General features: G+C 40.6%; 1 protein-coding gene and 6 long non-coding RNA genes across 9 annotated transcripts; 3 read left to right on the top strand and 4 right to left on the bottom strand.

The window, feature by feature from the left end:
- Positions 1–11703: 11703 nt before the first annotated feature.
- defb114 (defensin beta 114) lies at positions 11704–15368 on the bottom strand. The gene is made up of 2 exons (XM_062968766.1): positions 15159–15368; positions 11704–12662 (listed from the first exon to the last, which is right to left on the bottom strand). The coding sequence occupies exons 1-2, from the start codon at positions 15214–15216 to the stop codon at positions 12538–12540; spliced, it is 183 nt and encodes a 60-aa protein (XP_062824836.1). The 5' UTR covers positions 15217–15368; the 3' UTR covers positions 11704–12537.
- On the top strand, positions 12661–81751 carry LOC103280079 (uncharacterized). 3 transcript variants are annotated; one of them, XR_010002517.1, is made up of 4 exons: positions 12661–13029; positions 42530–42851; positions 79997–80110; positions 81433–81738. It is a non-coding gene; the product is annotated as an uncharacterized LOC103280079 (long non-coding RNA). The 3 variants fall into 3 exon arrangements; XR_010002511.1 differs by lacking the exons at positions 12661–13029; positions 42530–42851 and adding an exon at positions 77597–77997 and having other exon boundaries at positions 81433–81736; XR_010002518.1 differs by lacking the exons at positions 12661–13029; positions 42530–42851; positions 79997–80110 and adding an exon at positions 77597–77997 and having other exon boundaries at positions 81433–81751.
- Positions 22280–25387, bottom strand: LOC134295973 (uncharacterized). Its single transcript, XR_010002507.1, has 3 exons — positions 25283–25387; positions 25066–25141; positions 22280–23031 (listed from the first exon to the last, which is right to left on the bottom strand). It is a non-coding gene; the product is annotated as an uncharacterized LOC134295973 (long non-coding RNA).
- Positions 29231–33626, bottom strand: LOC134295521 (uncharacterized). The gene is made up of 2 exons (XR_010002126.1): positions 32736–33626; positions 29231–29826 (listed from the first exon to the last, which is right to left on the bottom strand). It is a non-coding gene; the product is annotated as an uncharacterized LOC134295521 (long non-coding RNA).
- Positions 48451–58459, bottom strand: LOC134295984 (uncharacterized). The gene is made up of 2 exons (XR_010002519.1): positions 58234–58459; positions 48451–48788 (listed from the first exon to the last, which is right to left on the bottom strand). It is a non-coding gene; the product is annotated as an uncharacterized LOC134295984 (long non-coding RNA).
- A 10932-nt stretch (positions 81752–92683) lies between the features above and the next one.
- LOC134295986 (uncharacterized) lies at positions 92684–97007 on the top strand. The gene is made up of 2 exons (XR_010002521.1): positions 92684–92803; positions 96727–97007. It is a non-coding gene; the product is annotated as an uncharacterized LOC134295986 (long non-coding RNA).
- Positions 97008–113364: 16357 nt separating this feature from the next.
- Positions 113365–117342, top strand: LOC134295987 (uncharacterized). The gene is made up of 2 exons (XR_010002522.1): positions 113365–113643; positions 117115–117342. It is a non-coding gene; the product is annotated as an uncharacterized LOC134295987 (long non-coding RNA).
- The last annotated feature ends 26837 nt before the right edge of the window (positions 117343–144179 follow it).

The following is a 144179-nucleotide window of genomic DNA, read 5'->3' on the forward strand; positions in this document are numbered from 1 at the left end:
TTTGGAAGATTTCTGGATTTTACAGCCACGTTTATTTATTTATTTATTTATTTACAGTATTTATATTCTGCCCTTCTCACCCCGAAGGGGACTCAGGGCGGATCACATTATACACACATAGGGCAAACATTCAATGCCCATAAACACATCAAACAGAGACCGAGACAGACAGACGCAGAGGCAATTTAACCTTCTCCTGAGGGGATGTTCGATTCTGGCCACAGGGAGGAGCAGCTGCTTCATCATCCACTCTGACGGCACTTCCTCATTCCAGGTCATAAATTAGTTAAACTTGCCTCCCCAATTTTTTTTATAAGTGGTACCTTATTTCCTATTTGATAGATGCAACTATCATTCGGGTTGCTAGGTCAGCAACGAGCAGGGGCTATTTTTAATTTTTAATTGAAGGGTGCTCACACCACCACGGGCTGGCCTCGAACTCATGACCTCATGGTCAGAGTGATTTATTGCAGCTGTTCAACAGCCTGCGCCACAGCCCGGCCCATAGCAGCATGATGCCATTAGCAATCTTTAGGTTCTCCAACGTAACTGGAGAAAGTTGGCCAAGAAATCCCTACCATAGGATAGCCGCAAGTTTGAATCAAGCTGCAGGCATATTATAACAACATTCCCTTACCATTGACCATTCTGGTTATGCCTGATGGGAGGTGTAGTCCAACAGTAAAAGGTAAAGGTTTCCCCTGACGTTAAGTCCAGTCATGTCTGACTCTGGGGGTTAGTGCTCATCTCCATTTCTAAGCCGAAGAGCCGGCGTTGTCCGTAGACACCTTCAAGGTCATGTGGCTGGCATGACTGCATGGAGCGCTGTTACCTTCCAGCCGGAGCGGTACCTATTGATCTACTCACATTGGCATGATTTCGAACTGCTAGGTTGGCAGAAGCTGGAGCTAACAGCGGGCACTCACTCCACTCACGAGACTTGAACCTGCGACCGTTCGGTCTGCAAGTTCAGCAGCTCAGCGCTTTAACACACTTCACCACCGGGGCTCCTAGTCCAACAGTATCTCATATTAAATTGCATATAAAATACTTGAGAATCCCTATACAACATGACCTCTTATCCACAGACTCAATATCCACTGTTTCACTTCCCAATGTTCCCAAAAATATCCTCATACATCCCTGCTCTCAAGAAGCATTTGTGGGCCTCTTATTTTTATTTACAGTATTTATATTCCGCCCTTCTCACCCCGAAGGGGACTCAGGGCAGATCACAATGTACACATACATGGCAAATATTCAATGCCATATGAACATAGAGACAGAGACAGAGACACAGAGACAATTTAATCTTCTCCAGCTTCCTGCTTCCTGAGGATTTGCTTGGTTCCGGCCACTGGGGGAGCAGCTGCTTCATCATCCACTGTGACACCAAGTCCTTGGATACTTTTTACTTCCTCATTCCAAACGCTGCTCTACGATTTTTTTTATGGTGTCATAAATTAGTTAAATTAGCCTCCCCACATAAGTGGTACCTAAATTTCCTGCTTGATAGATGCAATTATCTTTCGGGTTGCTTGGGTCAACAATGAGCAGGGCTATTTTTATTTTTTTAATGGTCAGGTGCTCACTCCGACATGGGCTGGCCTCGAACTCATGACCTCTTGGTTATTGATTTCCCGGAACTCTCTCCCCCGGGCTGTGGTGGAGGCTCCTTCTTTGGAGGCTTTTAAGCAGAGGCTGGATGGCCATCTGTCGGGGGTGCTTTGAATGCGATTTCCTGCTTCTTAGCGGGGGGTTGGACTGGATGGCCCATGAGGTCTCTTCCAACTCTACTATTCTATGATTCTATGATTTATTGCAGCTGGCTACTAACCAACTGTGCCACAGCCCAGTCCCCCAGAGCCTGGCCCCTTCAAGTCCCTTAATGTTATGGTGAATGTCTGCTTCAGTTATAGTCACAATACAGTAGAGTCTCACTTATCCAAATGGGCCAGCAGAACCTTGGATAAGCGAATATGTTGGATAATAAGGAGAGATTAAGAAAAAGCCTATTAAATGTCAAATTAGGTTATGATTTTACAAATTAAGCACCAAAACATCATGTTATACAACAAATTTGACAGAAAAAGTAGCTCAATATGCAGGAATGTTATGTTGTAATTACTGTATTTATGAATTTAGCACCAAAATATCATAATATATTGAAACCATTGACTACAAAATGCCTTTGATAATCCAGAACCTTGGATAAGCGAGTCTTGGATAAGTGAGACTCTACTGTATAGGTTTTGCTATAATCTGCAGTTTCAGGTATCCATAAGGACGTCTTGGAACAGATCTCCATCTGTATAAGCCAAAATTCAGTAAAATATGTTAAATTAAATCCAAATCAGAATGCAAATTAATTAAAAATACAGGAGTGTTTGGGGTCCATGTTTGAAGTCCACATTACTAATGTCCAAACGTTTTAAAAACCTTGCTTTCAAATGTTGAATATGGCTCAGAGATGTTGGAAAATGATGAGTTCCACCCACAATCTATCTTGGAGGGGTTCTCCGTCAAAGCCCAAGAAGACCGTGGGAGTTTGGCTACTATTTTCCCCTCCTTATCTCCCCTCGAGTGCAACTTTTCACCCATCCTGCTTAGCCCAGGGACTGAGGGGAGACCTTTAGGTCAACCCTGTCTCCAGAGAACCTGTCCTATCTCTGTGAACTCTGGGAAGCTGGCAGGAATCCCAGTTCTCTGATGACGGAATAAGCCTCCCCCCTCCTTGTCCCGTCTCCATGAACCACCCGACCGGTCTTCCACCTCTTCCCCTGGATCTGGCCTGGCTTTGGGGAAGGCTCCGTTTTTACAGACTGAAATAGCAGTGCTGATAACCAAGTGCCCTAGACAGAAACATACTGATAATTTTCCATTCAGAAAAAAAACTCCAAAAAAACCATTCCACATCCCAACGCCTATAGAGCTATCCATCATGTTCGCAGCATGGGTGATCTGAGTCAAACTAGACATCTTTAATCAGAAGGGTTACAGGTATTCTTTCCTCAAAATGCTGGGACCACAAGTGTTTTGGATTTTGAAAAATCTGTATTTGCATACATGGGCACAATGAAATCTTTTGGGTGGTTGAATCAGAGATGCATCTACATTGTGCAAACAATTTTGTTTGAAACCATTTTTAATGGCTAAGGCTCCATCTTATGGAATTCAGGGATTATCAGTTCAGTGAAGCCAGAGTTGAGTACAGCAGAGTCTCACTTATCCAACACTCGCTTATCCAACGTTCTGGATTATCCAACACATTTTTGTAGTCAATGTTTTTAATACATCGTGATATTTTGGTGCTAAATTTGTAAATACAGTAATTACAACATAACATTACTGTGTATTGAACTACTTTTTCTGTCAAATTTGTTGTATAACATGATGTTTTGGTGCTTAATTTGTAAAATCATAACCTATGATGTTTAATAGGCTGTTCCTTAATCTCTCCTTATTATCCAACATATTCACTTATCCAACGTTCTGCTGGCCCGTTTACGTTGGATAAGTGAGACTCTACTGTATCCCTTCTCCAAAATGCTTTGGACCACAAATGTACCTGTATCTGGATACACATACCTCCATACGATACCTTGGAGATGGGAAGCAAAGTTGAAACATGAAATTTATTTGTGTTTCATAAACAGCTTATACATATGATGATGATGATGATGATGATGATGATGATGATGATGATGTATGAATTGTCGATGTTACAATCCCAGGCGACAGCAGGATTGAAGAGGAACAACTGGAAAAACTGACATGATATGAGGATTTAAAGATCGAATTGCAAAGACGCTGGCACAAGCCAGTCAAGGTGGTCCCAGTGGTGATGGGCACACAGGGTGCAGTGCCTAAAGACCTTGGCCAGCACTTAAACACAATTGGCACTGGCAAAATTACCACCTGCCAGCTGCAGAAGATCCCTTACCGGGATCTGCTCGCATTATTCGCTGATACATCACACAGTCCTAGACACTTGGGAAGTGTCTGATGTGTGATCCAATATAACAGCCAGCAGAATGTCTGCTGTGGACTAAACTTGTTGTATTTCAAATAATAATAATATAATTTCAGGTTACAACATTGCTAAAACACATATACTGAAGAGTTGGTGATTGCTGGACAGACCACAGATTAATTTGATCCATGATGGCCATCAAGATTGCCCCCAAATGCAGACTCTAAGGAACAAGGTTAAGGTGAAAAATGAACACCCAAGACCTTCAAGAGCTCTCCAAATGAGCCCTTCTCCAAATAACACTGAAGGATCATCATCTACCCATGGAACACCCTGAAAATGTTGAGGAACATTGGAATAAACTGAAAACCTCTATCATTACAACCTGTGAAGACAACATTGGATATGAAACTGAGAAAAATCAAGATGGTTTGAGGAAATTGATAACGAGATCCAAGAGTTAATCAATAAGAAAAAGAAAGCCAGTGGAGCTATTTTATGGCTATGTTCTAACAGCATTTTCTCCTGATGTTTCATTTGTATCTGTCACACCAAAGTAATAGATACCCACAAATACAGCAATATGCTTTAGTAATGTTCAGTCAACAGGTATACAATATAAAGAATGAAATACGATATGTTCAGAATTCACAATTGTAATAAACATAATCCATACATCAAAAATGAATATCTAGCTCAACAATGTTTGTTCTATATATAATTTTTCACTTATTCAATCAGTTAGTTGAGCTGAAGAGCAAGTGGATCACAGTAGATCACCTCATATAGAATGAAATACAATATGTTCTGAATTCACAATTGTAATAAACATAATCCATACATCAAAAATGAATATCTAGCTCAACAATGTTTGTTCTATATATAATTTTTCACTTATTCAATCAGTTAGTTGAGCTGAACATATTGTATTTCATTCTATATGAGTTTATATTGTATACCTGTTGACTGAACATTACTAAAGCATATTGCTGTATTTGTGGGTATCTATTACTTTGGTGTGTAACCAGGAACCCATTTACTTAATATCATCTGTATCTGTGGCTGGCATCTTCAGAAGATCAGATGGTGATAAAGGAAGTAGAGTATATATACGTGTGGAATGCCAGGGTGGGAAACATTGGTTCTTTCTCCCACCCTGGAAGTTCCATATACTCCACTTGCTTTACTATCATCAGATCCTCTGAAGATGCTAGCCACAGATGCAGATGAAACATCAGGAGAAAATGCTGCTAGAACATGGTCATACAGCCTGGAAACCACACAACACTCCATGGCTATCATGTCTCCTCTCAGCTTTCTCTTCTACAGGTTAAGCATAACCAGCTCTTAAAGTACTTCTCGTAGGACATGGTCTCCAGATCTTTGATCATGTTAGTCACCGTTCTCCTCTTTTAAATTGTGGTGCCCTGAATCAGACAGGCAGTTTCTAGAATCTCTATTGCCATACCATTGTGAGGATGGGACTTGCTGACTTAGTTCTACAAAAACCAATTCTCTTTGATAATACAAATGAACTGTGCATGAGGCTTTTCAGATAAAGGCTTTCTCAGAAGACTCTAACTCCACCCAGGCCTTTGACCCTTAGTCTAGAAGGATTCAGCCAATATATCATGCGTTAATCAACCTCCATGCATTAATCTTTTGGCTGCCAAGGAGTGTCATCCTACAGACTTCAGACTGTAGGAACCCTGTGCCAGCTGCCAACAATAATTGCACAGCTTGGGAAAAGGACATTTTAAAACTTCTCTATGCTCAATGAGAACAGAGATCTATAGTTGTGCCAATAACAAAAGTAATGTTTGAAAGATTTCCTAGTAACTCAGTAATATATATACACACACACAAACACAGAAGAGTCCTCTTTATGGGAAGTTGACTGTAAAAGTGAAGTAGACGACCGAGATATTCCTAGAGGGACTATTTTTTATATCAAATTATCAAATAATACGAGGGTTGCATGAAAAGTAATGCTTCCACTTTCATTACTTGAGTTTGGATGGGAATATTTTAATAAATCAAATGCAGAAATAATCCTTAGAAGGTGCTCTTTAACTACCGCTATTCACTTTTCCACATCACCAGCAGGCAATTGGATACATTTCTGCCAACGATGAACACGTTTTCTGAAGTCGTCATGGAAGAAGTCAACACTCTGTTTCCGCAACCAGCGTCTCACAGTTCTCTCAACGTCTTCATCAGAAGCATAATGATGTCCCGCAGATCTTCTTTCATTATTGGGAACAGATGGAAATCAGATGGTGCTAAATCTGGACTGTATGGAGGTTGCTGTACGGTGGTGAGATCCAGTCTCTGAAGTTCTGCTGTGGTGGCATATGAAGTGTGTGGTCTGGCATTGTCATGCTGCAGGAAAACATTTCCCTTTTCCTTTCGGACCTCAACATCTTTAAACTTACTCACCCGTACTCACATCAATACAATCACCATAAACAGCTTGTATTCTCTGATGAATCTCCTTTGGGGTGACGCCTTCTGCTGTCAAGAATTCAGTGACTGCACGTTGCTTAAGTCACATTGACCGACCGTCTGCGCAGGGTTCCATACTTGGCACAACCATTCAATGCTAAGGCTTCCCGCCAAATGGAACTGTAGAAGAGAGTCTACTGAATAATCCAGTACCTGCCACAGACCAGGACTGCCATCTGTTGAGGAGTTACGAAGGTGGAGGCATTACTTTTCATTCAACCCTCATACAATCAGCAAAAAACCATAACTGCAAATATGAAGGGAAGACTGTACTGTTGTGCACATGTTTTCTTTTACATCTGGGGGTATTAATATTTCAACAACAACAATAGTGCTATGGGAGACACTACTTGCTATCCTATTCCAGTATCCATTGTTTTCACAGTTTGAAAAAAAAAATACATTTTGGAAGCAGCACTGGTTATGCTGTCAGGGTGGATTTTGGGAATTTTAGCTTTAAAAGAAGCTCATCCAAGCTTTTGAATTTGAGCATGTTCTCAGAATTCTTATTTTCTTTTTTCTGCAGACCACACCAACTCCATCGTATCTTCAGGGTTTGGTGAGAAAGATGCCTGGAGCTCTTACATTGTCCAGATCCCCTTTCCTTATCTGAGACTCCCATATGAAGGAAATGAGATCATACCTGACAGATTTCCCACCTCGCAAAGAGTTCACTGTAGATGACAAAGGTACTCAATGGCTTAGATGTGGCCCACCCTAAAAAGTGTCCTATCCTTCTATAATAAAGACCCTGCGCCCAAACTTTGTTAATGAAGCAACCTTGCACTCCAAACTTGAAGCAAGATAATAAGGACTGAACATTTATTCTCTGGATTTCCAAAATCCAAAATATTTCAAAGTCATCCAAACAACTGACTGAAGCTGGATCTACACTGCTCTGTATCCTAGAGTCTGATCCCAGATTATCTAGCAGTGTAGACTCATATAATCCAGTTCAAAGCAGATAATCTAGGATCTGATCCTGGCATATAGGGCAGTGTAGATCCAGCCAAAGACAGTGACTTCTTTGCCTTCCGATTTTTCATTTATTTATTTAAAGTATTTATATTCCGCCCTTCTTTCTCATCCCGAAGGGGACTCAGGAAGGATCACAATGTACACATACAAGGCAAACATTCAATGCCAAATGAACATAGAGTCAGAGACAGAGACAGACACAGAGGCAATTTAACCTTCTCCAGCTTCCAACTTCCTGAGGGTCTGCTTGATTCCGGCCACAGGGGGAGCAGCTGCTTCATCATCCACTGTGACATCTTGATGGATACTTCCTCATTCCAAACGCTGCGGGATGATTTTTTTAATGGTGTCGTAAATGGGTTAAATTAGCCTCCCCACATAGTGGTACCTAAATTTCCTACTTGATAGATGCAACTATCTTTCGGGTTGCTTAGGTCAACAACGAGCAGGGCTATTTTTTATTTTAATGGTTGGGTGTTCACTGCGACATGGGCTGGCCTCGAACTCATGACCTCTTGATCATAGTGATTTATTGCAGCTGGCTACTAACCAGCCTACCCCACAGTCTGGCCCATGTGCTGTGTATTCAAAGATTAAGAGGGACATAGCAGACATGTTTAAAAATCAAGAGGGTGTCATATTGAGGCGAAACCGAGAGGTCATGAGTTTGAAACCTGGGTCGGGTTAAGCCTCCGACCATTAAAAAAAAAAAATAGCCCCGGCTTGCTGTTGACCTAGCAGCCCCGAAAGACAGTTGCATCTGTCAAGTAGGGAAAATTTAGGGACGCTTTATGCGGGAGGCTAATTTAACTAATCTACAACACCATAAAACTGCTCACGAGAAAAAGAAGAGGAAGAACAGCCATCAATGGACGGTGAAGCAACAGCTCCCCCTGTGGCCGGAATCATGAAGCTGGAAAGATGTTAAAAAAAATGCCTCTGTGTCTGTCTAAAACTGAATGTTGTTTGTCTGTTGGCATTGAATGTTTGCCATATATGTGTTCATTGTAATCCGCCCTGAGTCCCCTTCGGGGTGAGAAGGGCGGAATATAAATACTGTAAATAAATAAATAAATTGTTTTCTTCTGCTTGAGAAGCTAGGACACAATGAAGCAATGGGTTCAAGATGCAGGAAAAGGGATTCCACCTAAACATTAGAATAAACATCCTGATGGTTTGGGCTGTTTGACTGTGGAATAGTCCGTCTTGGAGGGTGATAGAGTCTTTTTCCCTGATGGATTTTAAACAGAAGCTATATGGCTAACTGCTGGGAGTGCTTTGGTTGCATTTTCCTACATGGCAGGGCTTTGGACTGGATTACATGTGCTATGATTTTATGAGTCCAGTGCCACATTTCTGCCACACTAGTCTGGAAATCAAATCCATGTTCTATCTGGCCTGTGCTGAATTGAAAGCTCACTCTAGAGACCTTGAATTTTCCCCACTAAACAGCTCTGCTGTGCCAACCTTCTCTTTTCATGAGCCAATGATTTTCTGTGGAGTTTGGCAAGGAAATGGAGGGAAGAAAAGAGTGAGTCTTTGAGCCAGCCACCATGTCAAAACCCTGGGATCTCAAAAGATAAACCCACCCATTTGAAAACACAAGATTTGCTGGAAAAACCATGTTGAGGTGAACGGCTTTTTTTTAAAGTCTGGACCATTGACATTGTGCAGAAGTGGAAGCTCTTGCCAAAGCAATCAAACCCGCAGCTTGTTTCTTCCTGCTCTGCTAACTTAATTTCCCCCATAAAGTTCACACCTTTATTATAAGTGAGACCAATTTTTGAGGGGAGGGAGAGGCAAACAGGGATGAGATCATGACATGGTTGCAAAGTTGCTCCATGAGATCAGAGTGGGTGGAAGGGAGACGCCAGGAAGAAAGGGGAGGTTTGCTCTCACGCAGACCCTCCAAGGCTTATCGCAAGGTCCTGGCATCTCAGATCTGCTGTCAGACAATGGAGAGAGAGAGAGAGAGAGAGAGAGAGAGAGAGAGAGAGAGAGAGAGAGAGAGAGAGAAAGAGGGAAAGAAATAAGAGAAAGACCAGGGTTAAAACAAAGCTGAGAATGTGCAACTTTATATGAGAGAGATCTGTCTAGTTTGAGATGGCCTCTCTAAAGCAAGCAGGTTTGATGCTTGTTCCTGGCACTCAAGAAGCAAAGCATACATTTGCCAGGAATCATAGTGTTGAAAGAGAGCATAAAGACAATCTACTCCAACACCCTGCCATATAGAAAAACACATTCAAAGCATTCCTGACAGATGGCCATCTTGCCTTTGCTTAAAAAATTCCACCATATAGAAAAACACATTCAAAGCATTCCTGACAGATGGCCATCTTGCCTTTGCTTAAAAAATTCCACTATACTCCAAGGCAGCAGCATGTACCGCTGTCAAATAGCTGTAATAATCACGAAGCTCTTCCTAATGTTTAGCTGGATAATCTATTCTTGCAATTGGAATCAATTCTTCCCTTGTATCCTAGTCTCAGATCAACAGAAAACAAGTTTCTCCCTCCTCAATGAGAAAAGATTAAATTTGTTCTGAGGGGGTTTGCTGTTGCCTTCTTCTGAGAGGTTGTGTGGGGATTTGAACCCAAGTTTACCAAGACCCAAACTACAGTAGAGTCTCACTTATCCAACATAAATGGGTCGGCAGAATGTTGGATAAGCGAATATGTTTGATAATACAGAAGGATTAAGGAAACACCTATTAAACCTCAAATTAGGTTATGATTTTACAAATTAAGCACCAAAACATCATGTTATACAACAAATTTGACAGAAAAAGTAGTTCAATACATAGTAATGTTATGTAGTAATTACTGTATTTACGAATTTAGCACCAAAATATCACGATGTATTGAAAACATTGACTACAAAAATGTGTTGGATAATCCAGAACGTTGGATAAGCGAGTCTTGGATAAGTGAGACTCTACTGTATTGCATACCCTCCGAGTATCCCAGTTTGATTGGGATTGTTCCATTTACTCTTCTATAATTCCACTTTTTCAATGGCTTTGAAAATGTTCCAGTTTCTCTCTCTTTTGCCCAGTTTCTTCCTTTGTCCTTAGCTTACTTCCATTACTATGAACTGAATTTGAAGAGAACCAGATTATCCTTGTTTATGTAATTTTAACATAACTGAGGCTCTGTTTGAATAGATATTTAACATATTTTAGTGATTTGTTAATAGTAATAAAAGTATGTATGTAATGTATAAGATTTGCACTCAATTCACTCAATAGTCATATGAATGGAGAAGGGAAGGTGGAGTATAATTTCACGTTTCCCAGCAGTTTCAGGCAAAAGCTAACTTCTGTATCTTCTCCAAAGTTATGTCCTCTTCCTCATTGATAGATTTTGTCAAATTTGGATTTTGGCAGATGTCCGATTTTGGAATCATTAATAAGGAATATTCAACCTAAATAGTATGTTTCAAAAAGGATGTCTGTTTTAATAAGTGTGTTGGTATCCTTGAAATGATCCAACTAGAAAGGGGAGGAGGCGATTCTGTGTGATGCAGGTGAGTAAATTCTCTGTCTTCTTTAAAGACAGAACCCTGTGAAATGACACATACAAAGAAGACGATTCTATCCGCTTTTCCCTCCTTGTGGGATGAAATCCTTAGGCTTGCTTTAAGACACTGTAGAGGCTGACTTATCCAACATAAATGGGCCAGCAGAATGTTGGATAAGAGAAACTGTTGGATAATAAGGAGGGACTAAGGAAAAGCCTATTAAACATCAAATTACATTATGATTTTACAAATTAAGCACCAAACATCATGTTTTGCAACAAATTGACGGGAAAACGCAGTTCAATACATTGCAATGTTATATAGTAATTACTGTATTTATGAATTTAGCACCAAAACATCCCAATGTATTGAAAACACTGACTACTAAAAGGCAGATTGCGTTGGATAATACAGAACGTTGGATAAGCAAAGATTGGATAAATGAGACTCTACTGTAAGTGTAAACAGGTTGAAGGTTCCCAAAAGGCTTAAATGCACACATTCCGTATTTGTGGGGTAGAATCAGAGTGAAATGGGATGCAGAAAAGAACACTGGCTACAACCATCAAAGAGTTGTCGAAGGCTTTCATGGCTGGGATCACAGGGTTGTTGTATGTTTTCCGGGCTGTATGGCCATGTTCCAGAAGTATTCTCTCCTGACGTTTTGCCCACATCTATGGCAGGCATCCTCAGAGGTTGTGAGGTTTCTCCATACCTCAGTAAGTAAGTAGGTAACCCATAAGAGAAGACTTTCCCAAGCTTTATTTCAGTTAGAATAATGTAAACTGGATGAATGTTGCCACCTGCTGGGTGAAAACATTAGTGCATTTGCTTTACATAAATTACAGTAGAGTCTCACTTATCCAAGCTAAATGGCCTGGCAGAACCTTGGATAAGCGAATATCTTGGACAATAAGGAGGGATTAAGGAAAAGCCTATTAAACATCAAATTAGGTTGAGATTTTACAAATTAAGCACCAAAACATCATGTTATACAACAAATTTGACGGAAAAAACACACAGTAATGCTATGTAGTAATTACTGTATTTACGAATTTAGCACCAAAATATCACGATGTATTGAAAACATTGACTACAAAAATGCATTGGATAATCCAGAACCTTGGATAAGCGAGTCTTGGATAAGTGAGACTCTACTGTAACAAGATTTCTGGTTTGGTCTAAAGCAGCCTGAGTTTGGATCATAGATATCCTGAGTGATGGCCAAGCATGCATTGTTGAGGCTTCTGGGAACTAAAGTCCAAAACACCTGGAGAACCAAAGTTTGAGAACCACTGCCTTAGAGGATGTTTGGAGACATTTGGGGATACATTTTTTAAAAATCCCTGTAGTCTACAGTTGCCAATACATAGAAGTTGCTAAAGAACACATTGGTAGAAGAAGAAAGAAGAATCTATGGGTATATTTGATGGGGGTGGTGCTAAGACAATGTTCCACTTTGAGTTACATTCTCCATATTCTTTCCTTTGCCTCTTGTTTTGTGGACTCTCCTTTAAAACCTCTGACCACCCTGGCCCTTCCACATCTCCAGCTGCTGTCCTTCACTTGCAGCACAGTTGCCGCCCACCGGTGCAGGTGCCGATATGTTCTTCATTGTAGAAACAATGCCTCCGGCACCGTCCTTGGTGGTTGCGGCACTCCAGAGTATCATAGAGGTCCCCTGTTGCTGTTGAGAAAAAAGAGGTACAGGTGAGAGCGGAAGTGAAACAGAGGAAGGTAGTGGAGGCATGACCTCAGACCACATATCCTCCAACATTTTGCAGGTGCTTTCAGGTGCAGTTGAGCACCATTAGCTAATAATAAGGAAGAACTCACAAGCTAGAAGAAGCTGCAGCTGTTTGCTTTTGCCTGAGCCTACTGGGAAGGGTGAGATTTCTATTCCTTCTTCCCTATCATCCCCTGCTGAGTTAATCAAATGCAAAATACATTTGTACTTTAATTGCTGTTTACAGCACCTGAAGTCAGACAGAGACAGAAAGTTGGAGAAGAGAGAACAGGAATGTCATGGAAGTATGGAAGAAGCATAGCAGAAGGTTAGTTGGGACTTTCCTTATCAAAGTGAGACAATTGGAGGTTATGGGACAACAGTGTGCTTTCAGCCCTCCACATTTGCTGGGGTTAGTGACAGAGGACCCCCATAAAAGTGGAAAAAATAATTTATTTATTTATTTACAATATTTATATTCCGCCCTTCTCACCCCGAAGGGGACTCAGGGTGGATCACATTACACATATAAGGCAAACATTCAATTCCTTAACATTGAACAAAGACAGAGACAAACGCAGGCTCCGAGCTGGTCTCGAACTCATGACCTCTTGGTCAGAGTGATTTGTTGCAGCTAGCTGCAGCTGGCTGCTCACCAGCCTGCGCCACAGCCCATGTAAAAGTGTAAATAACACTTTATTAACACTTTAAAAACTGTAAATAAAAAAATCTATTTTTATATCAAAGAGAACACTTCTCCAGGAATCTCTGGGCCCTTCAGAGTCACTCTACGGACAACTTCAATGGATATTGACCATAGAATTGCTGTGGTTTTATGTTTTTGTGGATTTAATCTGAATTGATTTTAATACTAATGCTGAGCCACAGTGGCACAATGGGTTAAACCCTTGTGCTGGCTGAAGTGTTGACCTGAAGGTTGGGTTGCTAACCTGAAGGTGGCCAATTCGAATCCTCGAGATGGGGTGAGCTCCCATCTGACAGCTCTAGCTTGCAGAGAAGCCTCCCAGCAGGATGGTAACACATCTAGGTGTCCCCTGGGCAATGTCTTTGTAGACGGCCAATTCTCTCACACCAGAAGTGACTTGCAGTACATTCTCAAGTCACTTCTGACATGACCCGATAAAATACTAATGATGTTTAATACTGTTTTAATATTTGTATAATTGTATATTTTAAATTGTATTGTAATGCTTTTAATGTTAGCCACTTTGAGTCTTCTTATGGAGAGAAAAGGCAGGATATAAATAAACATAATAATAATAATAATAATAATAATAATAATAATAATAATAATAATAATAATATTGTTTTGGAACACAATACATCAGACCTCACGGTTGTGGAAAAAAGTTTGGATTATTGATGTCGCCATACCAGGTGACAGTCGGATTGATGATAAACAACAGGAAAAACTCAGCCATTATCAAAATTGAACTGCAAAGGCTCTGGCATAAACCAGTACAGGTGGTCCTAGTGGTAACTGGCACATTGGGTGCCATGCCAAAAGATCTCAACCGGCATTTGGAAACAATAGACATTGACAAAATTACGATCTGCCAACTGCAAAAGGCCACCCTGCTGGGATCTGCACGCATCATCCGAAAATACATCACACAGTCCTAAATGCTTGGGAAGTGTTTGACTTGTGATTTTGTGAAACGATATCCAGCATATCTATCTTGTTTGCTGTGTCATACAATGTAACAATAATAACAACAACAACAACAACAACAACAATAATAGACACTTGGGAAGTGTTCAACTTGTGATTTTGTGATACGAAATCCAGCATATCTATTTTGTTTGCTGTGTCATAATAAAATAGTAATAATGCTGTAGGATCTCCAGATTCCCAAAAAGTCTGCTCTGTAGGAATTTTTGGAAGCTTCAGTGCAATTCTGTGCCCAACCTCCAGCAAAAGTTGATCATCGTGACACATTGAAAGAACCAAGATTTCTAGAGAGATGTTCTTTCAGGTTCACAAAAGTATTTGAAGTCATATTTTCCCAGTATCAGGTAGCCCCTGCACCCCTAACCCTAGCATATGTTTAGGACTGATCGTAACAACCTGAGACATCACGCTGTGAGGCTCTTTTGGCGATGGAGCTCAGAAGTGGGGAGGATCAGGGCAAGGAGCCTTTGTTCCTTTCTTCCCTATGGAAGACTACAATTCCCACAGCTCCTTATCATTGTACATGCTGGTTGGGGCAAGAGTAAAACTAATAGACTAATAGAAATGCTGCTATGCAACACCTAACCCAAGTATGGGCAAATGTTGGCCCTCCATGTGTTTTGGACTCCAACTCCTACAATTCCTAACAGCCGGTAGGCTGTTAGGAATTATGGGAGTTGAAGTCCAAAACACATGGAGGGCCAACATTTGCCCATGCCTGACCTAACCTCTTGCCCTCAGTCTGTTTGGTCTTTATTTCTCACCTGGTGCAGATTGGTAGAGGAAGAAAAGAAGAGCCCAAAGCAGGTGAAGGAATCTCATGATGTCTTCAGATGAGAAAGTGGAGGTTTCATTAGAACAGAGTCTTGCAGAGTGATACCTATAAGGGCCATGACTCTGGATAACCTCTGCCTTTATAGGAGGTTGGGAAACATTCCCGCTGTTAAACTGGGAAATCAGCCATGGCGGTGGACTTTCCTTTCTGTGTCATGTGTAAATACAAGCTTTTTGTGGTGCCAGGGAAAAGTCACGCAAGGCTGATTGTATACAGAAGGAGGTGTGTCATGGGGAGGAGTTCGATATTTGGAAAGCTTTGCTATAGACCTGTCCATTTCATGCAACCCCCTGCCTTGAACTTCAAAACTCTACCAAGATAAATCTGCAGCAGAGTGAAGGAATAAAGTGATTTATTTAAAGCATAGATATGGAATCATTTCTTTTTAAAAACCCTATCCTAAATCTCTCTTGGCAAAATTTATTCAGAGGCATCTTGTCATTTCCTTCATTTGAAGTTGAGGAAGTATAATGTGCCCAAGGTCTCAGGAAAGAGTTGAGCTGTGATCTTCCATAATCCTAATCCAATGCTCAAACCTACCTGCTGCCTATCATGCAGACCAGTGGTTCCCAAACTTATTTGGCCTACTGCCCCCTTTCCAGAAAAAATATTACTCGGCACCTCCTGGAAATTATTTTTTTAAAATTTTTAATAGCAATTAAACGGAAAGATATATGCACGAGGGCTATCCACAAAGTAGGTTACATTTTGGAATTAAAAATTCCAAAGTTTAGGAGAAAACATTTACCATATGCAGTTGAAAGCCACACCCAAATACCACATCTCACTAAGTCACCATTCAAATCTAGGCACTTATCATAGTGATGAATGAGCTTGGCAACTCCTTCCCCACTAAATTCTGCCACTTGCGCCCTCAACCACTTATTTTTAACAATGGGGGCGGGGCTGTGCAGCTGCGGGAAGAGGTGACCGGCTAATTGAGGGTGCAAGCGCCCGAATTTAGTGGGGAAGGATTTGCAAAGCTCATTCATCGCTATGGTAAGTGCCGAGATTTGAATGGCGATTACGTGAGATGTGATATTTGGGGGTGGCTTTCAACTGCATATGGTAAATGTTTTCTCCTATACTTTGTTCATTTTTAATTCCAAAATGTAACCTACTTTGTGGATAACCCTCATATTAATGTTTCTACCTTTTTCATAAAATATAGTAAAGAAAGGTGTAAATTAGAAACATTGAAGTTTGAAATTATGAAACTATTTTTTGAACTCAGAATAGAAAGGTAATACAGTTATTCAACCCCCCCCCAAAATGCAGCTGTGGCCATCACCGCCCCCCTGGATCACTGCAGCACCCACCAGGGGGCGGTAGCACCCATTTTGGGAATCACTGATGCAGACGTATCATGATTTTGCTGTCCGCCACTGATCATATACTTATGCTCATCTTACCCTGGTCCCAGGCTTGAGTAATTCAATCCGTACTGTCCCTTGAAAGAGAGGTACAGGATTTTTCTCTGTTAACCTGAATCACACCTCAATGTGTTGGTAATCTCCAAATGTTTTGGACGATTGTTTCCACCATTTTAATAGCCACACTGGTAATGCAACCTTTTTGGAGAGTTCTGGATTGGAGAAGACCAATCTTGTGGGGTTGCAGTGCTTAGTCCATAGCTACATGTAAGACAAGGATGCCAAAACTGATTAAGACCAAGATATCAAAACCAATCTTAATTTCATTTTTAAAGAGACCTCTTTACCAAGGGATTATTGCCATTGTGCTTTGCCTCTTTGGATATAGGACAGGGCTTCTAAAAAGTTCTCAGGCTAATGTCAAGAGGTCACTGTTAGCAGAGTACATAGACATCTTTGATGGCAGGTACATGCCGTTCCCATTCTTGTGTGATTGACCCGAGACTAGATAAAAACATAAGAAAGATCCAAAACTGGGCCAAAGGTTCCTCTACTACACTATCTTCTGACTACTCTGGGAAGTTCATGTGGAGACCAAACACAACAGCAAGCTTTGTGATGCATTCCTTGGTGAAGGATAGGACTTTTTAGGGTCACCCACTAGCAGTCTTTTTTTTGGTAGGAGTTTACAGGGCCATCCCTACTGTCTGGCAGAGCAGGTGTTATCAAAACTTCAACCCAAAGTTTTAAATTATTATCTGTGATTCCACTGAGTTATACAGCCAGCACACATTTTTCCTTGTAACCTTTCATGAATTTCCCTTGGAATGTTTTAGGATGTTTCCCACCACACTTTAGGACCTTGGTTAATGGCTTTGTAATTATCATAATCCTCTCACAGTACCTTGGAAAAATCCCAAGAAACATAATGGGTTTTATCTGAAACTTTACCTTGTGAATGTAGCCTCTTCTATATCACCTATCCAGACCCCCTCTGTGAATCCTCCATTGTATGTAACTGCACCCGAAACACCTTTGGTATAGCTGGCATTGGACCATCAGGACCCATCAACCATCCATCAAACCGCATTCCAACCAGATGCACCCAATTTCTGGGAAGGACTCACAAACAAGCACAAGACTTCAAATCCATGAATTCCTACCTCACCTCTGATTTGGTTCAATGGCAGAAATGGACTTACAGCTCCTAGCTAGCCAGCACCCTTCAAGACCAATGAAGAAGTGGTGTGGCAATTTCTAATTGTTCTTTAGTGCCTTTCTGTCAAATGTATTATAAATAAACCCATGCATTCACAGTTGTGGGTATGTTCATTCTTTAGAGTGTTGTTTCTGCTGACATCCTCTCTGGCTATTGAGAATAAAGCCTCTGATTTTGCCTTCAACTCCTCTGTGCCTCATCTGGTTATCTGACACTCTGGGGCATGAACCCATGATTTTAGTGGAGCTGAAATCTCATAATTTGATGGTGTCATCTCAGGCAACATATGAGGATAGAAAGTACAGATGTAATATCAACCTCTTGAACTCAGCAGTTGTTTCCCTCCAAAATGTAGCTGGTTGTGAACATCTAATCTATTATTCTTACATCCAGTTTAAGCATCATCTATTCATAATTCAAAAATCCAAAAAACAGACTGCCCTCCACATTCACTAGGGCAAGGGGCAAAGAACCTCGGGAAAAGTGAAAGACTATGAATAAAGACATTGTTATTTTTTTACCCAAAAGAACACTTCTCTAGGAATTTCATCACAGTTTTGTGGTCAGTTTCCTGGAGATGTCTTCTTTAAAGATATCTTCAAGTCCTTCAACATGACTGGAGGAAATTCACCTCAGATTGTACTGGAGGATGTAGAGATTGAGAGAACATTTTAATCAAATCCATGAATATTTACGTACATAAAAAAAACCAAACACCCAAATCTAGAGGGTTGACTGTACTCCAAAATCCACATTCATTCACACAGGTGACTGATAGTTACACCTTTCTTGACCAACCATTCGGCTTGATCAGCCAACACAACCTCCATCATTCTCCATCTGACAGCCCTTTAGATATTTGGAGATATCTTTATGATACCACCTTGTGAACTTTTCTTCTGCAGGCTACGGGTTTGTGCTGTCATACCCAGGCACCCTTTGGTTGAAATTAAGATGTGCTCCTTTCTTTGCTGGGTGGACTGAGGGGGCCTTACCTTGAAGCTGAGGAGTCCCAGCAACTAAGGCCACTCCAAATTGAACATCAGACAAGATTTTTATTTTCTCAAAGTTCTTGACAGGCTTGGCACAAGTTGTTGAGGTTACAAATACAAACAGTCAACTTATAAAATCATGCAGATGTTTCCTTTTTGCCTTTCCCTTTGGCTGCTGGGTTAACTTCTTCCAAAGGTGGATAGATCCTGGGATGCTCTTTACCCTAACCCTGAGTTGCTATATCAGAAAGAGTAGGTCTTTCCCTATCTAAACTCAAAGCTAGCTTGGAGACAAAGTGGTTAGAGCTTCTTCCAATGGCAGAGAAATCCTGGGATATTCTTTACCCTAGTGCTGAGTTGCTATTTTAGAAAGAGCAGGTCTTTCCCTATCTAAACTCAGAACTAGTTTTAAAGGCAAGAGGTTAATATTTACAATGGCTTGTCTGAGCTGGCCTGGCTTGACCACACAAGCACATCTTAGTTCTTTTCTCTATTTTGCAGAAAGCAAAAAGGCTTTTCAAAATGGAGATTTTGTCCCCAGGAAAAAGGGGGCCCTCAAGATCAAAAAGTTACTTTTGCAAGCCGACAACAGCAAAGGCTTTGCAGGCTGGCTACAAACCTCTACTGATGGTTAACTATCAGGGTGTTGCTGTGTCTGTAGCAACCCTGGAAGAAATGCAAAAAGGGTGCTATTTCCTACAACTATGGGACAATGCAAGTCAAACTCCTGGGAGACGGAACAGGTTAATAAAGTTTTTTGCTTGACTGGGTTTCACTTTTTTTGTTTCTTTGGCTGCTTTTGTCTTTCAGCTTGCATCCGTGTTCCCAGCTGACAGGTGGCAGAAAGGAAATGCATAGCATATTTACCACTCAGTATGTTTCATTGTACAGGCTGCTATTTGATAATGGTTGGTCTTTAGCTACCGAAGTATTTGTTTGCTTAGCAGTAGGCATATCTTTTGCAATGTGGGCGAAAGAACAAAAGAGAACCAGACAGTGGGCAGGATTTCTGAAATACCGTTCCAATAGTTTGTAATTTTTCCCTGAACAGAGCTATTCAACTGACCCAATAGGTTAAACCAATAGCTTCAGAGCATATCTCATCCTTAGCCTGTGCTGCATTTTTGTTGAAGTGTAACTCATTTATCAAGGTACAACTGGAGTACTCCTTGGACTATCTGATATGGGAGTGATAGAGGAGAGACTTAGGGCAGTTTTAGGCGGACACTTTATCCCAGGGTTGATCCAGAGTGTTGAAATGCAGATTGGCTCCAGGATTATTTTGACTGCAAAGGCAGGAAGGAGTCCTGGCTGTCCTGTACTGCTGAACCCATTTTCTCACTGTCAGATAGCCTTCCTTACCATTGTACATCTGTTTTCAATGTAACTGCAGTGACATGGCTAGTATCCACTGCTCTTCATCTGTAGTAACATTAGCCAGGTTTCCATAGGAGGAGAAATGGGGTCCTTTCCTCCTTTCTTCTTTGATCATTCTTGAGTCCCAACTGATGTCAGTCCAGACAATGAGTGACAGACCCTAACCATGCCTTGCCAAGTGGCCACTGCTATGATGAAAACAAGAGGGGACAGTGAGTGCCATCCAGTGTCTCTAGGCAACCCAAGCCCAAGAAATGTGGAATGGACATATAAATACTTGCACATGGTTCCATCATGACTGTTTACATGGGCACAAAGTTGCAGTTTGCTCTAGATTCTTGGGGAAAATTTGGAACAACCCACAACTTTTAAAAATGAGGTTCAAGGTTGCATGAATCCAAATCATGCAGTCACCACAGAAATGGCTTGCTTCCCCCTTCAGGATAAAGAGACAGTGTAGATGTGCCCAAAGTTTTAGGCTGTTGAAGTAAATGGGATAGTATACTATTAGTATACTATTCTGGCCCCTACTACTCAAACCACATTCAGCCCTCCACATTTGTTGAGGATCGGGACAAATGAGGAATGTTAATGAAATGATTACTTACTTTTAACCTTCTCTAAAAATCTCTGACTCTTCTAGCATCCTGGATAAATGTTCTCTTTAGGAATTCCTGGGTCCTCTGGTGACTTATTTATTTATTTATTTATTTATTTACAGCATTTATATTCTGCCCTTCTCACCCCGAAGGGGACTCAGGGTGGATCACATTACACATATAGGCAAACATTCAATGCCTTTTAACATAGAACAAAGACAAGACAAACATAGGCTCCGAGCGGGCCTCTAACTCATGACCTCTTGGTCAGAGTGATTCATTGCAGTGATTCATTGCAGCTGCTCTCCAGCCTACACCACAGCCCGAGCAGGAAATTGACCATACAATTGCTCTGGAGAACCTAGGAGCAAACATACTGATCAAATCTGTGAAGAATCAAATTTGCAAAAGTCAAACACAGAAATATGAAGACCTGACTTTTTGAATTGCCAGGAATAAGCTTTTTTTCTGAAATCCCTGCATGTGCTTTTAAAGTTGTCTTGTAAGTAATGTTTGTTTTAATTTATTTTTTAAAAATGAGATGTTTTATATGTATTTTGATGTAAGATATATGAACACATCCAGTCAGAAGTCCATATTCATGGTTTCTGCATCCATAGGTAAAGGTAAAGATTTTCCCCGACATTTAAGTCTAGTCGTGTCAGACTCTGGGGTTTGGTGCTCATCTCCATTTCTAAGCCAAAGAGCCGGCATTGTCCGTAGACATCTTCAAGGTCAGGTGGCCAACATGACTGCATGGAGCGCTGTTAAGCTTCCTGCCGGAGCGATACCTATTGATTTACTCACATGTACATGTTTTTGAACTGATAGGTTGGAAGAAGCTGGGTCTAACAGCGAGAGCTCACCCCACTCCCCGGATTTGAACCACCAACCTTTCAGTCAGCAAGTTGAGCAGCTCATGGGGGCTCCCATGCATCCATGGATTCAAATGTATTGAAAATGTTATTTAAAACCCCCCAAGTTTTGCCATTTTATATAAAGGGCACCATGTCACTATACCGCTATATAGAATCAAATGTGAGCATCTATAGATTTTGGTATCCACAGAGGATCCTGGAACCAAACCGCTATGAAGGGCTTACTGTAAATGATATAGCGAATTGTAACTTATCTATTGTGTATGTGAGAGAAGAATGACCTGGAGGAGCTAGCAAATTCCTAGAGGACCTTTTCTCCATGGGTGCAGGTGAATAAAACCACAGACATAGATTCTATAGTTATGAAGGTTTTACTGTACATTTTCAAACAAACAAACAAATATCTCTCATTCCCATTAATACGCAAAACCAAACTCAAGTCAAAATTGTCAGCGACTTGAAGGCATCTTATGCTCACTTCAAAGGATTTTTGACCTCATCTTGAGAAACCCCAAGTCCATTGAAAGGCCTTTCTCTTCAGAACGACTTCTCCTTCTCTTTCTCCTCCTTCCTCCTGTTCTTTATTTCCTTCTCCTCCTTTCTTTTTCTTCATTGAAAAGTATCCAAAAGCTGTGGGTATTGCAGTGAGTAGTCATTTAGACAGAGGACCGATGTATAGTTGCAGAGGCACGATTTCTCCAGTATAGAAGGTTTTTAATAGACACATCCATGCCCTCCTAGAGTCTCAGATCTAGAAGAATCTGCAGCAAAGTGGTACAACACTTTAATTGCCATGATTTATCCTAAGAAAGTCCTTGGATTTCTAGTTTGGTGAGGAACTTGGAAGGTGGCGAGAGACTCCCAAGAAAAAGAGGGTTTCACTGTTTTAATTTTGGCACACTAGGCTACCACTTTGGAATGGAAACTGTAGCTCAGATAACTGACGGATGCTCTTCATCAGAGGATATTGAGGACTTCACCAAAACACAAAGCTCTGGATTCTATTAGATGAAATTGTGACTGTTAAAGTGATATCAAATGGATGTAGCTATGGGATTCCTATGTAACAACCTGTTGGCTTCCAGGAACGTAAAGATAGTGATGTGGTCAGAATGTCTTCTCTTGGGAGAAGTATATAGATGGACAAGTCCTCACTGGGCTTTCCATATATGGTGGCGCTAATGCTTACATCCCTTGAGTTGTAAGTTCAGTGAGGTTCATCACACGTTTTGGTTTTGGTTTCTTACAACAGAGCTTTTTAATCTTGGAGCAAGTTCCAATTTTTACTTCATTCTCCCTGCAGATACGGGTTTCACAGGTGCCACCTCGGAAAACACAGCTCAGGGTGACAAAATCCCCATTGCCTGCATGGAAAGAGAGAGAGAATCATTGAACTGTCCTAATGATTGCATAGAATCATAGAGTTGGAAGAGACGTTGTGGGCCACCCAGCCTTCTCCCCTGCAGGCTAAACATGCCGAGCTCTTTAAGCTGCTCCTCATAGGGCTTGTTCTCCAGACCCTTAATCATTTTAGTCGGCCTCCTCTGGACACATTCCAGGTTGTCAACATCTCCTTTAAATTGCGGTGCCCAGAATTGGACACAGTGTGATTTCAGGTGTGGTCTGATCAAGGCCGAATAGAGGGGTAGCATGACTTTCCTGGATCTAGATTTGACTCCTTTTCATTGACAGATTATTGTAGAGAATGGAAAATTCATTTCCTTTCCACATCATCTGTTCCAACTGTCCTGATTCACCAAGAAATGTCCCATTTAATCCATCACCATCTCACTTTTCAGCTGCTTTTAAATATCATATTTTCTCTTTCCACCCACTGCTTTGCCCTCAGCTTATTTCAGTTTTTGCAAAGTGAGTTCAAAGTAGCTTGCTCTCAATTATCTGGGGAAAGAGGCAGAAAAAAAAACTGAGTTGAATTCTTGTCCTTCTCTGTAGATTCAGGCAGAAGCCAACTGCAACAATTTTGCTTGCTAGTTTGTCTGTTTTCCATCATCAATATCTTTTGCCATTGTGCTTAGCCAGCCACATATGTCCAGGTTTCGATCTCTGAAATGTTGACTGGTATGCCACCAAAGCTACCTCTGTCCATACAATGCTTTAACAGTTCAGTGGCTCTTTATATTTGGTTATCCAGGTGTTTTGGACTTCAGCTCCCACAATTCCAAAAATCTGACTGGGCTTTCTGGGAGTAGAAGTCCAAAACACTTGGAGGACCAAAAGTTGAGAACCACTGTTGTAACTGTTATATTACATTGATGGTAACCAGTGAGCATAACTTGGTGTAGTGATTAGAGTCTGGGCCTTAGGAGAACATGGTTCGAATTCTCATACAACCATGGAAAACCGCTATGGTCGTCTTGAACAAGCCATGTTCTCTTAGCCTTAGAAGATGACATACATCCTTTTGCCAAGAAAACCACAGTCAACTTGGGCACATAATAACAATGATAACATATAGGTTTTCACAAGTTCATTAGGTTATTGACCTTGTCCTCTGAAGTCATGTTTCTTAAATTATCTGATGTTATTATATCAGTAATCCCCAAACATTGCTTCTCCAGGTATTTTTTAGACTTCCTGATTACTGACTAAACTGGCTGAACCTTCTGGGAGATAAAAATCCAAAATGCCTAGTAGGTTTCGTATGCTTCTTGCCGATTTTAACGATTGTTTTATTGCTATTGATGTTTTACTGGTATAATTGTTTTATAGTCGTGTTACTGATATTGATTGTTTTATCGGGCTAGGCACCATGTAAGCCGCCCTGAGTCCCTTCGGGGAGATGGGGCGGGGTATAAAAATAAAGTTATTATTATTATTATTATTATTATTATTATTATTATTATTATTATTATTATTATTGGTCTAGTGCCTTTGAACCAACAAATGGTTGCTACCCAAGGTTGTTCCATATCTCCTACAGTGTGAGAAGAAGCATGAAACAAACATGGTTGCTATTTTTTGTGTATTTGAGGACCATGCTGATAGACATCTCTTCTGGGGCTTCCAGTAGAAGAGAGAAGATGCCGGCAAAAAAAAAAAAAAAATCACCCATGAGGTGGTGATGGAGAGGATGGGTCATCAACTGGTTTTTTCACATCCAAGGAATAAATCTTGGATGGTGTTGCATTCCCCCTCATTGAGCAGATAGGAAACTTGGGAATAACTTTTTGATACTAAAAGCTGTTCAGCAATAGAATTTGCTGCTGCCTGGAAGTGTGGTAAAGTCTCCTTCTCTTGAAGTTTCTAACCAGAGTCTGGATAATAGCCATCTATGGGGAATGCTTAAGTTGGATTTCCTGCATAAAAAGTCATATTGGATGGCATTTGAAGTCTTTTCCAGTTCTGTGACCCTATGATTAGCTGGCGGGTATTTTTACCTGTACTGGGCAGGGAGGCCAAGAAGAGACTGGCAAAGAGAAGGCAAAATATCTTCATGGCTCTTTGTGTGACAATCTAAAAGGTAAAAGATAAAAGTAAGTTTCACAACGTGAAATTATTGAGCTGTTCTGGAGCTCTTAAGGTTCTCTGTCCTTTTATGATTCTACTGATATGGTTTCTGTTTATTTGAGTAAACAATTCTTTTCCAAAACTCACTGGCGTCAGAAACAGAAGGAAGGATTTGATGTTTCTTCATGGTCTTTAGGTCTCTTCTCAGTTCTGTGTTCTACAACTACATCATAATAGGAAGACTTCCAATGTTCTAGATAGAGCAAGTGGAAGGGAACCTTAGTGCCAGCTGTTTTAATCTATGGGTCAAATGTTAAATCTGCTCTGGTTTTTAGTCTGAACTTTAAAGAGTGACCTGAGATTTGAAACCTTTTCTGAACATAGGATTTAAAGTTTAAACTAAAACCCAGAGAGAATGTGCTGCCCAACTAACATGGAAATCACCTAACTGTCCTAAAGGCATGAGATCTTTTCTGATCATGAAGCTAAGAAGGATCAGCCCTGGTTTGTACTTTGATAGGAGGCTGACAACAAATACCAGGTGCTGTGGGCTATATTTCAGAGGAAGGAACTGATAAAAATGCCTTTGAGGATTCCTTACCCAAGAAACCCCTATGAAATTCATGGTATTCCCATAAGTTGACCAGTGACGTGAAAGCACTTACACACTATATATGTTTGCTTACTATGGCCCAATTACACCAAGGGCACCAGGTCCCATCTGATCTTAGAAGTTAAGCAGGGTCAATTGTGTATAGAACTGTGATGGGAACCATTTATATCAGGGGCTGTAGACTGTATTTCAGAGGAAGGAGCTGATAAAATCACAGAGTAGTCCTTGCTTTAAGGAAATAATATCATAAGTCAATAGGCAACTTAAAGGCACATGTGATAGTTCACCCTTTTCTTAGTTCTGCTTTTCATAGCTTTCGGTTTTCGTGGTCAACTGTGATCTGAATACCAAAATCCATGGAGGCTTATCTCATGATATACAATGGAATAGTAAAACAGTTCCCTCTATACAATGTCAAAAACAAGATTCCATCATGGATGGTGGAATCTGTGGATGCAGAATCTGTTAGTATGGAAGGCTAACAGTATTGGGCAGAAGGGGGGATAAGGAAGTAGTTTTCAAAATATTTTTCTTCATAGGAGATAAAATACACAAGTGATTTTAAATACATAAAACTAAAAACTACTCCAGATGCACTGCTGTAAGACTACAACTAAGAGGGCTATCCAGAAAGTAGATTACGTTTTGGAATTAAAAATGAACAAAGTATAGGAGAAAACATTTACCATATGCAGTTGAAAACCTCACCCAAATACCACATCTCACATAGTCGCCATTCAAATCTAGGCACTTACCATAGCGATGAATGAGCTTTGCAACTCCTTCCCCACTAAATTCTGCCACTTGTGTCCTCAACCACTTGTTTCCAACAATGGGGGCTTGGCTGGCAACACAGCGTTTTGGCAACGCTGTGCAGCTGCGGGAAGGGGTGACCGGCTGGTTGAGGGCGCAAGCGGCAGAATTTAGTGGGGAAGGAGTTGCAAAGCTCATTCATTGCTACGGTAAGTGCCTAGATTTGAATGGCAACTACGTGAGATGTGATATTTGGGTGTGGCTTTCAACTGCATATGGTAAATGTTTTCTCCTATACTTTGTTCATTTTTAATTCCAAAACGTAATCTCCTTTCTGGATAGCCCTCGTAAATAGCCATTAAAAATAACAAAACAAAAAGACAAAATGAAACACACCTGAACCCACCCATACACATACACAACAAAATACAAACCAACAAGAAACAGATGTACACATTTCACACTCTCTATTTTATGCTTATAAACCCTTATTAGTCTACTCCCGTTTAATAATATTATATAGTCATCTTTCTACTTTTGGTAATACCTGACTAACTCATGAATCCTAGAGTTGATAGATGCCTCCAAGGTAACAAGCAAGTCCCAATCTTTGGTCAAAGATTTAAAGTAATATAGATAAAGACATTCACTGGTAGTTTTGGAATGCACCCCATGGATAATGGTGGATGGTATTGTATATACATTCCCTCACACTATATCATAGTATCATTCACCTCAACTAGAAATGCAACATATGACCTAAAGGATCCTCAATATCTTTCTCAGTATTGTGCTCACATTGGAGAATCTTGAGATGTATCAAGATGCCCTTTCTCTTCAGTCGGTGGTGGCAGTGGGTATTCTCTGGGTTTTAGTCTGAGCAATATTGTTCCTTGAAGACATTCTTACTCAAGTTGTATGATGTGGTGAACTGTCCATATTTTACTATAACGTTACAGGGATTAGTACTTAATAGTTATCCTATTTGCATAGTTTTCCAGGAAACTCAGCATGGATCTCCAGCCAATGGTTCCAGCAATGGTACTAGTCTGTGGATCATCACTTTTGAGTAGCACGACTTTAAAGTTGAGACCAGGATATGGGATACCTGGTTTACCAGTTGTACATGTGAAAATGATCTTGGGATTACTGTTGATCCTAAATGGAATGTGTGATATTGCAGCAAAGAAGCCAAATGATATTTTAACCAATTTTAACTTGAAATGTTTCCTAATCAAAGGAAATAATAGTCACACTATATTCTGCACTATTCAGTCTTCAGCTGGTGATGGGAATTTAGTTCTGGGTACCTCATTTTAAGAAGGGTTAAGACAGTTTGGAGCACATTCGGAGAACCACAAGGATGATCAGAAGGATGGAGAACAAAACATATGAAGGAAGGCTGAAGGAACTAGATTTGTCTGGCTTGAGGAAGAGAAGACTGAAGGGTTATATGACTGAACCCTTTAGATATCTAAAGGATATAGCAGAGAAGGAGGGGCAGGGTCTAATGGTTTTAAGTTACAGGAGGGCAGATGTCAATACAACATTAGAAGGAGCACCTTGATAGAAAGAGTGGTTCAGCAATCAAACCAATTGCTTAGGGATGTGGTAGGTCTCAATCTTTAGATGTCTTCCAAAATACGCCGGACAGCTCCTTGCTGGGGATGCTTTACCTCAGGGGTCCCCAAACTAAGGCCCGGGGGCCGGATGCGGCCCTCCAAGGTCATTCACCTGGCCCCCGCCCTCAGTTTTATAATATAATATTTTTATATCAGTTTTAATAATATAATATATTGTATATACATATAATATTGATAATAATCTTATGTTATACAGTATAGTACTAATAGTAATACATATAATAATATTAATTATATGTTATATATTATATATTATATAATAGTATAGTGGTATTGTTCAATATAGTAATATATCATGCTAATATTGTGTTATGCTAATAATATAATATATTGTATATACATATAATATTGATAATAATATGTTATACAATATAATACTAATAATAATACCATATAATAATTATATGTTATATATTACATATTATATAATAGTATAGTGGTATAGTTCAATATAGTAATATATAATGCTAATATTGTGTTATGCTAATAATATAATATATTGTATGTACATACAGCTGCTCTGAGTCCCCTTCGTGGTGAGAAGGGTGGGATATAAATGTAGTAAATAATTGCAGTAAATATTAATTTTAGACTTAGGCTCGGCCAAAGTCTGACATGACTTGAAGGCACACAACAACAACAACAATCCAAATTAACTTGACTGTCTCATTGGCCAGTAGCAGGCCCACACTTTCCATTGAAATCCTAATAGGTTTATGTTGGTTATAATTGTTTTCATTTTTAAATATTGTATTGTTCCTTCGTTGTTGTTGTTGTTGTTGTTGCACTACAAATAAGACATATGCAGTATGCATAGGAATTTGTTTGTATTTTTTTTTCAAATGATAATTCGGCCCCTCAACAGTCTGAAAGTTTGTGAACCGGCCCTCTGCTTAAAAAGTTTGGGGACCCCTGCTTTACCTGGATATCCTGTACTGATATGAATATGAATCCATATTTTACTATAATGTTACAGATATCCTCTTCTGAGCATAGGAGGTGGACTAGATGGCCCACGAGGCCCTCTCCAACGCTGATTCTATATCTGAATCCTCATACCCAATCATCACTCTACTGACATTGGAATCACCAAGTATCACCAAGTTTAATAAGCAAAGTTCCAGCAACTGCAAGTCTGTTCTGTTTACATTGGTTTTGCTGCCTAGAAAACATCCAAACACCTAGAATTGCCTATTTCAGAAAGCAGCAGCACTCTGCATGAATTGCATGTACAGCACATAGAAATTTTGGCAACAGGCTTTTGTGGTGGTCAATCAATATGGGGAAAACTTTTCAGAAAGCTTCCAAGCTTGCTATATACATTATCCTGGCTGAGCATTTATCGAGCATAACAGGCACCTTGAGACATTAAACAAATGTTCTTGAAGAGTCTTTCCATCTGGCAACTGCAGTGGTGTGAACCCCAAAAGGAAGTCACTGTGTTTTCTCATGTCATTTTGCAACATTTGTTTCACATCAGAGGAGGTTACGTAGAACTTCTCCAAATGGAGCAATGGCCTGTTTTTCCTTCATTCTCTTGTATTGCTTGGGCCAATATTTGCAGCATAGGATGACAGGCTCAAAACAAAACATGCCGCTGGGGATTTCTTCTTCGGAACAGTAGCCCACTCTGCAGTGATGGTGTGGAAGGTCACAGCTTGGTTTCTCATCCACGATTGTTCCTGCCAAAGGGAAGAGGAAGAGAGAGAACTTCTATCATCCAGGAAACAGCTTGGGACATCCCTTTGAAGGACTCCTGAACAAGATTGGATATCTCCTCTGTCCAGTCTGTTCCAGTGAAAAAGGAGCAAATGCATTTCAGAAAACAGCCCATGGCATTAGATGTAGATAAGATGCAGTCATAGAATCATAGAGTTGGAAGAAACCCCAAGGATCACCCAGTCCATCCATCCCCATTCTGCTACACAGGAAGATATAACACTATGTAATAAGATTTTTGTTACTGGGTTATAAATGTCATTTCCTAATTGGTTCTATCATTTTTTTTCCATGTCAGGAGCGACTTGAGAAACTGCAAGTTGCTTCTGGAGTGAGAAAATTGGCCGTCTGCAAGGACGTTGCCCAGGGGATGACCGGATGTTTTTATGTTTTTACCATCCTTGTGGGAGGCTTCTCTCATGTCCCCGCATGGAGCTGGAGCTGACAGAGGGAGCTCATCTACGCTCTCCCCGGGTTGGATTTGAACCTGGCAGCCTTCAGGTCAGTAACCCAACCTTCAAGTCACAAGGCTTTAACCCTCTATGCCACCGGGAGCTCCGACACAGAATAGTGATGAACGTTCACACAAAAATACATAGATATGAACACCGCGTGATGGGGGAAGGGGAGAGGGGACCATAAATACATCAGAAAACAGAGAAAATAAAGAGAAAATCCCTAATACACCATAGGAACAAAGAAAAGGATTTTAAAAAATATATAAAAAATATATATACGTACAGTCATACAATACATCCCTATGCACCCATAGAATATTAAAAATGAGAAGAAGAAAAGAAAAAGAAAAAAAGAAGCAAAAAAAGTAATATAATACTGCAAGTCACTTCTGATGTATGACAATTGGCCGTCTGCAAGGACGTTGCCCTGGGTGCCTGGATGTTTTGACCATCCTTGTGGGAGGCTTCTCTCATGTCCGGGCTGTGGCGCAGGCTGGTTAGCAGCCAGCTGCAACAAATCACTCTGACCAAGAGGTCATGAGTTCGAGGCCCACCCGTGCCTGTGTTTGTCTCTGTCTCTGTTCTATGTTATGGCATTGAATATTTGCCTTTATGTGTGCAATAATAATAATAATAATAATAATAATAATAATAATAATAATAATAATAATAAAACTTTATTTATACCCCACCACCATCTCCCCACGGGGACTCAGGGCGGCTTACATGGGGCAGAGGCCCAAACAACATAGAACAAAACGTAGGCAACATAATAGATATCACCCTATAAAAAGATAAACCAGTAATACAATATATCAATTAAAACAAAAATACAGGATAAAAAATTGCATTTAAAACACATAAATGGTAAAATCATAATAAAAACGGGATAGATTATTAAAAACCCTCTGGGACTGATTAATTAATGACGGTATCTCCAAAGGCCAATATGATCTGCCCTGAGTCCCCTTCGGGGTGAGAAGGGCAGAATATAAATGCTGTAAATAAATAAATAAATAAATAAATAAATAAATGTCCCCACATAAAGCTGGAGCTGATAGAGGGAGCTCATCCGTGCTCTCCCCAGGTTGGTTTCTAACTGGCAACCTTCAGGTCAGCAACCCAACCTTCAAGTCATCAGTCCTGCTCGCACAAGGGTTTAACCCAACGTGCCACTGGGGTTTTATCATAGGAAAAGTTTATTAAACTCCAAAAACTTTGTCTTTACGGGAAGGACATCCTGTTGTAGCACATTTTGTTATAGCTTTTCAATGAATATGTCATAGTCTCAACCAATTCAACCAAGTTTGGGGCAAGCACAGAAATGAAGTTTCTGGATTATAACAACTACCGGCAAGTAAGAACCACACAATTAAACAGCAAATAACACGTTCAAATCAGGAACAGATTTTTTCAAATTTGTTGCATAGTGTAATCGAACATTCCAACAGATAACCATCCAGTTTCTGTTTAAAAGCCTCCAAAGAAAGATACCCCACCATACTCCTAGGAAGTTTTTTTTGACAAGATGTATTCAAAAGGGGGGTTTCTTATGCCTTCTACTAAGGTTAAGAAAGTGTGATTTGTTCAAGATGATCCAGTAGGTTTCGGTGACCATGGCTGAGTGCAGATTTGAATCTTGGACTTCAGAATCATAGTTCAATACTCATGGCACTATGCCATGCTGACTGTCTCATGTATATGTACACTGATTTCTTTGCAAGGATTTTTTTGTGACACAAAAATTGTTGCTTTTGCAAGCAAAATTTTCCACAAAAATATCCCCCAATGCAGAAAAAAAATCTCAGCATTCCCCCCTCCCCCATACACTGTATTTTGACATGTGGATAATTCCTTTCTCAAGGGAAATAAAAATGCTATTGTTTTCATGCTTGTGCATAATTTATTTTTGCAAGAGGTGGGGAACTTCCAGAAGCTTATTTAGCAAACGACTCATTGAAATGCGTACAAGTTGCTTAAAAGTCATTTTCTCCATCTCTCTAGGTGCATCTGCACTATGGAACGAATGCAGTTTGGCACCGGTTTAGCTGCTATGGCTCAATGCTATGGGGTCCTGGGATCTTTAGTGACATGAGGCATGCAAACTCTTTGGCAGAAAAGTCTAAAGACCTTGTAAAACTACAGCTTCCATGATTCTACAGCATTTAACCATGGCAGTTAGAGTGATGGCAAACTGCATTCATACTACAGTATAGATCTGGCATGGGAAAAATTCAGCCCTCCAGGTGTTTTGGACCTAAACTCCCACAATTCCTAACAGCTTACTGACTGTAAGAAATTGTGGGAGTTGAAGTCCAAAACACCTAGAGGTCCGAAGTTTGCCCATGCCTGGTATAGAAGCACCCCCTGTTGAAAATGCATCCAGTTTTTAGCACCATTTTGGAAGATCTTACCTGGAGCAGCCAGAACTATGCCACTTAGAATCAGACCCAGCAATGGCAGCATTGGTCGTGGGAAAGACATCCTCATTGCTGTAAACCAAGAAACACAAGCACCGAATACAAGACTGCAGTGAGAGAATCCAAAATGGCAAGCTTCTTTGTTTATAGAGAGTTGTTTCGGTGGAGCTTGGAGAAGTCCAAGGAGGAGTGTGTCAATGGGTGAGGTTTTCCTTTCCCGGTTTCTCATGGCTTCTGTGTCACTGTGACCTAGAGCAGGCTCTTGAACAATGTAAGAGGGCTGGCATCAAATTCCCCAGCAACAGGTTGCATTATTTATGTCCAGAAAGAGTGGTTTTCAGTGAATAGGGATCACTCTGTCCCAGTGCCTGGTGTAGAAAATCCTTGAGCCTTTAGCTCAGGGTGGGTTGTATCAATCATATGTGATGACAGTTGTAGTAGATTTCTGCCTCCTAAGGGCAAAAAAGAATAGCCCTCTGCAGTATGCCCTTTATTTTCTAAAAGAAAGGATTATTATTTTATAGTGAAAAACACATTTTTGCTATCATCTATCTATGTATCGATTAGGCTTGTGCAATCCAGGTAAACTGCGATTCGTTTCTGTGTCCTGGATTTCAGTGGGGTTTACAATCCATTTTTTGGGAGCTTCCCAGATTCAGGAGGACAGAAATCCTCACTTCCCAGGGCAGGTAAGTAAGAGTAATCTATCCTACACTGGACTTCCTTAAATAAGCCCCTTTTCTCTTGATTTTCAGGCCCTGGAATGGTGCGTTGCCTTTTCCCTCCTTGTGCTTTTCCTTCTAGAGGCTACCTCCCTCTTTCACTCCATTTGTAACTGAAGGCAGATAGTTTTCAACAGCCACAGTTCTGTTGTGCCAAAAAAAAAAAAAAGGAGGCTGAGCCCTTGCTGTTACGGCCATCTGAACAAGCCAGTCTGGCCAGATTAGCCGAAGGTATGTCTGAATTGGTGCACAAACCTACTATCTATTATCTATCTATCTCCTGTAGTTTGCTGCACCAGAGATAGTATTTTCTCTCAAAGAAATTCATCTTCTTTGCAGAAAACACATTTCTTCACCAGAAAACATTGTTCTCCATGGAGAAAACTGGATTTTTAATGCAAAACTTTTATATTTTTCCTCATTGTAGGAAAACAATTTTTTTCTACAAAAACAGAATAATTCTCCACTGCATTTTGATTTTTTTTTTTTTTTACTGTTGTCCATCCTGTCATGGTTAGAACAGGAATAAAATCTGTTCGTAGGCTGGACCTAAACCAAGTTCAATAATTAATTTTTGAAGCTCGGTCCTTTATACAGAAGATCTCTCAATTAGATAAATTGATAGGAATATTGAGATATTTCTGTGCAGTCTTTCGGAATAGATTCATTCTCTCCATGCAATTAAAGCAGATCTTTTTCTACATTTCATGTTGATAACACACCTTTTAGACATAGATCATTTCACAACACAGTAATTCAGTTTTATCAGCAAACCGGTGGTTAAACCAACCTTTTATAGGAGATATGGACACATGCATACATTATAGTAACAAAATGTATGGGGACACAACATAACTCATGAAAACTTTCCATTTATAGTAGAGTCTCACTTATCCAACACTCGCTTATCCAATATTCTGGATTATCCAATGCATTTTTGTAGTCAATGTTTTCAATACATCGTGATATTCTGATGCTAAATTCATAAATACAGTAATTATTACATAGCATTACTGCATATTGAACTACTTTTTCTGTCAAATTTGTTGTATAGCATGATGGTTTGGTGCTAAATTTGTAAAATCATAACCTAATTTGATGTTTGATAGGCTTTTCCTTAATCTCTCCTTATTATCCAACATATTTGCTTATCCAATGTTCTGCCGACCTGTTTACATTGGATAAGCGAGACTCTACTGTATATATTTTAAAATATATGCATTATTGGTTATTTTACATAGACTCAGAGGTTTCTATTTATATTCATGTGACACACCTACACACTACAGCCAACACACGAACATGCTGTGACACACAGTTTGAAGAGCTCTGTTCTAAAACATTCGGAAGAATGCATGCTACCAGGCTATTTGAATTTTCTGCACACAAAAAACAGCCATATGAATCAGTCCATCAATTTTATTAGGTTTTAGAAATAGGTTTGTGCCAAGTTAAAGGGACACTACAACCAGTCAAGAATGGACTATGCTAGAATGGAGCTGAAAGATAACAAGCATGAAGTGCAAGAGCAAGAATAGAGTTTTTTTATTATGATGGGCGTATCATTTTTAGCAAGGGTCATTCATGATGGGGCTGGGGACGGGTTGGGGTTGGGAAGGGAGCAGAGGCACCCTCTTTTTTTTTGGCGATCTCTCTGTCTTGCCGGTTTGCCATTCTGCATTACATCACTTCGTCCCGGCAACAGATCATGGTGTGATGGTAGCACGTTCCGATCTGTTCTTCGCCCTCGCTGCAGTCATCATATCGGCAGATCCCTCCTCTCCGGAGGCAGTGGCTCACAAACCGAGGCACACGCTGGCCATCTCCTGGGAAATAGGGTACAGCAAAAAGTGTGATCTCTCTTTTTTGAACAACTGAACACTCGTTGAGTTTAGTAGGGTGTTTCCACTGGAGAAAAAACCTAGACATCATCATTATAAATGCCATTCTGACCTTAACAGATTGGAGAACTGGACTAAAATTAACAAAATGCATTTTAACAGGCAGAAATACTACCTTTAGGGGAAAATGAAATGGTTAACACTTAGCTGGAAAATTATACATGTGACAGGGATTTAAGAGTCTTAGTAGACCACAAGTGGAACATGAATCAACAAGAGCACCCCAAAAGTCAATGCCATTCTAGACATCACCAATAGAAGAATAATGTGTAGTCCCAGTGTATTCTACTTTGGCTAGACCTCACCTGGGATTGCCCTGTGTCCAGCTCTGGGCAACAAAATTCAAGAAGGATATGAACAAGTTGGGAAGTCTCCAGACCAGAATGGCAAAAACACTCAAAGGCCTGGAAGTCAAGTCTTATGAGGGATGGCTGAGGGAGCTGGATGTTTAGCTTGGAGAAAAGAAAGCTGAGAGTAAACCTTATAGTCATGTGTAGATATCTGAAAGGAGGTCAAATTGGGGAGGGAGAAATCTTGTTTTCTGCTGCTCTGGAGACCAGGTCTGGGAGCCATGGATTTGAATTGCAGCTATAATGATTTCACTTAAACATTAGGAAGAATTTCTTGATGGTTAGAGCTCTTCAATAGTGGAATAACTGCCTTGGAGAGAGGTGGAGTCTTCTTTTTGGAGGCTTTTAAACAGAGGCTGGTTGTCCATCGGTTGGGGGTGCTTTGAAGTGCCAGGGGGTTGGACTAGATGGCTCATGTGGTCTCTTCCAACTATATTATTAATCTGTTAATCCAGTTTCTGAATCCAGATTATCTGCATTGAACTGGATTATATGAGTCTACACTGCCATATAATCCAGTTCAAAGCAGATAATCTGGGTTCAGAACCTAGGTTATATGAGAGTGCAAATGGGGCTTTTGGTGGATCATTTAAAGTACAAATCTAGACTGGGTCTACAGAGTTGATACAGTTTAACATCACTTTAACCACTATGGCTTAATGCTGTGAAATCCTGGGATTTCTAGTTTGGAGAGATATTATCCTTCTTTGGCAGAGAAGGCTAAAGATCTTGTAAAATAGCAATTCCCAGGATTCCATAGCAGTGAACCATGGCTGTTAAAGTGGTGTCAAACAACATTAACTTTACTCTGCAGATGCACTTATGATCACTGGATGCTTCTAATGTTAGAGTTCCACAGCTCGATTTAATGTCATACTAAGCTGCACTTCCTTCATTCTCAGTCTTAATTTGTCAGTTCTTAAGACATAAGTATTTTTGTTTTTATATCTCAACTTCCCAAATCCTGCTGGCTGGGCAGGCTGGAACATATTATCCAGAAAAGGAATATGTACACATTCTGCCCTTGCTCTGAACTAACTGAAGAACAAAGTATCCAATCCAAAGGGGTAAAAAGATAGTTTTCTCCCCAGTGCCCTTTATGGTATCTCCCAGGACAGCTTAGTTTTATCTCAGGACCCAATTATTTATTTATTTACAGTAGTTATATTCCGCCCTTCTTTCTCACCCCGAAGGGGACTCAGGGCGGATCACAATGTACATATATGGCAAATGTTCAATGTTATTAGACAAACAACACAGACAGACAGACACTGAGGCTATTTAACTTCCCAGCTTCTGGCTTTGTGAGGGTATGCTCGATTCCGGCCGCAGGAGGATCTGCTGCTTCATCATCCACTGTGACAACGAGTCCTTTTTTTTTTTTTTTTGATAGAGTACTTACTCATCCGGTGTTGTAAATCAGTTAAATTAGCCTCCCTGCATAAGCAGTCCCTAAATTTTCCTACTTGACAGATGCAACTGTCTTTCGGGTTGCTTAAGTCAACAACAAGCAAGGCTATTTTTTTATTTTAATTGTTGGGTGCTCACTCCAACATGGGCTGGCCTCGAACTCGTGATCTCTTGGTCATAGTGATTTATTGCAGATGGCTACTAACCAGCCTGCGCCACAGCCCGGCCCCTACTACATTAATGGTAACAGGCTGTGAATTAAAGTTGTGTGTGGAATTCATTCCTACCGTTTCTACCATTTGTTTTGGGTCTTCCGTTTCTTCAGGAGTAAGAAATGGGAAGCCCCCTCCCTGCACAAAAATATTTTTGACATGAAAGCCAGGGTATTATTATTGTTATTGTTATGCCTGTGAGATCAATAAAAATGTTTCAATAATTACAAAATTAGGAGGTGGAGGGAAAATTATTTGTAAAGTGTTTCCGAAACTGGGCAGGGTCTCTATCATAACTATAATGAGTTAACTATTTTTTCATTACTTTTCATTAAGTAATTAATTGTTCCAATGGGAAACTTCAGGAATGTCTTTCTCCCCCATTGTTAGAGCTTTTGGCATGAAATTTGCTACAATTATGGAATACATTTACCACTGTTAGCTCATCAAGTTTCAGAATGTTTCACGTGCCCATGAATTTTTGGGGAAATTTCAATTTTTTACAAACAACATTTTAAAAAGAAAACTACAAGAGCTATCTCCTTGAATTTTCAATACAATGACACAAGATAACAGGATTATTCCTCACAGGTTTCAGAAATATTCATAGATTTACCGATTTTTGGGATTTTTAAAAGTTTTGACAAAAAATTTTTTTAGCCACAAGAGCTATCTCATTGAATGTTTCTTATATTAACCATATTAACTTTAATATAGGGATTTCCTCCCAGCCCAGAACTGATTTACTTACTTGTATTGAAGTATCAGTCAGTCCTTCTCTTTGCAGATCCAATAATTTATTGGAACTCTGGTTGCTGCTAGGAGGGAAAAATCTCTCCTCTATCCTAATTGGAGCTTTCTGATGCTGAGCCGAATTTCGGGAAATGTAGTTTGGGGCAGGGTCTCTGGCATAGGGCTCCAAACTACATTTTCCAAAATTTCCCAGCTTACTCAACTTTGTCCCACTCTGCTGGTTTCCTCTCCACATGACCAGAGTCCTTGATTTAAAAGGAATGGCCTCCTTTTTGGTTTTGCCTCGCTTGCACTGAAAATGAAACCGAGCATTACAGAATTCAAACAAAAAAGTATTGGGTGAGTTTTGATTCTTAAGTTTTTGCATGGGCGCCCCCTACCCACCCGTGTTTCTTGTATATCCATTCATATATACAAAACTTACGAATTAGATACGGCTTGTTAATTAAAAATGAAGTTTTGCACATCTCTAATTATTATATTAACTTAGGAGTGTCAAATGTTATTTCTCATTGAGTACACTTTGAGCCCTTTCATAATATACAGTCCCACATCACTTGGCATAGCAGCATCCTAGTCAACCTTGGGATTTCTAATTTGGCAAAGCACTTCAAATCCTTATCCTAAAGATCTTAAATTTATTCCCAAACTACACATTTCAGGATTTTCTAGGGTGATGCCATGGTGGTGGTATTGAAGTGCTATTACTGTAGTGTGATGAGGTCCTGGAAAGATAGAGCATGGTAGGAGAGGTCCTTTGAATATTTAATGTTTTTCAGTCTGTGCAAAATACTTTTAACTGAAAACCATCCATTTTGTGCATCCCTGCTGCTAGAATTCTAAAATGCTAACTTCTTGATATACAAGTTGTTTTTTTTTTAAAAAAAATATAAAAATAAAAGCTTGAATGTTGCAACCTGTTATCATTGGAATTTAAAACCAATATCTTGTTTTTTCAAAAAAATGAAAATGAAAACTGAAACATGCACATATATGATTTAAATTTGTCTTAAAAATTTGCCCCAAAGCACTTTATACCTATACTATTGCACTTTAGCTCAAATGGCCCCTCCACACTATCCCCCTCCATTAACCTGGTGGTCCATCTTATTTTATTTTTACTCATTTTATGCTTTAAATGAGTTTTTATGGTTTAATGTATTGTTTTGCATAATGTCAATTTTACTGTGTTTTTATTCATTGTAATATGTTTTAATTGTTGTACTTTATTGTTTTCGGGCCTTTGTCCCATGTTAGCTGCACCGAGTCCCTGCTGGGAGATGGTGGCGGGATAGAAGAATAAAGTTACTTACTTACTTACTTACTTACTTAAAGTAGTTTAACTGATTCAGTATTATTTTGTTGCCACTCAAATGGTTTTATATATTGTGTGCTGTGTAAACTGTTCCCCCCACTGTTTTAAATGTGTGGTTATGTTACCTTGTCCTGATAATTATGGATACAGGGTGATAAATAATTATAATATATTTTAGCTGTGAATTCTGTAGTTGTTCTTCTGTGCTTTGCAAACTGTTAACCAGCAGCATTTCACTAGATTTTAAAGAATTTAAACTCTAGGCATCTGATCCTCTTTTTGGGAAAAGAATAATTCCTATCTAGACTGAGGCCATGCCACTGCTGTGGTGGGTCCGCTCCAGATTTCAGTCTGAACTGTAAAAGAACAATCCCAAGTACTGAATCATATCTTTCCAAATACTGTTTACAGTATTCTGAGGTTTAAAGGAACTCTCCAAGAGTGTGAACCTAATTCTGGGGCTGGGCTTCAGCACCTTGGATAGTTCAGAAGGAAATCCAGACAGATTTCCCATTTTGATGGTGTGAGAACCACCAGCCACCACTGCCTGAGGCTGGCCTGAAAACAGACATCTTACAATGATGATATCTGACCCATAGGTATTGAGAGGTGGGTTTTCACCTTTTTGCATCTTACCTGGACTCACAAGGAGCAGGGCAAAGAACAGGACCACCAAAAGGAAGGCAGTCCTCATGGTTGGGTCAGACAGGGTCTGTAGGATAACTGGGAAAAGCAAAGAAAGGAAGGAAACATTATCAGGCCTTCTATATGTTGCTTGGCGTGGTCACTGGTCTATTTCACAGTGATAAAAACCCAATTGAACATGAAATAAGTCTTTCAAACCAGGAACAGGTTTCTTCAAATATTAAAAAATAGTGTATTATAAAAAGTTATGAAAATTCACCAAAAATTGTAGGATACAGGAAGGTTCTTCAATTTGTTGAGCTAAGGGTGTTGAATGTGTTCTCCCACTGTACCAAATTCGATGAGGATAGCTCCAGAAATGAGGGTGGGAGAGCCCTGTAAATGTCCCCCCCGGGTGCCGGGTTTTTTTGGCAATTGTGCATGCGTGCCCGCCATTTTAGAAACATTTAGAATCATTACGAATTTTTGGAAATATCTGAAATTTTTGGGTGAAAAAATTGGAAATAGTTTCTATTTCAAAGCGCCGGCACCCACTACTTTAGAAACGAGAACTGAAACATTTTTTTCATCGATCGGATATACCTAACAGATACTTTGGAACTGTTCAATTCAAAACCTTGTAGACTTAAGTCTACCTATGATAAAGTAAGTTCCTAGAAGGATTCTGACCAACGTATTTCTTAGTTTCTTACCTAACCTCTACATTACTAGGTCCAGCTCTGGAGAGTGATTCTGCTCCAGATTTTAGTCAAAATTTTAAAAGAACTATCCAAGGTGAAACCAAATAACTAAAGTTTAGACTAAAAGCGGATTTACTGCCCCAGTCATCAGAGACCACTCAATGGATTAGTTCTGGGTTGACAGATCTTTTGATGGTTGGAGCCAAGTTAAAAGAAGATCTAAACTTAGGGACCATAGAATAATTTCACATTTCAACACTCGGGTTCAAAAACAAAGGATATCAACACACCCATGAGACATTTCCCACCCATCACGCAATGCTTACCCTTGTCTCCCTTTAGTACCTTCCTCACACTGCGATTCTAACCAACTCTTCCTTGGAACTCATAGTATGACATAAGATAATGGAATCCTCTTTTGCTATTGGCTGACAAAAAGTGTCATGGACGCAAGGCTATTGTTTGTCTAGCAGCTCCTTGTTTCTGGAAAGTTCAATTCCAGAGCAACATTAGCCAATCAGGTTGCATATGTAGATGGTTCTGTTTCAACTGGCTGACAAGAATCTTGGCCTTTTTCTCTTGCTGATTTCCCCCCCAAAAGCACATTAAAAAAAAAACTCCAGAATTGATCCAGAACTGGATTATCAATTTTGATGATGATCATGTGTTTTTAACACAGCTGTTCATCTTAGTAACGAAATACATCTATCTGTTTGTTATAGGATGTGATAGCCTTTGCCTAATATGCAACATGCTCCATCTATATACAGTAGAGTCTCGCTTATCCAAGCCTCGTTTATCCAAGCTTCTGGATTATTCAAGCCATTTTTGTAGTCAATGTTTTCAAAATATCATGATATTTTGGTGCTAAATTCGTAAATACAGCAATTACAACATAACATTACTGCGTATTGAACTACTTTTTCTGTCAAATTTGTTGTATAACATGATGTTTTGGTGCTTAATTTGTAAAATCATAACCTAATTTGATGTTTAATAGGCTTTTCCTTCATCCTTCCTTATTATCCAAGATATTCGCTTATCCAAGCTTCTGCTGGCCCGTTTAGCTTGGATAAGTGAGACTCCACTGTAATAGCAAAGGGGTTGAATATCCCTTATCTGAAATGTTTGTGACCGGTAGTGTATAGGATTTGGGTCCCCCCCCCCAAAGTTTTGAAATACTTGTATTTGCATAGGGAGAGAGAGATCTTGGAAATGGGATCCAACTCTAAACATAATTTTCATTTATGTTTCATATATACTTTGTATACATGGCCTGAATGCAATTTTCTACAATGTTTAAAATTAATTTTGTGAATACAACAAAGTTTGTGTACACTGAATTATCATAAAGCAAATATGTCACTATCCTAGCTATCTATGAGAACACATTTTGGATGCTCATTGCTCAACCCGTACTGAGTGGTGCTGTTTGCTATACTTGCCATGATTACTAAGTAGTTTTGTTGCTTGGTTTGCATTTTCTTCTGTCAAATGTGCATCTTTTGGTTACATCTCATGATGCCGGCCCATTTAGCTTGGATAAGTGAGACTCTACTGTATAATTAATTTATAAGTCTGGTGGCTGTGGAGGTAATTGGTTAATAGCTTTAGCCATGCATCTTCTTGAATGTTTGATCCTTAATATCAGAAAATGAGGTAGCCTGCTGGAACTTTTAATATTGGTTTGGGTATAACTTTGTCTCCAAAAAATGGAAAAAATAGAATAATAGATTCTCACTATCCTAAAGTTAAAAGGAACATGAAGAGTCATCCAGTCCTACCCCTTCTGTCTTGCAGGAATACACAATCAAAATATTCCTGGCAGATGGCCATCCAGGCTCTTTTTAAACAATCTGCAGAGAAGGAGACTCCACCACACCGAGGCATCTTCTACATTTGAACTGCACTTACCATCAGGAAGTTGTTCCTAAAATTCAGATGAAATCTCTTTTCCTGATGTTTGTCGAAGACTAGCCTATATTTTAGAAGCTGGAATCATAGAGCTGGAAGGAACCATAAGAAAAGTCTAGCCCAACCATGCATGAATACACAAAGCACTCCTGAAAGATGTCCATCCATTTAGAAGCCTTCAGAGAAGAAGATTCCACCACATTTTCAGGTAGCGTATCCCACCATTAAACATTTTTACCATTGGAAAGTTCATACTAACATTTACATGGACAATCTTTTTTCAACCGTTTTTATTTTTATTTGACACAATAAAAGAAAGCATAATAGAAAAACAAAAAATAATACAAAGACATAAGATGTTATTACCATACTAGCTTGAAAAGGTCATTTTTTAATTGTACAAAATGCATAAGGTTGTGGATTAACTACAACTCATATCATGCCAGGTTAACCCTGTGAAATTCCATCAGTACTTATAGTTTGTTATGTTGAGCAAGTTTGCTCTAGATGCTTCATTGGTGGGGTTCAGTGTGCTCTCTGGCTGTAGGGTAAACTACAATTCCCACCATGGTGAGTCAGTCCCCTCAAATCCCTCCAGTAGGTTGAGTTAGTCCTGGGGGTTCTGTGTGCCAAGTTTGGTCCAGGTCCATCATCAGTGGAGGTCATGGTTTCTCTGGTTGTGGGTGATCTACAACTCCAACTCCAGTAATCAAATTTCAGCATATTGGGTATGTGTGTCAAGTTTGGTCCAGATCCATCGGTGTTTGGGTTCACAGTGCTCTCTGGATGTAGGTGAACTACAACTCCCCCCAATCAAAGTGAATTTTCCCCAAAGACGTCCAGTATATTTTGCTGGTCATGGGGGCTCTGTGTGCCAAGTTTGGTCCAATTTCATCTTTGGTGATGTTATGAGTACTCATTGATTGCAGGTGAACTATACATCCCAGTATCTATAAATCCTTGTGAATTCTCCCCAAACCTCTTCAGTATGTTCAGTTGCTGATCAATTCCTCTGTTTGCTGTGTGCCATAGAGAGGAATAGGAAAGGGTTATGGGAAAGGCAGGGTCATGCAAATTCCACACCAACAGAGAGAGTAAAAAACACTGGGATGTCTGTGGTGGAGGAAACACAGAAAATCTAGGATGAAATTATCCCCATATGAAGGCCTTCACTTGGGTGGTGGGCAGTAAGGTCTTTGTGGAGGACATTGGCAGGGCTCTTGTACAAGTTTGTGGAGGGAGTGCTACTGGTGTCTCCTGAGTAGTTGGAGCTATAGTTATTTGTGGAAGGGGGAGCTTGTCTTTGTAAGTGGACATCCCAGCCACACACATACATACATATGTTCATTTTAATTATCTGTATAGACATATAAACCCCGGTGGCGAAGTGCGTTAAAGCACTGAGCTGGAGACCGAAAGGTCCCAGGTTCAAATCCCAGGAGCGGTGTGAGCGGCCGCTGTTAGCTCCAGCAACTGTCAACCTAGTAGTTTGAAAACATGCCAATGTGAGTAGATCAATAGGTACCGCTCCAGCGGGAAGGTAACGGTGCTCCATGCAGTCATGCCAGCCACATGACCTTAATAATAATAATAATAATAATAATAATAATAATAATAATAAGTTTATTTATATTTCCGCCTCCATCTCCCCCGAAGGGGACTCGGGGCGGCTTACAGCAAAATCAAAATTCAAGCAATGATAAAATATAAAACATCAAAGGACAAAAACAAAAACCAATAATACAATATACACAATAGGTAAAAAAACACAACACAGAATTAAAACATCAAATTAAAAACAATGAGGTTGCAATAGTGGATAAGCAAGGTGCACATTATGAGACCTTGGAGGTGTCTATGGACAATGCCGGCTCTTCGGCTTGGAAATGGAGATGAGCACCAACCCCCAGAGTCAGACATGACTGGACTTAACGTCAGGGGAAAACCTTTTCCTTATAGATATATAATCTTAAAACTACGCAGCTTCACTCTAGTTATTGCAACAAATTACAGACCTACCTACACACACATATACAAACCATACTAACTAACAGACATGGAAATAGTTCTATGAAACTCACATTCACGATGTGATGATTTATATCCCTTATTATTCTACCCCTTTTATGTTGGATTTAAAATATGAAATTTGGTGAATATGTGAGCAGAGCTTATGTCTTACTAAGGCAGAAGCCAGAACAGAGAGACTAGCCACAGAGACTAGCAGACAACAGCAACAAATTTAAGTCAAAGGTATAAAAGATGGTTACTCTCAGCTTGTGCAGAATCACACACATGTTCAAATTCCTAAGGAAAATAGAGTTCTACATGGTATCAGGAAGAATGGCCTGCCTTGAAAAAGAGTGTGTACGTGACTCAGAAGAGCAAACATACAAATAAGATGCAAACCATCATCAGGCTTTCCTAAACTCTTGTAGGTGATAACTACCAGGGAGTAGTTATATATATATCTCCAACCTTTGTAGTCTGAGTCTCCAGAACAGCAGAGAACAAGTTTGTCTTCTCTTCAATGTGATATCGTTTCAAATATTTAAACAGAGCTTCCATGCCCCTTCTCAGCTTTTTTTTTCTTCAAGCTAAATATTATCTAGCTTCCTAAACCTCTCCTCATTGGGCTTTGATCTTTTCAGCTGCCCTTCTCCGGACACGTTCCAGCTTGTTGATATCCTTTTTTAATTGTGCTGGACACAGAATTATTCTAGGTGAGGTCTGACCAATTATATAAACACACTCCTACTTTGGTTAACACTCTTCGAATTCATAAATCCTACAGTTGACATTTGCCCCCATTATGGTTGTCAAAGAATTACAAACAATCCTGATCTCTCTTGAAGTTGATCAAATAATTTTCCTTCATCGGCATAGTTAGTTTGAGGTGGATTCCCTTTTATTGTTGTTTGTATCCATTGCTCCATGTCGTAGTCGAACAGAGTAAAACAAGCTGGCTTCATCTTGAATATGGAATCCTTTCATATATATAAACATGGCTATCATATCCCCTCTGCCTAGTTTAGTGGTTCTCAATCTGTGGGTCCCCAGATGTTTTGGCCTTCAGCTCCCACAAATCAAAACAGCTGGTAAACTGGCTGGGATTTCTGGGAGTTGTAGGCCAAACAGCTGGGGACCCACAGGTTGAGAACCACTGACCTTGCTCCCTCAGCCATTTCTCATAAAGCTTCATTTTGGTTGCTCTTATCTGGACACCTACCAGCTTGTCAATATCCTTCTTGAATTTTGGTGCCTAGAACAAAGGATTCTAGATGATGCCTTACCAGGGAAGAATAGAATGGCTACACCTTCATTCTAGATACTATACTTTCATAGTTGAATTATAGAATTGCATTGACTTTTTAGCTGCCACATCACACTATTGGCTCATGTTCAACTTGTGGTCTACTAAAGCCCCCTTGATCCTTTCTCATGATCTTTATGGCTGGATCTAGAAGACAAAGATATAGAAAAAAAATGTTCACATTTGATTAAGGACTGGGCTGTGGCACAGCTGGTTAGTAGCCAGCTGCAATAAATCACTACTGACTGAGAGGTCATGAGTTCGAAGCTAGCCCGGGTTGGAGTGAGCTCCTGACCATTAAATAGTCTAGCTTGCTGTTGACCTATACAGCCCGAAAAAACAGTTGCATCGGTTGAGTAGGAAATTTATGTACCGCTTTATTCGGGGAGGCTAATTTAACTAATTTACGACACCATAAAACCTTCCAGCAGTATACAGAGAAATGAGGAAGTACTCATTAATGACTCAGTGTCACAAGTGGATGGTGAAATGGCAGCTCCCCCTGTGGCCAGAATCGAGCATACCCTCATGAAGCCAGAAGCTGGGATGTTAAATTGCTTCTGTGTCTGTCTATATATGTTACACCCCAAGGTTGCGAGGGCACCTTGAAAACCACACTGGAGCCAGGATCATAAGCAAAGAGGTTTATTGAAGGATATATAAATGCAAGCAAATAGCGTTAAAAGTCAATATAGAGAATAGTCCATAATATATTGTCCTTAACTGTTCAAAAGCAAGTCTAATAAATTCTTTCAATATTGTAATCCCCAAATGGAACTCGTTAGTTTCACCAAGAAGCCAGAGTTAGTCTGCAAATGTCGTCCAAACAGGATCAGTCAGAAGTCGCAAGGAACAGGAACAAGACACTGGAAATCCACAAACTGTAATCCACATGGAAAGCAACCACTCAGGAATCGTAGAACTGAGGTTAACAAGGCAAGGTATACTTGAGAGTCACAAGGCACAAACTCAGCTTGGAAGTCATGAAGCAAAGCACGGAGCAAGGTACTGGAACATAGATTCTTCTTCCATGGATGGCAAAGTTGACACCGCAATGAGAACAGGAAGCAAGGCACCTTTAAGGAGTTCTCAAGGCTACAAGGCAGTGAGAGTTAGGACCTGCAGAATTTCACATGGGAAAGTTACTCATTAGTGCACCTGAGAGCCAAGTGCCAGCTTCGTCTCACACCCTCCCTTCGACTCCTTTCCTTCATGAAAGATTCTCTCAGATCAAAAGCAACATCCTCCCCTGCAACAACATCTGGCAAAACCAACCTTGACTGAGCATCGGAATGTTCTCCAATTAACGGACCCCCTGTAAGCACAACTTCGGGCACCTGCAAACCATTGGGTTTTGGTCCAAGTCCTGGATGGGTCCGAAATCCGAATCAGACTCTGATTCAAACTCTGTCTCCTGAGGAAGGGCAGATCGTGACGGCTCAGCTGCAACAATATATGTTGTATGTCTAATGGCATTGAATGTTTGCCATGTATATGTGCATTGTGATCCGCCCTGAGTCCCCGTCGGGCTGAGAAGGGCAGAATAAATAGATAAATAAATAAATAAATAAGGAGCAGGAACTGTTCTCCTATAAAGATAATGGTGTTCTGGGCTCAGTAACTTGGTAAACAGGGCAAAGGGCAAAAAAATATGCCAGCAGTGTAAAAAAATAGGCATAGTGCAAAGAAAACATACACTGAAGTTAACTCATAATACTAGAATCTGGAGTTATTGATACAAAATGGTGGGAGATCCAGAATGTAGAAAGGGAAGCATTTCATTGCAAAGAATAAATGTCTGATCCAATTTGGACAACCCACCCCTGCAAACAAATTAAACATGAGTAACATGCCCCACAAAGTAAATTTATGTGATAGTATTAACCTTCTTTAAAACAGGAAGGAATTTCAGTTAAACTCTATCCTTCCAAAGAATGAAACCTTTGGACCTTTCAGAGGTCCCAGAATTTGGCAGCACCAGAGTTGGTTGCTTCATGTGCCCAAAAAGATTTTTGCCTTTTCTACTAAAATATAATGACTGATAAAGAGGATTCAACTCTGAAATGAACAAATACTTTACAACTTTATTTAAAAAGTAAGAGAAGGAAGCCAACATGGTGCCATGGTTTGAACATTGGATGACGGGTCTGGAGACCAGTGTTTGGATTCTCATCTAGCTATGGTGACTTTGGGCAAGTCACAATTTTTGAGCTGCAAATGCAATCCCCTTCTGAACAAATCTTGCCAAGAAAAGTCCATGATAGGTCAATCTTAGGGTCGCCATAAATCAGAAATATTAATATCAACAGCAGCAGCGGCAACAACAACAACAAAAGGAAGAGAAGCCCGAGTTGTAGAGGGCCAGAAGTGACTCATTTGCAAGACGAAGCTCATTTTTCTAAAAATGCAGGCATTCATTTCTCATCCCAGTCTTCTACTTTTCTTTTTCCAAAACCCAAGACTGGTACAACAAAAACTTCACACAAACAAGTGGTAAGACTGTATGTACATTGTTTTAATCAGATAATTTTTAAAAAACAAAGCAGTGCCCAGACACTTTTGGATTAAGCTGAAAAGTAGACGGTCCAAACCACTATTCTAATTTCCTCCTTATTTCATGATAGAATGGAGAACTGTAAGGAAGTCTGTTTCTGAACTGCCCAGATTTTGGGAAGCACCATAGCTTTGACTCCTCTCAGTCCTTCTTTTGGCAGCATTTCAGTCTCAGATGGTGACAGTTACTGATCTCTACTTCATTGGAGAGGCATTGGACATTCCGGCATACTCCTTTTTTATTCCAGCAGAGCCTGACAGGTAAGTTCAAACTGGATCCTAAACCAAGGAAAACAGTCATAATTAGCCATTCTTCAGCCTTCTAAACTGTATAATGCAATTTGATGCTATTTTAACTGGTGTGGCTCAATGTTGTGGAATCCTGGGATTTGTAGTTTGGTGAGGCACCAGCATGCTTCCACGATTCCATAACATTGAATTAATGGTTGTGGTGGCTTTTATTTCAATAGGATGATGAATCTGTTCCAGGTTTTAGCCTTTATGTGTATTTTACAGAAATGTTTTGATATGTATCTTTTACAATGGCACAATGGGTTACATCCTTGTGCCATCAGGACTGCTGACCGATAGGTCAGTGGTTCGAATCCGGGGAGATCAGGTGAGCTCCCTTTGTCAGCTCCAGTTCCCCATGCGAGTACATGGGAGAAGTCTCACACAAGGATGGTAGAACATCAAAACATCCAGGCATTCCCTGGGCAATATCCTTGCAGACAGTCAATTCTCTCACACCAGAAGCAACTTGCAGTTCCTCAAGTTGCTCCTGACATGAAAAAATGGAACTGCATTTGTGTTTGTAGGATTTTTATAATATTTATGTATTTTTGACTGTCCTGTGGCCTGCCGCGAGCTGTGGGGAGAGGCGGGTAAGAAATAATAAGAAACCGACAAAACCATTGATCATATCCTCAGCTGCTGTAAGAAAATCGCACAGACAGACTACAAACAGAGGCACAACTATGTGGCCCAAATGATTCATTGGAACTTATGCCTCAAGTACCACCTCCCGGCAGTAAAGAACTGGTGGGATCACAAACCTGCAAAAGTATTGGAAAATGAGCACGCAAAGAAACTGTGGGACTTCCGAATCCAGACTGACAAAGTTCTGGAACACAACACACCAGACATCACAGTTGTGGAAAAGAAAAAGGTTTGTATCATTGATGTCGCCATCCCAGGTGACAGTCGCATTGACGAAAAACAACAGGAAAAACTCAGCCACTATCAGGACCTCAAGATTGAACTGCAAAGACTCTGGCAGAAACCAGTGCAGGTGGTCCCGGTGGTGATTGGCACATTGGGTGCTGTGCCAAAAGATCTCAGCCGGCGTTTGGAAACAATAGACATTGACAAAATCACAATCTGCCAACTGCAAAAGGGCACCCTACTGGGATCTGCACGCATCATCTGAAAATACATCACACAGTCCTAGACACTTGGGAAGTGTTTGACTTGTGATTTTGTGATACGAAATCCAGCATATCTATCTTGTTTGCTGTGTCATAATAATAATAATAATAATAATAACCCCCCCGCAGGTGCCACCTTGACGTGGTGGGGGGGCTTAGCTGCTCCAATGATGACTGAGGGCTGTGCTGGCGGTAGTGTAACTACCGGCAGGTCCAACCAAGCCAGAGAGGCCTCAGCTGAGGAGCAGAACTAAGAGCACCTAACCCATTAGCATTATGGAGAATCAAACCCAAACGAAGTCTATACTGGCTCGGTCGTCGCCCAGGATAAAAAGGACCGCGGTGGATGCTGCTGATTCTGGACATCCATCGACAAGTGGGCTACGGAATCACCAAACCCCAAATGAACAGTCACAGAAGCGGCAAAAATATACAATGCCAGAAAACCGCACAATTATGAAATGCTATTACAAATCTGAACCTCAAAGGCGTGGCTACCAAAAAAGGATGCATCAGCTATGGAAACAAGAGTACCCTGACTCACAGATAACAGAACCCCGACTGGCTGACCAACGAAGATTCATAATCAGAAACAAAGTGTTCAGTGAAGTTGAACTCGAAGAAATCCAGAAAATTTGCAAAGTAGATTACCATCAGACCACAGCACAGACAGCAGCAGAGACTCCAGCAACACTTGGAATGGTGGAACAGATTGAACCAGAAGAAAGTGTGGCGCTTTTGCAAGAATTTGAGGAACCAGCACTTGAAACACCCGTTGAACCACCAGGAACCTTGACAGCAAGACAACAAGAGCTCAAGGATAAGATCATGGCTCATGCTGCAGCAAATGCAATAAGACAGCGGCTCCCAACTCTAAAAACAGTGCCCAAGAGACACCTGGCGCCTCTCATGAAAGATGTGAATGCAGCACTCTCCACTGTCCAAATAACATCAATTGAACAAACATACCAGTTTGCCTACAGTGCAGCAGTGATAGTAACAGAAGAACTTGGGCTCCTACAACCAAGGCAGCTCCAAAGAAAATCGACTGGAAAACCAAAGTGGAAGGTCAGGCTAGAGTTGAAAATCAAGAAACTTAGATCAGATGCAAGTAACCTGAAAAATATGAAAGAGAGGAAACTGAAGAATGACAAAATCAAGCAATACCTGATCCGAAAGTACTGGCTGAACACCAGAAAAATTGAAGAAGCTTTGGAAATCGTGAAAGAACAAATTACAGCAACAGCCAGAAAAATTGAAAGGTATGAAGCCAGAATCATCCAGTACAGACAAAATCAACTGTTTCAATCAGACCAAAGACGGTTCTACCAGAGTCTGAACCAAACAACAGACACAGTAACCATAAAGCCAGAGAAAACTGCAACAACAAAGTTCTGGAAAGAACTTTGGGAAAATAATAAAAACTACAACAAAAACGCTGGGTGGATAAAGGAGTTTGAAGGAAAATTCTCACAGAACAAAATGGAACTGATGGAAATAACAACTGAATTGATCAGCAAACGAGTGCAAAAAGTCAAGAACTGGACATCGCCTGGTAGTGATCAACTTCATGGATTTTGGCTCAAACATCTGATTAGTTTACATGGAAAAATGGCCCAACAATTCAATGAGATGCTGCAGAAAGGAAGTATCAGTGAATGGCTAACAACTGGAAGAACATACCTGATACAAAAGGATCCAGCAAAAGGAGCAGCACCAGGAAACTACAGGCCAATAACGTGTCTGCCCACTATGTTTAAACTACTGACTGGCATCATAGCTGACAGAATTCAAGACTATCTTGAAGAAAAAAACATCTTACCAGATGAACAGAAAGGCAACAAACGGAAAAGCAGGGGCACAAAAGACCAGTTATTGATTGACAAAATGATTCTGGAGAACTGTAAGAGCCGAAAAGCTAATCTTCACATGACGTGGATTGACTACAAAAAGGCCTTTGACTCACTCCCACACAGCTGGATCATCAAGTGCCTGGACGCCATCGGGATTTGTAAAACAGTTGGCACCTTCATTGAAAACATGATGGAGCACTGGAAAACTGAACTGTTTGTTGGAAATGAAAGCTATGGACTTGTCAACATCAGGAGAGGAATTTTCCAGGGAGATTCATTGTCCCCTCTGCTTTTCATTATTGCCATGATCCCTCTGTCAACAATCTTACAAAAAACAAATCTCGGCTATCAAATATCTAAGAATTCTCACAAAATTTCACATTTGATGTACATGGATGACCTGAAGCTATATGGGAAAACGGAAACTGAAATCCAGTCTCTGACCAACACTGTCCGAATTTTTAGCACTGATATCAACATGGAGTTTGGTTTGGACAAATGTTCGACAGTGGCATTGAAGAAGGGAAAAATCATTGAAAGTGAGGGCATAAATATGCCCAATGGCCAAACAATAAAGTGTCACCAGCCAGAGGCCTATAAATATCTGGGCATACTACAGCTGGACAACATCAAGCATGAACATGTGAAAACTGTGGTCAGCAAAGAATACACACAAAGGGTCAGAAAAATTCTCAAAAGCAAGCTCAATGGAGGCAACACCATCAAGGCCATAAACACCTGGGCCATACCTGTCATAAGATATACTGCTGGCATTATAAATTGGACACAGGTGGAACTGGACAATTTGGACAGAAAAACAAGAAAACTCATGACCATTCATCATTCACTGCACCCTCGCACCGGCTATATCTGCCTAGAAGATCAGGGGGCAGAGGACTCTTACAAGTAAAGCAAGCAGTCAAAGAAGAAGAACATGCCCTGGCAGAATATGTCAAGCAAAGTGAAGAACCTGCTTTGATTGAAGTCAAAAATCAGAAACTCCTCAAAACACAGCAGACAAAAAACCAGTACAAGAAAACCGCACTACAAACTAGAGCTGACAGCTGGCACAACAAAACACTGCATGGAAAGTTCCTTGACAAAATTGAAGGAAAAGCTGATAAGGAGAAGACCTGGCTCTGGCTCACGAATGGGACCCTGAAGAAGGAGACAGAAGGCCTGATCCTTGCAGCCCAGGAGCAAGCCATCAGAACAAATGCAATTAAGGCCAAGATTGAAAAATCAGCTGATGACCCAAAATGCAGACTGTGCAAGGAAACCGACGAAACCATTGATCATATCCTCAGCTGCTGTAAGAAAATCGCACAGACAGACTACAAACAGAGGCACAACTATGTGGCCCAAATGATTCATTGGAACTTATGCCTCAAGTACCACCTCCCAGCAGCAAAGAACTGGTGGGATCACAAACCTGCAAAAGTATTGGAAAATGAACATGCAAAGATACTGTGGGACTTCCGAATCCAGACTGACAAAGTTCTGGAACACAACACACCAGACATCACAGTTGTAGAAAAGAACAAGGTTTGGATCATTGATGTTGCCATCCCAGGTGACAGTCGCATAGATGAAAAACAACAGGAAAAACTCAGCCGCTATCAGGACCTCAAGATTGAACTTCAAAGACTCTGGCAGAAACCAGTACAGGTGGTCCCGGTGGTGATGGGCACACTGGGTGCTGTGCCAAAAGATCTCAGCCGGCATTTGGAAACAATAGACATTGACAAAATCACCATCTGCCAACTGCAAAAGGCCACCCTACTGGGATCTGCACACATCATCAGAAAATACATCACACAGTCCTAGACACTTGGGAAGTGTTCGACTTGTGGTTTTGCGAAACGAAATCCAGCATATCTATCTTGTTTGCTGTGCCATACAACGTTGTTGTGTTGATAATAATAATAATAATAATAATAATAATAATAATAATAATAATAATAATAATAATAATTAAAGGGGCTGTCCAAGGTTTTGAGCAATTTCACCTTCTTGGACAGCTAGCTACGTATTTTAAAGTTCAGGAAAAAACTCAGAGTGAATTTATTGTTTTTAGGGATGATTCAAAATCCCACATCATTGCAGTGTATCCCAAACAGCTGGCAGGAAAGTTATGTTGTCCTTGTATTATACAATGCTTGCACTGATCACCAATGCAGCAAAGTGCGTGTGGATCAATGATCAATGTGGTTATCAAACACTTTTGTGGTAATAGTATTCATATAGAGTCATCCCTCTACATTTGTGATGCTGACTATTGTGGATTTGATTATTCTTGGATCTGATTTTAAATGTTCTCTCTCAGCATATCGAAGTTCTGCAGTGGGACTCTATAGTCATCTTCCTCCAATCATGAAGGAAGACTCTAGACCCATCAATGTGATTTCTAGCAGAGGTTGACTGTAGTGTTGTGCTGGGAAGCCTAGAAATTCATAGAGAGATGGTCTCTGAGGTTTAAAAATTAGCAGTTTCTTTATTCATGATATTCCACTTTCACAGGTAATCTTTGTCTACAAACACAGCAAATGTGGATAACTGATTATATTATCTAGTCCAGTGGTTCCTAACCTTTTTTTAAAAAAATCAGGGACTACTTGACCAGGGACCACTCTCCAACATTAGTACCAAAAGGATTACAAATTAGTTTTTGGTCAACTTTAGATTTGGTTTGGTTATTTGGAGTGCTGATTCAGAAAATTGCATTGGATAGACCACATCAGCTCTAGTTTCTGATACAGAACATTTGCCATCCAGTAGTCACCATCTGCTCACCTACAGAAAACCATATGTAATAATCTAGAACTGATGTGGTAGTAGTAATATTTTGTGGGTAGCCAGCCTCTCCCCTCCCAACATCCCAGTTGCCTTGGCACTATAAGAAAGTTTCACGAGACCAGTCGCTCTCATTGCCATGTGGTTTCGAGGCAACAGTTTATTAATGGCTGCGGACCATATTTTTGTTCTTGGAGATCACTGATGGTCTCTGGACCACAGGTTGGGAACCACTGATCTAGTGGCTATGAACCAAATTGAGATCCAATGTGATGTAATGTTATTAACTAGTCCCAAGTACAGCTGGACGACTGAATCTATTGTTGAATTGTGCGTCAGGCTGTGACATAGGTCCTACCTGTCAGCTGGCAACTAGAGCGGGATTTCTTCAAATCCATCCAATCGTGATTTCTTTTCTGCACAATAATATTTTTGTAGGACTCCAAGTATATAGTTTTATCAAATAGAGATAGAAACCAAACATTTACTGATAACAAATCAGCATCTGAAAGGCTTGCTAAACAGGGTGATTTTCCTTTTGTTGTGGAGTACAGCTGAAGCATTTTCTGCAGAGTCCACTGCAGAGTCATGTTGCTGCTAACTGGTTGTGTAAATGGGGATAGTCAGAAACCCTTTACTGTTGCCATTTTTTTTATCACCTCAACGTTTATTTATTTATTTATTTATTTATAGCATTTATATTCCACCCTTCTCACCCCCGGAGGGGACTCAGGGCGGATCACATTGCACATATAAGGCAAACATTCAATGCCATAACATAGAACAGAGACAGAGACAGACGCAGGCACGGGCTGGCCTTGAACTCATGACCTCTTGGTCAGAGTGATTTGTTGCGGCTGGCTGCTAACCAACCTGCGCCACAGCCCGGCCTAAACGTTGAGCTAAAGAGTCTTATTTGAAAAGCAGAGGCTTAGAGTGACATTGGCACGATGAGGGCTAGGGAGGGGGAGATATTGCCTTCTCCTTTCTCCCTTTCTTCCTTGATCATCCCGTCACCCCCGTCAACATCAGATAATCACCTGCAGATAGGTAGTATCCACATCACAGATGAAAACTGCCATGACATAGAGAATGGAGGGGATGGTATCCGCCCGTCCCCAGGTCACCTGAGCCTTGGAAACATAGGAAAGCAGTGAGAACAGTTGCAGCTGATTCTGTTCTGGAACTGGCCCAACTGTTCATACTGGCCCAAAGTAGAAGGCCGGAATATGAGTATTAACAGAGGACAAGGCTGCATGAAGGGGATGTTACCCCCAATCAGCTCCACACAGCATTTGGCTGCCATGGAGCTGATCTGGGGCCCATCCAATCTAAGTCATCAGTGTAGATATGCCCCCAGTTTAATCCAGGTTAATTGGAATTCATAAAATAATAAAAGCATAAAGTTGGAAGAGATCATAAGGGCCATCCTGCCCCAAACCCTGTCCCAAACACACAAAGCAATCCTAATAGTTGGCTATAGAGCAGGCAGGGGCAAACTTTGGCCCTCCAAATGTTTTGGACTTCAACTCCCACAATTCCTAACCATTGGTAGGCTTTTGGGAATTGTAAGCATTGAAGTCCAAAACACCTGTAGGGTTGAAGTTTGCCCATGCTTGCTACACAGCCTTTGCTTTATAATTTCCAGAAAAGGAGATGCCACTGATTTCCCAGGCAGCATATTCCACTGCTGAATAGCTCTTACATTCAGGACGTTCTTCTAATGTTTAGGTGGAATCTCTTTACCTGCAATTTGAATCCATTGCTCCATTGCGTCAAGCAGCAGAAAATAAGCTTTTCACCTTTTCAATGTGACGTCCTTTCAAATATTTAAACATGTCTATCATGTCCCTTCTTAACCTTCTCTTCTCCAAGATAAACATTATCCGGCTCCCTCAGTTGCTCCTCAAATGACTTAGCTTCCAAACCTTTAATCATTTTGGTCGTTCATCTCTGGACACATTTAAGCTTGCCCATATCCGCTTGAATTTTTTTGCCCAAGATTGGAGACAGGATTATTCCAGCTGAGGTTTTACCAAAGACTTCACTTGATAAGACTATTATACTATTGATGGAGCCTAGAACTGCATTGGCTTTTTAAAACTGCTTTTGATTCATCTCCAGTTTATGGTCTCCTAAGGCTGGATTTACATTGTCATATAATCCAGTTTCTGAATCCAGATTATCTGATTTGAAATGGATTATATGAGTCTACACTGCTATATAATCCAGTTCAAAGCAGATAATATGGATTCAGAATCTGGATTATATGGCAGATCCCTTTCACATGGACTGGTTTCAGGCCAGGTGTCACCCATCTGATATTTGTGAATTTCATTTTTGTTACCTAAGTGAAATACCATAATTTTCTCCCTGTTGGAATTCATTTTGTTAATTTTGGCCCAGCTCTTTAATCCATGATGGTCATATTGGATTTTGATCCTGTCCTATGGGGTACTGGATATCCCTCCCAATTTGGTATCATCCCCAAATTTGATAAGCATGCCTTATATCAGGGGTCCCCAAACTAAGGCCCATGGGCCGGATGCGGCCCTCCAAGGTCATTGACCTGGCCCCTGTCCTAAACTTTAGATTTAGGGTTGACCTAAGTCTACCTGGTCTTTGGAGGTCTCTTTGCTTACCTTATGGTCTAGATGGACTTGGAAGGTCTCTTTGCTTAGCTACAGCCTATATGAGACCATCTAGATGGCTTTTGGAGGTCACTTTCCTTACCTATGGTCCCATGAAACCATCTAGATGGCCTTTGAGGATCCCTTTCCTTACCTATGATTTTATGAGATTGTCTAGATGGCCTTTGAGGGGCCCTTTCCTTACCTATGGTCTTATGAAACTATCTAGATGGCTTTTGAGGGTCCCTTTCCTTACCGATGGTCTTATGATACCATCTAGATCAGGGGTCCCCAAACTAAGGCCCATGGGCCAGATGTGACCCTCCAAGGTCATTGACCTAGCCCCTGTCCTAAACTTTAGACTTAGGGTTGACCTAAGTTTACCTGGTTTTTGGATGTCTCTTTACTTACTTATGGCCTTATGAGATTGTCTAGATGGTCTTTGAAGGTTTCTTTGCTTAGCTACGGCATTATGAGACCATCTAGATGGCTTTTGGAGGTCTCTTTCCTTACCTATAGTTTTATGAGATTGTCTAGATGGCTTTTGGATGGCCCCTTTCCTTACCTATAGTTTTCTGATGACCTTATGAGATCATCTGGATGGCCTTTGAGGGTCCCTTTTCTTACTGATGGTCTTATAAGATCAACTAGATGGTCTTTGGAGGTCTCTTTGCTTATTTATGGTCTTATGAGATCGTATAGATCAGGGGTCCCCAAACTAAGGCCCATGGGCCAGATGCAGCCCTCCAAGGTCACTTACCTGGCCTCTGTCCTAAACCTTAGACTTAGGGTTGACCTAAGTCTGAAATGACTTGAAGGCACACAAAAATAATCCTAATTTTGGACTATTTCATCCTAGTCCGGTCCCCCAACAGTCTGAGGGACTGTGAATCGGCCTTCCAGTTAAAAAGTTTGAGGACCCCTGCCTTATATCCTGTCAGTTACTGAACTGGACCTAACTGAGAGTCTGTTCATACCAGTGAAAGTTACCCTCTGAGCATAACCTTTGTTTTCCTCTTACCTAAAGAGATGAGTGTGACAGCAAAAATGACACCAACCAAGAGATTACAGATCCTCATGGCCGGGAGTTGAATTATGGCTGCTCAAAATGCATGTGAGATCAATGGCTTTTAAACAGCTGTCAAGGTTGGAGAAGGAATGGATTGAAGAATGTAAATCCTGTTCATGATGTTCTTTGGCCATCAACATACGAGGCAGGGGGAAAATGCCATTGTTCTCCCAATGGATAGAACATTACAGAGAGAGTGTGCCCAGCTTCTCTATTGGTCAAAGCAAGTCATGTGAAGCATCTGGAATGTGGCATTGTTTTAATTCATTTTTCCCCATAGAAGCAGGTTCCATTGGGCAAACAGTTGCGCAAATAGATCTACATTGTTCTCACATGAAAGGAAGATATACTGACATAATTAAGTTACAGTTGTACTATGTTACCCTTGTGGCAATACCGACATTGTGCAGCCACTTGGATATCTGGGAATATGTTTCCCATTTCTATAATCCACGTGAATCAAATGATATACTGAAGGAACTAATGAGTAGTTATAAACTTTCCAAGGACTTTCTTGCATAGAGGTGTCATTGAAGTAGAACTGTCACCTTTGGTGATGGTTTCTATTGCATGATGCTATTGACAGACAAAATTCATTAATAGGTTCTGATTGTGCCTTGGTGCTGCACCTATCCTACTCTCCCCATGTAGTAAAATACTGTATATACTTGAGTATAAGCCTAGTTTTTCAGCCCTTTTTTTAAGACTGAAAAAGCCCCCCTCGGCTTATACTCGGGTGAGGGTCCTAGTTGGCTTATATTTGGGTCAGCTTATACTCGAAAATATATGGTACAGTTATTATTTTCTCTATTATTATTGGTATTATTACATTTATTATTTTTCTCTATTATTGTTGCTACTATTACATTTATTTTACTCTATTATTATTATTATTATTATTATTATTATTATTATTATTATTACATTTATTATTTCACTCTGGTCTTATTAGTATTATTGCATTTATTATTTTACTCTATTTAATATTACTTGTATTATTTTCCTGTATTATTTATTATTATTATTATTATATGTATTATTTCACTCTATTATTATTAAATGGATACATAAGCACATTTACACTGAAGAAGATGAGAATAATGATTTGATCAGAGTTGGACAGTCTTATCTTAAATTTGAGCTTGATGTAAATATTCAAAAACATTTAACCTACTGATGGCTCAATTAATGTAATTTTATTGGTATCTATTTTTATTTCTGAAATTTACCACCCTCGGCTTATACTGGAGTCAGTGTTTTCCCAGTTTTTTTTGTGGTAAAATTAGGTGCCTCGGCTTATATTCGGGTCGGCTTATACTCGAGTATATACGGTAAATATTTTATTTTATTTTTGTCAATATTTTTTTACTAGATTTAAAAACCCTGGAGCAGAAGAACTATGGAAGGGCAGAGCTACGCACTAAACTGGAATTGCGACCATGGAAACTCAGATGATTGATGTATTTCAGTTGTGCAATGCTTGGAGAGGTGCAATACGAAGGATCATCAGCTCAGTAGGGCTGGATCTACACTGCCCTATATTCCAGGATCCGATTCCAGATTATTTGCATTGAACTGGATTATATGAGTCTACACAGCCAGATAATCTGGGATAAGGAAATAATCTGGAATTATATGCTAGGATATAGGGCAGTGTAAAGCCGGTGGTGCAGCCAGTTAAACCACTGTGCTGCTAAACTTGCTGACTGAACGGTCAGTGGTTCGCATCTGGGGGGTGGGGTGAGCTCCCACTGTTAGCCCCAGCTTCTGCCAACCTAGCCGTTCAAAAACATGTAAATGTGAGTAGATCAATAGGTATCACTCCAGTAGGAATGTAATGGTGCTCCATGCAGTCATACCAGCCACATGACCTAGGAGGTGTCTACGGACAAGGCTGGCTCTTCGGTTTAGAAACAGATGAGAAATAGAGAGAAGTCTAGTTGGACACAACTAGACTTAATGTCAGGGGAAAACCTATACCTACCTATACCTTTATCTTTACTTTTACTATGTAGATCCAGATTGGGTATCTTTTGGTATAGAAAAAGTGGATATAAATATTACTACTACTACTACTAAAAATACCACTAGCCCTGATCATGTGAATGTTGTAGGATAGTGGCATCATGCAATAAAACCCCTAGAATATTCACCTACAAAGGATGGAAAGAACATTTGTCATATTTGGAAAGTTGGCAAGCACGTTGACTACGGAGAGCCACCTCTCAATGAGAGTTGAATAGATAATTGAATAATAGAATCATGGAGTTGGAAGAGACCACATGGGCCATCAAGTCTAACCACAAAGGCAGTCTTGCCTCCTGCCATGCTGTAATATGCAATAATAATAACAATGAATAACAATGATAATAATAATAATTTTATTTACATCCGCTTTTTCATCCTCAAGGAGACTCAAAGCAGCTTACATTAAAAGCATTTCAATACAATTTAAATATACAAACATTAAACAGAATTAAATACCATTGATATTAAAAAATTCAGATGCTAAAAAGTACTGTGTATTTATCTGAAGTGTGACTTGGGTGCATCTACGTTGTCTAATGAATGCAAATTGATTCCACGTTGATTGCCATGATTCAATACTATGGAATCTTGGGGTTTGTAATTTGACGAGGCACTAGTGCTCTTACATAGAGAAGGCCAAAAACCTTGTATAACTACAACTTCCAGGATTTCACAACATTGAACCATAGCACTTGAAGAGGTGTAAAAATCCACATTCATTCTGCAGTGCAGATGCACCCTTGGATTCAAGATTCATGAATTCATCATACAGTATGACTCCTTTGTCATGGTATTAGTATCCATGGTTTCATTTACTCACATCTAATGAAATATAGGATCCTTAGGCATCTTCTAGGTCCTCCAAATGACCCCCCCTAAGTATTCCTAAAATCCTGATACCCCTTCTTCACCCTCCGTGACGTATAATTCTTATTATTCAAAAAGTGAACTTCTATTTATTCACATGAAGGAAGCCCAAAAGGCCATTAACCTGGTCTAAATAGGCTTCCAAAGAACACTGCATCCAGGAAAGAGAAAAATAAAATAACAAATTGATTTCAGTCATTCCTCTGCATTGAATTGCGTGTATTTAGGGAGATTATGTGAGAATGTCGTGTTAACTGACATCACTTTTCTAGCAGCTGATACACACACACACACACACACACACACACACACACACACTTTCATACAAAAATATTCCTGGGACATCACCAAACTACTTGGAGTCCCTTTTCAGAAATAATGTCACGAGACAAAGGCCGCTGCCTTCCACATCTAAATAAAATCCCACAATATCTGCTTTGAATTGGAATATGGCAGTGTGGATTCAGATAACCCAGTTCAAAGCAGATATTGTGGGATTTTCTGCCTTGATATTCTGGGTTACAGGGCTGTGTGGAAGGTCCCAAAGTTGGTTTACTAGAATTTAAAAGTTACTTCCAAAAGGGGTTTCCAAGTTTTATCCCATTCTCTTATCTATCCTAAGGTTTTTTTTTTTTAAGTAATTGAAAAGTCAGAGCATGGTAGTGGCTGCTGGATTCTATGGCTTCTTCTACACTGCCATATAATTGTCAGTGTGATTTGTTTATTATAGAGTGAAATGTTAGATCAAATGTTTGCTGCTTGGATTGTGCATCTGTGTTCCCGCAAGCTTTCCAGCAGCAGAGGAGTTAACTGCATGCCAGCCCTGATTGATAGTGAGTCAAGACTTCCGTTTCAACTACATGGATGGAGCATTCATCATAGACTGGGGAATATTGGGAGGACTTGTTTCTGATAACAGACTCAGCTGTGCTGAACAGACATGCCATGCTTTTCCCTTGCTGGGGGAACATGTGCCCGGAGTGTTATGGTGATTGGAGTTGTAAATAGCCTTGTATATAAATAAAGCCTAGTATCGCTAGGATCAGCAGATAATCAACGGCGTGAAGTGTCACTTTGTCAGTGCTACTTTGCAGAAACACAAGTGGTTTGACTGATGAGTGGAAGGTGAGACTCATCAACAAGTCAGGGCGAAGGTCGGATCTCATCTCTCCCTCTGAACCTGCCATGATAATGATATCCAGATTATCTGATTTGAACTGGATTATATGGCAGTGTAGAAGGGGGCTATATTTACTCTAGATTTTAGTATGATCTTCAAAGGGATCCAAGGTGTTAAGCCTTATTTCCCAAATGGTTGCGGCATCTTAGACCACTCCTTTAAAGTTCAGACTAAAACCTGGATTTGGTTCATTGCCTTAAAGATATAAGAACCTCTAACGGCCACTGCAAAAGTGCAAATATTGTACAATCTATATCAGTTTTCAACAACATAACAATGAAGAACAACAACAGAAAGACCAAATGTCATGAACATAAGGAACATATTAATTTTCCAAGTAATGTTCTGAATCGTTGTCTCATCCGAGTACTAATGTTCGAGGTGAACTTGGTTGTCTCCATCCATGGTCACCGGATAGTCACCTTTTTGAGAGGAGGGTTTGGTTCTTCCCTGAGGGCCTCCATTCTGCTTGTCTTTTGAGAACTCTTGGTGCGGTCTTCTCATGATGTTTCCAAAAAGTTGGAGAGGTTAAGCAGAATTTTGACAGCAGTTCTCAGGCCAAGTTTGGGTGGGCAGTAACCCCCATTCCCTACATAAGAGAGGAAGTATGAAGGGCAATCTGGAGAGAAAAACAGAAGGCCATGAGTGCTAAGAGCCAGCTTGGATTGCTGAAAAACAATTTATTCTGCACTAGAGAGCGAAGCTCCATCCATACTGCCAGGCCGTATATGGTCAATGTAGACTCATATAAAGGAGCCCCCGGTGGCACAGTGTCTTAAAGTGCTGAGCTACTGAACATGCAGACCGAAAGGTCGCAGGTTCGAATCCGGGGAGCAGAGTGAGCACCTGCTGTTAGCTCCAGCTTCTGACAGCCCGAGCAGTTCAAAAACATGCAAATGTGAGAAGATCAATAGGTACCACTCCGGTGGGAAGGTAATGGCGCTCAATGTAGTCAATTTGTAAGCCGCCCTGAGTCTCCCAGGGGAGAAGGGCGGGGTAGAAATACCAGAAATAAATAAATAAATAAATAAATAAATACTCATGCTGGCTACATGACCTTGGAGGTGTCTATGGACAATGCTGGCTCTTCGGCTTAGAAATGGAGATAAGCACCAACTCCAAGAGTTGGATATGACTGGACTTAACTTTACCTTTTTAGAGTCATATAATGCAGTACAATGCAGTTACATTACATTATACGAGTTTACACTGACCAAAACAATAGTAACAAAGGAAATACAGTAGAGTCTCACTTATCCAACATAAACGGGCCGGCAGAATGTTGGATAAGCAAATATGTTGGATAATAAGGAGGCATTAAGGAAAAGCCTATTAAACATCAAATTACATTATGATTTTACAAATTAAGCACCAAAACATCATGTTATACAACAAATTTGGCAGAAAAAGTAGTTCAATACGTAGTAATGCTATGTTGTAATTACTGTATTTACAAATTTAGCACCAAAATATCACAATGCATTGAAAACATTGACTACAAAAATGTGTTGGATAATCCAGAACGTTGGATAAGCGAGTGTTGGATAAGTGAGACTCTACTGTAGTGATGCTGTTAGACATCCTATTGAGCAGTTCCAAAGGTCTACACTGGAGAAGTCCATTTATAACTGTTGATATTCAGGATTATGATGGCAATCCTGGCATGACTCCAAATGCTCCCCTTTACCCACCTCAAAACCCAGCAGCTACACTGAGCAATGGAGATTTGATCTGCGTGAGGAAGGCAAAGACAAACTCCCTCTGAAAAAAACTTTGCCCCGGATATACCTATCCCATCAATGCATCAGCCACTAGCTCACTGCCAGCTCACCAACACAGCAAAGTTGAGATCCTCCATAACAGGTCCCCTTATCAATCTTCTGTGCCGGGCAAATTGTTGGGTAGCATGTGCCCTTCTTTGCCTGGCATTGAAGTGTGTCTTCTGCATAGCTGTGACCTGTGGGAAAATAAAGAACAGGGGTCACCAACAGGTTGTAGAAAACAGCCGAGATCTTGTGTTGTCGAAGGCTTTCATGGCCAGAATCACTGGGTTGCTGTGACTTTTCTGGGCTGTATGGCCACCTTCCAGAAACATTCTCTCCTGACATTTCGCCCACATCCTCAGATGTTGTGAGGTCTGTTGGAAACTAGGCTAGTGAGGTTTATATGTCCGTGGAAAGTCCAGGGTAGGAGAAAGAACTCTTGTCTGTTTGAGGCAAGTGTGAATGTTATAATTGATCACATTGATAAGCATGAAATGGTCTTGAAGCTTCAAAGCTTGCTTTCTTCCTGCCTGGGGGAATCCTTTGGTGGGAGGTGTTAGCTGGCCTTGATTGATTCATGTCTGGAATTCCTCTGTTCTGAGTGTTGTTCTTTTATCTACTGTCCTAATTTTAGAGTTTTAAAATACTGGTAGCCAGATGTTGCTCCCCAGGCAGGAAGCAGCCAGGCCTTGAACCTGCAAGGCCATTCAATGCTAATCAAGGTGGACAATTGCAACATTCACACTTTACTCCAACAGACAAGAGTTCTTTCTCCCATCCTGGACATTCCACAGATGTATAAACCCCACTTGCCTAGTTTCCAACAGACCTCATAACCTCTGAGGATGCCTGCCATAAATGTGGGCAAAACGTCAGAAGAGAATGCTTCTGGAACATGGCCATATAGCCCAGAAAACTAACAGCAACCCAGCTGAGATCTTGCATCAAGCAGGCAGTTTATCTTCACCCACTTGGCATTACATGGTGGTTGTACAATACTTCTTCATTCTGAAGAGTGATGTTGTGTATAATCAAATTCCCAAATACATGCGAGTTTACATTGACAAATGCAGATGGGTAAGGCACATGTGAATTAACACACAATGCACATGAGTAGCCATGGATAATGCACCACGATGCCCAATGGAGCTACCAACACAATTACATTTCTCATCCTTGAACTGAATATAGCCCATTTGCATTCAATAAAGAAGTCCAACTGCTTCTATAGAGGTACTGAAGCACATGTGCACAATGTGGATGCAATTCTGAGCAATTATTAAATAAACAAAAGCTGAAAATCCATAAAACAATAATATAATTTTTTTTAGGCTAACTAAAAGGCACAAAATACATCATGCAACTTCAACTGACGTCTTCATCAGACAAAATATATTTTAAAAATCATACAGGAAAAGTGAATTGTGGTGCCAGTGCTCTTTGGTAGAGAAGACAAAGACCTTGTAAAATTGCAACTTCCATGATTCCATGGCTATTGAGCCATGGCAGTTCAAGTTGTGTCAAACTGTATTAATTCTCCAGTGAAGATTTATCCCTATACTTTATCATTATTTATTTATTTTATATTTATTTCCAGCATTTATATCCCGCCGTTCTCACCAGGAAGGACTCAGAACAGCTTACACAATTGGCAATAATTCGATGCCGACAACATAGTTAAAATCACAACAATATATAAAATCCATTAAGAACAATTAAATACAATATAAAATATAAGACATATGGTTCATCCAAGATCCTCATGCTTTATCCATTAGTTTTTGAGCGATTGAAGTACTCTTTAGATGACCTAACTAAAACCCTGTCTCATGAATTATTGAATAGTTACACAGATTTACTTATATGTAAGTGCCGGATCTTAGATGTTAAGAAGTATCAGATCTGGTTAGAACTTGGGTGGGAGACTGCCCCCAAACAGCAAATACTATAAGCTATATTTCAAAGGAAGAAGTGGCCAAACCACTGTTCCTTAGAGAACCCCAGGAGATGCCCCTTTCGAATATTAAAAAACAGCTCATGAAAAGTGCAGTGTTTTCTTAATGCTCGTCTCCAACAACTAGCATTCAATGGCATACTGCTCTTGGGCATGGAGGATCTTCTTAACTTGCTTTGTGCTGCTCCTCACCTTAACATGCCAAAAAAGGTACAGGTTGGCTATCCTTTAACCAAAAATCTGGTACGATAGTGCACTTGGAGTGTTATGCTCCACATGAATGACACATGATTTTAGCAAAAGTGTGCAGCCTTTTGGCTCTCACATACAAATCTTGATTTTGGGCCTGAAGAAAGGGACATTTTGAAATGAGCGGTATGTTTTCAAAACACCAGAACCATGGTGGCACAATGGGTTAAACCCTTGTCCTGGCTGAACTGCTGACTCGAAGGTCGGCAGTTCGAATCCAGGAGACAGGGTGAGCTCCTGTCTGTCAGCCCCAGCTTCCCATGTGGGAACATAAGAGGGGCCAGAGTGAAGAACGGGGGGCCCAGGAAGACATCATACCAACCTAAGAGCCAGGAAAATAGTTCCATCTTGTCTCCTGTGCCACAGCAACATGCTATGCTAATTATATAATTATATAATTATATATATATTATAAAATTTATAATAATTTATCAATATATAATATATTGTATATACATATAATATTGTATCTAATGCAATATTATACTAATAATATAATACAATAATATTAATTATATATTATATATTAAATGCAATATTACTAATACAGTAGAGTCTCACTTATCCAACAGTCGCTTATCCAATGTTCTGCATTATCCAACACCTTGTTGTAGTCAACGTTTTCAATACATCGTGATATTTTGGTGCTAAATTCATAAATGTTGATGTTTTAAAAGGTGCTTTTAGGATGCTTTTTAAGATGTATTTTAAGATGTTTTTTAAAGATGTTTTTAAGATGTTTTTTAAATTGTTGATTTTAGCTGGTTCTTGTAAGCCGCTCCGAGCCCTAGGGGAGTGGCGGCATATAAGTTTGTAAAATAAATAAATAAATAAATAAATACAGTAATTACTACATTGCATTACTGTGTATTAAACTACTTTTTCTGTCAAATTTGTTGTATAACATGATGTTTTGGTGCTTAATTTGTAAAATCATAACCTAATTTGATGTTTAATAGGCGTTTTCTTAATCCTTTCTTATTATCCAACATATTAGCTTATCCAACATTCTGCTGGCCCGTTTATGTTTGATAAGTGAGACTCTACTGTAATATTACCATATAATGATATAGTACAATATAGTAATTTAATGCTTATATTGTGCTAAGCTAATAATATATTGTATGTACATTTGATTTGTAAGCCACTATAAATGTAGTAAATAAATAAATACATAATAAGAGAAGCCTCCCACATGATGGTAACAAATCTGGGTGTCCCCTGGGCAACGTCTTTGTAGACAGACAATTCTCTCACACCAGAAGCGACTTGCAGTATGTTCTCAATTCACTTCTGATGCAAAATAATAATAATAACAACACCAGAGGCACCCCAATGAGATTGAGACCTGGGGAATGTGATGTGACCGGCACATTAGAAGAGGTTATAAAGTGCAAAATACAATAAAATGACATGGAAGGATGCCAACCCCAGCCCAGCACTTGCCACTTGAGGCTATATCATAGCAGAGCTAACCCTGATATAAAATGGGACTTACCTGGTGTTGAGATGTAAAATAGCCAAAAGGCAATCCAGAAAAACCGAGGAAGCATCTTCATGGTCTGTCGATTTTGCTCTGGAGAGATTTCCAGTTTCCTTTCACAGCTGGTACTGCAAAGGGTCTTTTAAGACTGAAGAATATGTGGGTAGGAACTGAGTTCTTGGTGGAATTATCGGTTGGACTACGTCTGCCGATTTCACCTTCTTATGGTGAGACTGGAGTGCAACAGAAAAGCTTATATCCTCCGAACAATAGATGAGGCTCACCAGTAAAGCCAATGAAGGGGAAAAACCAAGACACGGTCTTTGTCAGAGTTCCAGGATGAGGCACAGCTTCTTAAGTGACTCAGCTGATAAGCAAAGACTTCTTCAAGGTGGGCTGGAACTTCGTTACCTTGATAAACTTTTACTCACTGGGTTGGAGGTCAACATGACAACCGAAATGGCTACAGTCCACTTCCTATACGATGACAAGAAATATTAGTCGGTGTCCTGTTCATGGATTATGATATTGTACATTTGTCTCATGACATGGCAATTAACCTTTGTAGTCATTGTGGAAGTTAGGAGTCTCTTCTGATCGTACAATGGTCAAAGGTGCCACTCAACCTATATTTTGATTTCCCGAATGGAAATCAGACAGTATCTCTTGATGGAGCTTAGCGCATGATGTTGTAGCTGTCCTGTGGTCACATTGTATTTGACTCATGATTGGATCATCTCTTCCCATTGATGGAAAAAAAAAAACGCCACTGAATCCAGTATCGTTATTGTTATGCCACTCATCTTTGTGTTTTTATTTTCTTCTGCAGCAGTATTCAGTATTGACATGAATGAAGGTCTTGAGAGAAGGTTAACACAGCGTGAAGGCACAATTGCAGCAAAACAGGGAAAAACATAAAGAGATTTTTAAAAATCCCGCTGTGTTGGACAGGGCAAATGGGAAGTGAAGCTGTTTGTAAAAGTGATTGTGGGAAATTTGTTGCAGCAAGGCATGAAATTGATTACTCCTATAATGGTATGTTTCTACGTGTGAAAAAGATCTTGGAGTCCTTGTGGACAAGTTAAACATGAGCCAACAATGTGATGCGGCAGCTAAAAAAGCCAATGGGATTTTGGCCTGCATCAATAGGAGTCTAGTCATAGAATCTACACGCTCTACGTGGGGCTTCCCTTGAAGACGGCCCAGAAATTACAATTGGTCCAACGCTCGGCAGCCAGATTAATAACGGGGGCGAGTTACAGGGAGAGATCCACTCCCCTGTTTAAGGAGCTCCACTGGCTGCCGTTCATTTTCCGGTCCCAATTCAAGGTGCAGACTATCATCTATAAAGCCCTAAATGGTTTGGGACCCACCTACCTCCGTGACCGTATTTCCTTTCATAAACCTGCCCAATCTTTACGATCATCCGGGGAGGCCCTTTTAGCACCACTGTCTTTATCCCAGGCCCGCCTTGTGAGTACAAGGGAGAGGGCCTTTTCTGCTGTGGCCCCCCGATTGTGGAACTCACTACCTACTGAAATTAGGCAAGCTCCCACGCTGTTAGATTTTAGGAAAGACTTGAAAACATGGCTCTTCCGCTGTGCCTTTGGTGAGTAACTTCTGTTATTTCTGTGTTACTCCCACCCCGAACATCTATCCTCTAGATAACCCCACTTCCATATGTCCCTGCCCGCAGTGGAGTACCCCTATGTCCCTCTCACTCCAGGTTTTATCTTTGTGTTCACGTGGCCTGCCCTTGTTTTACTGTTTTTTGATTTCTTGATGTTGATGCATTTATTGTATTTTTAATGGTGCTATGTTATGTTGTTTTATATTTTGTTATATTGTATTGCTCTGGGCATGGCCCCATGTTAGCCGCCCCGAGTCCCCGTTGGGGAGATGGTGGCGGGGTATAAATAAAGTTTTATTATTATTATTATTATTATCACAGAATAATAGAGTGGGAAGAGACCATATGGGCCATCCAGTCCAACCCCCATTTTGCCAAGAAGCAGGAAATCACATTCAAAGCACCCCCAATAGATGGCCATCCAGCCTCTGCTTAAAAGCCTCCAAAGAAGTAGCCTCCACCACAGTCCGGGGCAGAGAGTTCCACTGTCGAACAGCTCTCACAGTGAGGAAGTTCTTCCTGATGTTCAGGTGGAATCTCCTTTCCTGTAGTTTGAAGCCATTGTTCCGCATCCTAGTCTCCAGGGCAGCAGAAAACAAGCTTGCTCCCTCCTCCCTATGACTTCCCCTCTTCTGCAGGCTAAATATGCCAAGCTCTTTAAGCCACTCCTCATAGGGCTTGTTCTCCAGACCCTTGATCATTTGAGTCACCCTCCTATGGACACATTCCAGCTTGTCAATGTCTCCCTTAAATCGCGGTGCCCAGAATTGGACACAGTATTCCAGGTGTGGTCTGACCAAGGCAGAATAGAGGGGGAGCATGACTTCCCTGGATCTAGACACCCTCTATTCTGCCTTGGTCAGACCACACCTGGAATCACACTGTGTCCAATTCTGGGCACCACAACTTAAGGGAGATGTCAACAAGCTGGAATGTGTCCAGAGGAGGGTGACTCAAATGATCAAGAGTCTGGAGAACAAGCCCTATGAGGAGCTGCTTAAAGAGCTGAGCATGTTTGGTTTGCAGTAGAGAAGTCTGAGAGGAGACATGATGGCCATGTATCAAGATGTGAGGGGAAGTCATAGGGAGGAGGGAGCAAGCTTGTTTTCTGCTGCCCTGGAGACTAGGATGTGGAAGAATGGCTTCAAACTACTGGAAAGGCGATTCCACTTAAACATTAAGAACTTCCTGACTGTGAGAGCTGTTCAGCAGTGAAACTCTCTGCACCAGAGTGTGGTGGAGGCTCCTTCTCTGGAGGCTTTTAAACAGAGTCTGGATGGCCATCTGTCAGGGTGCTTTGAATGCAATTATCCTGCTTCTTGGCAGAATGGGGTTGCACCGGATGGCCCATGAGGTCTCTTCCAACTCTATGGCTCTTTGATTCTATTCTTAATGTGATTGAGAAAAGGTAATAGGCTGGTTTGGTAAAGTCTATAGTTACAATCATGGAGCTATTGCCATGGTCATAACTGCTCCTTCAGGCATCAGTCATGCAAAGAAAAAGGGATTCTGTCAACTGGTGGTCAGGTTGGCAATAGAAACAGTGAGGCTGTTACAACCAGGATCCTAGCTGCATGACCTTGTTGCAGCTTTGCTGGTAGGCAGGAGTGGGGTAGAACATGATCAGATTGCCAGAAGAATGAATACCCTTTTCTTCACGTGGTTCGTGTCCATTGAAGTAGGTTTGGGAGTGTCTGTCTGAGAGACATTAATTGACTACAAGGTTGTTACATAAATAAGTACAGAACGGTCCCCATAATCACAGAGCCTTTCTTGATACCTTAGAAACTCAATGACTTTCCTTGGAAAAAGCTCAGAGTTCAGAGATTCCCTTTATGCATCCCTTGACTCCTAAGGTTTGTGTAAATACAGCTATCAGCATGGGTGCAATCTCTTCAATCTTGAAAAGAACAGTTGATAACAAGGAACACTGTGGGGGAAGTGTCTCAGTCAGAGTCAGAATTTGTTGAATACTGCAATAAGTTTCTTGTTTTGAGAATGTGTGGTTTAAATTCAGTGGTCTTCTGCAGTTTTTGAAGCGCTTCACTCATTTTAAAAATTTAATTGGTGGTTGTATATCTGCTGTCATCATTAAAAAAGGTGAGCAAATATCTGTTCTCATCAAGAGATGTCATGAAAACAGCTAGCTCAGAAGAAAAGACAATAATGATTGGGAAAGCAGATGATGGTGGGAAAAGACCAAGACTGCTTTCCAGATTCAAAGACTACATCAAGAAGCTCGGGCTGCCCTGAGTGCGCAAGACCTGAGCAGGGCTGTGAATGTCAGGGTGACCTGGACACCTCTTATTCATAGGGTCCCAGAAGTTTAACTCGACTTGAAGGCAATTAAGAACAACAGGCATTGCTATGAATCAGCTCTAGAGGATGCCGTGTCTCCCTCTTACCCTGCCTGGTTCCCTTTGCTTTTCACTTGTAGCAACCTTTGCCTTTCTTCATCACATCAAGATTTCGTCTGTAGGTCTTTCATGAAATCTGCTGCTAAAAGTTGTCATGGCACTCATATCTCGTATCCTATCTTCCTGTGCCACAGTCTAAGACAATTCCCATTGTTGTTGACTACACATGCTTTCATCGCTTGGCAAGTTTTTGTGAAGTCTTGGCACTGCTGTTTCAGCTTCTTTGCTTTAGTTTCCCCAATTATTATTATTATTATTATTATTATTATTATTATTATTATTATTATTAATAATAATAATAATAATAATCAAATGCAATTAAGGCCAAGATCGAAAAATCAGCTGATGACCCAAAATGCAGACTCTGCAAGGAAGCTGACAAAACCATTGATCATATCCTCAGCTGCTGTAAGAAAATTGCACAGACAGACTACAAACAGAGGCACAACTATGTGGCCCAAATGATTCATTGGAACTTATGCCACCAGTAAAGAACTGGTGGGATCACAAATCTGCAAAAGTATTGGAGAATGAGCACACAAAGATACTGTGGGACTTCCGAAACCAGACTGACAAAGTTCTGGAACACAACACACCAGACATCACAGTTGTGGAAAGGAAAAAGGTTTGGATCATTGATGTCGCCATCCCAGGTGACAGTCGCATTGACGAAAAACAACAGGAAAAACTCAGCCGCTCTCAGGACCTCAAGATTGAATTTCAAAGACTCCAGAAACCAGTACAGGTGGTCCCGGTGGTGATGGGCACATTGGGTGCCGTGCCAAAAGATCTCAGCTGGCATTTGGAAACAATAGACATTGACAAAATCACGATTTGCCAACTGCAAAAGACCACCCCACTGGAATCTGCGTGCACCATCTGAAAATACATCACAAAGTCCTAGACACTTGGGAAGTGTTCGACTTGTGATTTTGTGATACGAAATCCAGCATATCTATCTTGTTTGCTGTGTAATAATAATAATAATAATAATAATAATAATAATAATAATAATAATAATAATAATAATAATACTTTATTTATATACTGCCCTATCTCCCGGATGGGACTCAGGACGGTTTCCAATCATAAAAACAACACAAACATTACATAGCAACATAATAACACATGATTAAGCAAAGTAAAACAATACAATTATATAGCAATAAATAACACTTACACGATCTGATCAAGGGGACGGGAACCATAAACCCAATATATTTAGGCTAGATAAATATTGTGCAATATATTCAGGCCCAGAAATCGGCGGTATTCCAATGTAATTACTCAAAAACCTGCCGATACCACCAATTTATAGGTTTTCCTAACAGTGTAGATACCTCCATTTGTATTAGTTATGGGGTGGAGCATAAAATCCACCTAGAGGCCAGCCTTAGTTGGTTTATTCCTTTTGCCTGCACAGAGCTCTCTTGCCAGACTCCTCATTTTTCTGCAGTAGCGCTACAGAGACTAGTGGCCTGGTCATTGTCTGGTAATCCTAGGCCCAGGCAATCCAAAACAGGCATCCTTAGCACCTGCATTCAGCAGTATTCATATACCATGAGTCCCAGAGACAACAGAAGCTTTTGGTCAGCCAAAGCTCCACAAAGAAAGGTTGAGACAGTTTATAAGCATCTGCTTGTAAACCATCACTTTGCATCAGAGGCAAAAGACTTTCAAAGACTCCAGAGAGATGACTGCAACCAGCAAAATCTTCTTTTGTAATGTATTGTTTTAAGCTATTTTATAATAGTCCTGGATGGAGTTAACCCTTTATTCATCTTGTTTTCAGTAAACTCATTTTGGTTATCTTTTCACCTTGCCTAAAGTGCCTCTGTATGTTAAAGGTCTTGATTTTAACAGAAGGTATACAGATAGCCCCCGGGTAAAGCCAGACACTGTAGTTTTTCTCAAAGGCTTGTTGTGCCATCACCCTTTTACAAATTCAATCAGACAATTTGTAAATCTTTATTTGCAGGTGCCTGCATTATGCAGTTCCCTTCAAATGAAAGATGCATGATTTGTTGATTTTGAATTCAGTTTTGTTTTCTTCATATTCAAAATCATTTTGTCCATTTTGTAACTTTCATAGAGTTGTTTCTTTTTCTACCACTTGATTTCCATTCTTTCTTCCAACAATTCCTGTTGTGTTTTAAATTTATGTTGATCTTTTAAAAACACCTTTAAATCTCTGTATGGTATCCATTTTTTACATTTGTTGTGCTATCTAAGTTATAAAATGCTTCCTGAATGGAAATCCAAAGTAGTTTTATTATCATCCAATCTTGATTTAAATTGTTCAGTTTGGAGGCGAGAAAATCGAATGGGGACATGATAGCTGTATTTAAATATTAAAAAGGAGGCCATGTTGAGAAGGAAGGAAATCTGTTTTCTGCTACTTCAGAGACTAGGAAACAACAATAGCACAATTAATTCAAACTACAAGAAAAGGGATTCCATTAGGAAAAAAATTTGATTGTAAGAGTTGTTTCCACTAGGTTCCGAGACGAACTTAGCAGCAATTGTACCCTAAAAACTTTATCAACACGAACCCTTTAATCAATATATCAACTTGAAGATTTTTGTGTGTTAACTTGTATCTTTTGTGTACTATGCCAATTCCTGAAGATATAAAATGTATAAGTTGCATCAAATGAATGTATTAAAATATATCTTGAAGGCAGCTATCTTCCTGTGCCCCCAGTTTGCATAATCCCTTGAGAACAGATATTGTGGCCAGGATCACTCTAGCTATTTCCCAAGGCAGATAACAATAAAATTTTGTATATATGTGTAAGACAGATGATCCCCTTTGTCAGTAGAATGAGTTCAGGAAGTTTGTCTATTCAGTTGAGGCTCAGGGTATGTTGCCCCCATAGAAGAGGGGACTCAGCAAACATGGATTCATTAACTTTCTGATTGGGCAGCCAAGCCCCTGATTATCTGAAACTACTATCTTTCTTTCTTGAGTCTTTCACCTTTTGTCTTGCATGGAACTGAACCCTTGAGTTAATCAGAGATTCATCAGCATATCCACGTCACCATTTCCTCCAAGTTTATGTCCTCCCAGGAGGCAACCCTAGAAAGGATTGGTCCTTTAAACTGACCAACTATCAGCAACATTTCTTCCTGCCAAGGGAATGTTCTCCTGCAGGCTATGAAATCAGGGGAACACCCAGCCAGTCCTGGTTTGGATACTGGCCTACCTCTCTTCTCAGCATCAGGGGAGGAAATGGGAAGTCTGAATAGTTGTCAGAACTGTGTTTTCTCTGTGAATTTGTGCTTGTATTGTTTGAAGCGTATTGCTTGTACTTGCATCGTATTTGGCTAAATTGTAATAAACTTCTGTAGCTTTGCCGACAACCCAGAGTGCTTATTCTCAATCTGGGTTGATCTGGTTTAGGGGAAGATTACCACACAGAGACTTCCTCATCTGATGTCTAACTGAAATCTATTCATAAGAGTGTGGTGGAATCTTCTTCTTTGGAGGTTTTTAAACAGAGACCCGATGGCTATCTATCGGGAAGCCTTGGTTATGTTTTCCTGCATGGCAGAATGGGGTTGAACTATATGACTCTTGTGGTTGCTTCCAACTTTATGATTCTATGAGATCTTCATTTTAGAAGTGTACAGCAGGGGGCAATATGTCTTCTTTTTGTTGGCTGCAAAAGTTCCAAAACCACCTTGAGGTTTCAAAGACCTTGCCAGTTTCCTTTTTGACATTGGAATCATATGTGATCTTTAACACAATGTAGCACTGTAGCATTATATAGCAGAGGCAGAAAGATTGTTCAGTTATAAAGGTGCATAATACGACACTGGTAAATGTGTCCCATGCACATTGGCACTGGGTGCTCACTGAGACCAATGCAATGCACATCTGGACTAATGTGGTGCACTTCATTCCCATTGCACATTGGACACCAATATAGAATGAGGATTTTACCAGCTCTCCCATATAGTAAATATGTGTTATATTACTGGAGTGGATATGTTACATAACTGTGCAGTTGTAATTCAAGACACAAATTCCAACAGGATTCCAGCCTATCAAGCTAGTTCTTGGAGCTAGAGAGGTGTGTTGTTGAAAAATCGACCCCCCCCCTCTGAAAAGATGAATTAAATACATGATTTTTATGTTATATATGTCTCCATACAAGTTCAGCAGTTGCAAAATCTTTCTGTTCCAGAAGAATTTACTCTTCTCCATCACACAGTCTTGCCTTCTTCCCTTTCTAGCTCACCCATCGGCTTAATTTCTCATCATACAGGCTGGCAATGTCTCCTTAAATGCCACAATTTTAAATCATTCCTTTCAATGGGATTTCTCTCTCTTCTCTTTGAATCTCTTCTCTTGATGGGTCCAGTACACTTTTAACACTCCTTTCCATGTTTTCCCTTTGAATCCATCCTCTAGAGGAGATCCACACACTTTTGACACTTCTTTCCATGATCTTTCCCTGCTTTGAATCCCTTCTCTTGAGACACCAATTTCTATGGGATCTTTTGCCCCAAAGCCCCTTTCACTAAAGGAGATGATGTGCCCCTCTTTAAAACACTTATTTTAATGGGACCCATGCCATCTTTAAACCACTAATAGAGTTAGAAGGAGCATTAGTAAACTGCCCACTTTCACATCACTCGTAAAATGATCTAAAACTGAGAAATCCAACAGTTCCCATTCCACCTTAAAACAAGTGCCTTAAGCTGTTTCTATATGATTGGGGAGCTCTAGAGTTGATTGCTCCCCACTCTAAAACCTCAGTATCTACACACTTCAGAAACAGAGTCCCATGGCAATTGACGGGAGTACTCAGGAATCATTTGGTGAGCTCCATGGGGCTCCATCTTTAAAATATCTTTAAAGTGCATAGAAATGTGCCTACAAAATTAATCCTCTAAAATTCACAAGATCATCATAAGTTGATAGACATTTGATGGAACACAGACCAACACAGAGACAACTCACTTGAGAGTCAGGTGGCATAGTGGTTTAAGTGTTGGAACCCTTTCTCTGTCGTGGAAATCCGTGGTGACTTTGGGCATTTCTCAGCCTTTGCAGAAGATGAAGACAAAATTCATATGGATGAATTTGACAAGAAAACCCTCAGAGAAGGGCACCAGAAGTCTGGGTCAACCTGAAGGCCCTCAACAAACTGTACCTGCCTCTAAAATTCAGTACTGAACATGAATGAACAATAAACCTGAGAGAAAAAAAGGAAATCAGATAAGCTAACCCAGTAAAGACAGCACAAGTTTGGCCATTGAAAAGGAAAGCTTAAGAAATGTGGAGGCTGGTGAAAAGACCAAAAAATCATTTCCTGGGTGCATTTCAAAAGAAAAATTCAATTGTCTTTAGAAAGTTCAAGATTTTTTTTGTTTATTTACATAAGCTTACCTGTCCTGGTTGTTTTATTTTATGAGAGTTTATAGATAACCAGTTTGTAGAAACATGTTGAACTGCTCTTTTGTGTGTGTTTGTGTGTGTGTGTTATACGAACCTGTCTCCATACTTTCCATAGTATTTCTGCTTCTACTGCCATTTTCATTTGTTAAAGAAATCATGACTATGAACACATCTATTTTGTTAACTGATGTATACTTCTATCTATTTCAGTTAGTCAATCAATAATGTTATCTGTGCAGGCTTGGCTATGGAAATCACAATAGCAACCCCCTCACCCTAAAGGAAGTCCAAGGCTGATTCAAGTTGCAGAGGAGGTGAATCAGCATGAAACTGGTTTAGCACCAGAGAAGACTGACCCGTTCCAGAACTGATTTTGAAAGGACAGCTTGAGGCAGGATATTCATCCCTCTATTGAATATTGTAATATTCAATAGAGGGATGTGAAAAAAAAACTTACAAGGCAAATATTCTGAAGGATTTGTAGCAAAATCAAACTGATACATGAAGTTCACAGGAAAAAGCTTGGGGAGAGATGTTGACATCTTTTTGAACTTTTTAAAGGAGAGTTACAAGAAAGACCTGTTTGTAGTTATGTATGTTTCAACATTTCTCTAAGACTGCAATCCTATAAATAGAGAAAACATTGAGAATTTGGAGAGATCGCAGATAAGACATCCACCATGAAAAGTCTCTACCTTCTCCTTGCTGTCACTGTCCTCCTCTTCCATGTTGCTTCAGGTAAAAAGAGGGGTCAACTTGGTTACCTGTAAATAAATATCCTACTTATGTATGAAGGGGAAAATATATAAATTTTAAGGAAGTGTAAGAATTGGATCTCTCCTTCCTTTCCTTGCTCCCTCCCTCCTTCTGTCCTAACATTTCCATCCCATTTTTCATCAGAAAGAGCTCTCAGATACTCACAAAAATTAGTGGTTCTATGAGCTCCAATATGGGACAATTTTACTGATTCCTTTTTATGATTGATGGAATGCTTAGAAAGACAATGTTTGTCAAGTACTTTGAATATTTAAAAGAATGACATTATGCTGTTATTCCACACTGACTGCCCTAAGCCCCCTCAGGGGGATAGGTATGGGATATAAATAAAGTTGTTATTTTTATTATTATGACACAGCAAACAAGATAGATATGCTGGATTTCATATCACAGAATCACAAGTCGAACACTTCCCAAGCGTTTAGGACTGTGTGATGTATTTTTGGATGATGTGCACAGATCCCAGTAGGGTGGCCTTTTGCAGTTGACAGATAGTAATTTTGTCAATGTCTATTGTTTCCAAATGCCGGCTGAGATCTTTTGGCACAGCACCCAATGTGCCAATCACCACCGGCACCACCTGCACTGGTTTCTGCCAGGGTCTTTGAAGTTCAATCTTGAGGTCCTGATAGCGGCTGAGTTTTTTCCTGTTGTTTTTCGTCAATGCGACTGTCTCCTGGGATGGCAACATCAATGATCCAAACCTTTTTCTTTTCCACAACTGTGATGTCTGGTGTGTTGTGTTCCAGAACTTTCTCAGTCTGGATTCAAAAGTCCCACAGTATCTTTGGGTGCTCATTTTCCAATACTTTTGCAGGTTTGTGATCCCACCAGTTCTTTGCTGCTGGCAGGTGGTACTTGAGGCATAAGTTCCAATGAATCATTTGGGCCATATAGTTGTGCCTCTATTTGTAGTCTGTATGTGCAATTTTCTTACAGCAGCTGAGGATATGATCAATGGTTTCATCAGCTTCCTTGCAGAGTCTGCATTTTGGGTCATCAGCTGATTTTTCGATCTTGGCCTTAATTGCATTTGTTCTGATGGCTTGCTCCTGGGCTGCAAGGATCAGGCCTTCTGTCTCCTTCTTCAGGGTCCCATTCGTGAGCCAGAGCCAGGTCTTCTTCTTATCAGCTTTTCCTTCAATTTTGTCAAGGAACTTTCCATGCAATGTTTTGTTGTGCCAGCTGTCAGCTCTAGTTTGTAGTGCAGTTTTCTTGTACTGATTCTTTGTCTGCTGTGTTTTGAGGAGTTTCTGATTTTTGACTTCAATCAAAGCAGGTTCTTCACTTTGCTTTACATATTCTGCCAGGGCATGTTCTTCTTCTTTGACTGCTTGTTTTACTTGTAAGTGTCCTCTGCCCCCTGATCTTCTAGGCAGATATAGCCGGTCAACATCACTGCAGGGGTGCAGGGAATGATGAATGGTCATGAGTTTTCTTGTTTTTCTGTCCAAATTTTCCAGTTCTGCCTGTGTCCAATTTATAATGCCAGCAGTATATCTTATGACAGGTATGGCCCAGGTGTTTATGGCCTTGATGGTGTTGCCTCCATTGAGCTTGCTTTTGAGAATTTTTCTGACCCTTTGTGTGTATTCTTTGCTGACCACAGTTTTCACATGTTCATGTTTGATGTTGTCCAGCTGTTAATATGCCCAGATATTTATAGGCCTCTGGCTGGTGGCACTTTATTGTTTGGCCATTAGGCATATTTATGCCCTCACTTCCAATGATTTTTTATTATTATGATATTATTATTATTATTATTATTATTATTATTATTATTATTATTATTGACCAAGTATGGTAGTTAAAAACGGCCAACCATCCAAATGTGTTAGAATCATAGAATCATAGAATCATAGAATAGTAGAGTTGGAAGAGACCTCATGGGCCATCTAGTCCAACCCCCTGCTTTCCTCTTTTTGCATACAATAAGATTACAATGTTTTCTTTTACACAGGACACTCTGAAAGCTGCCAGGATCTGGGAGGCTACTGCCAGATCCCTTTAAGGAAGAAATGCCCCTATGGATCACTTCCGGCCAACTGTGGCATCAATGCCAAATGCTGCAAAAGTAAGTGAGGATGCAGAAGTGCTCAAACTGATGAAATTTCAAAGACATATAACACTACAGTATCACCCCCTTATCCATGGATTTGATACCCATGTCCCAAAAATTATTCTCCCTGCAAGTGTTGGTTGGACAGTCTAGTTCCTCCATTGCAATTCTGTGGTAAGTTCCAGATGTTTGTGGACAGCACTCCCCATCATCATTTACATTGACTTTTGCATGATCCCACTATAGTGGTGCCCAAACTTTGCTCTTATAAGTATTCTGGACTTAAAATACTAGAAGTCCCAATGAGGATCAGTCAGGAATTCTAGTAGCTCAAGCTCAGAAACACCCAAAGGGCCTCTGGAATAGACACATTAGATGGCTTGAGAAGCATGACTTTAGAGGCCAAAGCCTAGTATTTAGCCTAATGTTCCATAAAGTTGGATAGCATATAGGTTGTCACTGTTACTGTGCACCTTCAAATCAACAACAACTTGCAATGGACATATCCTGTCATTTTCCTAGAAAGTTTTATTCAGAGGAAGCATTCCATCTTCTAAGGCTGAAAGAGTATGACTGACTGGCACAAAAGTGACCGACTGGGTTTCCATGATTGAATGAGGATTTTAACCATTGTCTCCTAGACTCAGAGTACTAATCCCACACTCAATTACTTCCCTCCCAGTTTTTGTGCTTCGTATCAGGGCTTAGTATCTGCTTTATTTCCATCTTTGAGCTAGATTATAAAATTCAAATAAAAGGGGATTGTGTGCCAATCATTTAAAATACTTCTTCCACATATAATTGCCTTGTTCGTGGTTATCAGTGTGGACTTTGCCCTAATCCAGCCAGGCTGAGTTAAATCTTCTGTTAGGAAAGATTTCAGTAAGATCACCAGGAACTGTCTCCCCTCTATCCCGGCCTGATGAGTTTGTGCTTTGAACTCAGTTTAAACCCATGAAAGACATCTGAGAACAAAAAGAAGAGATAAACTGGAACATTTTATAAGCAGATGGAAAAGTAGAAAGACAGAGAGTAAATTTGCCCATCTCTGCCAAATGGAATGTGTGGAGCCCAATCGCCGGTCCAAGTTGAAAGGTTTGTTTTCATTGATGAGAAAACCCTTTGTGTTTGTTTTTCTATGCAGTAAAACCACCAACAACACAACGTGGACCTGATTAGGGTGGCTGCTTTCCATATTTCACTGAGAAAAAGGAATATCAGTCTGATTAAAGAAGAATATGTTCAACCCCCTATCTCTTTCTTTAATCTTGTGGTCTTCTTAGTGAGCAAGATAAATTCTCATCAGTGATTAAATTATCCACATTTTATCTGTCCAGCTCAACCACCAACAACAAGGGACTGTGCTGCTCTGGGAGGATACTGCCACGTGCCACTGAGTGAAGAATGTCCCTCTGGTGAAGATCTTCCAGCCAACTGTGGCATCAATGGAAGGTGCTGCAAATCATGATCTGAGATTCAGACCTTTGCTTGCGGAAAGAAGCCACCCTGAACAATGCTTTGGAAATAGCCATGGAATAATCCAATCATCAGCTAATTAAATCCAGATTAAATGTGTATATTGTAACCCTTTTCTAATGCACAATACAAGTTATACTGTGGTCTTGATAGAATGTTGTCTCTTCTGGTTTCAGTTCGGTTCACATTAATGTGCACTCAAAAATCAACCTGAGATTTGGAACAATTCCAAATGATACAGCTTATTGTGGTCCTGTGCCAGAAAGTCATTTCCATTTTATGGGAAATCTAAGGGATTTTCTGGAGCTGAGAGTTTATGACTAGTTAAAGGTCATTCGGTGGGGATCAAACCCTGTTCTATAGAGTCATAGCACAATGCTCAAATCACTACACCACATAGGCAGTGATTCTCTTTGCAGCACTAATATTAACAGTTTTGAAGAATGTAAGAAATCTATTGTGTTGCTGGAGTGGGGATAAGATGCAAGGAAATGAAGTGGTGGGGCTATCTCTGTGATCATGATGACTTGCAAGTAAAACACCACTGGGCAATCCACATGGCCAAGATTGCTATCATTCCAGGCTTCACAATGGTGAGGGAAAATGGCCATCTTGTTCTAAAGTCCAGAGTGTTCACAGCAAGGATGGGATGCAGGCTCAGGAAGTGAACAGAGCTCATACATCCACGCAATATGGGTTTAGAGCCCTTTGGGGAAGGTGGACAAGTGCCACATGAGAACTCTGTGGATTCATGAAGTGTATCACATAATGATTCGGTAGAAGAGGAGTCTACAAATCTATTTCCATTGCTTGGGATAAGTGTACAAACCACATAAAAGACTCAGTCTCTATCTCAAGATGGATGCTTGAAGTCAGAATACAGTAGGTATTGGTTTTGATCCTTAAAAGCCTACATGGTTTGGGTCCTGGTTACCAATACATGCAGGATTGCTTCTCCCATACCATTCACCCCAGACACTTGGGTCCTCAGGGAAGGGTTGGGATGGGGAGCTACATGTGTAAACAAATGTGCTGTCGTCGCCAACCATTTCATAGATCTTTCCAACATTCATTTGGGTTGTTTGTCATTTCATATAGGAAGGAACACCATTTTACTATGTCCACTCTATATAATGAGACTTGACTACCCATGGATTTTAGACTCCACCTCCTTGCCATCCTGAGGTCTTGCATGCTGCAGTAGGAAAAAATAACAGGTGGGCAGAGATGAGAAAGATTAATCAGCCACTAATTTTAAACTGATTAAAATAACAATACCACTCTAACCCGCTTGGGTCAGAAAACATCTGGAATGCTGTGTCTTTTGGGGGCAAGACGATTCCAGAAGAATACGGACAGGCTGGAATGCATCCAAAGGGAGGCAAACAAAATGCTCAAAGAACTGGAAGCCAAACCCTATGAGAAGGAGGTTGGGGAGCTGGGTATGCTTACCTTGAAAAAAGCAGGTATAGAGGCGACAACAGACATATTTAAATATTTGAAGGATGGCATATTGTGGAGCGAGCCAGCTATTTAAAAAAGTCTCACTTTAAACAACTGAAACTAACAAAAAGGAAATGAAGGAAAAGCTGCCAGTCGAAAGGTATTCACCATGGATGCCATCTGGAGGGAAAAATAACATTATCAGCTGAATTACTACGGGTGGTAAAGAGTGAGTTGATAACACAGATTTTGTGTTAAGATTTTGTAAACCTGGTTTACCCCCTTGTGAACATTAACTGAAAACTCTGAAAATTAAGAGAGGGAATTAAGAGAGAGAAGTTAAAGCTAACAAGTACAGTAGAGTCTCACTTATCTAACACTCACTTATCCAATGTTCTGGATTATCCAATGCATTTTTGTAGTCATTGTTTTCAATATATCATGATATTTTGGTGCTAAATTCATAAATACAGTAATTACTACATAGCATTAATGTGTAATGAACTACTTTTTCTGTTTTGATGTTTAATAGGCTTTTTCTTAGCCTCTCCTTATTATCCAACATATTCACTTATCCAACGTTCTGCCGGCCCATTTATGTTGGATAAGTGAGACTCTACTGTACCAAAAAAGGCTATTACATACAAAGATCACAGAAATGATTATTTCAAAATGAGAAGTGCCTTTGTGACCTTGGTAAAGCTAACCTTGGAAGGCCAATGGAGAGTGTTTGTCGATAGATACCAACAGTGGAAGAAAAAGAAATTGGGAAAACAATAAAGATGCTTCCAGCCGTCAGCAAGACAGCCATCATCATCATCATCATCATCATCATCATCATCATCATCATATATTTATATCCAACTCTTTCTTCCTGAGGGGAGACTCAGAGCAGATTACAGAATACATATACGGCAAACATTCAATGCCATTACACAATTAGAAACAAAGACAAACAGTACATAGACTTTTTTATCTCCGGCATCTAGAGGCTGTGCTCAACTCAGCCATGAGGAAGTGCTGTTATTCCATTTTTCCCATGCCATCTTTAAACCACTAATAGAGTTAGAAGGAGCATTAGTAAACTGCCCACTTTCACATCACTCGTAAAATGATCTAAAACTGAGAAATCCAACAGTTCCCATTCCACCTTAAAACAAGTGCCTTAAGCTGTTTCTATATGATTGGGGAGCTCTAGAGTTGATTGCTCCCCACTCTAAAACCTCAGTATCTACACACTTCAGAAACAGAGTCCCATGGCAATTGACGGGAGTACTCAGGAATCATTTGGTGAGCTCCATGGGGCTCCATCTTTAAAATGTCTTTAAAGTGCATAGAAATGTGCCTACAAAAGTAATCCTCTAAAACTCACAAGATCATCATAAGTTGATAGACATTTGATGGAACACAGACCAACACAGAGACAACTCACTTGAGAGTCAGGTGGCATAGTGGTTTAAGTGTTGGAGCCCTTTCTCTGTCGTGGAAATCCGTGGTGACTTTGGGCATTTCTCAGCCTTTGCAGAAGATGAAGACAAAATTCATATGGATGAATTTGACAAGAAAACCCTCAGAGAAGGGCACCAGAAGTCTGGGTCAACCTGAAGGCCCTCATCAAACTGTACCTGCCTCTAAAATTCAGTACTGAACATGAATGAACAATAAACCTGAGAGAAAAAAAGGAAATCAGATAAGCTAACCCAGTAAAGACGGCACAAGTTTGGCCATTGAAAAGGAAAGCTTAAGAAATGTGGAGGCTGGTGAAAAGACCAAAAAATCATTTCCTGGGTGCATTTCAAAAGAAAAATTCAATTGTCTTTAGAAAGTTCAAGATTTTTTTTGTTTATTTACATAAGCTTACCTGTCCTGGTTGTTTTATTTTATGAGAGTTTATAGATAACCAGTTTGTAGAAACATGTTGAACTGCTCTTTTGTGTGTGTTTGTGTGTGTGTGTTATACGAACCTGTCTCCATACTTTCCATAGTATTTCTGCTTCTACTGCCATTTTCATTTGTTAAAGAAATCATGACTATGAACACATCTATTTTGTTAACTGATGTATACTTCTATCTATTTCAGCTAGTCAATCAATAATGTTATCTGTGCAGGCTTGGCTATGGAAATCACAATAGCAACCCCCTCACCCTAAAGGAAGTCCAAGGCTGATTCAAGTTGCAGAGGAGGTGAATCAGCATGAAACTGGTTTAGCACCAGAGAAGACTGACCCGTTCCAGAACTGATTTTGAAAGGACAGCTTGAGGCAGGGACGTGACTTCACTGATCTGAAGGATTACAACAAAAACTGACGCCAGTTTCAACTTTTGCAAGAAGGAATCAGGAAGGTTAAACAGATTAAGAAAGAATGATTGAATGTACCAGGATATTGTAGGGTTCTTTTGTTTGTGTGATAGGCAAAAGGTGAACATTTAGAAAAGTGCGTTCAGTTTTCCTTTGTCAAGATAGATGAATGACTCATAAAATCATAAGATTATAGGGATGAAAGGAACTTGACGGACAATCAAGTCTTAGATTCCAGTCAAGTAGGAATCCTATGCGAATCCTATGCGAACCTTGGAAACCACCCAAGAAATGGCCATTTGAACGAGTCTATCACTTTATGAAGTTGTCCAGTTCAGTGTTAAATAGCTCCAACCACAAGGAAATTATCTCTAATGTTTAGCTAGATTTTTTTATTGCACATGTTGAGCATCTCATATGCAAAATTCCGAAATCCAAAATACCCAAAAATCTGACACGGTTTTCTGAGATAGTGACATTTTGCTTACTGATGGATCAATGAAATGACCTTCAGGCTATGTGTGTGAACTGCATATGAAACATAAATGAATTTCTTGGTCCCCATCTCCAAGATATCTCATTATGTTCACTTACGAAATATGGGTATAAGTATTCCACAATCTTAAAAAATCCAAAATTAAGAACACTTCAAGTTCCAAGCCTTTCAAATATAGGATACTCAAACTATACTCTAAATCCACTGCTTATACTTTCTGGAGTATAAGAAATTTTTTTTTAAAAACCATCTATCTTCAACAATACAAACCATCTTCTCAGATATAGATGCACTCTTAATTTGTAAATCTATGCACTGAGAAAATCTTGCTGGGGGAGGGAAAACTAGTTCACTGAAGAGACTGGGCATTACTTTGAATATGTAATATTCAATAGAGGGATGTGAAAAAAAAACTTACAAGGCAAATATTCTGAAGGATTTGTAGCAAAATCAAACTGATACATGAAGTTCACAGGAAAAAGCTTGGGGAGAGATGTTGACATCTTTTTGAACTTTTTAAAGGAGAGTTACAAGAAAGACCTGTTTGTAGTTATGTATGTTTCAACATTTCTCTAAGACTGCAATCCTATAAATAGAGAAAACATTGAGAATTTGGAGAGATCGCAGATAAGACATCCACCATGAAAAGTCTCTACCTTCTCCTTGCTGTCACTGTCCTCCTCTTCCATGTTGCTTCAGGTAAAAAGAGGGGTCAACTTGGTTACCTGTAAATAAATATCCTACTTATGTATGAAGGGGAAAATATATAAATTTTAAGGAAGTGTAAGAATTGGATCTCTCCTTCCTTTCCTTGCTCCCTCCCTCCTTCTGTCCTAACATTTCCATCCCATTTTTCATCAGAAAGAGCTCTCAGATACTCACAAAAATTAGTGGTTCTATGAGCTCCAATATGGGACAATTTTACTGATTCCTTTTTATGATTGATGGAATGCTTAGAAAGACAATGTTTGTCAAGTACTTTGAATATTTAAAAGAATGACATTATGCTGTTATTCCACACTGACTGCCCTAAGCCCCCTCAGGGGGATAGGTATGGGATATAAATAAAGTTGTTATTTTTATTATTATGACACAGCAAACAAGATAGATATGCTGGATTTCATATCACAGAATCACAAGTCGAACACTTCCCAAGCGTTTAGGACTGTGTGATGTATTTTTGGATGATGTGCACAGATCCCAGTAGGGTGGCCTTTTGCAGTTGACAGATAGTAATTTTGTCAATGTCTATTGTTTCCAAATGCCGGCTGAGATCTTTTGGCACAGCACCCAATGTGCCAATCACCACCGGCACCACCTGCACTGGTTTCTGCCAGGGTCTTTGAAGTTCAATCTTGAGGTCCTGATAGCGGTTGAGTTTTTTCCTGTTGTTTTTCGTCAATGCGACTGTCTCCTGGGATGGCAACATCAATGATCCAAACCTTTTTCTTTTCCACAACTGTGATGTCTGGTGTGTTGTGTTCCAGAACTTTCTCAGTCTGGATTCAAAAGTCCCACAGTATCTTTGCGTGCTCATTTTCCAATACTTTTGCAGGTTTGTGATCCCACCAGTTCTTTGCTGCTGGCAGGTGGTACTTGAGGCATAAGTTCCAATGAATCATTTGGGCCATATAGTTGTGCCTCTGTTTGTAGTCTGTATGTGCAATTTTCTTACAGCAGCTGAGGATATGATCAATGGTTTCATCAGCTTCCTTGCAGAGTCTGCATTTTGGGTCATCAGCTGATTTTTCGATTTTGGCCTTAATTGCATTTGTTCTGATGGCTTGCTCCTGGGCTGCAAGGATCAGGCCTTCTGTCTCCTTCTTCAGGGTCCCATTCGTGAGCCATAGCCAGGTCTTCTTCTCATCAGCTTTTCCTTCAATTTTGTCAAGGAACTTTCCATGCAATGTTTTGTTGTGCCAGCTGTCAGCTCTAGTTTGTAGTGCAGTTTTCTTGTACTGATTCTTTGTCTGCTGTGTTTTGAGGAGTTTCTGATTTTTGACTTCAATCAAAGCAGGTTCTTCACTTTGCTTTACATATTCTGCCAGGGCATGTTCTTCTTCTTTGACTGCTTGTTTGACTTGTAAGAGTCCTCTGCTTCCTGATCTTCTAGGCAGATATAGCCGGTCAACATCACTGCAGGGGTGCAGGGAATGATGAATGGTCATGAGTTTTCTTGTTTTTCTGTCCAAATTGTCCAGTTCCGCCTGTGTCCAATTTATAATGCCAGCAGTATATATTATGACAGGTATGGCCCAGGTGTTTATGGCGTTGATGGTGTTGCCTCCATTGAGCTTGCTTTTGAGAATTTTTCTGACCCTTTGTGTGTATTCTTTGCTGACCACAGTTTTCACATGTTCATGTTTGATGTTGTCCAGCTGTAATATGCCCAGATATTTATAGGCCTCTGGCTGGTGACACTTTATTGTTTGGCCATTAGGCATATTTATGCCCTCACTTCCAATGATTTTTATTATTATGATATTATTATTATTATTATTATTATTATTATTGTTATTGTTATTATTATTATTATTGACCAAGTATGGTAGTTAAAAACGGCTAACCATCCAAATGTGTTAGAATCATAGAATCATAGAATCATAGAATAGTAGAGTTGGAAGAGACCTCATGGGCCATCTAGTCCAACCCCCTGCTTTCCCCTTTTTGCATACAATAAGATTACAATGTTTTCTTTTACACATTTTCTTATCCACATTTTATCTGTCCAGCTCAACCACCAACAACAAGGGACTGTGCTGCTCTGGGAGGATACTGCCACGTGCCACTGAGTGAAGAATGTCCCTCTGGTGAAGATCTTCCAGCCAACTGTGGCATCAATGGAAGGTGCTGCAAATCATGATCTGAGATTCAGACCTTTGCTTGCGGAAAGAAGCCACCCTGAACAATGCTTTGGAAATAGCCATGGAATAATCCAATCTTCAGCTAATTAAAGGCAGATTAAATGTGTACATTGTAACCCTTTTCTAATGCACAATACAAGTTATACTGTGGTCTTGATAGAATGTTGTCTCTTCTGGTTTCAGTTCGGTTCACATTAATGTGCACTCAAAAATCAACCTGAGATTTGGAACAATTCCAAATGATACAGCTTATTGTGGTCCTGTGCCAGAAAGTCATTTCCATTTTATGGGAAATCTAAGGGATTTTCTGGAGCTGAGAGTTTATGACTAGTTAAAGGTCATTCGGTGGGGATCAAACCCTGTTCTATAGAGTCATAGCACAATGCTCAAATCACTACACCACATAGGCAGTGATTCTCTTTGCAGCACTAATATTAACAGTTTTGAAGAATGTAAGAAATCTATTGTGTTGCTGGAGTGGGGATAAGATGCAAGGAAATGAAGTGGTGGGGCTATCTCTGTGATCATGATGACTTGCAAGTAAAACACCACTGGGCAATCCACATGGCCAAGATTGCTATCATTCCAGGCTTCACAATGGTGAGGGAAAATGGCCATCTTGTTCTAAAGTCCAGAGTGTTCACAGCAAGGATGGGATGCAGGCTCAGGAAGTGAACAGAGCTCATACATCCACGCAATATGGGTTTAGAGCCCTTTGGGGAAGGTGGACAAGTGCCACATGAGAACTCTGTGGATTCATGAAGTGTATCACATAATGATTCGGTAGAAGAGGAGTCTACAAATCTATTTCCATTGCTTGGGATAAGTGTACAAACCACATAAAAGACTCAGTCTCTATCTCAAGATGGATGCTTGAAGTCAGAATACAGTAGGTATTGGTTTTGATCCTTAAAAGCCTACATGGTTTGGGTCCTGGTTACCAATACATGCAGGATTGCTTCTCCCATACCATTCACCCCAGACACTTGGGTCCTCAGGGAAGGGTTGGGATGGGGAGCTACATGTGTAAACAAATGTGCTGTCGTCGCCAACCATTTCATAGATCTTTCCAACATTCATTTGGGTTGTTTGTCATTTCATATAGGAAGGAACACCATTTTACTATGTCCACTCTATATAATGAGACTTGACTACCCATGGATTTTAGACTCCACCTCCTTGCCATCCTGAGGTCTTGCATGCTGCAGTAGGAAAAAATAACAGGTGGGCAGAGATGAGAAAGATTAATCAGCCACTAATTTTAAACTGATTAAAATAACAATACCACTCTAACCCGCTTGGGTCAGAAAACATCTGGAATGCTGTGTCTGTTGTGGGCAAGACGATTCCAGAAGAATATGGACAGGCTGAAATGCATCCAAAGGGAGGCAAACAAAATGCTCAAAGAACTGGAAGCCAAACCCTATGAGAAGGAGGTTAGGGAGCTGGGTATGCTTACCTAGAAAAAAGCAGGTATAGAGGCGACAACAGACATATTTAAATATTTGAAGGATGGCATATTGTGGATCGAGCCAGCTATTTAAAAAAGTCTCACTTTAAACAACTGAAACTAACAAAAAGGAAATGAAGGAAAAGCTGCCAGTTAAAAGGTATTCACCATGGATGCCATCTGGAGGGAAAAATAACATTATCAGCTGAATTACTACAGGTGGTAAAGAGTGAGTTGATAACACAGGTTTTGTGTTAAGATTTTGTAAACCTGGTTTACCCCCTTGTGAACATTAACTGAAAACTCTGAAAATTAAGAGAGAGAATTAAGACAGAGAAGTTAAAGCTAACAAGTACAATAGAGTCTCACTTATCCAATGTTCTGGATTATCCAATGCATTTTTGTAGTCATTGTTTTCAATATATCATGATATTTTGGTGCTAAATTCATAAATACAGTAATTACTACATAGCATTAATGTGTAATGAACTACTTTTTCTGTCAAATTTGTTGTGTAACATGATGTTTTGGGGCTTAATTTGTAAAATCATAACCTATTTTGATGTTTAATAGGCTTTTTCTTAGCCTCTCATTATCCAACATATTCACTTATCCAACGTTCTGCCGGCCTGTTTATGTTGGATAAGTGAGACTCTACTGTACCAAAAAAGGATATTACATACAAAGATCACAGAAATGATTATTTCAAAATGAGAAGTGCCTTTGTGACCTTGGAAAAGCTAACCTTGGAAGGCCAAGTGTATGTCGATAGATACCAACAGTGGAAGAAAAAGAAATTGGGAAGACGATAAAGTTGCTTCCAGCCATCAGCAAGACAGCAATAATAATAATAATAATAATAATAATAATAATAATAATAATAATAATAATAATAATAATCTATTTATATTCCACTCTTTCTCCCCGAGGGGAGACTCAGAGCAGATTACAGAATACATATACGGCAAACATTCAATGCCGTTACACAATTAACAACAAAGACAAACAGTACATAGACTTTTTTTATCTCCGGCATCTAGAGGCTGTGCTCAAGTCAGCCATGAGGAGGTGCTGTTATTCCATTTTTCCATGCTGAGGAGCCTTTGTCCATGGACATTTTCCTTGATCAAATTGCTGGCATGTCTTCAGGGTGCCTTTTACCTCTACACCAAAGCGGTAGCTATTTACCCACATTGCTATTTTCAAATTGCTAGTGAAGCAGAAGCTAGGGCTGGTGGTGGGAGCTCACCCTGATCCGCATCTTCAAACTGCCAACCTTTAGGTCACCAGTTTCAACAGTTCAATGGTTTAACCTGTTGCACCACCGCAACCCCTTTGTTTGATAGTACAAAGATAAGAGAAATGATCATTTCAAAATGAAAAGTGCCTTTGTGACCTTAGAAAAGGTAACCTTGGAAGGCCAATGGAGAGTGTATGTTGATAGATACCAACAGTGGAAGAAAAGGAAACTGGGAAGAAGATTAAATATGCTTCCAGCCTTCAGCAAAACAGGTACAGTAGAGTCTCACTTATCCAACACTCGCTTATCCAACGTTCTGGATTATCCAACGCATTTTTGTAGTCAATGTTTTCAATATATCGTGATATTTTGGTGCTAAATTCATAAATACAGTAATTACTACATAGCATTACTGCGTATTGAACTACTTTTTCTGCCATATTTGTTGTCTAACATGATGTTGGTGCTTTATTTGTAAAATCATAACCTAATTTTATGTTTAATAGGCTTTTCCTTAATGCCTCCTTATTATCCAACATATTTGCTTATCCAACATTCTGCCAGCCCGTTTATGTTGGATAAGTGAGACTCTACTGTGTATATATATATATATATATATATATATATATATATATATATATATCATGTCAGGAGCAACTGGAGTTGCTTCTGGAGTGAGAAAATTGGCCGTCTGCAAGGACGTTGCCCAGGGGACGCCCGGATGTTTTGATGTTTGACCATCCTTGTGGGAGGCTTCTCTCATGTCCCCGCATGGAGCTGGAGCTGATAGAGGGAGCTCATCCACGCTCTCACCGGGTGGGATTCGAACCTGGCAGCATTCAGGTCAGCAACCCAACCTTCAAGTCACAAGGCTTTTATCCCCTAGGCCACCAGAGGCTCATTTTATATGGTCACATTACTGTCCAATGGTGTCCAAAGTTTACTCTTTCCAGAAGCTCCAGCTAGCTTAGAGAATAGGAATTCTGGGAGCTGAAGTATGATAATGATCACTATTATAGTCACTGGTACAGTTTGAGATGCAGATCTCTATGTACTTACTCAGTATCCTTTGAGGTTTGGTTACAGGATCTCCTATGGATATCAAAATGAATGGAACAATGTTTTAATATAGTTAATGTCTCATAAAAATGGGAAAGTCAGTATTGCTTTGCAGAATCACTGGATGGCTCATTCTGCCCATTGGCAAAATATGCCCACCTTCTACTTCCTCCTCTCCTCTTTCCTCCACCCTCAGGCTGAATTCTATTATTATCCTAGTTTTCTATAAATACTGAGAACATTCCTGTCGGATCAAACTGCATTTTGCCTTAATGCTATTTCTCGAACTCAGAATACTTGAGATCTCCAAATAATCTTGTACCATGAAGTTTCCTGTCTTTTTCCTTCTTGTTGGCCTGATCATTTCCCAGGTTGCTGCACGTAAGTAAAGAACTCAAGGTGAGAACTTGGGGGGGGGGGGGGAAGCAACAGAAAAACACACACATTTACAGAAGCTATTATCTTGTTAATGACTTATGTAGTTCTAAGTGGTGGTATATTTATCCATGTCTTGAAAAATGGCTTTAACTAACTACTATATCTGTTGATTCAAAATGTCAGCTCAGGTAGATGCAATGGTCAGGAGTGCTTACTATAAGCTTTCACTGACATGCAAGCTGCACCCCTTCCTAGAATTGGAAGATCTATGGATGGTAGTGTATGTGCTGATAACTGCAAGATTGGACTTCTGCAATGAGCTTTACATTGGGCTACCTCTGTACAAAGTTCAGATACTTCAATTAGTTTAAAACATGGCAGCATATTTCACCTATATTTTACCCACTCCACTGGTTGCCAATAAGTTTCCAAGCAAAGAACAAAGTATTGGTTTTAATCTTTAAATACTTACATGGTTTGGATTTAAGTTACCTGTAGGATTGGCTTCTCCAGTACAATCTGACCCAGATAGTTATGTTCTCTGCGGGCGGTTACCAGGGTTGTGCTGTTGGGGTAAACCTTGACCCGTTTTGTGTCCTGGCTTTCGGTGGGGGTCCCGATCTGTTTTTTGGGAGTCTCCTGAAATCAGGAGGGCAGAGATTTGTCTGCTCTGGGGTGCCGAAAGATGTTTTTTACTGGCCCATTATGGGGCGGGGCTTCTCTAGCTCCCATTCCTGTCATTTTAGGTATTTAAGCTGTTTTATTCTAGAGGAGAGGCACTTGACTGCAGGCAGGTGCATGCTTTAAGGAGGTTTCTTACCTATTTCTACTCAAGAGGATTGGCACTTGGCTGCAGGCAGGTGCATGCTTTAAGGAGATTACTTACCTGTTTCTACTCAAGAGGATTGGCACTTGGCTGCAGGCAGGTGCATGCTTTAAGGAGATTACTTACCTGTTTCTACTCAAGAGGATTGGCACTTGGCTGCAGGCAGGTGCATGCTTTAAGGAGATTACTTACCTGTTTCTACTCAAGAGGATTGGCACTTGGCTGCAGGCAGGTGCATGCTTTAAGGAGATTACTTACCTGTTTCTACTCAAGAGGAGAGGCACTTGGCTGCAGGCAGGCACGCATGCTTTCTGGGCCTGCACACACACATACGTTCTCTCTTTAAAGGGCAAGGAAGCAAGTTCTGACTTTCTTACTCTAGAGGAGGTACTCAGCTGCAGGCAGGCATGTGCACTGGGCCTGCATGCCACACACACACACACACTCTTTCCAAGACAAGAAGGCATGGAGCCCCATGTGCTCACAAAAGCAGAGGGGGAGCCGTTGATCAGCTCCAGCTTGCTTTCGTGTTAAGTAGGTTTTCGTGCCAGAAGCCCTCTTCCCATTCCATGCTTCCAAAGGTCCCGGATGTGTTGAAGGAGCTGCAGGTACCAAAGGAAATGGGACCCGCGCACAACCCTAGCAGCCACTGCAGCCAGCCAGAACCCAACTGGCAACCATCACCCAGAGGAACTTTTCATTGGCTGTCCCAAGACTGTGGAGTGACCTGCTGGAAGAAATTCAACAGCTAAATCAACTTTTAACCATTTAAAACAGAACTAGGCTTTAAACTGTGAATTCACCTACTATGTTTATTGTGTTTAATCTTTGTTCCATGTATTTTAATAAGTGTATTGTAAAGAAATGTCTTTTAACTAGCTGTGCCTGGACACACATTGCTGTGGCGAAGTATGGTGGTATGTGAAATAAAGTATTGAGGAATTGGTGGTAGTTAGTATATGTTATTTCCTAAAGCTTGTGAATATACAATATTTATGGTTGTATAAAAAATTCCTTTTTTTGTGTGTCGGAGGCAAGTATGAATGCTGCAATTAACCAGAATGATTAGCATGTACAGTAATGGCCTTTCAACTTCAAAGCCTGGCTGCTTCCTCCTGGGGGAATCCTTTGCTGGGAGGCGTTAGCTGGCCCTGATTGTTTCATGTCTGGAATTCCCCTGTTTTCAGAGTGTTGTGTTGTGAGAGAGAGACGGAAAGAAAGGGTGGAGGAATCCCCTTTGGAAGTGTAGCAACACAGGCTCAGCTGGTGTTTTGCACTACAATTCCCACAATTCCCAACTGCAGAGAGGGAGGGAGAGGGAGAGAAAAGTGAGAGGGGGAGGATTTATTTCCCTTTGGAAGACAGCACAGGCTGGCAAATCATGACACAGACAAATCATGGAAGGAAGGAAAAAGGTACCCTAAAAGGCTATTTTATTTTTTTGGCAAAGTAGAAGCGTTATGAGGTAGCTTACAACCAGAGCCGGCCCTAGGTATTTTTCAAGTGTAGGCGAACAGAATTTTGGCGCCCCCCCCCCCAAAAAAAACCAATCACTGAAAAATAAAAGCATTGGATAAGCGAAAATGTTGGATAATAAGAAGGGATTAAGGAAAAGCCTATTAAACATCAAATTACATTAAGATTTCACAAATTAAGCACCAAAACATCATGTTTTACAAGAAATCAACAGAAAAAGCAGTCTTGACTGCGCCCCCGTATGTTTTGCGCCCGAAGCGACAGCTTAATTCACCTCATTGCTTACAATGCTTACCCTGTTTCCCCTAAAATAAGACATCCCCAGAAAATAAGACCTAGGAGAGGTTTTGCTGAATTGCTAAATATAAGGCCTCCCCCGAAAGTAAGACCTAGCAAAGTTTTTGTTTGGAAGCATGCCTGCCGAACAGAACACCAGAGCATGCAGGATCAGTAAATTTACGTACCATAAAGTGTTATACATGGAAATATTGGTAGTAACAAGAAATTCTTGATAGGATTCACAGTTTGTCTAGTTATGCTGGTTTATGACAACAACTACTGTATAGTATATAATAAATGTTCATTTTTTTGTTCAACAATAAATGTGAATTCTTCTTCATGGAAAAATAAGACATCTCCTGAAAATAAGACCTAGAGAGTCTTTGGGAGCAAAAATTAATATAAGACACTGTCTTATTTTCGGGGAAACACGGTACAACCAAACCTTCCTGCTTGGGGAGCAAAAAGAAATGATGGAAATCGCCCCAAAAAGTTTATTTTGACTCCTCCCCCAAATTGGGTGATGCTAACCTGAGAGCAACAAGGGCTACTTCATTAGAAATTTGGCAAAACATCCGGAGTTTTGAGAAAAATCAATTTCCTCACTTCTTCCTGATACATTGGAAAAAATTGCTGCCTTCAACATTAAAAAGACTAAAAAAAATGCACTTTAACCAAAACTAATGTAGTGGACCAGTGGAATACCAGATTTTAAGTATAGAACTCGGTGGAATTTAAGTTATGTGATGAAGCAGCAAGATGAATAAATTGACAATGTTAATCAAAGAGAAATCCCCGAATCAATTCAAAAAAGACCTCCCCCCCTCTTTCTCTATATATATATCAGAGCTAATAAAAGTAGAAGCATACAAAAAGTCATCCTTAATGAGAGTAACAAGAAGTTAAAATTGAGAGGCAACGAGGAGGAAGTTTGTAGATTAGTTTAGTATTTACATAGAATGTGCTTAGGTTAAACATTGTAGATAAAGGTTTGTTAGTTACTTTTGTCTATAATGAACAATTGTTTTTTTCCTGACATTTCACCTGTATCTGTGGTTGGCATCTTTAGAGGATCTGAAGTTGTTGGTGAAATGTCAGGAGAAAATGCAACAATTGTTTATTAGTTTTTATTTTAGTGCTTTTTGCTTCGTGTCTCTGTACTCGTAATTTTATTTGTTGTTGTTGTATTTTATAGGCATATTTTTCCTTTGTATGTTTGAATGAAAAATATTATTGGAAAAAAGACTGTCATTTATATAAAGGTTTCTCTGTGCATCATGTGTCCATTGTTATCCCCTTCAGTGTTGGATCTGCACTAATGACATCATTTTCTGTTTCCTTTAAGGTCTCTTTAAAAACGATTGTGAGAAAAACAGTGGCTACTGTCTTCACAAGAGTTTTTCCTGCCCCTTGAAGAAGACTTTCCCATTTGATTGTGGCAATAAAGACTTGATCTGTTGTCCAAAGTAGAAAGGATGTGAACCTTCTTAGTGATATCCTGATCAAAGCGACAGATCTCCACTCAGTCAATTACTATGGATTCCACATGTGCTAAGAACATCAACATTAAATCAATCCCAGTATGATTATGAAAAGCATACCAAAATAATAAAGACATGGATTTGATCTTTGTTTTTTTAAAGTGTCTGTGAGACCCATTGAAAGATATTTTGTCACTCCTATAAGACTGAATAAGGAAGCACAGCATACAGTTTGACTTCCATATATAGAGATAATGCTTTCAACCATTCACAGCTTGAAAATATTTGGAGGGAAAATCCCCCAAAGCAAACCTTGATTTTCCTGTGTATCAAGCATCACATTGATGTGGAATAGCCTACTGAAGCCTCCTGCCATTTCACAGATCTTTATGCTTTCACTGGTACTTGTTTGAGCTGTTTTTCATCTTAGTGGACAAAGGTCAATGGTCTGGAAAAAGTAAAAATCACCAGCATTGAAGCAATGATCCTCCACTATCAACTTTGCTGAACCGAATGTCACATTGTCCAAATGCCCCATTACCATCTCCCAAAGAAGTTACTTAACCTCAGCTCAAAAAGAGAAAATTGAATGTCAGTGGACAGAAAAAGAGATTTAAAGATTAGCTTAAAGCTAACCTTTAAAAAATTTGCATAAACACAGAACCATGAAGCCCTGGAACTGGAGTGTTGGAACTGAAGGTCAGCTGTTATCAACAGCTCCATGGATTTTGAAGAGGTATAAATCAGTGACTCTTAACATGTGGGTCCCCAGGTGTTTTGGCTTACAACTCCCAGAAATCCCAGGCAGTTTACCAGCTGTTAGGATCTCTAGGAGTTGAAGGCCAAGACATCTCGGGACCCACAGGTTGAGACCCAGTGGTATAAATGGAGGACAAAAGGGAGAAATGTGCCAAGAGTAAGGTTCATTAGGCAAACTCTTGTTGTGACTGCCTTCCATTAATAAATGTATGTCCTTACTGTGAAAGACCATTCAAACCAAGAATAGGGACCTCACCACATTGATGTGGGGCAGTGGGGGGATTCAGTAGCATCTGTGGTGAATCCGTGAGGTAGCAGGGCAATCCTGTTGACCTGTTCCCATCACCCTTAGCAATGCTTCCCCATCACATGTGAGAAAGGAATGCAGTGCAGCTTCCCCCCATGCTGGCCCTTTTGCTGCCTCCCGTGTTCTGGGTAAATTGTCCTAGGCACAGTCATGCTTGCCACAAGAACTTGGAGGCATCTATGGACAAGGCTGGCTCTTCAGCTTAGATATGGAGATGAGGCCGCTACCACCTAAAATCAGAAATGACTAGATTTAATGTCAGGTCAAACCCTTTACCTATCTTTATTTATGCAATTTAAAAAAGTAAAAATAAAAAATGGCTTTTAATTTAAAAATAAAAAAGTATTACCACAACCTCCTTCTCTCATTAAAGAAGACAACTTGCAGCTCTCCAGATGTTTCTTAACTATACTCCCTATAATTGTTGGCATTGATTTTTTTCATGATTACAGTATTGTCCACTTCATCCTAAAGTTTGCTCTCCTATGTGTTTTGGACTACCAGAAGTCCCAGTAAAGGATAATAAGGAATTCTTGGAACTGAAGACCAAAAAGAACACAGAGGAGCACAGTTAGGTAACAACTAGCAGAGTCACGTCAGATGATTTGAGAAGCATGACTTTAGAAACCAGAGCCAGTTTCCTATATCTTATGTGCCATCCAAGAGCGGCCCTAGGTATTTTCAAGATGTAAGTGCCCCCCACCCGAAACTCCGCTCCCACCCCAAACTTACCTCCAGTGGCGGCGGCGACCATTGGGTCACTCGCCGTGGAACAAGCAAGTATTTTGTATTCTCGCGAGATCTTGCAAGATTTCCGTGAAACATCGCTAGATTTCTGTGAGATCTCACGAGATCTCACAGAAATCTTGTCATACCCCAGTTACCTTTGGCTTCTGAACTTGATCCAGGAATGAACTTTGACCAGGATGAAGCTGATTCTGACCTTTTGCCCAGTTCTCCCAGCTCCTTTCACTTACAGCTGCCGGCTGTTGATAGTTCAGATGCTTCCTTAATTGGGAGAGATACTGGAGATGTTACTCCCGTGGTTGAACCAGATGTCCAGAGTTCCCCAGAGACTGTGCCCTTCAACCAAAAGGAGTTTTTTGTATCACCAGATATCAGAGAAACAAGGGCTTAGAAGGAGTAACCACTTGGCATCTCGAGGGGATTGTGGATAAGAAGATTCCCTTGGGAACTTTTGGGGAGTTTGGTCTCCCTTCGTTGGGATCTGATCTTCGTTCCATAAAAGTGCCTTGCACTGCAGACAAGTTGCGGTGTCAACGTAGCATTTTCCTGAGAACCCTTCACCGACTCCAGTTCTCTGTTTTCACCAAGCCAAACCTCCTGTTCCTGACAGCCAAGCCGAGCCGCGACTCCCGTTTTAAACTGGAATAAATTCACTTCCTTGCCTTGTTCCTGAATCAAGTTTGATCTTCGCTTCATCTTGTTTTGATATTCATGATCTCCTGGTGACTAGGGACCTTGTTATTCAGCCTTGCTTCCTTGTTGTTCCCCACTCAAACTTCCCAACAGTTTGAGTGTGTTTCGGTTTTGGACTTTGGACAATAATATTGGATATATTCCTTCATCTTTTTGGACTTATTCATACCTCATCACAAAGGACTATTTCCCACTCATCCTTTCTGCTTATGCATTCCTGAATTTATATTTGCTTTAATAAAGATATTATATGATTATTGGTCTCTGTCTAGTTCCCAGTGTTCACGCTGCCTTGGGGTGCAACAAATCTTGTGATATTTCGTGAGATCTCGCGAAATCTTGCGAGATTACAAAATACTTCCCTGTTCCTTGGCGAGCGACCCAATGGTCTACACTGCTGCCGCCACCACCACCGCCCACTGCCGCCGCCGCTTCAAGTGCGCCTAGGAAGGGCTGCACCCGAAGCGGTGGCTTCAGGGACTTCAATGAAGAACTGGGCCTGGTGCCATCCAATGGGATAAACCATATATTGTAATTGCTATTATGTGCCTTCAGCTTCATTGTGCGGTGGGTATATATTGTAGTTTTCCTGGAAAGATATATTCAGAGGAAGCATGCTATTTTCTAGGGTTGAGAGAGTGGCTGGCCCAAGGTGACCCAATGGGTTTTTCATGACTAAGTGAGGGTTCTAACTGTGGTCTCCCAGTGTCCTAATCAATACTCAGCTGCTACAAATGCAACATTGTCCTCCTTGGTTTTCTTTTGTGTCTGTTTGTTTTATTTTTAAAAGGTACTTAAATTGCATGTTAGCCAAGTGGAGAGTTTTGATATTATCTGTTTTACAGAGCAAAGGAAGTTCTTCCTTGAAGGTAGGAATGGACATTAAGTACCGATTACATAGACTGAAGCCTGATTGGTTTTCTTTGTTGAATGCTCCTTTTAATGGCAGTGACATATTCACCATGAGGAAATATCAGCAGAACATTTTAGCTGGTTTTGTTTAATTGTCATACTAGCCCCAGTAAGAAACACAATGAGTCTATAACTGGATTATGCTCGGCAGATCTCAGGGCCTGATTCTATAGCGTCCATCAGCCAACTTAGATGGGCAAATCTCCAGCTCAGATAAGTAGAGGAAAGGGTTGCTGAAATTTTGCAAAGGGTAATTGATTTGTTGTTGAAGCCATTCTGGGGATATGTCTGTTTACTTTAACTGGAACCTCGATATCTTCTGGGGTTTTGTTCTCTGGCACCATTACATATCAAAATCCGATGCTGAAGTACTATACGCAATGGTGTAATAAAATGGATTCTCTTATGAAAAATTGCAAAATAATGGTTGCTATCTGGATTTTTTTCAAAAATATTTTCAATTTTCAAGAATACTTTAATAGGAAGGGCCAACTGTACTTACTTAGTTCCCTTTTTTCAGCAGCTGTGCTCTCCTTACATTTTGCTCTTTGCCCATTTTTTAGATAGAAAGAGAAATACCAATCAAATTAATACCACTTGAATACATTCATTTCCATGCCTGTCCCACTAATCCTTCCTGGTGAGCAAAACAAGAGCATCTGTGACTGAATTCTTCACTTTTTTTTGGGTCCAAACTGCCAACAACAGATGACTGTGCCTCGCTGGAAGGTGACTGCCATTGTCCACTGAGTGAAGAATGTCCCTCTGGTGAAGATCTCTACTAGCCAACTGTGACTTCAGTGGAAATGACTGCAAAACATTTTGCTAATCTGAGGTGTAAATCTTTGCTTGTGGAAAGAACATCAGTGATATCCTGAAAGATGTGCTGGGAATAGCAGCAGAAGAATGCAACGAACAGCTAATTAAAGCTGCATTGTAGCATCAAGAGTCCACCAGCAAAGTTAAGGAAGTTCCATCCTAAACTACAACAAAAATGCTTGGTGCAAAACATGAAATACTGAGCATTGTTAAGTTTTTAGATAGGAAGAGTACATGGCAGAGTAATGATGTTCGTCCTGAGATTTTGCAAAGCTTAATTGATCTATTGATTCCACTCACAAAGACTTCCCAGGGATGCAGATCTATGTACTTACTTTGGGGCTTTGGTGTCCTTTGGAGTTCAGTTGTAGGATCCAAATTCAAATAAGGAATGCAATAGTCTTTTTGATAAATTCAAAAAGGAATGCAATAGTCTTTTAATATAGTGTGCCTCTTATATAAAATTGCAAAGTTAATTTAACTTGTTTATGCACTTTATTAAAGCTTTGGATATTGTGTTTTATATGCCTGACATGTTTTATCTCCAGGGGTTGATGCTATATTATTGCTCATTTGTTCTGATTTTATGTGTTTTATTGTATTTTTAAAATGTTTAAATTGTTTATTTTATTTGATTTATGTTATTACTGTTTTGTTTTGATATTTATTGTAATTGCTTTATTCTGTTTTGTTTTGGACATCGCCCCATGTTAGCTGCCCCGACTCCCTTCAGGGAGATGGTGGCAGGATAGAAAAATAAAGTATTATTATTATTATTATTATTATTATTATTATTATTATTATTAATGTTCCTTTGTGAAATTAAAAAGTATTTCAAACCATGGTCAGACTCTTAGAGTCTCCTATAGAGTCTCCCCTTTCATATGCTACTTTTCAACTTGGACTGGATGGTTCATGCCTGACTACCACTTGCTCTCTATTGCCTTCTACCCCCATCAGACTGGATGACATTATTCTTCCTAGTTCTATAAATAGTGACAACTTTCCTGTCTAATTCAGATTGAATCTTTGAGCTGTTTCTCTTTCCTGGCACATTTGAGATCTCCAAGGAAGCCTGTGCCATGAGATTTCTTCTCCTTTTCGTCCTGGTTGGCCTGGTCTTTTCCCAGGTTGCTGCATGTGAGCAAGAAACTTAAGATGATTATTGGGGGAGCAGAGGAAAGTCATAGAAAGATACACCAACATTTATAGATGCTGTCGTCCTGTTAGTGTACTACACATGTCTTAGTGGTGCTATGTATTGGGGTGAATTGTTCAGATTTGTGTGTCGATAATGGTGGACATGAATTTGCTCATGCCATAATGGTATGAATTGTAGAAATGCACATTGGATTTTGTGTTACACTTCTGCAGTTGCACACAGTGTATTGACATTTCACATTGTGGATTATGAAGTGATGATTTCAATTATGCATTGTGCATGGCAGTTGTGCATTTGTACAATCTTGCTGTTTTTCATAGTGAGTTAATTTTACTTGTATAGCATATGTCAACCCACAGATATTAATGCTATAACTTATGCAGTTACCATGGCTTGATAACAACAGATTGGTTTGGTAAATTTGGAGCATAGAGAAAATAAATGCATAGAAGTAAAATATTTGGAAGGGGGGAATGGCAGGTTCCTATTTAGGGGCAGCTGAAGCTATAAGCCGGGTAAGCAACTGCAGGTTTTTTGTTTTAAAAGCTCTTGTATGCATCAAGACACCAGACACAATACTGGGAAATTGTATAAGTATTGGGAGAGTTGTTTGTATCTTGGGCCTATTAATCTGCAATTAAGAAAATTATGTGACCAAATATCGTTTCTAAGGATCTCATCACATTGAGTTCAAGAAGTGTCTTCTTTTTGCTTCTTTGTGCTGCTGGCATGCTGCTGGCACAGAGTCCACCAAAGCCCATAATATGATGTAGGGCTAACTCTGATGGGGCTTCATTGAGCTCTGTGTCAGCAATGTCCCAGCAGTGTGGAGAAATGGAGCTCATAGAAGAAGATGGGGAGAAAGTGGGAGGAAGTGGGGAACAGAGCGGAAATGTTGTGGGAAGGGAGCTCAAGATAGTAAGGGAACAAAGTATTACAGTGCCCCAGACTTTCCCCCGTTATCCTTTGCTGTCCCCTGGCTTCTCAGCCTCAATGTGATGAGATCCTTAGTCTGTGCAGGAAATAGAATCATAGAATCATAGACTAATAGAGTTGGAAGAGACCTCATGGGCCATCCAGTCCAACCCCCTGCCAAGAAGCAGGAAATCGCATTCAAAGGACCCCCGACAGATGGCCATCCAGCCTCTGCTTAAAAGCCTCCAAAAAGGAGCCTCGACCACAATCTGGGGCAGAGAGTTCCACTTCTGTACAACTCTCACAGCGAGGAAGTTCTTCCTAATGTTTAGGTGGAATCTCCTTTCCTGTAGTTTGAAGCCATTGTTCCGCGTCCTAGTATAAAATGCAGCAGAAAACAAGCTTGCTCCCTCCTCCCTATATTTATATAGACTATCATGTCTCCTCTCAGCCTTCTCTTCTGCAGGCTAAACATGCCTAGCTCTTTAAGCCGCTTCTCATAGGGCTTGTTCTCCAGACCCTTGATCATTTTGGTTGCCCTCCTCTGGACACAGCCAGTTTAACAGCTGTTTCTGGGAGTTGAAGGCCAAAACAACTGGGGACCCACAGGTTGGGAACCACTGCCTTAAGGGTTGCACCCATAAAATTGGAGTGAGGAGGTTGGGGAATATCGGCAAATGATTCACAAAGCTGCTGCTTTTCATGGCAGCTGGTGACTTCCATGGTAGTAGAATGGTGGAAACATTTTAGTTTGAGTGAGAACTTGAAGGGGGATGTCAAGATGCTGAAACCTATCTTCAAAATATGTCCTGCACCTGGGATGATGCATTTAAAACAGGGATGGACAAATCACAGTGGGTGGGCCATATGTAGCCTCATATATAGCCATTTCTGTGGCCCTAATTTTGACAAGAATCAAAATGATTTAAGATATTTTTTAATTTGCAAAATTGCTTCCATATAGTCGCTGGGACAATGGAGGAAATTTAGCTACCCTGTTTCCCCTAAAATAAGACATCCCCAGAAAATAAGACCGAGTAGAGGTTTTGCTGAATTGCTAAATTTAAGGCCTCCCCCGAAAGTAAGACCTAGCAAAGTTTTTGTTTTGAAGCATACCCGCCAAACAGAACACCAGAGCATGCAGGATCGGTAAATGTACGTACCATAGAGTGTTGTACATGGAAATAATGGTAGTAACAAGAAATTCTTGATAGGATTCACAGTTTATCTGATTATGCTAGTTTGTGATGACAACTACTGTACAGTATATAATAAATGTTCATTTTTTGTTCAACAATAAATGTGAATTCTTCTTCATGGAAAAATAAGACATCCCCTGAAAATAAGACCTAGAGCATCTTTGGGAGCAAAAATTAATATTAGACACTGTCTTATTTTTGGGGAAACATGGTACCTTATTGGCTCCTGTTAGGATATCTTAAGTCCAAGAGAGATTTTAAAAATGTCTTGCATCTACTTTATATTGTAAAAAACAAAACAAAACAAAAAAACAAAAAAACAAAAAAAATGCCCTTGGAACTGGAAATGTTTTGGGTCGAGGCTTCAAACTGGGCGAAATATTCCCATTGACTTCCTTCACCCTGTGCAATATGTGTCCATTTGTATCCCTTTCAGTATGATATCTGTACTAATGACTCTATTTTCTGTTTCTTTTAAGCACTCTTTAAAAGCCCGTGTCAGAAAAAGAATGGCTATTGTATTGATGATGTTGTTGAATGTCCCTCCAAAGTTCAACTCCCAATTAAATGTAAGAAGAAGAAGAAGCAAAAATATATCTGCTGTCAGAAATTGAAATTAACATAATATCCTGACCAAAGTCATTGATTGTCACTCAATCAAATATCATGGGTTCCATTGTGCCAAGACAGACAAAGTGATATCAATCTAATATAGTTATTAAAAGCATACCAAAAAGCATAAATTTGTTCTTTTGATATTTAAAAAAGTATCTACCACATGCAGCCCAAGATATTTTGTCACTTGGACAAGATTAAACTAGGAAACTCAGCCCGTTCTTCAGGGTTCCTTGTCCACTTGGCCAAACAAATATTCTCACCCACTGGGCCAAAACATATTTCCTTGGGTTTTGCATTCATGGATTCAGCCAGTTTTGGATTTAAAAGATTCGAGGGGAAAGGATTAAGAAAGTAAAACTTGAATTGCTATTCTTCAAGCATTATGTTAATGTTGAATCATAGAGTTGGAAGAGATGTAGTTGGCCATCCAGGCCAACCTTCTGCCAAGAAGCACGAAAATCGCATTCAAAGCACATGTGACACATGTGTGGTAGTCACCCAACGCTTCATAGATCTCTTCGGCATACATTCTGGTTGTTTGCCATTTTGTATTAGGAATACCATTTTACTGTGGCCACCACATATGGGAATAGAATATCTATGGATTTTGCAACTCCACTTCCCTGCTATCCTCAGGTTCCACCTATTGCTATAGGAATATACCAGATGGACAGAGATAAGAGAGATTATTCAATCACTAATGCAAAACTGATTAAAATAACAGTAACATTTGGTCTACTTGGCTAGGACACTATTTACCCAAGGAGTCTGCAAAACACTGCTCATACCCAACCTGAATGCAGGTTTCCAATGCCAGTTGTGAACGGCCTTCACCTGAATTACAAATAAAAGCGTAGATTAAACTTGAGTCTTCCCATTTGCAAAATGGGACAGTAATATCAACCTACCTAGTAGTGTTGTTAGATGAGAATGATAATGCATTTCAGGGACTCTGAATGCTGGAAAGAATGCATCATTGTTGTTATTCCACACTGACAAAGTATGTTAGGCAAAGATTTTGTCAAAAGTCCACTCCCTTCCTAAAATTTCAACTCAGTACATGCCTCCAAATCATTCTATGAATTTTATATATTTTTTATTTCATATAAAGTTTGCAACAGTGAAGCCACTCTGTCTCAGTCGTCTGAAATAGATTGTGTCTCCAGAAGCTCAGCTGGAAACCATGCATTCCAGAACCCAATCATTCACTGCTGCTCAATCGCATAGCCATTTCCGACTCTTTGTAACCTCATGGACCAGTCTACGCCAGAGCTCCCTGTCGGCCGTCACCGCCCCCAGTTCCTTCAAGGTCAAGCCAGTCACTTCAAGGATACCGTCCATCCATCTTGCCCTTGGTCGACCTCTCTTCCTTTTTCCTTCCATTTTCCCCAGCATCGTGATCTTTTCCAAGCTTTCCTGTCTCCTCATGATGTGGCCAAAACACTTCAGCTTTGCCTCTAATATCCTTCCCTCCAGTGAGCAGCCACTGGGCATTATTTCCTGGAGGATGGACTGGTTGGATCTTCTTGCGGTCCAAAGCACTCTTAGGATTTTCCTCCAGCACCAAAGTTCAAAAGCATCTATCTTCCTTCGCTCAACCTTCCTTATGGTCCAGCTCTCGCATCCATAGGTTACTATGGGGAATACCATTGCTTCCACTATGCGGACCTTCGTTGCCAATCATTCACAGAAATCAGAATTCCATGGAGGAAGTGGAAGGCAAATGTGTACTTAATAGGGGTGTGCAATTCAATAAAACATCAAGCTGTTTTCAGTGCCCAGATTTCAGCTCCCCCCCCCCCCCCCCCAAATTTCATTTTTAGGTAACTTCCCGAATTCGGAAGGAGTTTCTGTTTCATGACAGAAAGATTCAGCCCATTGGTGCCAATGGGTAAACTTTAGAGGCCTGCTTCTATGTCATTTTTAGGACTATTGGCATGAAACCTGCCTCACTTGTAGGCCACATTTACAACTGCAGAACTTCAAAGTTTCAGAACGTTTCACTAACCTTTGGGAAATTTTAAAGGTTTTTACTATAACACAAGAGAGGGTTCTGGGAATTGAAGTCCTAAGTGCATGTTACAAGAGGCGAGGAGTCAACCAGGGCTCTAATTGAGAAAGAAACTGAGAAACACAGAAAGAAAAACTTCAACTCTCATCATGCAGCAAGAAGGAACACCGGCTCCTTCAATGTCCGTGCCACGCAAAGTGCTGCTGGAAAAGCAAGTTCTCATTTGCCTTAAGCAGGCACGCACAGGAGGGGGGGGCCTTCAGGAAAAGATGGAGGAAGCTGCCATGGAAGAAAGAAGATGAGAAGCTGTAGCTTGTCTTATTTGTGACACCGCTTCCGCCTCAGGCAGAGTACTACTCAGCCCCATTAGCCCCCATTAACCGAAAAGATCCGGCTGCTTTTATCCATTTCAGCTAAAGCTTCAGCTGCTCCCAACAAGGCTCGTTTTCATGAATTCGGCAGATGAATTCCCCAAATCATTGGAATCTGGGACACCAAAATGATATTTTGCACACCCGTAGTTCTTAAGTCTATCCCAAATCTCCTAACAAAGCAGTTTTGTTCTACGCCTTGGAGTCATACATCTCTGGTTTCTTGGGAAATAACATTTATAAAATATACATGGTTTTAATCTATGTGTTTTGTAATCATGAGCAAATTAATCAGAAATGTTATTAATCATAATAAATTTGTTAATCGTAATAGATCCGAATGGGGTTCCGAGGTGGTTTGGCGCTTCGAATTTAACCTTCCAATTTGAAGCGTTGGTGGTCATGCCTCAAAATACATTCGAATAACCTTCAGATATAAGAGAAAGTGTTTTAATTCAACCAATCTCCTGGCTAGATTCTATTTCTCTCCTGTTATTCAGGAGAGAAATCCCCCTTCCCATCCTGGAGTGGTTGCTTTCTATGGGGTTCTTAAACCGGGTTGCAGAAGTGGAGGGAATCTGGGTTTGTGAAGAGCATTGGTGTCTGGCTGCTGTTGCTATTCAGGAGAGAAATCCCCCTTCCCATCCTGGAGTGGTTGCTTTCTCTGGGGCTCTTAAACCGGGTTGCAGAAGTGGAGGGAGCCTGGGTTTGTAAAGGGCATTGCTGTCTGGCTGCTGTTGCTATTCAGGAGAGAAATCCCCCTTCCTGTCCTGGAGTGGTTGCTTTCTCTTAAACCGGGTTGCAGTAGGGAGGGAGGCTCGTTTGCAAAGGGCATTGGTGGCTGGCTGCTGCTTCTCCTCTGCAAGATCTCCCTTGCAAACCACTTCCTTTCCCCTTTTGCAGCCTTCCCTCCTATCTTTGCCAGAAGCTTTAAGTGAGGAAGGGGGGACAAGGAGGGGGGATCAATCCCAATCCATGATCCAGATCACTTCACTCCAGTTTTGTGCTGGCAAAACACCAAACTAGAACTCTCCACCCAGGTTGGTGTGTGAATGACTTTCTACTTCAGGAGGAGAAGAACATTGGAAATGGACAGGGAAAGCAAGCTATCACCCTACTAAGGATTTTCCACAACTCCCCCCTATTATTTTAAATTATTCTGATATTATTATTATTATTATTATTATTATTATTATTATTATTATTATTATTATAATAAAAGGTTGCATTTTAAATCTATGTTTTAGTAGTATTCCTAAAACCCGCTCTATATTTGTGTGTATGTGACATGTGTAAGCCCCATCCACTCCTGAGCGCATTCCCTCCTGGTTAGAAGCGGGCTAAACCCATCGGAAGAAACCTACTTCTAGATTATCTTCTCATCCCAGATTATCTGGCAGTGTAGACTCATATAATCCAGCTCAGAGCAGATAATCTGGGATCAGATCTTGGGATATAACAGCAGTGTGGAAGGGGCTGGATCTACATTGCCCCAATTCCCAGGATCTGATCCCAGATTATTTTCTTATCATAGAATATCTGGCAGTGTGGACTCATATAATCCACTTCAAAGCAGACAATTTGGGATCAGATCCTGGGATAGAGGAACAGTGTGGAAGAGGAATCAGGCTGGATCTACATTGCTCTATATCCCAGGATCTGACCACAGATTATCTGATTTAAACTGGATTATATGAGTCCCCAGTGCCATATCATCTGGGATAAGAAGAAAAGTGATGGATCTGGACCAAGCATGGCAAACAGACGCAACATGTCCAACTGTGAATACTGGCAGGTTTTGTGGGTGATTGACCTTGGCATCAGAGAGTTATAGTTCACCTGTATTTGAGAACACTGAACCCAGCAAGTGATGGATCTGGACGACACTTGGCACACAGGCCCAACATGGCCAGCTGTGAATCCTGGGGGAGTTTTGGGAAGGTTGACCCAAGACTTTTGGGAATTGTAGTTCACCCACATCCTTATACATTTTCTCATGGGAGCATTCCTAAAAAACAAAAGACTGAGTTTTTTTTCCTAAGACATAGTGTAACATCAGAAGCGGGCTAAGCCTCAAAGGAAGAAAGCCACTCGTGAGTAGAAGAGGGCTAAGCCTCATAGGAAGAAACAGCAGGCCCCTTTTTGGGACAGCATGGTGTAGTGTAAAGGTTTGAGAGTTGGACTATGATTGTGGCTTCATTCCTCACTCAGCCATGGAAACTCACTGGGTGATCTTGGGCAAGTCACACATTCTCAGCCCCAGAAAACCCAATGGAACAGGAAATAACACTTTCAAACCAGGAACAGATTTCCTTATTCAGAGGCTGTTGGCCATCTGTCAGGAGTGATTTGATGGTGTACTATGATTTCTGTTCCTGGGTGATAAATGCCATTTCCTAATTGGTTCTGTCATAGAAACATGGCAAAACTTTATGACACTGCCTGAACTTTGTCTTTGCGCAAGGGACATGGTGCTATGAAAGCACATTATAGATTCCTGGGACACTGTCCACCACTTTAACAAAGTTTCAGCAAAAAAAAGTTTCTGAAGTAGAACAACAATTTTCAAAGTAAAGACAACTCAATGAAAAAGGAGATAACACTTTCAAACCAGAAACAGATTTTTGTTATTACAAAAATTTGCCAAAAATCTGAGGATAGGTCAAACGTTCTTAGATTTGGTGAGCTAAAAGTGGTAAATGTGTTCTACAACTGTAGCAAATTTCATTAGGATAGCTCAAAACTGAGGGAGAGAGAAGCCCCTCAATTTTCCCCATTGATGGTAATGTTTTCCTTCATGTGCATGCGAATCCACCATTAACAAGGTACATACAAAGATTCGGAACTGGAGGAACTGAAGGTCAGCTGTTATCAACAGCTCTATGGTTTTTGAAGAGGTATAAATCAGTGATTCTTAACATGTGGGTCCCCAGGTGTTTTGGCCTACAACTCCCAGAAATCCCAGGCAGTTTATCAGCTGTTAGGATCCCTAGGAGTTGAAGGCCAAGACATCTCGGGACCCACAGGTTGAGAAAGGGAGAAATGTGCCAAGAGTAAGGTTCATTAGGCAAACTCTTGTTGTAACTGTGTTCCATTAGGAAATGTATGTCCTCACTGTGAAAGACCATTCAAACCAAGAATAGGGACCTCCCCACATTGATGAGGGGCAGTGGGGGGATTCACTAGCCTAGTGGTGAATCTGTGAGGTAGCAAGGCAATCCTGTTGACCTGTTCCCATCGCCCTTAGCAATGCTTCCCCATCACACATAAGAAAGGGTTGCAGTGCAGCTTCCCTCCACGCTGGCCCTTTTGCTGCCTCCCGTGTTCTGGGTGAAGTGTTCTAGGCACAGTCATGCTTGCCACATGATCTTGGAGGCATCTACGGACAACGCTGGCTCTTCAGCTTAGAAATGGAGATGAGCACGAACACCCCCAGAGTCAGACATGACTAGATTTAATGTCAGGAGAAAACCTTTACCTACCTTTACCTATGCAATTTAAAAAAGTAAAAACAAAAAATGGCTTTTAATTCAAAAATAAAAAGGTATTACCACAACCCCCTTCTCTCATTAAATAAGACAACTTGCAGCTCTCCAGATGTTTCTTAACTATACTCCCTGTAATTGTTGGCATTGGTTTTTTTTCATGATCACAGTATTGGCCACTTCATCCTAAAATTTGCTCTCCTATGTGTTTTGGACTGCCAGAAGTCCCAGAAAAGGGTAATCAGGAATTCTTGGAGCCGAAAACCAAAAAGCACACAGAAGCACAGTTAGATAACAACTAGCAGAGTCACATCAGATGATTTGAGAAGCATGACTAGAAGCCAGAGCCAGTTGCCTATATCTTATGTGCCATCTAATGGGATAGCCCATATATTGTAATTGCTATTATATGCCTTCAACTCCAATGTGCAGTGGGCATATATTGTAGTTTTCCTGGCAAGATATATTCAGAGGAAGCAAGCTATTTTCTAGGGTTGGGAGAGTATGGTTGGCCCAAGGTGACCCAATGGGTTTTTCATGACGGAGTGAGGGTTCTAACTGTGGTCTCCCAATGTCCTAATCCATACTCAGCTGCTACAAATGCAACATTGTCCTCCTTGGTTTTCTTTTGTGTCCATTTGTTTTATTTTTAAAAGGTACTTTAATTGCATGTCAGCCAAGTGGAGAGTTTTGATATTATCTGTTTTAGAGAGCAAAGGATGTTCTTCCTTGAAGGTAGCAATGGACATTAAGTACCAATTACATAGACTGAAGCCAGATTGGTTTTCTTTGTTGAATGCTCATTTTAATGGCACGGACATATTCACCATGAGGAAATATCAGCAGCACAATTTTTAGCTGGTTTTGTTTAATGGTCATACTAGCCCCAGTAAGAAACAAAATGAGTCTATAACTAGATTACGCTCAGGAGATCCCAGGTCCTGATTCTATGGCGTCCATCTGCCATCTTAGATGGGCAAATCTCTAGTTCAGTTGAGTAGAGGAAAGGGTTGCTGAAATTTTGCAAAGGGCAATTAATTTGTTGCTGAAGCCATTCTGGGGATATGTCTGTTTACTTAAACTGGAACCTTGGTATCTGCTGGGATCAAAATCCAATGCTGAAGTACTATATGCAATCATGTAATAAAATGGCTCTTCTTATGAAAAATTGTAAAATAATGGTTGTTATCTGGATTCTTTTTCAAAAATATTTTCAAGTCATGGATGGTGGAATGCAGAATGATTGAATATAGAGGGCCAACTATATTTACTAAGTTCCCTTTTTTTGTTACCAGTGCTCTCCTTACGTTTTGCTCTCTGCCCAATTTTTAGCTAGAAAGACAAATGCCCATCAAATTAATACCACTTGAATACCTTCATTTCCATGCCTGTCCCACTAATCCTTCCTGGTGAGCAAGACAAGAGCATCAGTGACTAAATTCTCCACTTTTTTGTCCAAACTGCCAACAACAGATGAATGTGTCTCTCTGGAAAGCGACTGCCATTGTCCACTGAGCTAAGAATGTCCCTCTGGTGAAGATCTCTACCAGCCAACTGGCTTCAATGGAAATGACTACTCCCTTTCAGTATTCATAAGTCTGGAAAATGTACCTTAGCTTAGTGGTCTCTAAATGCTTTCTTTGCATCTCTAAATGCTATCTGTTTAGCCTGCAGAAGAGAAGGCTGAGAAGAGACAGGTTGAGGGCCATGTATAAATATCTGAAGGGAAGTTATAGGGAGGAGGGAGCAAGTTTGTTTTCTACTTCCGTGGAGACTAGAATCATAGAATCGTAGAGTTGGAAGAGACCTCATGGGCCATCCAGTCCAACCCCCTGCCAAGAGCAGGAAATCGCATTCAAAGTACCCCCGACAGGACACAATGGAGCAATGGTTTCAAATGACAGGAAAGGAGATTCCACCTGAACAATAGGAAGAACTTTCTCACTGTGAGAGCTGTTCAGCAGTGAAACTCTCTGCTTCGGAGTGTGGTGGAGTCACCTTCTTTGGAGGCTTTTAAACAGAGACTGGATGGCCATCTGTTGGGGGTGCCTTGAATGTGATTTACTGCTTCTTGGCAGGGGGTTGGTCTGGATGGCCCATGAGGTCTCTTCCAACTCTAGGATTAAGAAAGTTCAATCTTAACCTGCCACAAAAAATGCCTCATGGAGAACATGAATACCAAACATTGTTATGTTTTTAGACAGCCCACATTTTTGAGGACAGTGCTTTAATTGTGGATTATCCAAATGAATAGCTTTCTGATACTATCCGTTTTAGAGAATACAAAGAGTACATGGTAGACCAATGATGTTCTTCCTGAGATTTTGCAAAGCTTACGTAATTGATTCCACTTGGAAAGAATTCCCAGGGATGCAGATCTATATACTTACATTGGGGCCTTGGTATCCTTTGAGGCTTGGTTGTAGGATCCCCCACAAATTTGAAAAAGAATACAATAGTCTGTTAAAATAGTATTCTTCTTATAGAAAATTGCAAAGTTATTGTTCCTTTGTGGAATTAAAAATTATTTCAAGCCATGGACAGACATGGCTTGCTTCATGCCTGATTGGCTCTTGCTCCCTACTGCCTTCTACCCCCATCAGACTGGATGACATTATTCTTCCTAGTTCTATAAATAGTGACAACTTTCCTGTCTAATTCAGATTGAGTCTTGGAGCTGTTTCTCTTTCCCGGCACATTTGAGATCTCCAAGGAAGCCTGTGCCATGAGGTTTCTTCTCCTTTTCGTCCTGGTTGGCCTGGTCTTTTCCCAGGTTGCTGCATGTGAGCAAGCTACTTAAGATAATTATTGGGGGAGCAGAGGAAAGTCATAGAAAGATACACCAACATTTATAGATGCTGTCATCCTGTTAATGAACTACACGTGTCTTAGCGGTGCTATGTATTGGGGTGAATTATTCAGATTTGTGAGTTGATAATGAATTTGCTCATGCCATAATGATATGAATTATAGCAATGCGCATTGGATTTTGTCTTACACTACTGCAGTCGCACACAGTGTATTGCCATTTCACATTGTGGATTGGAATTATGCATTATGCAGTGATGGTTTCAATTATCCATTGTGCATGCCAGTTGTGCATTTGTACAATGTTGCTGTTTTCATAGTGAGTTATTTTTACTGGCATAGCGTATGTATACCCACAGATATTAATGCTATACAGCAGAACTGCACAATTTGTGCAGTACCATGGCTTTATAACAACAGGCTAGTTTGTTAACTTTGGTGCATAGAGAGAAGGAGTATAATACTCAGAGGAGGGGGGGATGGCAGGTTCCTGTTGCTACTCTGCTATAGCACTATGTGTGGTCTTCTCTAAGGCTTAGACTCGCAGCCTCTGCGGACTGCAGCAAAGCCTTGTGAGGGCTGCATCAGGTCCGCTGATCTTTGTACCAACTGCAGTTTCCAAACCATCTTCAAAAGCAGCCCTATGTAGAGTGCATTGCCGTAATCCAACCTGAAGGTAACTAAGGCGTGGACCACCATAGCCAAGTCAGACTTCATGAGGTACCATCACAGCTGGCACACAAGCTTTAACTGTGCAAAGGCCCTCCTGGCCACCGCTGACACCTGAGCCTCAAGTGTTAGTGCTGAGTCCAGGAGGACCCCCAAGCTGTGGACCTATGCCTTAAGGGGGAGTGCGACCCCATCGAGCACAGGTTGCCACCCTATGCCCCGTTTGGCCACATGACTGACCTGGAGGACCTCTGTCTTGTCAGGATTAAGGTTCAGCCTGTTCGCCCTCATGCAGTCCATCACAGCAGCCAGGCACCGATCAAGCATCTGGGGGGCTTCCTTGGAATTTGGTGGAAAAGAGTAGTAGAGTTGGGTGTCATCTGCATAGAGATGGCACCCAACTCTAAAACTCCAGATGACCTCACCCAGTGGTTTCATGTCAATGTTAAAAAGCATGAGAGACAGAATGGAACCTTGCGGGACTCTACAGGATAATGGCCAGGGGTCCGAGCAGGAGTCTCTCAGCTTCACCAACTGGGAGCTGCCCTCCAGGAAGGAGCAGAGCCATTGCAAAGCAATGCCCCCAATACCCATTCCAGAGAGCCGCCCCAGAAGGATTCCATGGTCAATGGTATTAAAAGTCGCTGAGATGTCCAAGAGAACCAACAGGGTCACACTCCCCCTATCAAGTTCTCTGCGGAGGTCATCCACCAAGGCGACCAAAGCTGTCTCCGTAACATGACCAGGCCTGAACCCAGACTGTGATGGATCCAGATGATCAGTCTCTGTCAGGAACCCCTGGAGCTGCGAAGTGACCACCCGCTCCAGAACCTTGCTCAAAAAGGGAAGGTTTGAAATTGGTCGGTAGTTATTAAGTACCGACGGATCAAGGGACACCTTTTTCAGGATCGGCTTAACCAATGCCAATGCTTTAAGGTGGATGGAAAAAGTCCCTGATCCAGTGAGGTGTTTATTATCCTCACAAACCAATTTACCAACTCCCCCCCCCCACTGGCAAGTTTTATTAGCCAAGATGGGCAAGGGTCTAAAGCACATGTGGTCACCCTCACAGCGCCAAGGATCCCCTCGATGTCATCAGGGCACACAAGCTGAAACAAATTCATTAACATTGGACAACCAGGTGCCTCGGTTACCTCCATAGATACTGCATTAAGGCTGGTGTCTAAGTCGGAGTGTATCGAGCGACTTTGTCTGCAAAATGATGGGTGAATTCGCCACATCGAGTTGTCAGGTGGTCAGGGTGACACCTGACACCTGACACCTGAACCACCCCCCCCCCCCTCCACACAGACGGAGGAGCTCACCCACCACTTGAAACAACTCAGCTGGTCTATTTGTTGCAGAAGCAATGCTGGCATTCGAGAAAGCTTTTCTGGTTGCCCGCAATGCTGCGGAGTAGGCCTTAAGAGAGGCTCAGGGGATTGTGGAACGGGGCACCTGGTCAGATAGATGGAATCTCGATAGACCACGGTAACTCCACCTCCCCACCCTCCAGACCTGGCCTGCTGGTGCACTCCAAAACCCAGAGGACACAGCTGGGTGAGGTTGACCCCTCCCAGCTCATCCAACCAGGTTTCGGTAATGCATGCCCGATCCGCTTTCTCATCCATGCAACTAAGAAAAGTGTGTGACCAAATATTGTTTCTAAGGACCTCATCACATTGAGTTCAAGAAGCGTCTTCTCTTTGCTTTTTTGCACTGTTGCCATGCTGCTGGTACGGATTCCACCTAAGCCCATAATATGATGCAGGGCTACCTCTGAATGGGGCTCCATTGAGCTCTGTCAGCAGTGTGTTGGCAGTGTGGAGAAGTGGATCTCATAGAAGAAGATGGGGAGAAAGTGTAAGGAAGTGGGGAACAGAGAGGAAATGTTGTGGGAAGGGAGCTCATGATAGTAAGGGAACAAAGTATTACAGTGCCCCACACTTTCCCCCGTTATCCCTTGCTGTCTTCCGGCTTCTCAGCCTCAATGTGATGAGATCCTTAGTCTGTGCAGGAAAAAACTCCTTAAGGCATTGGTTCTCAACCACTGTTTTGGCCTAAAACTCCCAGAAATCCCAGCCAGTTTACCTGCTGTTGGGATTTCTGGGAGTGGAAGGCCAAAAAACCTGGGCACCCACAGGTTGAGAACCACTGCCTTAAGAGTTTCAGCCATAGAATTGGAGTGAGGAGGTTCGGGAATAGCAGCAGCTTTGTGAATCATTTGGCAGCTGGTGACTTCCATGGTAATGGAGTGGTGGATACATTTTTGTTTGAGTGACAACTTGAAGGGAGATGTCAAGATGCTGAAATATATCTTCAAAATATGTCCTGCACCTGGGTTGATGCATTTAAAACAGGGATGGACAAATCACAGCGCATGGGCCATATGTAGCCATTTCTGTGACCCTAATACTTGCAAGAGTCAAAATGATTTAAGATTTTTTTATTTGGAAAATTGCTTCCATGTGCTCGCTGGGGCAATGGAGGAAATTTAGCTTCCTTATTGGCTTCTGTTAGGATATCTTAAGCCCGAGGGAGACTTTATAAATGTCAGGAAGGGTGACTTGCATCTACTTTATATTGTGAAAAAAAAAGAATTCCCCTGGAGCTGGAAATGTTTTGGGTCGAGGCTTAGTGTAGTAGTGTAAGACAAAATCCAATGCGCATTGCGAAATATTCCCATTGACTTCCTTCACCCTTTGCAATATGTGTCCATTTGTATCCCTTTCAGTATGATATCTGTACTAATGACTCTATTTTCTGTTTCTTTTCAGCACTCTTTAAAAGCCAGTGTGAGAAAAAGGATGGCTTTTGTCTTGCTGATAATTTTGAATGTCCCTCTACTCCTCAAATCCCATTTAAATGTAAGAAGAAGAAGAAGCAAAAATATATCTGCTGTCAGAGATATCACGACGAAAATTATTGATCATCACTCAATCAAATTTGTGCTAAGACAAAGTGATATCAATCTTATATAGTTATTAAAAACATACCAAAAAGCATAGATTTGTTTTTTTTATTTTTAAAAAAGTATCTGCTAGATGCAGCCCAAGATATTTTGTCACTTGGACAAGATTAAAATAGGAAACTTCAGGGTTCCTCGTCCACTTGGCCAAACAAATATTCTCACCCACTGGGCCAAAACATCATTTCCATGGGTTTTTCATTCATATATTCAGCCAATTTCGAATTTAAAAGATTTGACAGGAAAAGATTTAGAAAGTAAACCTTGAATTGCTGTGCATCAAGCATTATATTCATATAGAATCATAGAGTTGGAAGAGTCCACGTGGGCCATCCGGGCCAACTCCCTGCCAAGAAACAGGAAAATCACATTCAAAGCACATGTGACACGTGTGATGTAATCGTCCAACATTTCATAGATCTCTCCAGCATACATTCGGGTTGTTTGCCATTTTATATTAGGAACACCATTTTACTATGCCCATCACATATTATGGGACTTGAATATCTACACATTTTGCGTGGGCATGAGTGACTGAAGCCTCCCTCCAGCAAACAAACCTAATGATGAGACACACACTGAGTTGGGATAGCTAATGGCTACAACTGGCTTATTGTGTTGTCGAAGGCTTTCATGGCTGGGATCACAGGGTTGTTGTATGTTTTCCGGGCTGTGTGGCCATGTTCCAGAAGTATTCTCTCCTGACGTTTTGCCCACATCTATGGCAGGCATCCTCAGAGGTTGTGAGGTATGGAAAAACTAAGGAAGGAAGGTTTATATATATCTGTGGGAAGTCCAGGGTGAGGAAAGAACTCTTGTCAGTTGGAGGCAATAAACTGGCTTATTGCTTACAGAAGACAAACAGGGTTGGCAGCTTGGTATGGGTCCTGGATCTGGGGTTCACGCATCCTGCTGCGGTTCAATACCTCTCAACTACTCCAGGGGATGCTGCTGTTATTGACCAGCACAATACTAAGATCCCGACACCGTAGCACCCCTGGAGAACCACAGGACCTTCCCCCTTCTCCAATTGGGGGGGGGGGGGAGATAGGTAAGAAGGATCCATGGCCCATGCCACATGCCACAATGATGCAATGATGCTAAAGCTTTGGCTACTCCCAGCCAAGCTTGTTTTCATGCATTTGGTAGATGAATTCCCCAAATCACTAGAATCTGGAACACCAAAATGATATTTTACACACTTCTAGTACTTAAGTCTATCCCAGATCCCCTAACAAAGGAGTTTTGTTCCACGCCTTGGAATTATACATCTCTGGTTTCATGGGAAATATCATTTATAAAATATACATGGTTATAATCTATTTGGGACTCATGCGTATGTGTTTTTTTTTTATTAAAAACAACTAAAATGAGCTGAACTGGAGATGCCAACTCAACTGGGACATTACTTTCAGATTTCTCTAAGTCAGAAATGTCCTATAGATCACTTCCAATCAACACTGGCATTAAATGCTGCAAAGTTAAGTGAGATAACTGAGTAGCTCAAACTGACACAAATAATGATCCCCTTACCCATGGCTTAGATATCCACAGTTTCATGTATCCCTGCTCCAAACAATATGGATGTGTTTTTGGGGATCTCTGGGGGTGCATCTGTGCTGTAGAAATAATACAGGTTGACAGTAATTTAACTGACATGGCTTAATACTATGAAATTATGGTTTTGTGAAGTGCCAACACTTTTCGGCAGAGGATGTTAAAGGGTAACTTTCCCAGGGACTTCTAATGTTGAGCCAGGGTAGGCAAAGTGGTGCCAAATTTGCTCTTCTGAGTGTTTTGAACTTTTAGTTCCAGAAGCTGTAGCCAGCTTAGTCAATAGGAATTTTGAGACGTGAAGCTCATGAAGAGTTGAAGTTTGCCTGAGGATTTTGTATACTATAGGTTTGAAAACAAAAAGACCTCAAATTTTGTTTTTAAAGCCGCGGTATAGTGAATTTTGATAAGAACGTCATGGTCTGACACAGTTTTTAAAATTACTTTTTAAGGATTTAAAATATTTTTTTCACACAACCCTTACGATGTTTTTATGGGACCCTAGGGTTTAGCAGAACAACTTGAGCTGCAGCTCTGAGAGTGTAAAGAGGAGTTTAGCAGGCACCTCATCTAAGAAAGACAGACACAACAGCTCTCAATGCAATGGGCTGTTGGGAAACTATATTCTCCCTAGTTCCTGCTGTTGCAATATTAGGTTACAGAACTATTGACAGGATACATGCAAGGGGCTTGTGCTCATTCACCTGAGTGGCTATCTATTGGCATATGTGTATGTCTCTTCATGGTGTACTTGAAAGACTAAGCTATTAAAAGTGCCTGATTCCATTGCTCCATGTCCCAAAGTATTGGCACTTAGAGTGCTCTTGTATCTATAATCCTGAATGAACAGACTTTTGACCAAAATGCACAATACTTGCCTTAATGCCTCTCAGTATCTTCAGCTAAATCTGTGCCTTTTTGGAAGATTGGCAGGTAACAGCTTTATTCAATTTTTTTTAAAAATGAGAAATTATTTTAAATTACATCAACTTCAATGACTTCAAAACCCGGCATATCCTAGATACACAGATATCTATAGTAAATACCAAAAAACAAAACAACAAGTAGTCAACTGTGTTAGTCAACAATTGTGTTATACAGTACTTAAAACATATGAGACAATTTAATCTAGAAATGAGTAGCTTAACAAAGATATATAATGGTACAATACCCAATAGTGCAGTTTTTTTTTTTACTAACAGAGATTATACATATAATCAGAGTTTTTGTCTTCATTCAAACGTATAGTATTTAAGTCCTGTTAGTGATTTGTATACTCCTTGTGGAGGTAGTTCAAACTGTCTGTTATCACTTATTTAGGAATGTATTGAGTTTCATAACACTAGTGAAGATACCGTAGAATCCTGAAGAAGGAACTGCCCGAAACAAAGATTTACAAGCTCGGGGTTCTTTGTAGAGATTTTCCCAAGGACACCTCAAGTATCTTACTCATTACTACAGAGACTTTTCTTAAAACACATTCCTTTTTCATTGTTTATCAACCAATTATAAGACAATACAGCAGAGTGAAGATATAACTCTGAAGTAGTTGAACTAAAAGCCAGAGTGGATCTCTGCTTTCCACTATGGAAGTCACTATAAGCCACTGGCTGTTGGATCTTTGTACTTAGCACTGAGTCATTATGCTGTCACAAAATGTGGACTCTTGTGATAATACAAGAAGCTGACCCTGTTGAAATAATTAAGTACAAAATAAAAGATCACTCGAAATTGTCCAAAGCACCTCATTTAAATTAAAATGTTAAACCTAATAAACCAAGGGAAAACCCTACCTTTTACCATTTCTTCTTTCCTTGAATAGATAGTAGACTCTGAGATCTGTAAACCTATTGGAGAGCTGATGCAAATTCCCAAACTCGCCTGAGCCTAAATTCTTGGGGACAGAGCTTCAGAAAGACCTTTTTTTTTCTATATTTACCTACTGAAATCCTGAAATGCTCTTTGTGGGTTGTTTTGGCCCTTTCCATCCTCTACTGTATTGCCCTGCCCATTGAACCTAAAAAGACATAGTACACATAGCCCTTAGTACGTGAAGAGTATTCCAATCCAACAGTCCACAAGCCAAGCAAAGAAAGATGTATCTCAATTTGCAATAAAAATGCTTCCTGGAGAACATGAAAACTAAGTATTGTTCTGTTTCTGTAAAATCACCCTTCATCCCTCCTCGGTTCTTGGAGAAAGTTCTTTAATTGTCAATTATGCAAATAAGAGTTTTGATATTATCTATTTTAGAGAGCACGAGATTATCTGGGAGACTGATAATGTTCTTCCTTGGAGGCAAGAAAGAACAATAAAGACTGATCACTTAGATTGAAGCCAGATTTGCCTATTTTTTTCTATTGCTCCCTTTGTGTGAATACATATTAACCACAAGGAAATATCAACAGTATAATTCTAAGACATTATTGTTTGATTATCATCCTGGACCCGAAGGACCAGAATGGGTTTGTCAGTAAAATCCTGTTTGCAGAACCTGAGGACCCTTCCAGACAGGCCCTATGTCCTAGGATCTGATCCCAGGTTTTCTGTTTATCCCAGACAAAGCCGGCCCAAGATAATTTTCAAGTGTAAGCGAACAGAAATTTTGGTGCCCCCCCCCCCCACCAAACCACATGAACGGGCCAGCAGAGCATTTGATAAGCAAAAATGTTGGATAATATGAAGGGCAAGTGTGAATAACTGCAGTTGATCACCTTGATTAGCATAGAATAGCCTTGCTAGACATGGTTATGGTTATTGAGCATTATTCCTAGCAGTGCAATAATTGAGGACTTTTTAAGTATTGACCACTGGACTGATTCTGGACTATGATTTTGAACTTATGTGGTTGTAATTGTTGTTTTTAGTAGTTTTTGTTTTAATGTTTGAGTTTAATTGTCATTATATTATTGGAATTTGTATGTCGGCCATCGAATTGTTGCCAGTTGTGAGGCCACCCTGAGTCCTCTTCGGGTGAGAAGGGCGGGACAGAAGTATGGGAAATAAATAAATAAATAAATAAAATCAGGACAGTAAAAAAGAACACTCAAAAACAGGGGAATTCCAAACATGAAACAATCAGGGCCAGCTAACACCTCTCAACAAAGATATACAAACCCCACTTGCTTAGTTTCCAACAGACCTCACAACCTCTGAGGATGCCTGCCATAGATGTGGCCCTCCTCTGGACACTTTCCAGCATTATTTGGCAGAGAAGGAGAAAGACTTTGGGCCCTTCCACACAGCTCTATAACCCAGGATATCAATGCAGGATAACCCACATTACCTGCTTTGAACTGGATTGTCTGAGTCCTTACTGCCATATATCCCAGTTCAAAGCAGGTAATGTGGGTTATTTGTTTGAAGCCCTTCTTCCAAGTTCTAGTCTCCAAGGCAGAAGACAACAAGCTTGCTCCCTCCTCCCTATGACTTCCTCTCACATAATTATACATGATGAGGAAATTCCCAGCTTGATTTCGTCCCTGCAGGCTATATGATTATGTGGGATGCTGTGATGACTCATGGGCCTTGTAGTCCCGCTCCTAGTGTCCCTGTGGCAGATGAGGATGAAAACATGGGGTTTTCTCCGGATCAACAACAGCCGGAATCCTTTCAGATGCCTGATGTTGATGTTTTTGCCCAAGAAGCAATTAAAAAAGACCTTGAGCAATCCTCGCCTCCTTTTTCCAGGAGACAGTCCTATACTGCGGAAAGGAGAGAAAGGGAGCAGATTCGCAGGAGTCTGAGAATCGCAGCTAAACAAGACACTGATTAGCCATGCTTCCCTTGGGAAAATCTAGGGACTCTCACATCTGGAGAAAACTGGGTTTCGTTTTCCGTTCTCTAGGGAAAGAGAACGCTGGACACCTGTTTGGCGGGAAAACGAGACCCAGATATAGGTGCCTGGCACGGTTGGATCCGTGCGGAGTCAACAGAGCAGCTTCAGGAGTGATTTGGTGTTCCAGCCTAGTGTGGACTTCGCAAGTCCGCAACCCCAGCTTCCTTGCCTTGCCAATTCAAGTATTCAAGAACTGCCTTGCCTTTCCAAGTATTCCAGAATTGCCTCGCTTTGCTCCAGCCACGGACCTTGTTCCAAGAATCAAGTTTTGCACTCGTACCTTGTTGTGGCTTTTTACCTTGGACCCTGAAATACTTTGGACGTTTCCCCACACTATTGCTTGGCAATAGTGTGTGTTTCGGTTTGGGATTTAACTTTGAACTCTAATATCATTTATTGGACAAAACATTTCTGGACTATATTTGACCTCATTTGATAGGTCTGCTTCTGGACTACATTTTCTACTTGTTTTTATTATTCTTATATATTTCCTTAATAAAGATATTAGATAGTTATTGGCCTCCATGTTTGGTTCTTGGTGCTCCGTAGCCTTGGGCGTGACAGATGCAGGACTTCTTTGGGGTCAGAAACACCGTTTCCCGCCAAAGGGAAGGGGATGGGGTCTCAGAAACATAATGAGGCAACATAACACATGGGCAAGTAGGAACACATAGACAGAAACACTGAGCTTTTAGGGCAATTTTATATACATGAGAGATGTAGTTTCCCAAAGTACCCTAGCAAGCCAGACTCCTTGGCACATAAATCCTGGGGGACTCTAAAGAGAGGGATGAAGGAAGGAATGTCCCCAATTTGGGAAGGCGCGGGGCCAGGATGGCCCCGATAGAGGGAAAAGATGAACTGATTGCAAGAGAGTGAATAAGTATAAGTTCTGAATTGCTATTGTTACAGAGTAGTCGGTGGCTCCCAGAGAGAGCACACCACACTCAGAACCAGGAGGCTGCGAGTTCGAATCCCGCTCAGGGACAAAAATGTCAAAATCAGCTGGAAAAAGGCAACAGAGGGTACGGGGCGCACTGAGGGCTGCCAAGGCACATGGTTTGCCCGAGAGCGCCCCCCATCGACGTGTGCCTAACTCCGAGGCATAATTGGCGTCCCATGTTGGACCGGCCCTGATCCCAGATTATCTGGCAGTGTGGAGTCATATAATCCAGTTTAAAGTAGAAAACCTGAGATAGGATCCTGGGATATAGGGCCTGTTTGGAAGAGCCCTAGGTCTCAATTTTTAATCAGACATTAAAGATCCAGATGTTGTTTTGGATAAAGAATTAAAGATTCAGCTGGCCTGTTGTAGGGTGCCTCAGTGATTAACTTTGACAATAGATGACATCTCACCCATTGCATGTATCCCTTTGCTGAGCTATGCTATTCATGCTGTGCTAAAAATGCTGTAACTGCTCAAGGATGACAACCAAATGTTATATCTACAAAATCCTTAATCCCCCTCCAATTAGCTCATATAACGGGAAATACCTCAAACAAATGTTGCCACAAATGTGGGGGAATAGGTTCATTCTCCCAAATGTGGTGGGGCTGTAGAAAAATTCAAATATTTTATAGTAAAATAAGAAAAGAAATGGAATAAATGATAGGGAAAGAATTAATATGGGACAAAGCCAGATTTATGCCCCTCACAATAAAGGTAAGGGACAATAACAATAAATGGACCGAGATTCTAAAATATATGACAGCCGCAATACAAGCCACAATAGCCTGAGGATGGAGGGATGAGACAAAATGGGACATAGAAACTTGGTGGTCTTATATATCAGAATATATAATTAATGATTTCATTATTCGAAGGAAAAGAAAATATACAAACAGTCTAAAAGACTTGGCCACGGTGGTCCACGCTCTGGTTACAGCTCGTTTGGACTACTGCAACGCACTCTACGTGGGGCTGCCTTTGAAGACGGCTCGGAAGCTCCAACTAGTACAACGGGCGGCAGCCAGACTAATAACAGGAGCGGCTTACAGGGAGCGTACTACTCCCATGTTGAGTCAGCTCCACTGGCTGCCGATATGCTACTGAGCCCAATTCAAAGTGCTGGTTTTGACCTACAAAGCCCTAAATGGTTCTGGCCCATCTTACCTGTCCGAATGTATCTCCCCCATGAGCCTTCTAGAATTAGATCATCGGGGGAGGCCCTGCTTTCTGTTCCACCAGCTTCGCAGGTAAGGCTGGTGGGAACGAGGGACAGGGCCTTCTCGGTGGTGGCTCCTCGGCTGTGGAACACCCTCCCCAGCAACATACGGCAGATACCAACTCTCCTAGGCTTCAGGAAAGCCTTAAAAACATGGTTGTGCACGCAAGCTTTTAATGAATGAGAACATGGACTTTACATGACCTGTACGAAGACTTGAGGATTCTGGATGAATGGATTTTAATCATGGACATTCATAAAAATTTATATAATGTGATTTTATTTTGTAATGGTATCTGTTTTATACGAACTGTTGTTTTTACATTGTTTTTAGGCATTGATTTTTGCCATTTACTGTAAGCCGCTTTGAGTCTCCTCGGAGAGAAAGGCGGGGTAAAAGTGATGTAAATAAATAAATAAATAAATAAATAAACAAACAAGACTGGTTCAGGAAATGGTCAGTCCTAATTGATAAAATAGATGGAAACGAAAGATACACCACCTTGAACCAGGTGTTCCATACGGTTAAAATGATACAGTGATAATATATTGAATTGCTGTTCCGGGGGGAGGGGGAATGGGGGGGAGGGCAGGGGGGTGGGTGATACACTCCAAAGGATCATTTAAAATGTCATTTAAGCATTAGTTACTTTTGGTATTATGTACAGTAGAGTCTCACTTAACACTCGCTTATCCAACGTTCTGGATTATCCAACGCATTTTTGTAGTCAATGTTTTCCACACATTGTGATATTTTGGTGCTAAATTCGTAAATACAGTATTTACTACATAGCATTACTGCGTATTGAACTACTTTTTCTGCCAAATCTGTTGTATAACATGATGTTAGGGTGCTTAATTTGATGTTTAATAGGCTTTTTCTTAATCTCTCCTTATTATCCAACATATTCGCTTATCCAACGTTCTGCTGGCTCGTTTATTTTGGATAAGTGAGACTCTACTGTATATTGAAATAAGACATGCATCACAAAAATATTGTTAATTGTTGGAATGTAAAAAAAAAAATTAAAAAAACAGGAAAAAAGGAGAGCAACACCTTACTGAGATTTTGCAAAGATTAATTGATTTGTCGATTGTACTTGCAAAGAATTCCCAGGGATATGCATCTGTGGAGTGTTGTTTCAAGACCTCCCTATAGATACCCAAATGAATGTTCCATGTCTCATTATATAAAACAATGTAGTAAAATAGTGTCCCTTTTATGAAATGGCAAAGTCAACATTGCTTTGTGGAATTTAAAACTATTTTCAAACTGTGGATAGATAGCTTCAAGTCACTTTCTGCTCTCCTTGCCTATGCTACTTTTCATCTTTTCAGTTCAACTTAGGCTTGATGGCCCATCCTGCGCATGGGTAGAAGCCAACTACCTCCTTTCCTTCACCTGCTAGGCTGAATGGCAGTTCTATAAATAATGTCTTTGACAGAGTTGTTTCTCTCACTTGGCAATCTTGAGATCCAAGAAAACATCAATAAATAGTGAGAATTTCCTGTCTTATATAGACTGAGCAGCACTTTGCCTTAGAGTTGTTTTGCTGACTTGGCGAACTCGAGATCTCCAAGGAAGCTTATGCCATGAAGTTTCTTCTCCTTTTCAGTCTGGTTGGCCTGGTCTTCTCCCAGGTTGCTGCATGTAAGCAAGAAACTTACGAAGGTTACTGAGAGGGAGGGAGAAGGTGAAGGTGACAGATAGAAAGAAACACACACATATACAGAGGGTGTCACCCTGTTAATAACCTATCCAGGTCTAAGTGTTGCTGTTGCTATGTACAGGGGTGAATTCATTATGATGCAACACACGTGTTCTGTATATAATGGTGGACATGGAATTTGCTCATAACATTTATTTATTTATTTACAGTATTTCTATTCCGCCCTTCTCACCCCAAAGGGGACTCAGGGCGGATCACAATGCACATATATATGGCAAACATTCAATGCCATTTGACACACGACATATATAGACAACACATATAGACTGACGCAGAGGCAATTTAACGTTCCAACTTCTGGCTTTCATGAGGTTATGCTTGATTCTGGCCACAGGGGGAGCCACCGCTTCACCATCTACTTGTGACACTGAGTCATTGATGGAATGCTGGAGATTTTATGGCATTGTAAATTAGTTAAATTAGCCTCCCCGCATAAGCGGTACCTAAATTTCTACTTGACAGATGCAGCTGTCTTTCAGCTGCCTAGGTCTACCAGCAAGCTGGACTATTTTATGTTCAGGAGCTTACCCTGACCCGGGCTGGGTAACACAATGGTATAAACTGTAGCTATGCTTATTGTTTTTTTTTATTATTTCACTTGTGCAATTTCACATTGTGCATTGGAATCATGCATTATGCAGTGGTGGTTTCAATTATACACTGTGGTTTACAGTTTTGCATAGGGAGTTCATATTTCTGGTATAGCATATCTTTACCCACAAATAGTGATGCTACTCAGAAAGAAATGTTGGATCACAGCCAATGGGAGTGATAACTGAATATTTAATTCCCTCTTTCTCTCTCTTTGATGTCAGGAAATTTAATGAATGAGAAAATGTGTGCTAGATGTTAATTCTGAATTATGCAGCTCAGTATAATTACTGAAATAGAGGTTCTATGGGATTTGCTGTTATTTACTGCAGAGTGGGGATTTATTTATTTTATCATCTCAGAAGCAAATCAAGAAAACAGTTATAATGTAAAGAAAAACCACAAACAAAGTTAGAAATTTGGCATTATACTAAATTTCCTTTGGCCAGAAGCTGGCCACTTGGAGTGCCTGTGGTCTCGCTGTTGGAACGTCCTCCATTGTGCATGTGGCAGGGCTCAGGCTACATTGTAGTAAGTGGTCTGTGGTTTGTGCTTCTCCACACTCACATGTTGCGGACTCCACTTTGTAGCCCCGTTTCCTTATATTGGCTCTGCATCTTGTGGTGCCAGAGCGCAGTCTGTTCAGTGCCTTCTAAGTTACCTAGTTGTCTGTGTGCCCAAGATGGAGTTTTTCATCTGGTCTCAGTCTTTGTTTAAGGTTCCAATTTTTAACCTGCTACTTAAGTGGGGATGAAAAGCATACCGTATATACTCAAAGATAAGCCGAGTTTTTCAGCCCTTTTTATTAGCTGAAAAAGCCTCCCCCGGCTTATAACCGGATCAAGGTCAAGCCGGCAGCGAAGCTTGGAGGCTGTTGCTTGCAATATATGATATATTTATCTCTCATCTTACCTTTCTTTTTCAGTGTTTACTTTTCCAAAGCCTTCCTCGCTCTTAACCAAGGAAATGTTTTGAAAACGGAAATAAGCCCTTGCAAGTCAGGAAGAAGAATATATATATATATATATATATATATATATATATATATATATATACCCATTAATCTTATGAAAGCATTTCCCCCTGAAATATTTGTTAATCTCTAGTACAGATATATAGGCATTTTCCCCTGCAAGCCTTTGCAATCCCTATGTTCCTTTATATTTGTATCTATATATATCTATTAATTTTATCCTATATACATATAGACATCTAGGGTTTTCCATGTACCTGTATTTCTTATCTATGTGTATACATTATTTTATATATGAATTTCCCCCTCATATGTTTGCAAGTCTTTGCAAATCCTATATACATATAGATATCTAGGGTTTTCCATGTACCTGTAAACATGTGAGGCGAAAATTCATATATAAAGTAATGTATACACATAGATAAGATGTTTACAAGCCTTTGCAAATCGTATAAAGATATAATTATCTATATATAGAGAGATGTCTAGAAAGATATATATGAATATACATATATAAGGCTTGTAAATATTACAGGGGAAATGTACACACACACACACACACAGAGATATTTCTAGATAGATATAAACATAAATATATAGGGCTTGCAAATAATGCAGGAGGGAAAGTCACATATATAGAGAGAGGATTGACAAACATTTCATATGTGAAATTAGCATATATAATTAATTATAGATCTATATCTAGCTCTGCATTGTTTATGTAGGCATTGAATGTTTGCCTGTTACTATGTTGGAAGCTGGCCTGAGTCCCCAGGGGGAAAGAGTGTTGTGATGGAGTCTTTGAGTAGTGATACTACTAGGAGTACTAGAAGGGGAAGAAAGACTACTTGTGAGCAAGATTCTGATGAGGAGAGACAAAGGAAGCAGATCTGGGAAATTCTTATGGAGCCTACTGATGATGACTGATTTGAGGGCTTTGAGGGGGATGATGGGGTTGAGAATCAGGAGGATGGGATGACAAGTTCAGAGGATGAGGCAATGGACTGGACTAAGGTGCAGAAGATCCAGGACATCTGTAGAGAACCCACAAGTAGCAGCATGTTTGAGGGTTGGCATGTTTGGAGATCCGGCTGAATCTTGGGGAGTTATGGGTTTGGATAAAAGATGGACAGAGTGGAGGGCTCGGCAAGGGGCTTCAGCTGAAAGGAGGTCAGGTGGGACGTTGTCTGATTCTAGTTCTGAGGAGGAATTGAGGCAAGAGGCTTCAGCTGCTAGTAGGGTGCTGGCTGATTCCAGTTCTGAGGAGGAATTGTGAATAAAAGTGGGGTTGGGAAATGGGATCCCTTTGCAGTCGGCAAGGTGTTGATGGGTATACATGTGTTCTTGAGAGCTGTTTGGGAAGACGTGTTTGAGAAGACTGCTGTGGACCTGCCATGTTGCATTCTATGCCTTGGCTCTGTGTATGACCTGGACTGGACTCTCGTGTTTGCTGCCTTCTCCTGCTTTGACCTGGATTGGATTCAATGACAACGATACTGTGTTTAACTGACTTCGCCAGAAGTCTTTGGCCCCCCGCTGTTCGTCTCTTCATGCCTGCTGGCGTCCTGATGTGAATTGGAGTGCTTTTTCTGTTGTTTTGCACAGTTTGGAGTTTGATCCGGATTATAATCCGGTTAAATCAGGGTTATTTTCTAGGGTGTGGGGTTTTGCTTTAACTGTGGAAAATACTGTGCTTCACACTGAAGATTAAATGTTTTGAGCCTTTTTGAGTTTGTTTTGGGGCTCTTTTTGTTGTGAACTAATAAACTCTACTTTTATTAAAGACTGGTCTGGCGCTTTAAGGGGTCTGTCTTGCAACAAATAGGGCAGGGTACAAATGAAGTTTTTATTCTTCTTCTTCTTCCAATAATAATAATAATAATAATAATAATAATAATAATAATAAAATAATAATAATAATAATAATAATAAGTTATTGTTAATACCATATTGTTTTTGACCCTACTTTTCCACTTACAGAGCTAGTTTACTGTTTTTCTTTGAAATACGGTAAATATTCCAAAACCTTTAACCTACTGATGCCTCAATATAATTTCATTGTGATCTATCTGAAATTTACCAGTAGCTGCTGCATTTTCCACCCTCGGCTTATACTCGAGTTAATACGTTTCCCCAGTTTTTTGTGGTAAAATTAGGTGCCTTGGCTTACATTAGGGTCGGCTTATACTCCAGTATATATGGCACTTTTACATTTTTATGGCCTTATTATTAAAAATGTTCTTGTATGCAACAAGACACCCTACGAAGAAGCTGTATAACTGCCGGAAAAGTTGTTTGTATCTTGGGCCTTTTGATCTGCAGTTTGCAACCAAATATTGTTTCTTAATCTGTGCAGAAAATAATCCATTTAGGATTGCATGCAGGGAAAAGTAATGAGTGTTTTGGAGAATGGGAGCAAATAATTCACCAAGCAGCTGCTGTTAATGGCAGTTGGTGATTTCCTTGTTAGTGGACTGGTGGATCCATTTTCGTTTTAATGAGAACTTGAAAGGAGATTTCAAGATGCTGAAAACTATCCTCAGAATATGCCCTGCACTTAAGATGATGCATTTAAAGCAGGGTTGGAACAAACTGCAGCTGGTGACCTCAGGGCCACTTCTGTGGCCTCACTACCTGCAATAATTAATGTTATTTTTGATACGTCATATTTGAAAAAATGCTGCCATGTAATCTCTTGGGCAATGGGGGAATTCTGGTCACCTTTTCAGCCCCTCTTAGGATATTTGAGGTCCACGAGAGACTTTAAAAATAACAGGAAGTGATTTACACTCACTTTTTATTGTGAAAAAAAATCCCTCTCCTGGAACTAAAAATGGTTTGGGTGGAAATGTTCCTCATGACGTTCTTCATCCTGTGCAATACGTGTCCATTTTTCCCCCTGTCAGTATGATCCCTGCACTAATGACACCATTTTCTGTTTCTTTTTCAGCACTCTTTGACAGCGCTTGTGTGAAAAAGAAAGGCATTTGTCTTGTGGAGACTCTTCGCTGTCCCTCCAATATTAAACTCCCATATCCATGCAAGGAAAAAAACGCTAACTGTTGTGCGGCATTGAAAATACAAACTCCTCCTAAATGAATGTTAGCAACCCTGATATCCTGATGAAAATAATGGATCTTCACTCAATTCAATATCATGGGTGCCACTGAGCCAAAACAAAGTTAACCTAATCTAATATTATTAAAAGCATGTAAAAAAAAGAGCATGGATTTCTTCTTTTGTTTTTTTTTTTTCAGTGTCTCTTAGATGGAGTCTATGATATTTCATCACTTGGACAGAATGAAACTAGGAAGCTCAGACCCTTCTTCAGGGTTCCTCACTCACTAGGCCAAACGATCATATAAATGGGTTTTGTATTCATGGATTCAACTAATTTTGGATTAAAATATTTGGATCTAGAAATCAAACCTTGATTTGCTGTTTAGGGATAGTTACATATGCTGTACCTGCACAACATTTCATAGCTCTCTCCAGCAATCATTGGGGTTGTTTGCAATTTTATATACAGAACACCATTTCACAATGCCCACTTGAACACCCATGGATTTTGCAACTCCCCTTCCCTGCCATCCTCAGGTTTCACCTGCTGCTACAAAGAAAAACCAGGTGGAAAGAAGTGAAAGAGATTAATCCATCACTAATTTAAAACTGATTAAAATAATAGTAGCACTTTAAAATGGGTTGGACATCGCCAGCAATACTGTTTCTGATTTTGAGCATAATAATTCCAGAAGAATATTGACAGGCTGGAAAACAAAAAAGAGTGCAAACAAAATGGTCACAGGATTGGAAGCCAAGCCCTATGAAAGCTGGTTAAGAAGCTGGATATGAGAAGGTGTAGAGCAGCGTTTCTCAACCTGGGGGTTGTGACCCCTGGGAGGTCACAAGGGTGGCGTCCAAGGGGTCATCAAGGACCAGTATTTTCTGTTGGTCATGGGGGTTCTGTGTGGGAAGTTTGACCCAATTCGATCATCGGTGAGGTTCAAGGGGCTCTTTGATTGTAGGTGAACTATAAATCCCAGCAACTACAACTCCCAAATGTCAAGGTCTATGTTCCCCAAACTCCACCAGTGTTCACATTTGTGCCTACTGAGTATTCATGCCAAGTTTGGTCCAGATCCATCATCATTTGAAATCCACAGTTCTCTCTGGATGTTGGTGAACAACAACTCCCAAACTCAAGGTCAATGCCCACCAAACCCTTCCAGTATTTTCTGTTTCTCATGGGAGTTCTGTGTGCCAAGTTTATTTATTTATTTATTACAACATTTATATCCCGCCCTTCTCACCCGAGAGGGGACTCACGGCGGTTTACAATAAACACACATATAAAAATTATACACTACACTATGAATCAGATTAAAATTATTAACTTACATCAACATTCATAAAAACATTCTAAAATACAAATGGGTGTGTTTAAGTTCAAAAGACTGGGTCTGTCAATTGAGTTCTGGTGTACATAATAATAATTAGCGCTGCTGATTCTTATTCAAATGCCTGGCCCCACAACCAAGTTTTAACCTTCCTACGGAAGGTTAGGAGGGAGGGAGCCTGCCTGCCTTCATTGGGGAGGGCATTCCATAGGCGGGGAGCCACTACTGAAAAGGCCCTGTCTCTCATCCCCGCCAGCCGCACCTGTGAGGCTGATGGGACCGTGAGCAGGGCCTCATCTGATGATCTTAAGCTTCGAAATGGGTCATATTGGGAGACACGTTTGGACAGATAAGCTGGGCTGGAACCGTTTAGAGCTTTATAGGCTAAAACCAGCACCTTGAATTGCGCTCAGTAGCTAATCGGCAGCCAGTGGAGCTGGTGTAACAGAGAAGTAGTACGCTCCCTGAACTCCCTGAACCAGGGAGTTTGGTTCAATTCCATCATTGGTGGAGTACAGAATGCTCTTTGAGTATAGATGAACTATAAATCCCAGCAACTACAACTCCCAAATGACAAAATCACCCCCAACCCCACCACTATTCAACTGTGGGCGTATCGGGTATTTGTGCTAAATTTGGTCCGGTGAATGAAAATACATCCTACATATCAGATATTTACATTACAAGTCATAACAGTAGCAAAATGACACTTATGAAGCAGCAACAAAAATAATTGTATGGTTTTGTCAGGACCCAGGCTGCAGAGCACCAATAACCATACACAGAGGCCAGATTCTATCTAATATCTTTATTAAAGAAATATATAAAGTCAATAAAAATAAGTGTAGAATATAGTTCAGAAGTAGACCTTTCAGGAAAGGTCAAATATAGTCCAGAAAAACAATGTCCAATATATGATATTAAAGTCCAAAGTTATAATCCACTTCACCGAAACACACACTATTTGGCAAGCAATAGTGTGGGGAACTGTCCATAGTCTTTGAGGCTTAAGGTAAATCCGGATCAAGGAAACAAGGCTGGAATCCGTGAAACAGGGTCCGTGGGTTTAAAATGCAAGGCAAGACAAAACTTGAGGCTTGGCAAGGTCCAACTAGAAACAAGGCAATCGTGGAACAAGAACTGAGTCCATAGAGATCCGTGGAACAAGGCAGGGCTGGGAACTTGATTCAGGAGCTGGGAACTGGAGTACGTAGTCTACACGCGATCTCACTCCACGAGCTGACGAATTGACTCCGCAAGGAATTCTTTGTGGCCAACATCTATATAGGATCTTGTTTTCCCGCCAAAGCACACTTTCTCTGGGGAACAAGAACCGAAACCTATACTGTCCAGATGCAAGACTCCTTAAACTTTCCCAAGGGAAATAGACTTAATCATCTAATTGTCTGGCAGCTATCCGAGCGCTTCTGGGAGTCGCCTCCCGCGCGTGTCTATCTTGATTATAATAAAGGCGGCGAGAAAATGGGGGAGATTTCGACTCAAGGCTTGTTTGGCTGTCTTCTTGTGGGCAAACATCCTGCAGCTGCAAGGGCTGCAAGGGCTCCAAATCTGGCAGAAACGGTGGGAAACCCAATTTTTCCTCTTCATCTGTCACAACAGTACTAGGAACAGGACTACATGGCCCATGAGACATCACAGGTTTTGGGTCACCACAACATGAGGAACTGTATTAAGTGGACATGGCATTAGGAAAGCTGAGAACCACAGTGTAGAGGTTACATGAAAACTGCATTGACATTTGTGAAAAGATGGTATATTGAGGAGGATATCTGAAAAACATGCACCACGATAAAGGTTCAAAGCATAGAACACAATATGTATATTAGAGCATCATATACATAATAATGTTAACAATAATAATACAATTAACAAAACAACTGATGACCAAATTCAGTCAGCTGTAGTGGCACATAGTCGTAACTTACAGCATAGTAACTTACAGAGTATAAAGATGTATAGACTGCAATCATCCAGATTTAAATGCTACACAGAGCAGTTTTCAGTATAGAACATATATCTAACATATATCAACAAGACTCCAACTAAAATTTGTTAGCGACACAGTATGTGTACATTCAGTTTCTCTAAAATGGTATGCGATTGTCAAGAGTCAGACGCCAATTAATGAACAAAACAGAGTTTTTTCAGGAGATAAGCCAAAAAGTAAACATAAACACAGAAGATAGCTTGAAACACTTAACTATCAGTATTTCAAAAGCAGTCCAAACAAAAATATATCTCAAAAGTATGTTTTAACCTATTTATCCACGCAGGCATTCAGATAAAACTAAAAAGACGCTTCAATGCAGCTTAAAAAACAAATTGAGTTGGCTTCTAAAAATAGGCAAAACAAACAAGGACTTGAAACCTTCCAAAAACCTTGTAAGAGCTACAATGAGTAGCTTAAATCCGGAACTCCAAGCAGGAAAACAAAGCAAAACAAAATTAGAGCCAGTGCAAAAGGCACTTTGGGTCGAAGCCCTTACTGTAGCAGCCACCGGCTCTGTGGATTTAAAGGGACAGTTCCCAAAAGAATCGCCAAACTGGTCTGAAGACAAACAAACTAGAAATGCAGTAAACTGCTTCCACGATGCAGATAATGCCAGGAGCTCCAAGAGAAGGATGAAGAGGATGATCCAAGGTCAGGTCAGGAGACAGCAGCAGAGTCCAGAGGGCAAGCCAGTAGTCAAAAGCCGAGAGTAGTCATCAATCAAAGGGCGAAGACAGAAGCAAGGTCAAATTCCAATCCAGGGTCCGAAAAGGGTGCAGTCATCAAAACTAGGTCCACGAAATGGCACAAAGAGCCAAAGCAATGATGGTAACAGCAGCTAGAAATAGTAATCAGAGTTCAGTCCAGGGAAACCCACACAGTTCCTGCCCTCCGTTGCAGAGCAATCCCAGATAACTTACATCAGAATCAAAGTCCCAGTCCAGTCTTCTTGAATGAACAGAAATCCCAATGGCGCTTCAGCAACACCTTGCCACACGCAAAGTGAAGTGACCAAACATTCCCATTTTATTCCCCTTCCTCTTGGGTGTCCAAAACACTCACACCCAAACAACAGGTGTCCCAGATCTTACTCCGAATCAGAATTCCACACAGCTAGAGCTTGTGGATCAGGCGTGCCTAATTGCTCGTCGGAGTTCCAATCATCCTGCCCATACTCAACCCCATGCACACTTAAAGAACCATCCTCCCTTCTCCAAGCATCCCAAGTGGGATCTGCTCCTGAAGATACCCCAGGTTCAGTAGTATCCATAGGCCCCAATTCCCCAGACATCTCCGGTGGCTGTGCCCATTCAGTGCCCACTTCCCCAGCCACCACCTGTTCACCAGCATCCATTTCTTCCCCAAACTCCCCATCTGAATCTTCCTCAGAAGATTCCCCATTGAGCTCTCTAATCCGTTTCCTGCGCAACTCCTCCAATGAGCCCTCCTCACGAGGGTTTTTCCTTCCTCTTCTAATCCCACCACCATCAACCATAATCCCCGAAGGCGCAGTCACAACAGTGATAATATGCTGTGAAACTAAATATATCAGTATACAAATCAATTGACTCAAACCTGGCTTGGAGTCAAAACAAATCAAAGTCTCTGTAGTCTTGGAGCAGTTCTATAGGACTCCTCAGGTTGTAAATGCAGTCAATTAGCCGTAGCTTCAGTTTGTTGACAATAAATTCAGTTTTTCAGAGATAAGCTTCCAAATAGGGGAACAGATGTTGCAGTCGTTTACAGTTCCCAGCCAGGAAGCCCGGTCGAATAGATGTTATTTTAGAGTGGCCGGCTGTGAGCCGAAGTAAGCCGTTTACTACTGGTTCCCAGGTTTACTCCAGTTTCAATTAACCCTTCATCTGGTAAGCGGCAATAATAATAATAATAATAATAATAATAATAATAATAATAATAATAATAACAACAACAACAACAACAACAACAACAACAACAACAACAACAACTTTATTATTATACCCTGCCCCATCTCTCCGAAGGGACTCGGGGTGGCTTACATGGGGCTATGCCCGGACACAACAACACAAAATCAAAACAAAAACAATAAACAAATCACCCAACAATAAAACATAAACATGGATAAATACAGTCATAAAAGGTCAATATACGAAATAATGTTAAAATCATGAGTTGGATCAAAAGATCTGGGCCAAGGTGCAGGAAAATGTCAAGTCATCAGGGAGGGGTAATTACACAGCAGGTGTAGTTCTTAAAGTGCTAAGTGTAATCCTGAGAAAGCATACCTGAGGGTCTATTGCTTAGTAGGCAATTAATGCAATCCTACAAGGATCAATCATCAAAGGCCTTCTGGAAGAGCCAAGTTTTCAGGCTCTTCCAAAAAGAAAGAAGGGTGGGGGCCTGCCTAATCTCCCTGGGGAGTGAGTTCCAAAGCCAGGGGGCCACGACGGAGAAGCGTCTCTCTCTTGTCCCCACCAACTGTGACTGCGAGGGTGGTGGAAGCGAGAGGAGGGCCAGTGTTTTGAATATCTGTATTGTTGGCTCAGCTTCAAGTTTTCTTAAAAAGATAAAAGGAAAATGGTCTAATATAAGATATCTTTATAAGATATCACATATGATTTTTATAGACCTGGTGAAAATAGACATATCAACAAATGCTATATTTATCATGGTGTTTACTCCCAGACATAATAGTCACAATTGTCTACTCACATGTTCGCAGTGTCTACGTGCTGATTGTGGATTCTATAGTGCAAGCAGCCATTAGTGGTCTTCTGACAGTTTAAATATATGATTACAGGAAACAGCTGAGGTCAAGTCTATCATTCAAACCATGAGGTGTGGTTGTTCTCAATTTGTGAATCCAAAAAGTTTCCCTTCTGAGGAGACCAGTTCTGATGTCAGCATTGTCGATAGTATGTAACTTCTCTAAAGCAAAAAACCTAAAGCTGTTAAAGGGGTGAGATTTATCATGAAAATACGTATATAAAGTGGAATCTAAACTTTCTCTTTTGATGTTGGACCTATGTTCCTGTACCCTAACTCTCAAGGGTCTAGTAGTCATCCCAATATAAAGTAAATCACAAGGGCATCGAATTACGTATATTACATTTTCCGTTGAACATGTAACAAAGTCTTTCAATTTAATCTTAATATTTGATGATGGATGAACAAACAGTTTAATGTCGAATGTGAGACATCAGACATCACAGTGACCGCACCTGAAACTTCCTGTCGTGATACTTCTGGATTCTAATTTTTTTTAAAAAAATCAGAATGGATAAGGATATCCTTTAAGTTTACCAGATGAAGTGGGAAATGGGACCCCCTTTGCAGTTGGCAAGGTGTTGATGGGTATTTGTGTATCCTTGAGAGCTGTTTGGGAAGACGTGTTTGGGAAGACTGCTGTGGACATAAATTTAATCCAGATTATTCTTGGCTACGGGGGGTTGGAACTGTGAGGGTTTTCTCTGAACTGCCTTGTGTTGATCTTGTGCATTAGCTGCCATGCTGCATTCTACGCCTTGGCTCTGTGTATGACCTGGACTGGATTCTCATGTTTGCTGTGTTCTCCTGCTTTGACCTGGATTGGATTCAACGACGACGATACTGTGTTTGACTGACTTCGCCAGACATCTTCGGCCCCCCACTGTTCGTCTCTTCCTGCCTGTTGGCATCCTGCTGTGAATTGGAGTGCTTTTTCTGTTGTTTTGCAAAGTTTGGAGTTTGATCCGGATTATACTCGGGTTAAATCCGGGTTATCTTCCAGGTTTTGGGGTTTTGCTTTAACTGTGGGAAGTACTGTGCTTCACACTGAAGATTAAGTGTTTTGAGCCTTTTTGTGTTTGTTTTTGGGCTCTTTTTGTTGTGAACTAATAAACTCTACTTTTACTAAAGACTGGTGTGGCGCTTTAAGGGGTCTGTCTTTCAGCACATATCTTGTCGTTTTCCTGGCAAAATATAGTCAGATGAAGCATTCTATCTTTCAAAACTGAGAGAGCATGACTGTCCTAAGGTGACCCTGTGGGTTTCCATGGTTGAGTGAGGGTTCTAACTCTGGCCTCCAGATTCCCAATCCCACACTCAAACTGCTACAAATTCACCACTGTCTATTTATCTGTTTTTACAAAGAGTTACTTAATAGAAGATTAGCCAAATAGAGAGTTCTGATATTATCTTAGATAGCAAAGAATGTATCCTGGAGATGGGTAATGTTCTTCCTTGGAGGTAGGAAAGAACAATAAATACTGATCACATGAACCAAAGCCAACTTGGTTTTCTTTTTATAATGCTCCTTTTGAATGCACTGACATATTCACTAGGTATGTTAAAAAAATCGTTTTGAATCTTATATTGGATTTATATCGGATTGTTCTCACTTTTTGAGATGCATTCTGAGATGTTGTCTCACGGCGCAACTGGCAATGTAATTTGAACCATCGTTGGCCCATTCTATAATTGTCTCTTAATGTTTCGTTAATTCCCCCCCCCCCAATTTTTAAAAATATATTTTAAAAAATATTTCTTTATAAAATTTTGTTTCTGCAACCTACCTTGAATGAGAGCTTAGCGCAGCCTAACATGGCTGCCACTCCCCAGCCAATCAGAAGCTTCCACGATGGACGCAAAGGTGGGGGCTAGGGTCCTCTATGTCCACGTGGAAGATTGCCATAAAAGCCCGTTGTGTAGCCCGGGCAAGCCATTCTGGGCTGGGTTTTGTGCGGAGAAGGTGGTGGTCTGCAAACCGAGAGCAAGCAAGCCTCGTGTCTTGAGGGAGAGAGAGGGTGAAGGGGCCTGGTCTGGCTGTTCCCACAGAGGGGTTTGGAGAAAGGGTTAAGGTTTTGTGGCTGGTTCCTTCCCTTGTGAGTGTGTTAATTTTGGGTAGCAACGTTCTGCAATTTGTTGAGCTAAGAGTGTTGAATGTGTTCTCCCACTGTACCAAATTTCATGAGGATAGCTCAAGAAATGAGGGCGGGAGAGCCCTGTAAAAGTCCCCCCCCCTGCCATTTTAGAAACATTTAGAATCATTACGAATTTTTGGAAATATCCAAAATTTTTGGGTGAAAAATTCGGAAATACTTTCTATATCGAAGCGCCAGCGCCCCCTACTTTAGAAATGAGAATTGAAACATTTTTTCATCGATCAGACATGCCTAATATTCACTCTGAGGAAATGTCATCAGCATATTTTTTTTGTTTTGTTTGATTGTAATACTGACACCATTAAGAAACTCAGGACCTGAGTCTACAGCTTCCATCACCCATCTCCAGATGGGCCAGAGGGGTGCAAATTCTCCAGTTTTGGTAGACTGCTCTGTCCAAAGGGAAAGAGCTGCTTGTGCAAATCTCCAGCTCAGCTAGTACTGCAAAAGCTTGTGCAACTGTTTTGTTGCTTGAACCTGAAAATAATTTATTGGGTATGAATTTACACTGGGACCTTTTTATCTACCAGGGGTTTGTTCTCTGACTCTCTTATTTAACAATATTGGTGGATGCTGAATTCCCAGTTTTGCAATAGCGTATGAAAATGATGTTTCATACAAAATAATAATGACAGCAATATAAACAACAACAATAAAAAATTATATATTTTTCAAGTCATCGATGGTGGAATGCAGAATACTTGGATAGAGAGGGCCGACTCTACTTGCTTAGCTTCTTATATGCTTCTCTCTTTTCTTTCTTTTTGGTACCAGTGCTAACTTTCAGTTATCGTCTGTGTCTATCTTTTCATTAGAGTAGACTAAATGACCCTTATTCAATTTCTTTAAGCAAAATAGAAGTTTAGATCTTGTATATAAAAAGTGTTTGAAATTTGAGTAAAAGAGAATCTTGTCCCACAAGATTGGGCATTGCAACATTTATCCTAAATATATCTGTCTTCCTCAAAGGTTTCCTAGAGCCATCTGATGACTAGTCTCATTTGGAATATGGTCTGATACATCTAGGCTTGGCTTAAACCTCAGCTCAGCTGAGAGAAAGGATCTCCGTAAGACCTCCAATAACAACGTCCTCTTATCTCTGGCTGCTGTATGTGTGCTTTAAACTCATTTTACACCATTTGAGAAATCTGAAAACAATGTGGGAGGATAATAGAAAAACTGGGGCATTTGAAAAACAGCTTTAATAATAGGAAGACAGTAAATAAATTGGGATTTTCCTTGCCCAATTTGAAGTGTTGGAGGGTTGTTTGCATTGACGTTTAAAACCAACAATGGCACAGGGTGGTCATGATTAGGGTGGCCATTTTCCATTTTTCACTAAGAAAGAAGAATACCAGTCCCATTGTTGTTGTTTATTCGTTCAGTCGCTTCCAACTTCGTAATATCATGGACCAACCCATGCCAGAGCTTCCTGTTGGCAGTCGCCACCCCTGGCTCTTTCAAATCAGTTTCATCAGCTAATTACAAATAGATAAAATGTAGATGTTAAACCCATTTTAAATGTGCAGTACAAGTTGTCCTATGGTATGAAGAGTCTGCCATCAAAGTTAAGACAGACTCATCTCAATTTGAAAAGAAAAATGTTTTCTGGAGAACATGAATACCATGTTATGTCGCTACCTCCTCATCATTATCCCTCTACTCGGGAGGAGGATTATTCAGATGAAGAGCATTGATACTATCTATTTTAGAGAGCAGGTTATGTACCTGGCAGACTGCTAACTACTGATCACATAGAGTAGACTGAAGCCAGATTTGTTCACTTTTTCTATAGTTCTCATTGTGTGAACTGACATATTCACCACAAGAAAAGTTCAACATCATAAATTTGAGCTGATGTTGTTTAGTTATCATACTGTCCCTCAAGGAGCAGAATAGGTCTGTCAATAGAGTCCAGTTTGCAGAAATCTGAGACTTGTTTCCATCAGCTGCTGGAACTAAACCACATCATGCACAAGGTTGGAATCATCATCAAAGACTTAGATAAGCAAACGAGCTAGTTGGCAGGGAAAAGACCTTCTTCTATTGGCCTCTCTGTCTGCCTTTCTCTTTTCTCTCTGCTATCACTTTATTGGTTAGACTGATGTCTCTCAGGGATCCCCTCTTTTTATGAGAACATGGTCAGAATTTTGTTCCACTTATTGTTTCCCCCCCGTAAGCATGGAGAGACAAGATGACGGCTGTGAGTTAGATAGTGAACATCCTACGTCTCCTCCATGATGACATGATGACAACAGTCTTGGACAGCAATGACTCTCAGTGTAATGTCAGACCATTAAATGGACTGACACTTCAAATGCTCCAATGACAGTTTATCGAATTTCCCGCCACACAAAGAACCAATCAGTGAAGTCACGCCACAGCGTCCTCAGTCTGCTTTTGCCTTTGAACCCATAAGTGTTTGATTTGCCTTTTGAGTTAGCTAGGTATGCCTTCTGAACCCACTATTTTGCAGTAGGTGAAATCATTCAACAATACAATGCCTGACCCTAAGAATATCCTCTAAACTGGAAAGAATGTCAGGCTATATTTCTTGCTAGTTGCATAGGCCTTAGATAGGAGTTACCACAATTGATTTAGATGTTGCTCAAGGAGGGTCTTTGTGTGTTTGAACTCTAAAGTGCTATAGAATTCTGATGTTTGGAATAAACTTTATTCCAGTGCTGGGAGTGGAACTGAAAATATTGAATCCTAGGGGATTCTTTGGCCAGGGCCATTGTTTGTTGTTTGTTTTACTTCTCCAACAGTTTCAAGGACCTTCCTAGGTTCATGTCCCACTTGGAAAGATACTAATGTGCTGATATTTCATAGAAGCATAGAGTTGAAAGAGACTTCTGGGCCATCCAGTCCAACCCCCTGCCAAGAAGCAGGAAAATCGTATTCAAAGCACCCCAAGAGATGGCCATCCAGCCTCTCTTAAAAGCCTCCAAAGAAGGAGCCTTCACCACACTCCGGGGCAGAGAGTTCCAATGCTGAACAGCTCTCATAGTCAGGAAGTTCTTCCTGATATTCAGGTGGAATCTCCTTTCCTGAAGTTTTAAGCCACTGTTCCGTGTCCTAGTCTCCAGGGCAGCAGAAAACAAGCCTGCTCCTGCCTCCCTATGACTTCCTCTCACATATTTATACATGGCATTCATCATGTCTCCTCTCAGCTTTCTCTTCTGCAGGCGAAACTTGCCCAGCTCTTTAAGTCATTCCTCATACGCCTTGTTCTCCAGACCCTTGATCATTTGAGTCACCGTCCTCTGGACACCTTCCAGCTTCTCAACATCTCCCTTTAATTGAGGTGCCCAGAATTGGACACAGTGTGATTCCAGGTGTGGTCTGATCAAGGCAGGATAGAGAGGTGGCTTGACTTCTCTGGATCTAGACACTAGACTCCTATTGATGCAGGCCAAAATCCCATTGGCTTTTTTAGCCACTGCATGACATTGTTGACTCATGTTTAACTTGTTATCCATGAGGATTCTAAGATCTTTTTCACACGTCCTGCTGTCAAGCCAGGCATTGTCCGCCATTCTGTATCTTTGCATTCCATTTTTTCTGCCAAAGTGAAGTGTCTTGCATTTGTCCCTGTTGAACTTCATTTTGTTAGTTTTGGCCCATCTCAGTAAACTATTAAGATCATTTTGAATTCTGCTCCTGTCTTCTGAAGTATTGGCGATCTCTCCAAATTTTGCTATCTCTCCCAATTGTTTCACAATAATTATCTAATTTTGGTGGACTAGGCTCTGGGCAGGGGAAAAGGACTGTGTTTGTGGGAACTCCAGCTCAGCTAGGAGAGCAAGATCTTGCTAAGATTTTGAAAAGTTTAATTGATTTATGATTCCACATGCAAAGATTTCCTAGGGATGCTGATCTATGTACTTTCATTGGGACCATGATATTCCTTGGGTTGGTTTGCATGGATACTGAAAATAATTCAATAGTGTTTTAAAGTTCCTGGGGAGCGAGTTCCAAAGCCTACCTCCAAATCCCACCTCTCCTCCACCCCTCCACCCGCCCCTCTGCTCAGGCTGAATGAAATTATTCTTTCTTGTTCTATAAATAGTGAGAACTTTCCTGTCTTATACAGATTGAGCAGCACTTTGCCTTAGAGCTATATCTCTTAACCAGAATTTAACAAATGAAAAATGTGTGCTAGAGGGTAATTCTGAATTATTCAGCTCAGTATAATTACAGAACTAGAGGTTCTATGAGATTAACTCTTATTTACTGCAGACTGGGAATGGAAACCATACTTTGAAATTTTCTTGCCCTGATTGATTTAAAAAAGGTATTTTATGCCTTAAAACACCCTGCTGAGAAATTGTATTCTGTTGAAATAGTTGTTTTCATCTTGGGCCTTTTAATCTGTTTCAGCCAAATCTCTCTTGGAATACTGTGTCCAGATTTGGGCACTACAATTCAAAATTTGACAAGTTGGAAAGTATACAGAGAAGGGTAACCAAACTGGTCAGAGGTCTGGAAACCATGAACTATGCGGAGTGGCTTAGGGAGTTTGTCATGTTTAGTCTGGGGAAGAGAAGGTGAAGAGTTGATATGGGGATGATATTTAAATACGTGAAATAATGTCTAAACGAGGTGAAAGCATTGTCTGAGATTCACAATCATAGGATAGAAAGAATTGTGATCAATCCCTGGATAAAAAGAATTGTGATCAATCCCTGGATAATAACCTAATTTCATCTTG

The sequence above is a fragment of the Anolis carolinensis genome, chromosome 1 (assembly GCF_035594765.1).
Source record: "Anolis carolinensis isolate JA03-04 chromosome 1, rAnoCar3.1.pri, whole genome shotgun sequence".
Classification (NCBI taxonomy): domain Eukaryota; kingdom Metazoa; phylum Chordata; class Lepidosauria; order Squamata; family Dactyloidae; genus Anolis; species Anolis carolinensis.

Coding starts and splice junctions, on each gene's coding strand:
- defb114 (XM_062968766.1), bottom strand. CDS start 15,216: ATGAGATTCCTTCACCTGCTTTGGGCTCTTCTTTTCTTCCTCTACCAA. Junction 12,663..15,158: donor CCTCTACCAATCTGCACCAG/GTGAGAAATAAA, acceptor TTTTCTCAACAG/CAACAGGGGACCTCTATGAT.